This window comes from Neopelma chrysocephalum, unplaced genomic scaffold (genome assembly GCF_003984885.1).
Source record: "Neopelma chrysocephalum unplaced genomic scaffold, ASM398488v2 Primary Assembly neopelma1_361, whole genome shotgun sequence".
In the NCBI taxonomy this organism is placed as follows: Eukaryota; Metazoa; Chordata; class Aves; order Passeriformes; family Pipridae; genus Neopelma; species Neopelma chrysocephalum.
Genome location: NW_020898025.1, coordinates 106,979 through 238,668, shown reverse-complemented (window position 1 = coordinate 238,668; position 131,690 = coordinate 106,979). Strand labels below are relative to the sequence as shown.

General features: G+C 53.5%; 16 protein-coding genes across 28 annotated transcripts in view; 9 read left to right on the top strand and 7 right to left on the bottom strand.

The window, feature by feature from the left end:
* Window positions 1-368, top strand: part of MYOM3 (myomesin 3) — a 23,525-nt gene extending 23,157 nt beyond the window's left edge. Inside the window, exon 36 of the mRNA XM_027705996.1 lies at window positions 1-368. This exon is cut by the window's left edge and continues 219 nt beyond it. Within this exon, the coding sequence (XP_027561797.1) occupies window positions 1-78 (78 nt within the window). The 3' untranslated portion in view covers window positions 79-368.
* Window positions 369-1,418: 1,050 nt separating this feature from the next.
* On the top strand, window positions 1,419-4,238 carry LOC113978776 (fatty acid-binding protein, liver). The gene is made up of 4 exons (XM_027705995.1): window positions 1,419-1,553; window positions 2,627-2,799; window positions 3,065-3,154; window positions 4,128-4,238. Exons 1-4 carry the CDS (start codon window positions 1,487-1,489, stop codon window positions 4,176-4,178), a joined length of 381 nt encoding a protein of 126 aa, XP_027561796.1. The 5' UTR covers window positions 1,419-1,486; the 3' UTR covers window positions 4,179-4,238.
* Window positions 4,239-7,588: 3,350 nt separating this feature from the next.
* On the top strand, window positions 7,589-18,104 carry SRSF10 (serine and arginine rich splicing factor 10). Of its 5 annotated transcripts, XM_027705887.1 has the most exons (7): window positions 7,589-7,771; window positions 9,738-9,842; window positions 11,515-11,618; window positions 13,075-13,237; window positions 13,532-13,585; window positions 13,763-13,864; window positions 16,890-18,104. In XM_027705887.1, the coding sequence occupies exons 1-7, from the start codon at window positions 7,707-7,709 to the stop codon at window positions 16,906-16,908; spliced, it is 612 nt and encodes a 203-aa protein (XP_027561688.1). In that variant the 5' UTR covers window positions 7,589-7,706; the 3' UTR covers window positions 16,909-18,104. The 5 variants fall into 5 exon arrangements, with proteins under 5 accessions (XP_027561688.1, XP_027561686.1, XP_027561690.1 ...); XM_027705885.1 differs by lacking the exon at window positions 16,890-18,104 and having other exon boundaries at window positions 13,763-15,948; XM_027705889.1 differs by lacking the exon at window positions 13,763-13,864 and having other exon boundaries at window positions 7,595-7,771; window positions 13,535-13,585.
* A 370-nt stretch (window positions 18,105-18,474) lies between these two features.
* Window positions 18,475-22,273, bottom strand: PNRC2 (proline rich nuclear receptor coactivator 2). Its single transcript, XM_027705890.1, has 3 exons — window positions 22,116-22,273; window positions 20,997-21,201; window positions 18,475-20,571 (listed from the first exon to the last, which is right to left on the bottom strand). The coding sequence occupies exon 3, from the start codon at window positions 20,551-20,553 to the stop codon at window positions 20,149-20,151; it is 405 nt and encodes a 134-aa protein (XP_027561691.1). The 5' UTR covers window positions 20,554-20,571; window positions 20,997-21,201; window positions 22,116-22,273; the 3' UTR covers window positions 18,475-20,148.
* Window positions 22,274-28,721: 6,448 nt separating this feature from the next.
* Window positions 28,722-34,083, top strand: CNR2 (cannabinoid receptor 2). Of its 2 annotated transcripts, none has more exons than XM_027706013.1 (2): window positions 28,722-28,832; window positions 32,750-34,083. In XM_027706013.1, the coding sequence occupies exon 2, from the start codon at window positions 32,817-32,819 to the stop codon at window positions 33,864-33,866; it is 1,050 nt and encodes a 349-aa protein (XP_027561814.1). In that variant the 5' UTR covers window positions 28,722-28,832; window positions 32,750-32,816; the 3' UTR covers window positions 33,867-34,083. The 2 variants fall into 2 exon arrangements, with proteins under 2 accessions (XP_027561814.1, XP_027561816.1); XM_027706015.1 differs by lacking the exon at window positions 28,722-28,832 and adding an exon at window positions 31,950-32,433.
* A 1,505-nt stretch (window positions 34,084-35,588) lies between these two features.
* Window positions 35,589-40,467, top strand: FUCA1 (alpha-L-fucosidase 1). The gene is made up of 8 exons (XM_027706012.1): window positions 35,589-35,932; window positions 36,768-36,902; window positions 37,121-37,258; window positions 37,847-37,952; window positions 38,326-38,526; window positions 38,736-38,926; window positions 39,508-39,607; window positions 40,210-40,467. The coding sequence occupies exons 1-8, from the start codon at window positions 35,589-35,591 to the stop codon at window positions 40,351-40,353; spliced, it is 1,359 nt and encodes a 452-aa protein (XP_027561813.1). The 3' UTR covers window positions 40,354-40,467.
* A 531-nt stretch (window positions 40,468-40,998) lies between these two features.
* HMGCL (3-hydroxy-3-methylglutaryl-CoA lyase) lies at window positions 40,999-47,569 on the top strand. Of its 2 annotated transcripts, XM_027706018.1 has the most exons (9): window positions 41,117-41,229; window positions 42,313-42,405; window positions 43,059-43,166; window positions 43,494-43,589; window positions 44,192-44,340; window positions 44,996-45,059; window positions 45,393-45,581; window positions 45,856-45,981; window positions 46,694-47,569. In XM_027706018.1, exons 1-9 carry the CDS (start codon window positions 41,179-41,181, stop codon window positions 46,793-46,795), a joined length of 978 nt encoding a protein of 325 aa, XP_027561819.1. In that variant the 5' UTR covers window positions 41,117-41,178; the 3' UTR covers window positions 46,796-47,569. The 2 variants fall into 2 exon arrangements, with proteins under 2 accessions (XP_027561820.1, XP_027561819.1); XM_027706019.1 differs by lacking the exon at window positions 45,856-45,981 and having other exon boundaries at window positions 40,999-41,229; window positions 46,694-46,801.
* A 136-nt stretch (window positions 47,570-47,705) lies between these two features.
* Window positions 47,706-51,437, top strand: GALE (UDP-galactose-4-epimerase). Of its 2 annotated transcripts, XM_027706017.1 has the most exons (11): window positions 47,706-47,761; window positions 48,916-49,082; window positions 49,163-49,278; window positions 49,499-49,612; window positions 49,999-50,175; window positions 50,285-50,398; window positions 50,484-50,550; window positions 50,651-50,736; window positions 50,865-50,942; window positions 51,083-51,197; window positions 51,274-51,437. In XM_027706017.1, the coding sequence occupies exons 2-11, from the start codon at window positions 48,962-48,964 to the stop codon at window positions 51,327-51,329; spliced, it is 1,044 nt and encodes a 347-aa protein (XP_027561818.1). In that variant the 5' UTR covers window positions 47,706-47,761; window positions 48,916-48,961; the 3' UTR covers window positions 51,330-51,437. The 2 variants fall into 2 exon arrangements, with proteins under 2 accessions (XP_027561818.1, XP_027561817.1); XM_027706016.1 differs by lacking the exon at window positions 47,706-47,761 and having other exon boundaries at window positions 48,704-49,082.
* LYPLA2 (lysophospholipase 2) lies at window positions 51,057-61,156 on the bottom strand. Of its 2 annotated transcripts, XR_003537649.1 has the most exons (11): window positions 61,094-61,156; window positions 58,853-58,957; window positions 58,027-58,058; window positions 57,329-57,394; window positions 56,586-56,633; window positions 56,341-56,411; window positions 56,025-56,098; window positions 55,786-55,887; window positions 55,392-55,568; window positions 53,305-54,873; window positions 51,057-51,067 (listed from the first exon to the last, which is right to left on the bottom strand). XR_003537649.1 is itself a non-coding variant. In XM_027706020.1 (10 exons), exons 2-10 carry the CDS (start codon window positions 58,928-58,930, stop codon window positions 54,823-54,825), a joined length of 699 nt encoding a protein of 232 aa, XP_027561821.1. In that variant the 5' UTR covers window positions 58,931-58,957; window positions 61,094-61,156; the 3' UTR covers window positions 52,467-54,822. The 2 variants fall into 2 exon arrangements, 1 of the variants encoding a protein (XP_027561821.1); XM_027706020.1 differs by lacking the exon at window positions 51,057-51,067 and having other exon boundaries at window positions 52,467-54,873.
* Window positions 61,157-61,278: 122 nt separating this feature from the next.
* PITHD1 (PITH domain containing 1) lies at window positions 61,279-64,532 on the bottom strand. The gene is made up of 6 exons (XM_027706021.1): window positions 64,332-64,532; window positions 63,586-63,629; window positions 63,391-63,468; window positions 62,361-62,465; window positions 61,689-61,797; window positions 61,279-61,518 (listed from the first exon to the last, which is right to left on the bottom strand). The coding sequence occupies exons 1-6, from the start codon at window positions 64,515-64,517 to the stop codon at window positions 61,417-61,419; spliced, it is 624 nt and encodes a 207-aa protein (XP_027561822.1). The 5' UTR covers window positions 64,518-64,532; the 3' UTR covers window positions 61,279-61,416.
* A 1,363-nt stretch (window positions 64,533-65,895) lies between these two features.
* On the bottom strand, window positions 65,896-79,938 carry ELOA (elongin A). 2 transcript variants are annotated; one of them, XM_027706010.1, is made up of 11 exons: window positions 79,827-79,938; window positions 74,895-74,951; window positions 74,158-74,276; window positions 72,138-73,347; window positions 70,952-71,066; window positions 70,444-70,599; window positions 69,978-70,075; window positions 69,557-69,737; window positions 68,980-69,091; window positions 68,558-68,709; window positions 65,896-68,013 (listed from the first exon to the last, which is right to left on the bottom strand). In XM_027706010.1, exons 1-11 carry the CDS (start codon window positions 79,896-79,898, stop codon window positions 67,952-67,954), a joined length of 2,334 nt encoding a protein of 777 aa, XP_027561811.1. In that variant the 5' UTR covers window positions 79,899-79,938; the 3' UTR covers window positions 65,896-67,951. The 2 variants fall into 2 exon arrangements, with proteins under 2 accessions (XP_027561811.1, XP_027561812.1); XM_027706011.1 differs by having other exon boundaries at window positions 70,444-70,596.
* Window positions 79,939-80,096: 158 nt separating this feature from the next.
* Window positions 80,097-91,747, top strand: PPT1 (palmitoyl-protein thioesterase 1). 4 transcript variants are annotated; one of them, XM_027706069.1, is made up of 11 exons: window positions 80,097-80,259; window positions 81,529-81,621; window positions 86,187-86,276; window positions 87,435-87,544; window positions 88,342-88,469; window positions 88,774-88,844; window positions 89,605-89,707; window positions 89,788-89,878; window positions 90,352-90,450; window positions 90,640-90,711; window positions 91,045-91,747. In XM_027706069.1, exons 1-11 carry the CDS (start codon window positions 80,250-80,252, stop codon window positions 91,165-91,167), a joined length of 990 nt encoding a protein of 329 aa, XP_027561870.1. In that variant the 5' UTR covers window positions 80,097-80,249; the 3' UTR covers window positions 91,168-91,747. The 4 variants fall into 4 exon arrangements, with proteins under 4 accessions (XP_027561870.1, XP_027561872.1, XP_027561873.1 ...); XM_027706071.1 differs by lacking the exon at window positions 81,529-81,621 and having other exon boundaries at window positions 80,099-80,259; XM_027706072.1 differs by lacking the exons at window positions 80,097-80,259; window positions 81,529-81,621 and adding an exon at window positions 83,852-83,959.
* On the bottom strand, window positions 81,623-84,317 carry RPL11 (ribosomal protein L11). Its single transcript, XM_027706074.1, has 6 exons — window positions 84,214-84,317; window positions 83,787-83,937; window positions 83,304-83,410; window positions 82,794-82,925; window positions 82,319-82,429; window positions 81,623-81,698 (listed from the first exon to the last, which is right to left on the bottom strand). Exons 1-6 carry the CDS (start codon window positions 84,217-84,219, stop codon window positions 81,669-81,671), a joined length of 537 nt encoding a protein of 178 aa, XP_027561875.1. The 5' UTR covers window positions 84,220-84,317; the 3' UTR covers window positions 81,623-81,668.
* A 160-nt stretch (window positions 91,748-91,907) lies between the features above and the next one.
* CAP1 (cyclase associated actin cytoskeleton regulatory protein 1) lies at window positions 91,908-104,477 on the bottom strand. The gene is made up of 13 exons (XM_027706067.1): window positions 104,445-104,477; window positions 99,283-99,398; window positions 98,823-98,923; window positions 98,293-98,370; window positions 96,277-96,420; window positions 96,105-96,190; window positions 95,870-95,975; window positions 95,600-95,771; window positions 94,727-94,914; window positions 94,397-94,520; window positions 94,208-94,290; window positions 93,568-93,711; window positions 91,908-93,268 (listed from the first exon to the last, which is right to left on the bottom strand). Exons 2-13 carry the CDS (start codon window positions 99,380-99,382, stop codon window positions 93,185-93,187), a joined length of 1,410 nt encoding a protein of 469 aa, XP_027561868.1. The 5' UTR covers window positions 99,383-99,398; window positions 104,445-104,477; the 3' UTR covers window positions 91,908-93,184.
* Window positions 104,478-110,305: 5,828 nt separating this feature from the next.
* Window positions 110,306-120,056, bottom strand: MFSD2A (major facilitator superfamily domain containing 2A). The gene is made up of 14 exons (XM_027706066.1): window positions 119,977-120,056; window positions 119,742-119,864; window positions 119,000-119,124; window positions 115,525-115,648; window positions 115,297-115,375; window positions 114,569-114,741; window positions 114,373-114,463; window positions 113,659-113,780; window positions 113,308-113,391; window positions 112,478-112,561; window positions 112,044-112,156; window positions 111,692-111,835; window positions 111,307-111,483; window positions 110,306-110,952 (listed from the first exon to the last, which is right to left on the bottom strand). Exons 1-14 carry the CDS (start codon window positions 120,052-120,054, stop codon window positions 110,895-110,897), a joined length of 1,575 nt encoding a protein of 524 aa, XP_027561867.1. The 5' UTR covers window positions 120,055-120,056; the 3' UTR covers window positions 110,306-110,894.
* A 5,858-nt stretch (window positions 120,057-125,914) lies between these two features.
* MYCL (MYCL proto-oncogene, bHLH transcription factor) lies at window positions 125,915-130,695 on the top strand. Its single transcript, XM_027706068.1, has 2 exons — window positions 125,915-126,528; window positions 128,855-130,695. Exons 1-2 carry the CDS (start codon window positions 126,024-126,026, stop codon window positions 129,424-129,426), a joined length of 1,077 nt encoding a protein of 358 aa, XP_027561869.1. The 5' UTR covers window positions 125,915-126,023; the 3' UTR covers window positions 129,427-130,695.
* The last annotated feature ends 995 nt before the right edge of the window (window positions 130,696-131,690 follow it).

Sequence of the window (131,690 nt, the reverse complement as noted above, 5' to 3'; positions counted from 1 at the left end):
GTCTATAAACACGGAGAGATCCCAACAGGAACGGAGCAGGAAGTCCCAGCTGGGATCAGGATGAAAAAGCCTAAATGAATTAGTTAATTATCTCCCCTTGAATTTAGCAGGAATTTAACTCCTTTGGATTCCTTTCAGTGTCTCTGCCCTAAAATTCAGGCTCGTGTCTCTGTGTTTATTTTAGAAATATTTCAGTGTTTTTTTTTGGGTGGTTGAACTCTGTGTGGGAAATACCAGAGGATTCACACATGAGAACCAGGCTTTTAGTGGAGGTTTTTTGTATTAAATCACCATGTGTTATGGATTTTCTTGTAGCTGACAAATGCTAATGTGTGTGTTATTAAACTTCAACCCTTGGTGACATCTCAGCACTGCTGTTGAGTATCTCCATGATGAAATCAGTGAGTTTGTGGGAGGGAAGTCAGGACACACTCCACACATAAAAACAGCCTTATTCCCTAGCACTACTTCATCCTTGCTACTCAGGATTCTATCCTGTAAATGTAATTACAAAACTGGCTCTTTGTGTGTGAATTTTCTTTAAAACTTACTAAAAGGGAGATTGAGAATTTCTAAGAAAAAGTTCAGTGTTGGTTTTCTATTTAAATAGAAGAATTAGTGACAGGTACGAACTCAGAGAGGTCACCCACCCCCAGGATACAGGCTCTGTTTGAATTAAGCAATATAATTGCAAGATACATAATCTACTGAATGCCTTCCAAAATCAATAGTCACACCTGCACAGACAGCAAGGAATATCATTTGAGGGCTGTAATGAGTGAGAATTCCTGCTGCACCTGGTGAGAAGAAAAAATAACACATCGTGTTTACTTCCTGCATTCACTCTCCAAGCGATGTTCCATGTTTTATTTTACCTTTTGTCTTCTATGTACACAGTGCTTATTGAAAAACAGCAATAATAAACTGAATTTAATTCAGATTTAGATGCACATTACTGACATCTACAGGATAAAATCATAACTGATGTCCCAATCTAACATGATTTCCCCTGATCTCAAGCAACTGGAGACCCACAATTTTGGAAGAAATAGCTGTGGATTTTATTAATTCACTATTCACCATTTAAAGTTCAAGAGAATATTGGGATAATTAGGAAGTTCCAGCAGTATGACAGTCATTACCTCAGCCTATCGTAAATTATGGCATTTTATCTGAAGAATTCTATTCAAAATACAGTAAAATGTATAAAACAGAGAAGCTGTGAACTAAAAGAATACAAATGAACACTTTACAACAATCATGGATAATTAGAAGTGGGGTCAGTGACCCACAACACCCCAAACGTCAAGGTAAGGCTTTGCACAGAGCAGAACGAACTAGAGGTTATGATCATTAAGAACAAATAAATGATTAATAATTGCTATTTCCCAGTTAATAATTAGCCATCTGACAATTGGGGCTGGCCTTTCCCCTTCCATAAATGGCATCCCAATGAGCAGGGAGAGCCCTCGCCCCGTGTCACACGATGGCCTTCGCTGGGACCTGGCAGGTCTACGCCCAGGAGAACCTCGAGCCCTTTCTCAAAGCTCTTGGTAAGTGCCTGGTTCCTCCTCAGATCATTTGCACCACACACTTTGCATCACAGCTTTTGGGTTTTTTTGACTTTTTTTTTCTAAGATAAACTCCCCCACTGCCTGGTTTAGTCTGTTATATCTAATTTGGACATGAAATGAAGCTGAAAATCATAAAAATGGGTGTAGAAGGGCTACAGATAACCCCCAAATTCCTATTTTGATGTTGGATGAGTTCCTCAAGAAAGAAGAGCTATGCCAGAAATGAATTTGTGTTGATTAACATATAACTCTATAAATACATTTAACTAGAAATAAGCTATTGATGACATGTTCAGCTTCCCAAAGTGCTACTGGTACTCAGGCCCTTTCTGCAGTTAATCACCAGTGATTAACTTCTGTGATAGCTGGTCAGGAATTGTGTGTGATTCTCATGTGTGAAGCTGGTTAGTGATCTGTGAGTGATTAACATGTCAGTCATCTGTGAGGAATCCACTCATGGTTATGATTGAAAGGTGCTACTTTAACAAAAATGCACTTACCTTCTTGGCAATCCCCAAAAAACCTTCCCATTGGTGTTTTTAAGAAGATGTAAAGGATGTTCAGGAGAGTAATATTCAGTTCCAGTAGAAGAGCCCAGTCTGACAGTGTGGTGCCTGAACCAGCCCCTCTCCTGTTAACCATGACACCCTCAAATCATGCCAGGGACACCCCAATAAGGGAGTCTGAGGTACTCACACTGTTGCAGCTCTGTCTGGGCAGATCCACCTCCAATCTCCCTGGGAAAACAATAACACACAGTTTTTGTCATGGAGAAATGTCCTCATGTAGCCAGATGTTACTGACAGAAACAACACATATTCTGACACAACATCAACAAATACAATGTCAAAATCTATCCAGCCTAGAAGGAATGGAGCCAAATGCCCACAGGGGAGTGAGGAATCCACAACAGGATTTGTTTTTTAACTTGGACATCACTTCCTATGATTGGTTTATATCTTTTGTGCCTTTACTGGAGAAAAGAATTTGCTGTTTCCCACCAACACAACTGCTCCATAACGGAAAAAGTCTCATTTTGCCTGTTTTTACAGGGTTGCCAGATGACATCATCAAAGTGGCCAAAGACATTAAGCCTGTGGTTGAAATACAGCAAAAAGGAAATGACTTTGTTGTGACATCAAAAACACCCAAGCAATCTGTAACTAACTCCTTCACACTCGGCAAAGAGGCCGACATCACCACGATGGATGGCAGGAAGCTCAAGGTAAATGGATTTCAGGAATGGGGCACCTCTTTCTTCACCCCTGCACTTCAGTTTCCATGTGAATGAAACTTGTTTGTACCATTTCCATTAGCAAACATTTCTATCCCTTCAACCAGCAGAAATGTTTCTCCTAAAACTCCCATTCAAATGCTGTGGTCTCCCGTTTAAATCAGCAGATGTGAATAGGAAACATCAGTATTGTTTATTTTCTATTTGCTGGTCCTGTGCTAATTCTAATTGAGTTCCAAAATCTGTGTTCCAACAGTGCACTGTGAACTTGGTCAATGGGAAGCTTGTGTGCAAATCAGATAAATTCTCTCACGAGCAAGAAGTTAAAGGAAATGAAATGGTGGAGGTAAGTGTTAGAAAATAATACAAGTAAGAACATTGAGGAAAATGCTGATGGAAAAAAGGTTGATTAGCTCTTAGTGTAGGCTCAAAATCCTGGCCCCAAAATTACATTACTTGCAGAATTCCTTACAGTGCCTACATATGGGAGTACAGAATTTAAATATATCAAACCAACCAGATAGTGGGAAACACTATTAGTATTCTTTATTATACATTTTTCTTATTAAAACCAATGCAGGTGATTCTCCTTTAGATATTGCTCTTACATTTAACACATCCTGCTCAACAAATCCCTTTATTAATTACAACCCTGGGGCCAATTCCAGGCACTGAAGTGTGAAGGGTTTTAGCTGCTGAGCTGCAGGAAGACTCCTTATAAATTCCCTGGATTACCACAGCACTGTGTCCCCCCCCAGCTTTGGCTCCAGCAGCACCTCTGAAAGGACAGTAAGGGCTGAGTCAAACCTGAACATTTACAGTGCCCTCGTTCCACCCCAATTCTTCAAAGTTCTTTAGCTCTAAATTATTTAGTGCTGACAAAGAGCTTTGCTCTACAGAGAAGTTCAATGGGCTTCTATGAAGTGTCCCCTTGGGTAAAGATGGATCCAAGGAGCACAACTAATTCCATAAAAGTTATATGGTTTGGACACACAATTTCCTCAGGTCTTAGAGGGTATAAGGTCCAAAGGAATATAATAACATTTGAGTTAGAAAACTACTTTTTTAACATTAAGTAAGCAAGACAGCAATAGAATGGAGTTGATGATGGCATTTATATTTAGATTTTCTGTCTTCAGGTCTGGTACTGTAAACATTTTTCCCTGGTATGAATGTTATATTTATAGGCAGGTGTTGTGAATGTATTTTCCTGTGGACTAAGATGGATTTATACATTAACTACAGAAATGTCACTTAGCTATAAATAGATTTCCTAAAGTCTAAGTGGAAAACAAATTATGTATATTTGTCTTCTACAGACTATAACATCTGGTGGAGTAACACTGGTCAGAAGAAGCAAGAAAGTCTAAAGACAGACCATCTCTTTTGTGATATCTCTACATACCTAAAATAAAGTGCACTTTCCACAAGGTGTGATCTTTGTTATCTGAAAAAACAGGACAGGAAATAATTATGATTTCTGCTCTCCTTTCACACCTGCATCACTTCTTACTATTACAGGACTGTTTTCCCTGAGTGCTCTCACAGATCCCTTCTGTACTCAGTGACAGAAGTTTGCCTCCCAGACAACCAAACCTGGACAAAAATCATGATGTTCCAGTTAATCACAATAATCCTTGCCAGCAGACAAAAGCTATATAAATGCTTCTTGATTTCTTACATACTCACCAAACATATTCAGCTTTAGTTCCTGTGTCTAATAAAGTTTAGTCTTCTACTAAACCACTTTCTCTATAACCTGGCCAGCAAAGAACAAGCAGACATTTGTGGAGCTGATCTGCACCACATCACAGGAATCAAAAGAGTAGTATTTTAAAAGCTGTGATGTATTTAACAGTCATTAACAATTACAAAGTAATAATAGGGTGGCTGTTCCTACACTGAACTGCATATGAGTACAATTAACAAGAAAATGAGGCACTACAAGAGCAAAGAGAATTAAAAATTCTCCCAGTTTTCAACGAACTCTCAGGATCTTGTCACGGTCCCAGTTTGTGAAGCTCAAGTAAACCAGACTTGTTTTGTTCAGACTCTGTGTCTCTACTGAAGTATAAAATGCACAGGACCTGTGCCTGGAACCATTTCTCTGTTCCCTGCTATTATGTCAGCAGCCCCATTTCATACTTATACAAGTTTCTTAGAGTTGGTCTCGGGTGTAAGATCTCCATGAAAAAAAGCTCCTGGACTGATTCTGCCACTTAAAAGCCTCATGGAGACGTTCCATTCCAATTAAGAGTGCTGAGTGTACATGTTCCCGTGCTGGAAGAGCAGTTTGTGAGGGGGAGGCTGTGTTTAAGTTAGTAACACTTACAATGTGGTACAAGCAACTTTGGGAAGTGTATTCTTATTCTGGGATAAGGCTGCTCTCATGGGGAGTGTTACTGGCATAAAGGATCATTGTGTTCATTTTGCTTCCCAGGCAGTTCTAATGCTAAGCAGACTTCTGCAGCCAGAATTAAATTCCATGGGAGAGTTGCACAGAAATAAGATCAACAGCACAGAAATCAAGGCTGGTAAAATTCAGGGAGGAGGAGGAGGAGGAGGAGGCTGCTTTAAAGCACCAGTGCTGCAAAAAGCCATCCAAGAGCTCGCCACCATTGTTTGGGAGTTGCTGGGTAACTGCTGCAAACTACACCCTGAAACCAAACACACAACGTGGTTTTCCAACAGTAACTTCACAGAACACTGATCAAATGCTGTGTCTATAAATTATAGGATAGAAAATACAAGACACTTTGGGTTGATTTCTAAACCAATGCAGAGATCATTCATTACTCATTTAAAGCTTGTTACAGTACAACAGGGATTTGCTTTGATGACATTAAAGCAAAATGTGTATATATGTGTTTGCTTTGAAAAGAAACATGAAAGTGTTATTTTGGTTCAGTACCTACCTAAATATTCCCAGCACGCTTGGCACGTTCTGCCTGGCAAACTCAACATCTATTCAACCTCAATCAATGACAACTGGAACACAGAGGTGATTTATCAAGTTATAGATTGTAGATACCACACGCTAAAAACAAACTAATCCTGTATAGAACTTTAACTGATATTAACCCATTTTAATTTGAAACTACTAAAAATTCAGAGACCCCCATCTCTTTTCTGCAGAGTCCTGAACAGACCACTGAGTGTACAACCACCATAAACTCCTTTTTTGGTTTTTTTGGAAGAGTTGTGTATATAGCTGACACACATCTCCTGTGTGTGTGACTGAACTTCATCTGTCATTCAAAAACTGTAAAACCCGTGCAATTCTGAGCGTGAGATTGCCAGGATATGAACAGCAATGTCCACCCACCAGTTTTCATTCATGAATATTAAAGAAAAAAGTGAAAATCCACTAGTGGCAGACATCAGGGCTGAAACAACTCCAAGTCTTTCAGTCCCCAGCAGCAGTTTGATGAAAATCCCTCACATGAAATGCAAACACACTTCATTGAACCCTTCATCAAATCCTGTGAGAGTTTGGTCACAGATCTGCCATTTCTCCTCCTGTACGTGGTGAGTCACACGAGGGTGGTAAGAAATAAGATCTGATTTCAGCACAGTTGCTGTCTTTATTAGTTTCTTCCTTATCTTGGGAGTTCTGCCAGATGTCCTTGTGGCCCATAAATTCAGCATTCCTTGTGTCCACTATCACTGGTACATCCTCCTCCCCAAGCTCTGTTAACCTCCCCCTAGGTCTGAGATCACTGAAGTACATCCAGCCCTAAACCTTAACAAGGCAATTCTGCCAACAAGGAATTTGGTTTTTTGACACATGGAGCTTGTTGGCTGCTCTGTTTCAGATTAAATCTCCCTTTTTGCTGATTAGGCATGAAAAGTATATGAAGACCAAACATCAAAGAACATCCCTTTCTAAGAAAATTTTTACATATTACAGAATCACAGAATTAACTAGGTTGGAAAAGACCTCTGAGATCATGGAGTCCAACCTTTGACCTAACACCACCTTACCTACTAGACCACGACACTGAGTGCCACATCCAGCCTCTTCTTAAACAAGTCGAGGGATGGTGAATCCTCCACCTAGATGGGCAGCCCATTCCAATGTCTGATGACTCTCCCTGCAAAGAATTTCTTCTACATTTTGCAACAGTACGATAAAAACTCCCGGGGCTCACTGTGGGTAATGAGGGCCAGAGAACTGCAATCCTTTGCGCTGCGTGAAGTGGCTCAAGGGGAGCTCGAGTGGCTCAAGAGTGAGGGAAGAGGGCTGTAGGTTGAAGCCGTCTCAGTTTGTGGTGCAGGAGTACACAGGAGGACATATTACAGGAGCACACAGGAGTGCACAGGAGTCCACAGAGGAGTATACAGAGTACATATATTACAGGAGCACCACAGAGCACACAGGAGTACACATGAGTGCACAGCAGTACACAGAAGCACACAGGAGTACATATGAGCGCACAGGAGGGGGGCCGTGGCGCCCTGAGGCAGCTGCGGAGCCCCCTCTCCCCTCACGGGTGGGCTCCGCCGCCATCTTGCCCTCAGCTCCCACCTCTCCTCCTTTTCGGCGGGAAATGCGAGCGCTCGCGGCCCGGCGCGCGGGGAGCGGACCGCGCACGCGCAGCGCGCGCCGAGGCGCGGGACCGCGCGCTCCCGCCCGTGGCGAAGGGGGGGAGATCGAGTTCTGCGCATGCGCGGAGCGGCCCACACCGAGGGAGAGGGGGCAGGTTTTGGCGCCGCGCTCCGCTCTCGCCGGAAGCCCCCGCGCGCGCGGGAAGTCTCGCGAGAGGCGGCGCGCGGGCGGGCGGGCGGTGCAGCTCCCCTCAGTTCGCCTCAGCCGCTCCCGCCGCGCCCGGGCCGCGCCGCCCTCCCTCCTTCCCTCCTTCCTTCCTTCCTTCCTCCCCCTCACCGCCGACGCCGACATGTCCCGCTACCTGCGGCCCCCCAACACCTCGCTCTTCGTGCGGAACGTGGCCGACGACACCCGGTGAGTGGGGGCGGAGCGGGGGCTCGCGCAGGCTTTGGCGGGCTCGCTAGGCCGCGCGCGCAGGGGTCCCCCCGCGGCGAGCCCGGCCCGCTCGCTCTCTCCCCCCGCATTCCTGTCTCCCTCCCTCCTCTCTCCCTGCCGTCCATTTCGCTGCGCTCCTCGCGGTGCTGCCCGCTCCCCGCCTTCTCCACGAGGATCCCGTTTTCCCAAACAGCGCCTTCCAGAACAAAGCTGGGCCGCGAGAAAGTGGAGACTCCCGCACCCGCCGCTGAGCGGGAGATTCCAGGCGGGATGTTGCCCCGCTGAAGCTGAGAATGCTCTTCTTGAAAAGGCAGCGTTGTAGTTAGATTGTGGGGAAATAGCGCGTTTATGCCCCAAAATGCCTGGCGTGGCCGGTTCCGTTAGTGCGGGAACCGCGGGCGGTTCAGGTGGAATGTTCCTGCGTTAAATGCCCAGGACGGAGCGGGGGAAGCGGCGCTTGTTCTCCGTTATAACCGCGTTGTAGCGAGACCCCGTGAGGACTAAGAACGTGCGGTGAGAGAACTCCTCACGGGGAATTAAAATAATCTCGAAGTGCGTATCACACGGGATCTTATTTAGGTGTTTTCAGTAAGCTGCTAGTTATCTCCATTCCTCTTTTGCAGTTTATCGTGTTCCTTTAGCGTTGTCAGTTGTGGGACACTTATAGAGCATTTTGGTGCGGAGTGCCCGTGTCAGAGCACTCCCGTGTTGTTGATTTTTTGTAGAATTTTTATAGAAGTCCCTTGGGAGACGTAATTTTACAAAATGCAAGTTTTCCAACTCTCTGCCTGGACGACTTGTATCAAAGTTGCTCAGCAAATAACAGCAGCGTGGGCACGGTGGAATGGAATGAATAAGGAACCTTGTGATCAAAAGTGTAAATAGCTTCAAAATAAACTTTTTTTCTTTTTTTTTTTGCATGAATTTTCTCATTCCAGTCGTTTAATTTACTGTAAGAACAGTTGAAGAGGGCGATTACTTCCAAATTCTTTAAAATGATGTGGATCCTGTTGAGGCTTCACCATAAGCTTGTGATTATGTAGCTCAGTGTTCCTGGAGGTGGTTTCATTGTGAGATCTCAGTGCTGGTTGTTGTAGTTCCCTTCTGCCAGCACTGACTATGTGGAGATTTGTTTCGCAACTGATGAGAAAGAGAAATGTAAAAATACTAAAAAACCATTAGTAACTCCCTAAACCCTCTAAATATGGTATTATATTAGTCTTTCTCATACAGGTTTTTGTCCTCAAATGTCACAAAAATACATGTAAAGAAGCTGATGTGATTAAGAAACTTCTCTGTTGAGGACAGAGTGGTTGTTCCAGGGATAGTTGCACTTGGACGGTTTTGTCCCAGATCTCTAAAGCCAATTCCTTGGAAAAACTGTCCTGAGGGCATGAGTAGTTGCTCACTCGAGATCTGTTCTATTTGATGTGGTTGTAAGTATTGATTATTCTATGCAAATGAGTTTGGGTGACTGGTTTATTCTTGTAATGTTTATTTGGATCTTATAATTGATGTTTGGGTGTTGCAAAATGACTGTTGAGCTACGTGAGGTACTTGAATAATAATAATTCTTAACAGTCCTTTTTTTTCCGCTTTCTGCCAACCTTTGCTGGTACCTCCTGCTTTGAATTAACTGATGTGCATCACTCCTCAGTTGATACTTTTTCTTTGAGTTATGCTGGAGGCTGGTTTCCAACTGCCAGGGTATATCTTGAGCATCCTGAGTCTTGGGTGATTCAGAGAATCCCAGTGTTCTCCCAACACTGAATTGCTCAAACACTTTTTTTCCCCTCCCAAAATGTTTTGCTACTTTCCTCCTCTCCCAACTGCCAAAAATCAGAGTTGGTCATATTGATTTTATTTTTATTTTTTTAAATTTGGTGGATGTTTCATAACACTTTAAACAGTGGAAAAACCATATAAGCTGTTTGTGATGTTCCAGGTCTGAAGATTTGCGCCGTGAATTTGGTCGTTATGGGCCTATAGTTGATGTTTACGTTCCACTTGACTTCTACACTCGCCGTCCCAGAGGATTTGCTTATGTTCAATATCCTTTCTTCAGATGGCTCATTAGTGAGGGGTGTTGAAGTTTGAAATTCAAGTTTGTGTAAGAGGTAACCAATCTAAATGAAAAAGCAGTTTACTTTTGTGTTGTATCTAATAAGTGTCTTACTTATGTCGTGGTGTTTCGTTATTTTTGAAGATTAACTTCTCTCAATTGTTCTTTGCCTTTTTTGCAAAACTTAAATCAAGTCCAGTAATATAAAAGCTTGCTTATGTCACTGAAATTAATATTATATGATTTAAATGCAAATTTATCACTGACTCAAAATTGTCTGCCACGTTTTAATTATCGCTGGTGTGTAAGTAAAGTTGTGCTTAGCAAAATGTGGCTGGTATTCCAATATACTATATTGTTAATTTAACAAATGGAAACTGGAATCACTTGATCAAAATCAGATTGTATAAAAAATTAGGTGAACTTCTTTCTTTAATATTGTCCCCTAATTTGCTGTCCTCTGTTGTTGCCTCAGAATGTAAAGCTGTACAGTAATGGCGACCCCAAAGAGAAAGCATGAAAGAACCTTTAGAGTAGAGTTCAACAATTAAGGCAAGTAGACAAGCCAAAGACCTCTTAAGGATCAGGCTTGAAGAGAAGGGAGAGTTTGGGAAAAGAAAAAATAAAGAAAAGCTGGAAGAAGGACAAGCCATAATGGGAGACAAAGCTTCGCTTTATCTACAAAAGGGGGAAAAGGTTGTTTTTCAAAGTAAAAGATAAAGCCATCTGTCATTTTTGGCCAAGCATCTCATGACAAGTCCTTCTGACAAGCACTTAAAGAGTTAAAGGTCAAGATGAAGTTGAATGGTGGCCAAGATTAAAGGAGTCATACCTGATGTATCCTACAGAATAACAGTTTTTCTTCTGTCTGTCATGTAAGCAGTAATTTGATGAATTATTCTGGTTTAGTCCATTGACAAAACCTGTAATATTTCTCTTGTGAGTGCTCCTGTAACTGTGGTCTGAATGAAATCGGGTTTATCGAGGGAGATGCTCCAGCAGGGCAGTTTATCTTCTGCAGAGCTGATGCTGCTGAGAACTGAGTTGCCTCGAGGAGAAGGGAACCCGTTGTTTTGGGTCCCGTAGCTGGAGCAGGTGAAAATTCCAGCCTGAAAATGAATGTGTGACCCTGCACGTTGGCCCTGACTGACAGTGCAGGGCTGGCAGGGTCTGCTCTTACCTCAGCCTGGGCAAGGTCTGTACACACATAAATTTAAAACCACTTTGGTAAAGCTTTATCCCAGTTCTAACGTTGATATTTACTGTTGGTACGTCCAACATAATTTAGGAATAGGCTTTAATTTTAATAAACTCAGTGCAGTGGAGAGAACTAAATGACTATTAATAAGTGTATTTGGAAAAGGATACCTTTATTTTCATTACATAAGTACAAGTGGGAGAAGAGAAAAGTTAGAGTATCACATAGCAACTGCTTGCTGATGGATAAGTTCATGGTCATATTATGAGAGTTTAATTTTATTACAGGAGTTCTCAGCTGGTGGTTAATTAAAAAAAATAATTCACTAGTGCGTAGCGTAGCATGACAAAAGAACTTGAAAAAAAGCCGCCTGTGAAATTAGAAAATAACTGATTTTTATTTTTATTTTAAATACCAAATGTGTAAACTGCTCAAATTCCCAAGTACCTTAACACTCCCCACATTCGAAGATGTCCGTGATGCAGAGGATGCTCTCCATAATTTGGATCGAAAGTGGATTTGTGGAAGGCAAATAGAAATCCAGTTTGCACAGGGGGATCGGAAGAGTAAGTGCCTTGTGTTTCATCACACTGTGATTTTACCCTTAATTTTAGCACCAGGCAGCATTACATGTGTTACTGGTTGTTCTGATATGTTCTGACTTGTATATAAATAGCACGTGGATGTTTTTGCTTTTTATCCAGTAACTGTTAATGACTCGTTTTAGTTATAAACAGATAACTAAGTGCAACAGTCACTTACCACAGTCATTCTGTGCAGTTCTCTGTGATTTCCAGGATTCAGGTAATGTGTTCATTTCCATTTGGTTTCAGGATAAAAGTAAATTTCAAGGTTATCTCAGTTCAACATGGAACAGAATCCTACTTTTCTGAACAGATAACTGTAAAGAGAACTTAGGTCTTCTAAATCTGTTTTTTGTGTACATAGTCTTAATTTGCAGGGAGGTACAGATATTATGTAAAACTAAAACATGCTCTTGGTAAACCTGGCACAAACCTGCTGATCTAAATAAACCAGGACTGTAATACTTGTGTGGTGCTTGAGAATAAAAGTACCTTAAAGATCTTTAGTTACAGCTCTCAGAGAAACAACCTGACTGTCCAGTTTTCCCTCAGATACACACAATTAACTTTATTGAAGTCAATGGAAATTTTACACTCTAAAGGACAAGTTTCTGTCCTGTGTATAAACACTGGGATTTCTAATAAGCTTCTGAACAACATTAACTAAATCTCCCTTAGTGTTGTAAGCAGCAGCACTTAAGCATAAAAATTAAAGGCATTTAGTACAGTGGTTGTTACAGTGTGGGATGTTTAAAATACTTAGAGCATGGTCTTTGGGTTTGAATGAGAGTGGGATTTGATACGAAGAAAAGAGAGCTGTGCTGTTTAGAGGAAATACAATGGAACACTAATAAGTTCATTCATTCTTAATTACTTTAATAACTAAGCTACAGATTGAATGTGCATTGTTTTACTGGGGGGTCCTTTTGGAATCAAACTTCTCTTTGTGTGGCATCCACTGATGCCTCCATATAAGCTGGCTTTTAATCATTAAAGAAAGCTGTGGATCAGGTGTGATGCCTGGTGCTGTGTAATCAGGAAAATGAGTGTTTAATTAATTCCCTGTTAGCTTTCACTCATTGGGTAAATTCAGGAATGTTAGAATGTCTCAGTCATGGGTTTGACCTGAGATACCAGTTTCCAGCTGGCCTGAAATCACCTCTGCCAGTTCTGTGTTCTGGTTTTATGGAGCATTAGTCCTTTCTTACTGTTTTTGAGGGGGGGGTTGTTTGTTTTTTTTCTAGATTTATAATGCCCACGAGGCTACATTAATTTTTGTCCAGTGGTTAAAGCAGCATGAAGTGGCCTCTCGTGTCCTTTCGTAAACATCTCTGATAGAATCACAAATGAGCGTTTGCTAAACACCAGATATATGGATTAGTCACTAAGGGGGAAACTAGGGCATCTTTTTCAACTTCAATATTGCTATTTTTTACAGCACCAAATCAAATGAAAGCCAAGGAAGGGAGAAACCTGTACAGTTCCTCTCGTTACGATGACTATGACAGATACAGGCGATCCCGGAGTCGGAGTTACGAGAGGAGACGGTCTAGGAGTCGTTCCTTTGATTACAGCTATAGAAGATCCTATAGTCCCAGAAAGTAAGTGTGTAGTGTGTGTTTGGCCTCAGCTGCACAGCAGCCTGCTGGAGGAGAAACACCACATTGACTGTTTAATTGTTATAAAATTGTGAATAATCCTTTTCTGGCGTGGGAGTAACCTGTGGGAGTTGCATATCTTGCATGCTGCATCAGATCAGAGGCAGTGAATGAAATGGCTCTGTGCTTCATGGGAGAATAATTTCAAAATGCACAGCTTGAAAATTAATTTATGAAGCATTTGTGTATCTGCATAGGTATTTGTCACCGTTTACTTTTTCTGATGTACCTTTTTAGCAGTAGACCTACGGGGAGACCTCGTCGTAGCAGAAGCCATTCGGACAATGATAGGTAAAACACTTTTTACACCCTTTGAATTGAAAGCTAGATCACTGTATTCCTTTAACTATAGGTTTAAAAAAAAAAAAAAGTTTCTCCTGCAAAAACGGTAAACAATTTTTGATGTACTAGATGTGTAAGAATAGTGTTTTTACATTCAAATCTCCTCTCTCCCCTTTATTCTGATAGGTTCAAACACCGCAATCGATCTTTTTCAAGATCTAAGTCCAATTCAAGATCACGATCCAAGTCACAGCCCAAGAAAGAAATGAAGGCTAAATCACGGTCTAGGTCTGCATCTCACACCAAATCTAGAGGCACCTCTAAAACAGATTCTAAAACACACTATAAGTCCAGCTCAAGATATGAGAAGGAGTCGAGAAAAAAAGAACCAGCTAGATCCAAATCCCAGTCAAGATCACATTCTAGATCTAGGTCAAAATCCAGATCGAGGTCTTGGACTAGTCCCAAGTCCAGTGGCCACTAACAGTGTATCCATGTTGGTTTAGGCATGTAAGATTCATTTACACACAGTTCAGTTTACTTAAATTATCAGGAATATGATGTTGCAACAGTGCTAAAAAATATTTTCTTTGTCAGTTTTCCCTGTAGCCGACAATGGTTAAAATTAAAACAGTGTTGAGAAGCCACAGAGAGAGAAAGGGAGAGAGAGAGAGGGAGAGAGAATGTCCACTTGGTTACATGTCATGGGCAGCTACTGATTTGGTTGTGGTGTCTCTATGTATATTTTTGTAAAGATTTGCATTTTTAATGCTTAGATATTGGTGATGAGTCGATTGATCGTAACTTGCAACATTGTCCTTTTACAAATGTCACACCCATAGAGAAATTGGTACCAGTTTGTGCTGAGCAGTTAAACCAACTGTTTAACTGGTTCTTTTGACGCTAAACTTTGTGAGAGAACAGAAAACTGGACAGTTGTAGTGCAACACTGGCTGCTGGGAAATCAGCCTGGCAGTTTGTTCCCGTGGCTCCGGGGCAGGTTTCGGTGTTCTCCGTGCCCACCAGCACCAGTAGGGTGGTAACTGGAGCCCTTTGGAGAGATATTTTGGAGATTTCTCTTTAACCCTGGAGAGATGGTACTGACATTGCATGTACAACAAGGGGAGAGAGTTGGACTGTGCAGTGTCGTGACGTGTCGGGACAGAGGCTTCACTGCCTTTGGCCCGGCTGCTACTAAAGGTGTGAGGAGGGGGGAGAAAAACCCACCTTGAAATGGAAAATCAAATTCAGATTTCAGCAAACGGCAGAGCAACTGAATATTAGGTTGTATGTACATTTTATGCAGTTTTTGTATCTATTCTAAATTTTAGTGAGCAGTTAACCATAAAATTGCTTAGTTTTCCTGCTGTTAGATACAAGTAGATTGTTTCGAGTTGTGTGTGTACAGTATATAAGAACTAAACTTTTATGCCAATGACTCCTGTGGTTAGTTGGTGTATTCATAGGTATCAAACCGTAGCCATCTCTCTTCCTGGGTAACCAGGCTTGCTTTTACACAGCAAAAAGCAGTTGGTCAAGCAAGTCTGAATCACTCCTTCCTCAGAATTGATAGTGGTTTGGTTACAAGATTTTGGTTTACTTCAGAACAAACGTTTGGAGTTGGATATGAACAAGAGCTGCATCTCTAGCTATGTAGTTTATCACTAATACAGTATATTTAGAAAAATGAATGTGAAAAATAACAAACCCAGTGTGTAATCTCACCAGTATTTCTCTAGAAGGCAAGATCCTTTGTTATGGAAATGGCTTTTGGCGTTTTTTTTTTTTTCTATTTACTTTCAAAAGCCAGCATCAAACATTTAGTGTTCCTCACTGTCTGATGTCGTAGCATATAAAGACATTGATTTCCAAAAGTTCCTTTTTAGAGAAATGTTTTAGGGTTTGGGTTTAGTGTTTCAGCAGGGCCTTTAAAAAAGTGCAGATGGCTTTGGAGTATTTGGAACGTGCTTTAGGGGTTTGATCGTAGAATCTTTGTACGTTTGATAGTATTTCTAACTTTTTATTTACTGTTTGCAGTTAATGTTCATGTTCTGCTATGCAATCATTTATATGCACGTTCCTTTAATTTTGTAGACTTTCCTGGATGTATAGTTTAAAAACAGCAAAAAGTCTATTTAAAACTGTAGCAGTAGCGTGCAGCTCTAGCAGAGGAAAGTTGTGGGATTAAACTTTGTATTTCCTTTCTTATAGAGGCTTCTAAAAAGGTATTTTTATATGTTCTTTTTAACAAATATTGTGTACTACCTTTAAAACATCGATGTTTTGATCAAAATAACTACAGACCCAGCTTATTTTCTGCTTGCTGTAAATTTAGCAAACATGCTGTAATAAAAAAATGAAGGAAATACTGATCCACTGGAATTATTGTAGCTTTAGAATTTGACTCCAAAGCATGGTTAGGAATAGAGCTATGCACCCCTTATGGAGTAAAATCCTTCCTATGGTATTTCAGTAAAGGCAGGAATTTATCATTTAATATCTGAATAAATGTCATTTCACATTTTTAAAGGGGTACGAGACAAAATGAGAATGATAAGCATAAGTTTTAGTCTAATATATTGAACTGTATTTACCATTAACTGTCATTATTGTGGATGAACTTGTCCTATGGTTATAATTCAGATATTATTAGCCGGGTTATGAACTACATAAAAGCAACAACTGAAGGTGCTAATAGAATCAAATTTATAGTGTCACCTTATCAATTTATAGTTGCCATATCAAAACTGGCGCCAGCAGTGGTTCTGTGGGAGGTGACAAAGCTTTGCTGGTGACATTCAGAGATGGAGCTGCCTCCTGGCACTGCAGGAGGTTCTACCACTCAAAGAAAAAAAACGCTCTGTAAAGCACTTAATTAGTTTGATACACTCTTACACTGTGTAAGCTGAGCTGTGAATTATCCTGCAGCTTTCTGCTTGTAAGAGCAGAACTCCCCACCCTTTTCAGCTTTATCTGTGTGGTCTTCATGACTAAATCCTGTTTAAAAGGGGTCTTCATGACTGTGGTGGGGTTTGTTTCTGTCAGGGACCTGCAAGGTCGTTTATGCTCACGTTGGTCCAGCTGGGATTAGAGCTGGATCAGTGGGAGGAGAACATCTCTGAGCCCAGGCTGAGTGATTTGAGACTGCAGAATAACAGTAACTATTTACTATTGTGTCAGCATGTCCTTATATTGTGTGCCTCAACATTTATGTATAGCACAGTTTAATTTTTTTTTTTGTTTTGAAAATCCAGTTCATTGCAAGTATAATGTAGTGTCTGCCAGTTCTGATGGTTCTTTCTTTCTCTCCCAGAGGTAGGACTAAACTTTGACTTGACTTGTGTATATGAACAAGCCAGAAAAGCCGAACACAAACCCACGATGTTTCAAGAGTGCATGAATAAAGATGTTGTCCTAGTTCTTGCTCCCATGGAAAAATTGTGAAGAAGCTGTTCTGTGGGCCTTTCAGTTGGGGACGAGTTAGCAGGATGTGGCCAAAAGGGCAGGGAATGTTTATGCATTCATGCAAGTCAAGCCACAGCCCATCTAGATAACATCTCCCTTCCTTGATGCAGGTATCCTAGTCCTGCCCTAAAAAAAGCAGGAGCCTGTCTTGTGCAAGCTTCCTGCAGGTTATGCACAGCTGGAATGCAAGAACATTGCAGGCTACAAAAGATCATGTCTAGGCATCTTTCTTTTGGAGTCTCAAGAACGGTGGGAATTGCGTTTTTTTTTTCTGTGGTAAACTAGATTTTTGTCATTCCTGCGAAATTTGTAGAATTGAAGTAGTGTGTAAAAAACCAATAATATTCTGCTGAAATAATGGCTGTGCTCTAAAGTATCTGCAGCAAATCGATGGGTGGCAGCAGTCATAGAAGGCTCTATTGGAACTTCTTTTTCACCTTAAGTCCATGCACCCAACTGGTAATTAAAACTCTTCAATTTAGTGGTTAAGTAGCTGGGTGTTTAATTAGGGACTCTTGATAGACTGGTCTCTGAAAGCTCAATGTTATCCTTTCTATGTCTTTTCAAGATGTTTAATGTACAGTATCATGGTTTTATTGGAAGTGGAATTTTTCCGTTTAAATGTTACTTTGAGCTCTCTGCTCGGACAGAGCTTTTTTTCCTGACTGTTCAGTCTGGGGGCACAGCCCGGAGTGCTCAGAGAAGGGCAGTGGAGCCCTCAGTGCTGCCGGGTTTGCCAGGGCTGGTGCAGACCAACATTCTGAAATACAAAGGGATAAATTGACACATTTTTAGGACATAATCACCCATTGAGAATTGCTGGTTTTCTCCATTTATCTTGTAACTTGCTTAAAAAAGTCTGTAGTCCATTGCTATAATATTTGTCTAAAGATGCTCTTGCTGATGAGACTATTGTAGGAAGGGAAGACTCTGTACCCTGTAGTGTGTTTGATCAAAGATGCTGATGTTTTATTCATCCACATCCTTTCTTCTTGAGTTTTGTGTTCCATCTGTGCAAATAACCCTGTGAATTGGGAATAAAATGTACAAGTTTTGACTATAACTTGAGAGCACCTTCTGACTTAATTAATTAGCCTGTGGGAGATGGAGCCCCAGTGTCGCCAGGTTCTGGTTCTGTGAAGAATGTTAATTAGTGTTAATTTTCAAGCCCTGTGTTCCCAAACCTCTGGAAGGGCATGAAGGAAAAGGCTGCAGTTAAGAAACCTTCTTTGTGAAGGGAGCTGCCAAAATGATGTCATCCCACTTTCCCATTTCCATCTGAAAACAAATAGATGCTTTTAGGGGGTAAAAAAAAAAAAAAGTTTATTTAATTTTTTTTGTTTCCAATTTGTACAAACACCATTGGTAATTGACAATTTGAAATGAAGAACAGATAATTAAACTGGGATACAGCTCAGACTCTGGTGATGGTCCAGGTCACAACACAGGTTTAGAGACTGCCAATTCCATCTGATTTGGAACAATAATTTGTAAACATTCAACTGCCACTGTGTTTGGAATGTACAGAAAGACACCTCAGAACATTTCACAATCTGCAAAAGTCCCTTTCAAATTAAAGCACTTTTTTTGGTAATTCCTGTATTTTGAAAGAACCCTGGATGATCCTGTTCTCACAGTTCAGCTGTTCCTGCTGCAGGATCAGCTGGAATGTGACAGCACAGGAGCTGTTGCTGAAGGATTTGAGCAAATACTGGGAGAAACTGATGTCTTGCATTTCCAAAACACAAAATGGTTACAATCCTTCAGTTTTATCAAGCACCCAAACCCAGGCATTTGCATTTCTTACTGAACACTTGATTTGGAACATATCAGTGTTTTTTCATCACTGAACACACACCTCTCCTCCACATTCTCAACAGGAGGAGCTGAAACTTCATCAGCTCTATTTTTTTTTTTATTTTTTTTAATTTTATTTAAAAAATCTAAATAAGCCTCTTTTGCACTGATTTAACTTTAAAAAAATGAGCTCACAACCAAGTACAACGTGCATATTCACTGCATGTGAAGTGCAAGGGCACAGACACAAATGTCTTTTTTTTTTTTTTTTAAACAAAATAACATTTTTTTTAAACTAGGCCACGTACTCAACATGGTCATCTTACATTCAGCAGTTTTGTACTAAAAATACTTCTGTGCAGGAAAGCCCAGCATAAATTTACATATGCTACAATGTTTTACATGTATTTACATGGCTCTGTCTTCCCTATGAAAACACTGAATACCTGCCCCAAACTACTGTTAATTATTAGAAGGGAACCAATTTAAGACCAGTCTAAGGAACTACCTCACCTTTTAGCATTATAAAAACTGATAGAAAAACGTGTTTTAGAACTCCTCAGTGCAGTGGGCATCCAAGGGAATTTTGGGGAGTTTTTTGGCAGTCACCTGGCAATGCAAAGTCTTTAGTTGGCACTCTGACTCGTGGAGATTCCCGGGAAGCACTGCTGGAGCTGGAGAGAGGCATTCCGGATCTGCCTGGACTTCTTCCATCCCTTCAGGACGTTCTAGATTAGAGTCACGGGCTTGAAATGCTCATCCCCCACTCCAGGAGTGCCACCAAAGCTCACAGGTACAGGTAAGAGAATCATCTGTGCTTCACCTTGTGCCCAGGGGGAGGTTTCTGCTCAGCAAATCCGCAGAGTGTTTGTTTAGCACAATTTTACACCAGTCTGAAAAGCAGCAAATAACCTGACTAAAGCTTTCAGTGCAGTTTTTTTTTTTCCAGTTCATGCTGCATTAAGTTAGGTAAGAGCTGGTTTTCCAACGATTCCAATCACAATTCCAATTCTGGGAGACAGTCCCATTTACTCTTACAATAAATACAATAAACGGTGACTGTTCAGGATTCGATTTGATTGATTTTAGAGAAAAATACCTATTTCACAGTGACGTGAACACAGCACTGAACTTTTGAGGTAAAACATGAGGGGAATGTAAACTTCCACCCCTCTTCCAAGTGACTAACTACATGCAGCAAGAACACCTGGCTCTGCACACCTGTGCAGCTGGAGTTAGGAATAAGAATGCTCAGATTTGAAACCCTGTCAAATTTAAATCACTTCTGAAAAATAAGGAAAAATTACATCTCAAGCCTGGACTTTTAGTAATGTTTTCAGCTGAAATGTCATAATTTCTTTGTCAGAAGGTTTAAAAGAAACAGGTACCCAGTGGCTCGGAGGCTTAGGAAGAACACTTGGGGAGGGTGGCTCGCTGAACTTGGCTCCAGCATAGTTCTGGTTGCTCTGGGGGGTGAACAACAGGTTGTGATTGTTGGGATTGTTGGGGAAGGGAACGTTGCTCTTGCCCCCTTTCTGCATGGCCTGCCATGCACCAGGGGATGAGCTGCCTCCACGTCCTCTTTCCTTCTTCATGTAGGTCTTCATCTGCGAGTTCTGCTCTTTGTTCTTCTGCCTGTTTTTAAGTTGTTGATGGTTCTTGGTGGTATTTCTAGACTGGGGAACTGGAATGTTGTATCTTTCTCCACCACCCATCTTCAACTTAAATGTCACCTGTAAAAACAGGGAGAAAAGTCGGGTGAGTTTTCATCACTTTTTTTTAAGCAGAAGATATTTCAGAGAATGTTTAGATTCTAAGCAAGGGGACACAAATCAGTCTAACCAAAACTTGTATCAATTCTGAGTAGTGGTTTTTACTTCTTTACTGGATGCCACTTGAGTAATAAAAGGTGCTACTATTGAGTGCTGGAAACATTTAAACCAAGCTTGTTACATCTCAAGATTGGGCAAAGTTTGCACTGATAAAGCCACTCCCTCCAGGCTTCCTGATAAGTACAAGAATTACTCTGATAAACCCAAAGTGAACTGAAAACCACCTCCAAACAGATTTAACTGAACTGCCAGACACCATCATATGGTGCTTGGCACCTTTCTGCTGACACTCCTGCAGTAATTTCCCCTCTCCCACCCCCATTTACCTCTCAGTTGTCTTCTCAGATTCCACACCCTCCAACTCTTGCCCCCTTTCTTGCTTCCAAGCCTGAAAAAACAGGTGCTGCCTTGTGCTGGACTCCTTCCTTTGGCTGGGAATAGAAGTTTTCATGGGCTGATGTGCTGTCTTCAGCCAGGGAGCCGAGCCCAACATCGGATTCTCGGCACAGAAACTCCAAGGGAGAAGTCCCGCTGCAGAAAAGAGAAGGAAATTTGAAGTCAGAGTAAGGAAACAATTGTTTCGATTTGGGGGGAAAAGCAGCAAATTCAGTCAGCTGTCTGTTACTAAAAATGACAACATGCTACAAACAAACCCCCACCCAAAAAGACAAGGCAGTATTTGTCTTACTCTTTATACAAACTTCAGCATCATACTTCGCATTTCACCAGTAACAGCCTTTTTATTATGCTCTCTCACTCTCTTTGTCTTAAAAAGCATTTCAGTAGGCAATGATGAACCTTATCTTTTTTTAAATATGGAAAAAGTAAAATACTTTGGGATTAACTTTAGGGAAACTAGAGCTCAACGGATCACTTGAGCACAAAGAAACCCCTCCCTGTAAACTGCCCCTGGAGAACGCACCCACCTAACTGGGACCAGTACAGGAACTGCCCCCAGTGTCCCAACACTTCCCATGACACCCCCTGCACTCCCCAAGCATCACAGAGCTCCATTTCTCATCTGTCAGCTGTTTTTTTTTCACCTTTGTTAGCCAAGTAATTCCTTATTAACTCTTACACTAACTTCCTGTTTAGCCCATGGCTCGTACTTTCCTGTAAGCTCTAAGACTTTAATCTCGAGTCACTCCAATCTGTTCACCTCCTGTAAATCTCCAAACTCATCAGCCCCCAGCCCATCCCTCCCTCAGCTCCAGAGGAGCCGCCCATCTCCATTTCCTTCGCCTTGTTTGGATTCAAACCAAGGGAATATAACCAGCCTCAGCCCAGCTGCTGCTGCTCCCACGAACCGGCGCTTCTTCGCCTCGGAACTTTCTCCTCTCCCCGAGCCCCGCGGGGAGCCGGGACACCCCGTCCCCACCGCCCCACAACGGAGCACAACATGGCGGCGGCCGCGCCCGGCCCTTCCCGCACCGCTCCGCCCTTACCGACTTCAGTCCGCTCCGTTCGCCCGCAAGCAGAGACAACACACGCGGGCCACTCGGAACCGAACCTTTGCTGCTCCGCCGTCAATCTCCAACCCCCCCACCCTCAGAGCTCCCTCCACCCCGCGCTGCCCCTCTCGCTCTCTCACAAAATGGCGGCCGCGTCCTGCGCAGTTTAACACCCTCACCCTCCTCCCCCCTCGCTGCTCCCCGCGCCTTCAGCCAATAGGAGCGTGCCGCTCTCTCGCTCCGCCAATGGGCGCCAAGCTCCGCCTGTTGCCAGGCGGGGCCGGGGCAGAGCGGCCGCGGCGCGCGGGCGGGCGGGGCCGCCATTTGAATCCCCTCACGAAGGGCAGCGCGGGAGCGGCTTTGAGGCTTTGTCCCGTCCAGCCCGACCCCTCCGCCGGGTACCGCCCGAGGGTCCCCGGGCTCCCCTCCGCAGCCCCGGGACACGCTGCCAGCACCCCCCTCCGCCCAGCCCCGCTCGGGAATTAGCACAACAAAAGGTGGTGGGACGCCCACGCCAGCTGCCGCTTGGGGCTTCAATGATGTAAAATAATTCGCACACACACACACAAAAAAAACCAAAAACGCACAAAAACACACACACACAACCCGCGGCTGTGCGAGGGGATTCAGCGAACAAAGAGTAAAATCCGGCCCCTCAGAGATCCCGCAGCGCTCTGGTGTCAGAGGGTTCACTGAGCCAATTCCACACACCTGCGCTTAGTTAAACTATTTATTGTTTAAATTTAAAGTATTAAAAATAGCGTAGAGGGATTTTTATTTCACGTCAAAATACAGGGAAAAGCTTCCCCGGGTTTAAACTGCTGCTGTGGGAACGCAAAGCCCCTGGCAGCGACTGCAGTTCGTGTTTATATTCACATCCTCTCACTTTACCTCAAAGTATAATTTTACACCCAAACCCACAAGATTTGGCCTTTTCAAGTATAGGGTGAATGAAGATTAAATATATGTTAAAAATTTGCAGGTTTAAGAGTGCTCCCTGCCCACCGCTGAGGGGCCAGTTGAGCACTGTACACCACAGTAAGGGCCAAAAAAAAGGAATTTCCAAAGAAAATGGAAAAGAACTAATTCAGTTCCAACACCACCAGATCAAAACAGTACTTAAAACCAACACACGAACATTCAGATTTTTTTATTTTGAGATACAGACAGACCCCTTGGCTCACTTGACTTACCCTGCATTTTTAGCTACAGAATGGAAAAAAACTACTCTTTCCTCTTATCCCTAAAACATCTAAACCAAAAATGTTTCCTTACTGACCAGCACCTGGTGTTGCGGGGCTGTGACCCACCCCAGGGTCTTCAGGCACTACCAGGATAAGGTAAAGAAGTTTGTATTTGTTATGCAGTTATTAAAAAACCCCATCAGATGTTTTAATACACGAGATGTGTTGACATACCCAAGCCCTGACCTTTGTTCATATTCTTTATCGTATGTTTGCACAAACCAAGCTGAAATTACTTTGTTTTCCTCCCTTTGCTTTGGATTTCTTGGCACAATGTTATGGCTGAGATCCTTGTAGCAGCTTTCATTTTAGATAGAAGACAACAATATCTGTTGTAACCAAACCCTTGAGCCTTGAAATTCTGCTGATTGTCTCAAGCAACTCTCCTATAATGCACATCAGCAGATTTTTGCTTTGGTTCTATCTTTATTTCTGCTGAAACAATCTCATCTCAGTGTGTAAATGTTTTCAAGTCAGGACATGTCACTGGGATTAAGAAACAGCATTTTACAGGCTGCAAATGTGCTCCCTTGTCCGGGGAACAGAATATCCATGTACTTTTCAATTCAGATCAAGGATGACACAAGGTCTGGCAGTTTTTCCTCACTATCTTTGAGAATTCAAAAAACATCTCATCTTTCAGAACTGGTTTTGGGGTCAGGCTGACACATTTAGCCTGATGGGAGCAGGAAATGTCAGGGATAAACCAATGCTGTACTTGTGCAGGGACTGTTCTGCTGAAACACACTGGGAACCCGGTGACTGCAGTAAATTGTGTCGTTCAGAGTTCAAAAATACACAAAAGGGTATTTTTAAAATCAAAAGGACGGGCAGTCCAGAATACCCCAAACACCACAATGCCCAAATTGCAAAGTTACCCATGTTTTACACTTCAGCTGTTGAAGCCTTGGGCTGGTTTTCAATCTTGCAATGGAAGAAAAGGAGATATTCCCAGAGCCATGGTAACCCTGACAGGGACAGAAGCTCTCAAATTCCTGCTGTGTCCTGAAGACACAGCACACACTGAATCCAGGGTTCAGTGCCCCTTATCATCAAAATCCGAGATTCCTTCAAGAGAAACTACTTCGCTCCTTCAAACAATTATTTTTAACCCCTCTATTTTTTCCAAAGGCTTCAACATAAGACTTCTTGCTCCAAAGCTTGTGGCACTACATTCCCCTCAGGTACTCACAGGTAGCCTGAGGTATTTTAGTTGCCTCCAGGACCATTCTGTGCCCACCCTTCACACCCACACAGCCCTCCAGCTCCAGAGCCAGGGCAGTGCTTCCAACCCCGACTGTGCTGTGCCACGTGGGGACACGCACTCGGTGACCTCAGCTCCACTACATCCTCTCACAACATGTACATGGTTTTTCTATTGTGCAAGTGTCTGCTCTGTCAGGATTATTCCGCTTCCTCACGTCATCCAAGGCTTGCTGCAACAAATACAGACTTTCTTCATGTTCCCGGGGAGCCAAATCCTCCTCATCTCCCCACCATATTTTTGCTGCCACGGCGACAACAACTCAAGGTTTTCCCTGGCCACTGCTACTTTTTGCTCAGCATCTCCATTCCCTCTCACAGCAAATGTTAATCCAGCCCTGGGAAGCAGCTCCATCTGTGCTGGCACTGCCACAACCAGCACTTGGAAGTGAAGTTCCAGTGAAGACAAAAGTCCCTGGAGCTTCATTATCCCCAAACTGAGCCGCTTCCAGCTGTGGCTGGGATGGGTCTCACCACGCTGGAGCATCTACACGTTTATGTGTTTATGGAATGCCAAAACTCCCGCTGGAGGGTTTCAGTGGAATCACCACTGGTGGATCCTGCAGGAAGTCAGCAGCATGGATGAATCATTTGTTAAGTTAACAGTGAACCGTTGCCCCAGTTTTGTTTTACAGTGCCAAGTTTCCGGTACTACGTCACTTTTACTAAACCCAAGATGTTTACTTTTTACAGCTCTCAGAGCCCCATGACACACTTGAAACTAGTCAGACATTTCCATCTGAGACAAACATTAAGCAGGGTATCAATCTATCCAAGTTTCCTCGTGTGAGAAATGTGTTGAGTTTATATTTTCTTGAAAATCTGCATGAGAGTATTGAGTATACAGTAATGTTTAGAATATCCTTTATTCTGTCTGGCAGAGGACTCCTTTTCCTCCATCAAATAAAGCTCAGGAAATCCACAGCAACAATTTACAGGAACTGGGTGGATATTTGAATCTCTGCAGAGTAAACAGAGAAGAGGAAAAAGAACCCCAACAATGCAATAAAATTACATGCTTTAATTGTTTAAAGCTCCTCATAAATACATTAAATAAAACAGAAGCAGGAGATCTAATGATATTTTCTATGTAAGCTGTAGATATGAATTAAGTCAGTGTCCACCAGTACCTGAGCTACATCAGCTCCAGAACGTGACATCTGAACTCCATAAATAAAAGCACCTCCAGGCACAACTCCCAAGTCACACCCTGTGTGTTTTCTGCCTCAACAGCTCCCTATTCAAACTCCACCAGCCCTGAGTCACAGAACCCTGCAGGACCCTTCAGCCCGTTTAAATCAATACGCCTGGTTCACATCCTATCAGCAGGGAAAACATTGCCACCCTCAACCCTCCTCCCCACAGGGCAGCAGAGCAGTTTCTGCAGCAGGAACAGCTCACCTGGGGCACAGGAAGACCCCCTTGGACAGGCCCTGTTTGCTCACAGGAGCTGTGCTAGACAAGAGAATAAATCTGGGGTTATTTTTTCTGAGCATTTCCTCTACGAGTGCAATATAAAGTCACTCACGAGGCTCTGAGTCACAGCTTATCAAGGTGAGCAGTGCCCCCACCCCCTGCCCTGTCTGGGCCACCCAGTTTTCAAATTCAGCCTCAGCAAACACAACAGTCAGAGAAATACAAGCAAGTCCTCCCACAAGTCACAGACACCCTTCCTGCCAGGGCTGGTGTCTGAGTGTCCCATCACATGAGCTGTGTCCCAACACAGCCCCAGGGTGTTCCCTCTGCTCTGCAGACAGAGACACCACTACTGAGCAACACCAAGCTCTCAGTCCCTTTTCCTCGGTGCCTGCACAGCATTTCCTTGACCTTTTCCCCCCAACACGCTGCAGGACCAGAGCTGGCAGCTCACCAGACACAGCCCCAGCCCCTCCTGCACCCCAGCAAGACGGGCACCCAACAGCCAGGCACCTCTGCACCACTGTCTGTGTAACAGCTCAGTCACACTTGAATATGCTTCTGGCTTAAATGCCATAAAATCAGGCACATTGAATTCAGGTAACCTCACCCAGCTGAGCCAGAGGCCACTGAAAGCCATCCCCCTCCAAATTCTGGTGTTCCTTCAGTTCCCAGCAGTTATGATTTGGCTGTGCTTCTGCTTGGGGCCAGCAGACAAAACAGGCAAAAGCAGAATGTGACCTCAATGGGAGGGTAAAGCTGATTCCTGACCCCAGATGTTGACCCTGGGTATGGGGGTGTTCCCAAAGCAGGGCTATTCCCAGGTGGATTAGCTGCAGCTGATGCCAAGGGGAAAAACCCAAGCTAAACAAAAAGCCCTTACATTACAAGTCATCTTTTAACAATTTTCCTTTACCCTGGCAGGATGATTTTTGCCATAAATGAGAGTCAAAATACAAACTTTTCATTATGCTGCCATAATAATGTTTCTTTCCTGTAACACAGACTCCTGTGACACAACAGTTCTGCCTGCAGACAGAGGAAACTTGGGTCTATATTTCACAGAATCCTGCTGGATGTGAAGCTGTGTCAGAGCAGGGAATGGTTTGGGGCTGAGAGCTGCTTTTTGTACTCAGGAATAGTAGAAAGCATCTTCCTGTTTCTCACCTGTTCTTTACAGCTGTTCCTGCAAAGGAAAATTTGTCAGTTCATGGGAACTGAAATGGAAGCCCTTGTTTTTTGAGACAGAGCTGATAACCCACCTCTTCTCCTCCGCTTACACAACAGCACGAGATGCCTTTCACTGTTATTGTGGTTTCCACACATGGGATCCAGAGAGGGGCTTCCAAAACCGCCAAGCCCTGAGCAGCATCTAAAGGGTCAGGCAGGTCCCTGCAGTGTCCAAGTGCCCTGGTGAGCTGGGAATCCCCTTTTCCCGGCCAGGGGCCAAGGGGAAGCGCTGGGTTCCCAATTCTGCCTCTTTTCTCAAGCCTTCACAAGCCGATGCCCCGCGAGTGCTGCGGGTTTCCCTGGAGAGGGCAGCCGAGCATCGCTGACCGCCCGAGCTCCGGCTGCCGGGAACCCCCCTGGGCCACAAATAGCGGCAGAGGGGAAAGAGGCAAAGCAGGACTCGGAGAGCACGAGATGTAACTGCTGTTCAAAACCATCATCACAGAGTGGGGGAACTGGGATCCAAGCAGGAGGGAAGGCTGAGCTCCCCCTTGGAGAAGGAAGGTTGCTGGTGCTGGGATGGGGCTGTGGGATGGCCCTGTAGGGTGGCAGAGCAGGGTAAGGTGCATCCAGGGGCCAAGCATCATGTCTTTGCTTTGCACCCAGCACTGTGTGTGCTCCCCACTGCAGCTTGGATGGTCTGTGCACAACCGTATGTGGCCAATTCCTCTGGGATTTGGGACAAACTTGCCTCCACCCACCGACACAGCGACATTGTCCCTGCTGTCACCCAGCAGCTGTCCCTGCTTTCCAGCAGCACCAGCACAACCTGCCCACACCCAGCTCCAGGCAGCTGCTGCCCAGGCAAGGGGGGGAAGTGGTTACAGGGAGAAGGATGGCTGAGAGCAGGCGGAGCAGCGACCGCAGGCTCTGCAGCCCTGGGTCCGTCCTCACACAGGATTGTGTCACTGAAGACCTTAAGCCGTTTCCCTTCCTCTTGCAAGAGAGAAAATCACCTCATTTCTCTGGCATTAGCTAAGTGTGTGCACAAAGCAGGGCCTTCCCCACTTTGGGGGGCACAGAGAGGTGAGGTTTGTGCTGTTAATGGGGCTGAAAGACGGTAGATTTCTGAGCTTGCCCTTAAACCCGCCCTGAAACAGCCAGGGATATGCAGACTTTTCCATGTCTGCCTCCTAGGTCTTTTCCTCTCCTTCCTCTTCCACTTCCCCAGAGAAATCAGAAGAGACCCTTGACTGTCTGTTGCCTCAAACGCTGCAGGTACATGGAAGAATCAGATGGACTGAGAGAATTATTTCAGCAAGTGAGGAGAGCTCGAGCGGTTGTGAGATGTGGCAGTGGCAGGCAGAAAGAACACAACACCCAAGAGGGGAAGTGGGGAAGGAAAGAAAACCCGACACACATTCACAGAAAGAGCAAGAAAGCAGAGGGAGGACTCGCACTGATGGTTTTCCAGCCTGGGGGAATAAACCAGAGTGGTACAAGAAACCCGGCTGAAAGCAGAAGTGCGTGAGAGGAGAGGGAAGCGGCCGCCGCTCGCAGCTGCACGGGCTGCCCTGGGAGCCAGAGGGATGGGAAGCCCCCGAGCAGCCTCAGGGAGGTGAGTGGTTTGCCTGTGCTGCCCCACAGCATCCGGCAGGGTCCTTTTTCTCACACCACCCCCGAGAGCCCACGCACGGGGCAGGCTGGGGAGGCTCCTCTGGATTCCTGGTGCTGCTCGGGATGAACTGCGGTGTGCGGCAAAGGGGGGGAAATTGGTTTTTAGGATGAATTCTTTCCTAAGGAGAGGATGAAAGGTAAGTGCTTAATAGCAGGCTGTGGGGTAAGTCTTTACAGCTGATTTTTGGAAATATTAACGTTGGATCAGTTCATCAGGAACTGTGGGGATGGGACAATTGGGAATGGCTTCACGCTGACAGGATTAGACAGGATATTGGGAAGAAATCCTTCCCTGGGAGGGTGGGGAGGCCCTGGCACAGGTTGCCCAGAGAAGCTGTGGCTGCCCCATCCCTGGAAGTGTCCAAGGCCAGGATGGAGCAACCTGGGCTAGTGGAAGGTGTCCCTGCCCATGGCAGGGAGTGGGACTGGATGAGCTTTAAGGTCCCTTCCAACCCAACCATTCCATGATTCTGTGTGTCACAGGTATTTCCAGAAGTCTCACGGGGAGGTGTGTGGTGCTGAGCTCAGTGTTTACTCTGACTGTGTGTGGTGGTTTTGGTGGAGTGAGGGCAGCTCTGTTCTGCTCCGTTTTGTACCCAAACTGGCCCTCACAGCTGCTCTGCACCCACCCCATCCTGGGCAGTCACACGTGGGCAGAGCTGGACTCTGAAAAGAAATAACGCAAATCATCTTCACTGTGACATTTGTGCCAGACAGGTCCTACAGCAGGGAGGGAATTCCACTCCCCAGTATTTAATGTGGTCGGAGGGACAGGCTGGGATGAACAGCTATTTCCAAAATAACAGAAAAACTTCTGCAACTAGAACAAGAACTCACAGATAAACCAAAATATTTGTAAAGCAGAAGGTATTTTGCTTTTTCAGCAAGTGAAATAACCAAGCATTAATGACAATTTTTGCATAAGTCATATTAGGGGATCATTTAAGACATTTTATTTTATCATAACGATACATCTCTCAGAAATTCTGAACATGAAATATTCAAGACTCTCAGAGTGCTGCAGGCACAATGCACTGGCTGATTGCAGCAGGAAAACTTAATTTTACATTATCTGAGCAACTGGTATGTAACTTATTAATCACCAGGATGCTGTGATGGCTCTGTAAATGCAGGAGTGGAAGCAGGAATCGTGCTGCTGCGTGAGAAGCACTGCAAGTCTGACAGCTGGAATCCATCCCAGCAATGCACTGAGAAGGAAAAGGACTTTTTCATTTGTAAATTTAATTTCCCCCGAAGCCAGTGGAGTTATTAGGCTGGAGTGAGTGGGCTCACAGCAGATCTAATGGAGGGGGAGGTTTCTCTGCTGCTCTGGGAAGAGTTTCCAGTCACTGGGGCTGTATCAGGAATATGTTGCATTCCCAAATGTCATTCCTGGATTCTGTTCCTAATAACTGGGCTCCTCATTCATTTGAGGTGTTGTTTCCTGGGGCTCTGCTGTTGGTGCTGGCACTGTCTGGGGGGGTTCTCCATTGCAAGGGTGCTTTGTTTTGGCAAAATATTCCCCCCTGGGAGATCCTGTTGGCAGAAGACACTGTGCCAGACAGAATTATTCCTGTGCAGAAGTGCAGGGAATCCACACTTGGCTCCTTCCAGGGAACCAGCCCCTCTGTGCCACAGCTCCTGGAGTGAAAGGAGGGGGAGAAACCACTTTGCTCTTTGTTGCTGAGCTGAGCTGTCAGCTGGGACTCCCTGGGCTCCTTGGGCTGATTGCGGGGCTGGAATTCCCAGGGAGGTGGAGATGCTGCCCCTGGAAAGGTGTTTTCCACCCTGGACGTGGGATTTGCCCTGTGGAGGATGCTGCAGATCAGCTCTCCCCCAGACATGGGCTGGTGTGTTTTCCAGGAGCTGAGCTGTGCAGGAGGCAGGGGGCATGAACAAACAAATCCAGGAGCTCATCTGGTGAGAGGGAAATGTCCCCTGGGCAGGAAAAAGCAACTTTATGGCCAAAAAAAAGCCAACAAAAAAGGGGGACAGGCAGTGCAGGAGTTATTTACCATTATAACCAAATTCTCTCCCCAAGCAATGTGATGTCAGGGATGGCATTTTGCTGCCTTCAGTCCCTTGCCCAGCATTCAGCAGTTTCCAAGCTCCTAAAGAAGTTAGCTGGATATTGCACAACTTCAGATTAGAGTGTTTATGATGGCCCTGGGAATGCTGGCTGCAGGTAAGGGATGCCGAGGTGATGCTGGAGTTTGCTTAATTAAGGGATGTCTTGGTTTGGATGCTGGAGTTTGGCTGGGGAGGTTTGGATACTCGAGGCAGTTGTTACCCTGGTGGTCCCTGGTGAGCCCTGTGATATGAAAAGTCCATCTGCCTGTTAAATCCACCTCTCTCTGGAGGGAGGGATGTTGTCAGGTTTAATAACAGCAGTTGGTAATTCCCGCTGCCCGTGTCCTGTTCCTGTGAAGAGCTGCAGGAAACGAGAGCTCTGAGATCTGAGTACAACATCCCCAGTCCTGTTACCCCATGCCAGGGCCTGATGTAAGAGGAGAAGAGACTTGCAGCAACCCTGAGCCACATGTCAGCCAAAGTCCAGGACTCCTGCAGCCTGACATGCCAAGAAATCCAGTTCAGGATAGACCTGCTCTGCCTGTAACACGCACCAAATGTCCTGGAGCCACCAATATTCCAGCCCCACAGGCAGCAGGAGTGAAGTGTGGGGCTCAGGCTCTTCTCCAAGACCTCCTGGGCAGCATCTCAAGTATTGAGAAGCTCGAGGGTATTTTGCAACTGCTGCAAACGACAGAACCAGGGATGAGTGTCAGGGAAATCGGTGGGGAAGGAAGTCACGGGGTCAGGTATAAAATACATGTCAGATGTTGTGGATGGAGGTTTGTTGGTCAGTGCTGGCTGTTGTCACCTCTACAAACAGCTGCTGCCTTTGCTGCATTTCCCAAAACAGGCAGAGAAACCACAGGTGGTGGATTACAGGTGGCTGCCCCTGCCCTGCTCCCCAGGGAGCTGTGGCTGTCACAGTTCCAGCTGTGCCTCACGTGTTTGGCACATTCCCCCTTTCAAAAAAGAGCTGAGGGGAAGGACAGACAGTGATTTGTTTGTTCTGGGGAAAAGGTAATGCTGTCAGGTCAGTGCTCTCCTCCAGCAGTGGGAACTCATGGTCCCATTGCCTGGGTAAAGCATCCTGGATACTCAAAGCCAGGCAGATGCTTTCTGGAATGGGGTCCTGTCCTGTGGGATTTTCCAGCAGATGCTTGGCACTTGGAACACAGCATCTTGCTGCAAATCAGGCAGGTTTAGTGTATTCCAGAGTTGCCTCTTCACCTGCTCTCTGTAGCCTTTGTTCCCTGTAACCTGGGGCAGCACAACTGAGCCCTCAGTGGAAGTGCACATGGTTTAAACACCAGAGTAACCCACAGCAGGAATGGGAAAAAACAACCCCTGAAGGACAAGCCCCTCAGTGTGACCAAGATGAAAGGGGTTAAATGCATCGAGCTGCAGAAGTGGAGAGAAAAATCCAACTCTGCTGCCACAGAGTGCCCTGAGCAGTGAATCCTAGAGGACTGGTAGGAACTGGCCCAGGATCTGTGCAATTCCCAGTGTTGCTGCTTCCCTCTTGTGGTGAGGAAGCAGCCCGGGAATGGATGTGGTGCAGATGTGGTACCCGTGGGCTGTGACAGATGGGGCTCAGCTACATCACCAGACAAAGCCTGGATCTCTGCTGGGAAAGGGTGGAAGCTGGCACCAGTATTTGGGCTGTGGACCTGAAAATAGGTCCCCATGGGCTATTTTCCTTTTGCTTGCTTCTCTCTAAAGGGGGGATGTGTCTGGGTTGAATTTATTGCCTGTTGTGTAAGTCCTCTTCCCCTCCACCTTTTTCAGAGCATCTGAGGAAGAGCAGAAGGAAGCAGGAAGGCTCTCTGTGAGCTCCTAACTCCAGTTAACAACCATGGATATCTGTAAGATACCTGAAAACGCCTCCAAGTGCAGCGGGAGCACCATGGAGTGCTTCATGGTGCTCAGCACACAGGCACAGAAGATCAGCATTGCCACCCTGTGCTGCCTCTTTGGGACACTCTGCGTTTTCGAGAACTCCTTGGTGCTCTACTTGATCTTCTCTTCCCCCAGGACCAGGAAAAAGCCTTCCTACATCTTCATCAGCAGCCTGGCCCTGGCTGACATCCTGGCCAGCATCATCTTCGTCTGCAGCTTTGTGAACTTCCACGTGTTCAACGGCACCGGTTTCTCCAAGGAGGCGTTCCTGCTGCAGCTGGGAGGGGTGAACACCTCCTTCTCCGCCTCCCTCAGCAGCCTGCTGCTCACAGCCCTGGACCGCTACGTCTCCATCAGCCGGCCCTCCGAGTACAAGCTCCTGATGACCAGGAGAAGAGCCTGGATAGCCCTGGGAGTGGTCTGGGCCACCTGCGCCACCGTGGCTTCCCTGCCCCTCCTGGGCTGGAACTGCTGCACCCTGGACTCCTCCTGCTCCGAGCTGTTCCCCTTCGTGGACGACAACTACCTGTCGGGCTGGGTGTGCCTCACCCTGCTCCTGCTGGGCTGCATCGTCTACGCCTACGCCCACGTGCTGTGGAGGGCCCGCCAGCACGTGGCCTACATGGAGCAGCACCAGGCGCAGGCCGGGAAGCAGAACACCCGCATGAGGATGGATGTGAGGCTGGCCAAGACCCTGGTCATGGTGCTGGCTGTCCTCGTGCTCTGCTGGTCCCCCGTCCTCGTGCTCATGATCTACAGCGTCTTCTCCAGGCTGAGCGACCGCCTGCGCAAGGTGTTCGCCTTCTGCAGCACCCTCTGCCTGCTCAACTCCATGGTGAACCCCATCATTTACGCCCTGCGGAGCAAGGAGCTGAATTCCTCCCTGAGGAGGGTGTTTTCTCACTTCAGGAGGCAGCTGAAGGCCCCTGAGGAAAGCCCGGAGGCCGAGAGCACCCACAGGTCCTCCGTGGTAGAGACCGTCTGCGAGGACGCGCATGTGACGTAGGGGGGCATCCGTGGAGGACCCGTGAACTCAGGCTGGCAGAAACAGTCTGGATCACTTCCCTGTTTCTTTTCTCTTCTGATGGAGGACCTGGGAGATGAGGATCAGCTGCCTGCTGTGGAGACAACTCCTGCTGGTATCGTCCTTCAATGCTGGGACATGAAGCGCACGGACTTTGCCCTCAGGCACATGGTGGGATTGTTGGGGTGTCCTGTGCAGGAGCTGGACTTGATGATCCTTGTTGGTCCCTTCCAACCCAGAATATTCCATGATTCTGTGATTCTACCACCTCCTGCCAGGGGAGGTTCAGGTTGGATATCAGGAGGAATTTCTTCACTGGAAGGGTTAAACACTGGAAGGGGCTGCCCAGGGAGGTGGTGGAGTCCCCATCCCTGGACGTGTCCAAGGAACACTGGACGTGGCACTCAGTGCTCTGGGCTGGGTGACAAGGTGGGGATTGGTCAAAGACTGGACTCAGTGAGCTTGGAAGTCTTTTCCAATCTAAATGATTCTGTGATTCTATGACTTACACAGGCAGCCAGTCCCCAGGCTGCAGAGTTACCAGTGCCAGCCACGAGACAGTGGATAAAACCATGTCCCAGAACAGCAGATCCTAATATTTTATGACAATTCCCCCTGCCTGTCCACCAGTAACCCCCAATGTGTTTTTATCACATTCAGTGGGATCTTCCTTACGCTCCTCAACACAGAAGTAACATTCAGTAAAACCCTCCACAGACCTTCAAGTTCTCCAGAAATCCCCAGGGATCACATAATCTCTGTAAACCCCTTCACTGGGCACAGGCAGAGCTGTGCCAGCACCATCAGCAGAGTGCTGAGAGCGCATGAGGCAGAGGTGCATCTATTTATACCAGACTCTGGGGGTTGTGTATGTGCAGCACAGTGACAAAAAAAGTCCTCATGTCTGGGCAAAGGTGACAGAGAACAACACAAAGTCATGATGAGCTCCCACTGTCAGGGAATGTCTGGCTGGATCCCACAGGAGCAGGATGGCAGCTGCAGGAGGTTTCCTTGGCTCTTCCTAGGAAAGGTGCAGATGGTTCCTCTGGACTTGCAGACAGTCTTGGCTGACTGTGTCTCACAGCATTTGGGACCACGTTGATTTTAGCATCCAATCATGAAAAACTGGAATGTTCTCACGGTGGTTTATGGACTCAGCCATAGCTGGGGAAGACAGGACCCTGCAGGTACCGCGTTTCTTCCAGCAAATTCCAGGAGAGCTGACCTGACCGCGCAGTGTTTGGTGGATGTTACGTGATTAAACATTACAGCCACTTCTCATGTTTTATTTCTGTCTCTTCCCTGGTGCATAAACACCTCCAGTTGACAAGGCTGTTCACTCACATTTAACACAGTTAGAATAAACTAGAATAAGCTAGTTAGAATAAACGAGAGAAGTGCTCCGTGACACTGGCAAAACCGGGGGAACGTGGGAACTTACAGGCAGCCTGGCAACACAGGAGCAGGGGGCACGGAGCTAACCAAGGGGAACGTGGTTGCAGCGCCAAAGCTGCCAGAGCCCAAGGAGCATTTGGCGTGACCCTCGGGGATGTTCCTGCGCGGGGCTAAGGGTTGGATCGGCGATCCCCGCGGGAATGTCGCGGATCGCAGCCTCGAACCCGCGGCCCCGCGGTCCCGCCGTTGCCCCGGTCCCCGCGGCGTCGGCCGTGACGTCACGGGTCCGGCGGCGCGGCTGGCCCCGCCATGGCGGCGGGCGCGGTGCTGTGCGTGGCGGCCGCGCTCGGGCCGTGCCTGGCGGCCCCGCCGTACCGCCCGGACTGGCGCAGCCTGGACGCGCGCCCGCTGCCGGCCTGGTTCGACCGCGCCAAGGTCGGCGTGTTCGTGCACTGGGGGGTGTTCTCGGTGCCCGCCTGGGGCTCCGAGTGGTTCTGGTGGCACTGGCAGGGCGAGCGCAATGCCGCCTACGAGCGCTTCATGCGGACCCGGTTCCCGCCCGGCACCTCTTACGCCGAGTTCGCCCCCCATTTCACGGCCTACGACTTCCAGCCCCGGCAGTGGGCAGAGCTCTTCTGGCGGGCAGGGGCCAGGTCGGCGGCTGGGGCTGGCTGGGGTGGGGTCCCTGAGGGGATGGGGAGGGTCTGGGGGGTCCCTGAGGGGACAGGGGGTCCCTGAGGGAATGGGTGCCATGGCCAGGGGTTCCTGAGGGGATAGGGGCTGGATCTGGGGGTCCCTGAGGGGATGGAGGAGTCCCTGAGGGGATGGAGGAGTCCCTGAGGGAATGGGTGCCTGGCCATGGGTTCCTGAGGGGCTGGGGAGGGTCTGAGGGTCCCTGAGGGGAAAGGGGGTCCCTGAGGGGATGAGTGGTGGATCTCTAAGTCCCTGAGAGAACAGGGGGTCCCTGAGGGGATGGGGAGGGTCTGGGGGTCTCTGAGGTGATGAGGGGGTCCCTGAGGGAATAAGTACTATCACCATGAGTCCCTGATGGGATGGGAGGGTCTGGGCATCCCTGGGGGTATAGAGGAGCCATTTCCGGGAATCTCTGAGGGTTGGAGGTCCATGGTGACCGAGCAGAGAGGGGACCCATGTCTGGGGGTCCCTGAGTCCCTGCAGAGGCCCAGAGAGGATGGGGGCACTGTGCCTGGGGTCCCCAAGAGGCTGCAGGGGTCCCTGAGGGGATGGGTCAATGCCCAGGGTGCTGAGGAGATGACTGGTCTTTCTGCTTCCTAAGTCTCGATTGTTCATTCTTTTCCAGCATTAAAATCCACTTAAAACCTCTGTTATTCTTGTAGTTGCTTCTAAATTTGAAGGGTAGTGGCAGAGGGCTCCTCGCAGTGTGGTTATCCAGTCCCTGGCTGTTTTAGTGAGTGGGGAACATCTCAGCTGTCCCCTTGCCATCCTGATCAAAACCTTTTTTCCCCTCAGGTACGTGGTCCTGACCACAAAGCACCATGAAGGCTTCACCAACTGGGGGTCGCCCAGGTCATGGAACTGGAATTCTGTGGATGTAGGGCCCCACCGGGACCTCGTAGGAGAGCTGGGAGAAGCCCTCAGGGAGAGGTATGGCACTGCCAAACTGCTGTTCTGTCAGCTGAATCAGTTGTTTGGGTGGGTTTTTTGTATAATATTGCAGTGAATCCTCCTGGCTGTGCTGACAAACAGCAGAAAATGATGAGTTTAGTGTGAAAAACCTAGTGCTTGCAAATAATGAAATAATAATGCCAGTGGTTCTTAACCCCCACTGGAGCCTAACTCTTCCCTCTGTTTCTGTCCTTCAGGAAGCTACGCTATGGGCTGTATCACTCCCTCATGGAGTGGTTTAACCCACTCTATCTTGCTGACAAAAAAAATGGCTTTAAGACCCAGAACTTCGTTATAAAGAAGATGATGCCAGAACTTTATGATCTCGTGTTAAAGTAAGAGCTACAGCCAGTTCAGAACTGTGAGCACTTCCCAGTTCCAGAGAAGAGAATGTTAATTTTTGCCAAGGCAAATCTCATTACTAACCATTAGAAAATGGGTTCACATTTGTCTTGTGAACATTCTAATCTGTAGAATAAGGTAGGGACAATTCCCTTTAATCCTGCATTTGTGCAGGGTGGCTGGAAGTGGGACAACCTGCCTGGTATTTGTAGAGTAGAAGAGTGATTTCACTGTGGATTTACATCCTTGCCTTGCTTCCCCTTTCTGACAAAAATACCAGGCTTGGGCAATATTGCTCAGAAAGGCTGTTGTCCCAGCTCGAGAGTGTGCCTCAGAATTGCCTTTGAGATGCCAAATTCTGGTTTCTTGGAAGAACTGCATCCTCTCTTGAGCTGTGGATCAACACATCGTTCTTTGCTGCTGCAACAACCTCACTTAGAGCTTTGTGTGAAGCAGAAAGCGAAGCAAAACCTCCTGGTGACGCAGGCAGTGGGAAGGGGAAGTAAAATTATGTCAGATACAGGAAACACAGTGTGGCAGGAGAAAATGAGCCATTTTGAGATAACATTTATCTCTCTTAGATACAAACCAGATTTGATTTGGTCGGATGGAGACTGGGAAGCTCCAGATTCATACTGGAATTCCACCTCTTTCCTTGCCTGGCTCTATAACAACAGTCCCGTCAAGGTACCGGTGTCTGCTGTCCCTCCTTGTGTGGGTGTGGGAGGTCTGGCAGCAGAGAGGTGTGTGCTAACACCAAAAACCCACCTGGCAGATGCCTAATGTGTTTTATTCTTCCACAAAAACCAAGAAGGCTCCATAGTGCTCCTGTGAGGAGCTCCACTGTCCTTTGCAGCACTGCCTAAGAGAACAGAGAGGGGCTCTCTCAGAGAGGGACTCAGCCTTCTCAGGAGGATTCTCTCTTTCAACACACAGGGAATTTTAATTTTAGGTGTTTACCTCCTCACTTGGACGCCTTTGCTGGCTTAGGGGGGATGATTGCAGGTGGAACAATCCAAGACAAAACGTTCTCTGCCCTGAGCTGAGTGTGTTCCCTCAGGACACCGTCGTCGTTAACGACCGGTGGTGTCGCGGCTGCTCGTGCCGGCACGGAGGGTTCTACAACTGTGCTGACAAATACAAGCCAGGCACTCTGCCAGATCACAAGTGGGAGATGTGCTCCTCCATTGACAAGCTGTCCTGGGGCTACCGGAGCAACATGAGCATCGCTGAGGTCATGGATGAAGCAAGTATCATTGAGGTGAGGAAGCTGAAATCATAACAGGTATGGGGGAAAAACTGAGAACTAGAGGTTTCCTTCATGCCCCTACTTGGCAAAAGAGTTGTCGTGTGTTCCATACGCTCAGGCTGGAGTTAAGGAGCAGTTGATGAGGATAAAACCCTCCTCAGGTTTCTGTGTTCTCAGAGGTGCAGATGATGCAGCTTCTAACCTTGGTTTATCTGCCACAGGAGCTGGTGCAGACTGTGAGCTTGGGAGGCAACTACCTTCTCAACGTGGGACCTACCAAAGAAGGGGTGATTGTTCCCATCTTCCAAGAAAGACTCCTGGCCCTTGGGAGGTGGCTGGACATCAATGGGGAGGCAATTTATGAATCCCGGCCTTGGAGAGTGCAGATGGAGAACAGCACAGACACAGTCTGGTAAGGATTCTGCTGCTCAGCACCATCTGGCCTGGGACTTCCACAGCTGACATTTATTTCTTATTTGTTCTTAAATTTGGCACACTCTGAACTGTTGCCATCAGGTGCAGATGGTGTTTAGGTAATATCCTACAGTTGGAACATTCAGTTACTGCCCCAGGCTGTTACCTAAGGAATATCTTGCTTGAAAGAAGAGAATACAAATTAGGACTTCACCCATGTTGCTTGAATTCTTAAAAAACAACCCTTCCTTTAAAAAAAATGTCAGGACTGCTTTAGGTAGTGGTTCTGGCCAGAAATCTCTACAAACTGGAGTTGTTTTTGTTTCCTCGAGTGTGTTCAGTGTGGAAATGCAGAGCAGTGATGGGGATGAGGCTGAGCCCAGGACACGTTCACAGATGACATTTGCACACGTGGACTTTGTTTGGGTTTCATCAGCCAGTGCTGATGGTGGGTCCAAAGTGACAGGGTTTGGAATGAGGGGAAAGCAGGTGACCCCTGTGTGGTGACAGGTGAGCTGCTGTTCTCGTGCCTGGTGCTGCCCTGGGGCTCCTGACCCTGCTGGACTCCCTGTCCCACAGGTACACCTCCAAGGGGCCGGTTGTCTACGCCATCTTCCTGCTCTGGCCTCGGGACAGCGTTTTGAAGCTCTGCTCGCCCATTCCATGCCCAGCCACACAAGTAAGGAACCTGAAAAACAGATAACACACACTGAGAGCATATTTTGGGTGTTTATAGGCTGGGGAGGGCCAATGTGGCTTCATTTGGGAACTGGGGAGAGCAGGAAAGTTGTCTGCTCTGGCCTCCCTCCAGATCCTTGCAGCATCCCGGGCTATTCCTTGGTTCGCTGAACATGGAATATTGGACAGGAGTTGCCAGGACAGGCTCATGGCTGCCATGGAATAGGGAGATTCTTCTCCCCTGGAATCTTCCGGTCCTGCTGATGCAGGGAGGGAAAGTAAATAAATATCCAGCCTCACCCAGGGCAGGGATGGCTGTTCCTGCACCTCAGAGCGTGCTCAGGGGCACTGACCTGCTCATGGCAAGTGTCACCCTGACGCAAATGCTCCAGTGCCCTTTGCTCTGAACAAACAGAGGCGAAGCCTCGGTAACAAACAAACCCACAAACAACCAACAAACATCAAACGTTTGGCCTCAAAACATCCCAAGTGTCACCTCCTGTGCCCTGTGAATGGCGGGTGGGGATGGGTGGGAGACGCTCTGGGGTGTGCAAAGGGGGCCTGTGTGAGCTCCAGCTGATTGTCCCCTGCCCTCCTCTGCAGGTGACCATGCTGGGATATGCAGGGACTCTGAAGTGGCAGGAAGAAACCCCAGGGAAAGGGCTGCTCATCACCCTGCCCTACATGCTCCCATCTCCTCTCCCCCCTCAGTCTGGCTGGGCCGTGAAGCTCGAGGGTGTGTTGTGACAGCTGTGGGATGGGCACAGCATCTCCCAGTGCCTGTCTTTTTGACTGAATCCAAGAGGATTTTTCATTTATTGTTGAATAAATAATGTTTCACTTAAAAGAAGGTCTCCTCTATTCCCTTCTGCCTCGTATTCCTTTGGTGTTGATTGGAACAGTTGTGATCACCTGCTTTCGTCACAAATAAATGCAACAGAAGCTTGTTGGAAGAGATCTACACAAAACCCATAATCTAATACAAATCCATCCACAAACTTTTATTTATATCCTGTGGGGACAGCTACAAGGAGAAGAGGTTTTGTTCTTAGTGAATTGAAGAGAAGCCACTGTTCTGAGCTGAACTTCTGCTGTTAGAGTGAGAGCAGATTTCCAGCGTGGATGTTGAACTTCTCCAAAGAGGGCTGAACTTTCTGAGTGATGAAACTCCTCACCAGAGCCTGTGTTTCTGCAGCCCGTGTGGATGTGCAGGACCCACAACGCTGCAAACAGGCTTTGTTTTGATACTGTCCCAGCCAGCACAAGCAAAAGCTGCCAGAACGGAGCCCCTGGGCTGTTTCTCAATGGACAAACATCCTGAGCGCCTGCCAGGAGTCACTCACAGGAGCATCATCCGGCCCCGTGATGACGCCGTTAGACACAGAAAAGGGACAAGGGAGCCACGGCCCCTTTGCCTCTCAACCCCATCACGCCGGTAACGTCTGTCGCAGCGCGGGGGCCCGTCCAAAACAAACAGCGCCGTGTTTACTCAGCGCCCGGGCCAGCGGATAAACCCATCCTATAAGTGCGCGGCGGGCGCGGGGCCGGGCAGTACCAGGGCCAGAGCGAAACATGCCACAGTACGACACGGCGGCAGCGCCCAGGGACGGCGCCTGGGCACAGGTAGGGGCTGGGGACGGAGGGGATGAGGGGACGGAGGGGATGAGGGGACGGAGGGGATGAGGGGACGGGGGGGATGAGGGATGAACGACACGGAGGGGCCGAGCCCCGGCTCCGATTCGGGCTCCACGTGGGCGGCGCGGCCACGTGACCGCCCGTGTCACGTGCGGGGGCGGGCGCGGTCACGTGATCGCGGGCGGACATGGCGGCGGCGCGGCGGCTTCTCCCCCGTTGGACGGGATCGCTGCGGCCCGTGAGGGGGAACGGGGGGACCGAGGGGCCGGGGGGAGCGGGCCGAGGGAGCATCGGGGCCGGGGAACGCTCGGGGCCGGTGAGGGGGGACCGGGACACCCGGGGGGGGATTGAGGGGTCCGAGGGACCGGGAGGGGGGATTGAGGGGTCCAAGGGACCGAGGGGCACCGGGATGGGGGAGATCGAGGCCGGCGATTCAAAGCAATCAAATTTAGCATGATGCTTTTGAGCCATGCCGTCGGGGTAGTGTCGGGATAGCTCCTGCATAAACACCCCACTGAAACAGGGATTTTGTGAGCTTTTATACACTTTAACACCTCAAGCCCCTCCTTGACAGTCAGTCATTTAATCCTTACAAGGCATCAACATTAATCTTTAGTTAAAGATAACTAGATTTCTTTTACTTAAACAACCTTTGAAATAGTTTTGTATTTTATTGCTACGAGACACCAACATCAATCTTTAGTTAAAGACAACTTAAACTTTTACTTAAACAACCTTTGATTGATTTAGCTTCCTAGAGTGTATTTTCAGATCTTATTGTTACAGGATTCATTATCCATCTTTGGTTGAAGATTAGAGTGCTTTCACTTAAACAGTTTTCTATTGATCTAGCTCTCTGGAGTGTAATGGTCCCCAAAATAATTCAAACTGCAGCTGCACAGGTTGCTGACTTTCCTAATTTTTTCTCTTTATAAGATTCTTAGGTTATACCTGGGGCCATCATGATACAGCCTCTTTCACTGTGGGGGGAAGAGGGACCAGGGGGGACACGGGGTGGGGGTGAGCGGGCGGGGGGCTCCGGGGTCCTGCTGACTCTGCCCTCTGTGCCAGGTGAGTGTGGCAGCAGCAGCAGGGACGGGGACGTACCCGAAGCGGGTGAAGGTGGTGGAGGTGGGACCCCGCGACGGGCTCCAGAATGAGAAGGTACAGGGGGGGCTCCTGGCAGCTCAACCTCAGCCCTGCCCGGCCCCTCAACCCCTCCCTGGGGGGTTCTGGAATCAGATACCCCAAATGTGCCACTCTGCCCACCAGCAGGGCTTTTCCCTCTTCTTTTCCTTCTTCTTTTCCTTCTTCTTTTCCTTCTTCTTTTCCTTCTTCTTTTTTTCCTTCTTCTTTTTTTTCTTCTTCTTTGTTTTCTTCTTTTTTTTTTTCTTCTTCTTTTTTTCTTCTTCTTTTCCTTCTCCTTCTCCTTCTCCTTCTCCTTCTCCTTCTCCTTCTTCTTCTCCTTCTCCTTTTCCTTCTCCTTCTCCTTCTCCTTCTCCTTCTCCTTCTCCTTCTCCTTCTCCTTCTCCTTCTCCTTCTCCTTCTCCTTCTCCTTCTCCTTCTCCTTCTCTTCTTCTTCTCCTTCTTCTTTTCCTTCTTTTCCTTCTTCTTTTCCTTCTTTTCCTTCTTCTTCTCCTTCTTCTCCTTCTTTTCCTTCTTCTTCTTCTTTTGTTTTCTTTAAGTGCCGCCTTTTTATGTTGAAAAACGATCTTTTGGGTTTTTTTTAATTTTTTTTTTTTACAATGAAAAGTTTACTGTGGAAATAATGACTTGAACTCGTTTTTCTTTTCTTTTCTTCTTCTTTTTCCTCTCAGAACGTTGTGCCCACCCCGGTGAAGATCAATTTGATCAACATGCTGTCAGAGACGGGGCTGCAGGTCATAGAGGCCACCAGCTTTGTGTCCCCCAAGTGGGTCCCTCAGGTCGGTGTTCCAGCTGGATTTACAGTGTTACAACAGTGATCCAGTGACTCTGCTTGCTCCAAACCCTTCATTACTGGGCGAGAACCAGTTGCAATATTCCAGACTTCCCCTTTGGACCCTGGGGAAGGGCAGAGGGCCAGCTGGTTGTGCACGTCAGCCTGGCTGAGTGACTGACCTCTGATCCCTCACAGTGTGCAGTGTTTGCTCTCAGAGGCCCATTTCTCTCAGCCCTAAATATTTCTGTTCCCATTACAAAAAGACATTTGAAGGGTTGTTTTACAGGTTGGATGTTGTCCCTGTTACAGAGCTCTGCTGGTTTCTTTGCAGATGGCTGATCACACTGAGGTCATGCAGGGCATCAATAAAGTGCCTGGGATCAGTTACCCTGTGCTGACCCCCAACCTGAAGGGATTCCAGGCAGCGGTAAGGGCTGGCAGCAACTCAAAAACCACGTGTTTGTCTTGCTTTCAGTCCCCTCTGGTGTCCCACAGCTCTCCTGACAGCTCCCAGCACCTGTAACTTTGCACTTTTGGAGGCAAACTTGGATATGTCGTGGTGGTTCTGCTGTGGAACAAACTTAGGGAAGAACAGGGTTATTTGGGGAAATAACTTCTATAGGGTGAGAGAACTGTAGTTATAGATCATGGAACATCATAGAGTCATTGAGGTTGGAGAAGACCTCCAAGATCATCAGGTCCAGCCTTAAAGTCTAAATAATCAGGGCAGTTTTATTTAGGAACAGAAAAGTTTCTGTAAAGGGAAGTGTTTTATGGGGCTGGTTTGAGACTTCTCTACCAAGAGAGGCCATTGAAACACTTGAGTTAACACTTGACCATGAAATTACTTGAATTGAACCCCTGAAATCACTTGAATTGAGTCATGGCTGAGCTTGTCATTTCCCATGCAAGAAAAAGCACCCAGCTTGGATTTAAAAACTGGCAGTGCTGGGCTGAGGGTTGGACTTGCTGCTCTCAGAGGTCTTTTCCAGCTCTAATGGTTCTGTGATTTATGGTGTTTATTTGCAGGTGGCTGCAGGGGCCAAGGAAGTGTCGATCTTTGGAGCAGCATCCGAGCTGTTCACGAAGAAGAACATCAACTGTTCCATAGAGGAGAGCCTGGAGAGGTTCAGTGAGGTGATGGCAGCAGCAAGGGCAGCCAACATTCCTGTCAGGGGGTAAGGAATTCCTGCAGCCAGCATTCCCATCCAGGGGTAAGGAATTCCTGCAGCCACCTTGGCATTGAGCAGGAGACGTGGCTGCTGGAGTTTATCCCTTTGGAGCCCAGCCCACGCAGCACTGAGGAGTGGGATTTCTTTTCAACTTCTATTTTTTGGGACGTCTCTGCCTGGATTTTTGTGAGCTCAGGGCATGGAGGAGCTTTAGTTTGGACCACACTCAAGGTTTCAGCTGCTGCCTTGGTGCAAAGCCTGTTCTGCTCAGGACGGTCCACACTCCTCCAGTTGGATTCACTCACCGTGTGGTTATTCTGTCCTCAGAAAGATCCAGAATAACAACAGTTTCTTGGCAGACATTCCACATGGAAGTGCATAGATCACAATCCCAGGAATGCTGCGTGCTCTTGTCTTGGCAGATTTTTCATGTCCGTGGAAGAAGGAATTGTTGAGCAGTTAATTCTGTAATTGTTGAGCAGTTAATTCTGTAATTGTTGAGCAGTTAATTCTGTAAGATTTGGCCACTGAACTTTTGGAACATGAAACTAATTCTTCCATCATAAAGACACCCAAGATGCACTAAGTCCTGACTGATTTGGCCAGCTGAATGTCCTTGCCATTTTTCTAGCTAAAAAGTGTGTGCTTTTCTTAACCACAGGTACGTTTCCTGTGTCCTTGGATGCCCCTACGAAGGGAAGATTTCTGCAGCTAAAGTTGCAGAGGTGAGTTTAGCACAAATACAACCAGAATTTCTGAGGAAGTTTTTGGCTCATTTTTAGGGATATGAGTTGGGCACTGGGGGTTGGGGGGGTGTCAAACCATTTAGCCAAAGCCTGGGAAAGGGAAGGCTGGGAAAGGCTCCAGCCACCACAGGGAGGGAAGACTGAGTCCAGCTGAAGTGCACAGGGGAATTCAGGGAGGTTTGGGCACCTGGAGGGTTTCGGTCCCACAGAAGAGTCTCGTGGCTGCTCCAGGGCATCCCACATCGATCCCTGTGTGCAGCTCTGGGGAAGGGGGTGATGTACTTCCCAGGGCACATCCTGGCTTTTGGACAGGTCTCCAAGAAGATGTACTCCATGGGATGCTACGAGATCTCCCTGGGGGACACCATCGGCGTGGGGACCCCCGGGAGCATGAAGGAGATGCTGACCATGGTGATGAAGGAGGTGCCCGTGGGGGCTCTGGCTGTTCACTGCCACGACACCTATGGACAGGCCCTGGCCAACATCCTGGTGGCCCTCCAGGTAGGATCCTTCCTTTGGATCACAGACTCATGGGGTGGTTTGGGTTGGCAGGGACCTTAAATCCCATCTTGTCCCCCCTGGGCGAGGACACCTCCCACTAGCCCAGGTTGCTCCAACCTGGCCTCGGACCCTTCCAGGGGTGGGGTGTCCACACAAATAAAGCATCTTCCTTTGGGTTTGTTTATTTTTTTTGCTTGTGAATGGAAGCTCTGAGGGGCAGGAGGTTGTGCTGGCAGAGCAGTCATACCTGGCTGTGCTGTGGGTTCCTCTGCAGATGGGGGTGAGCGTGGTGGACGCGTCCGTCGCCGGCCTCGGGGGCTGCCCCTACGCCCAGGGAGCGTCGGGGAACGTGGCCACGGAGGACCTGGTGTACATGCTGAACGGGCTGGGCATCCACACGGTGAGTGGGGCAGCCCCTGCATCCCCCTCCTGCTCCAGGGCTCTGCTCAGGCCTCAGCAGGGCTCTGGGTTCGGCCCAGGGAGCCTGAGCCTGGTGGGGATGGGGAGAGTCACACTGGGTCTGGCGGGGGGGTGTTTGTCCTTCCACACCAATCCCACCCCCTCTGCTGGGAGCATTCCCTCCTCTTGGGATTGTTCAGTCTTGTGGTGACCTAATTGTGGTCTTCCTGAAGGGAGCCCACAGGAAAGGTGGAGAGAGACTGTCTTGTAAATAGTCTGTCCCTGGAGGGACAGGACACAGGGAATGGCTTCACACTGACAGAAGGATATTGGATATTAGATGGGATATTGGGGAGAAGTCCTTCCCTGGGAGGGTGGGGAGGCCCTGGCACAGTTTCCCAGAGAAGCTGTGGCTGCCCCATCCCTGGAAGTGTCCAAGGCCAGGTTGGAGCAGCCTGGGATAGTGGAAGGTGTCCCTGCCCATGGCAGGGATGGAGTGAGATGAGCTTTAAGGTCCCTCCCAACCCAGACCACTCTGGGATTCTCTCCCACATCACACCCTGGGATCTGACCCTTGCTGTCAGTGAGGCATTAAAGTTCCCTCCAAAGGCTCCCTCACTCCCTGGTAGTCTCTCCCAGTGATCCCAGTTGTTACTGGGCAGCTGTACCCAACAGAAGCAGTGCCAAGGCCGTGCTGTGCTTCCCCCCTGCAGGGTGTGGATCTGCAGAAGCTCATGGACACGGGCACCTTCATCTGCAACGCTCTCAACCGAAGAACCAACTCCAAGGTGTCCCAGGCGTCCTGCAGACTGTGACACTGAGGGGAGTTTCTCCCTGGATCGAGAAGAAAGCGAGGATCTGGCACTGCCTGGAATTCCTCTCTGATCTCCAGTGCTCCTTCCTGGCTCAGCACTTGAGAGGAAACTCATAATCCACCAGAATTTATGAAGAAATGAGGGAAACGAGAATATTAGATTTGATCTTGAGGATGTCACCATTTGCCTTAGGGAAGGGAGGATGTGGATGGGCTCTGGTCAGACCAGCATCCACTGACTCCTGCCTTGAGCCTTAGGCCACCAGCCAAGGATAACCCACAGTTTTTCCAGTTGGAGCACTTCTCCAGGTCAGGCTTTGCCCTTCCCTTCTCACTACGAGTGTTAAGCCTGAGTCAAAAGCCTCTGAATGTCCTGGGGCAGCCTTGGACAGTCTTACAGGGATTGTGGCAAAGGACAGTGTATCTGTTGTAAGATACCTTTAAACACTAGGATAACAAACATTATTTAACATTTTGAACAAATCACGTTTCTAATAAACTGAACCAGTTAAAGCTGCTGCTTCGGTTCCAAGTGAAAACACCACATCAGCTGGGGCCGTGGCAGAGAGTGTGAAACACCCCCTGCTCCTCATAGGTCATGAGGAAACCCTCCCCCAAAAAATTTCTATTTAAAATAATTTATTTTAGTTTATTTGTGAGGTGGGAGCCTCGTCCTTCTTTTGGGTGGGGTTCGTGGCTGTGCCTTTCTCTGCGTACGGCACCGTCTCTCCACATCCCTTCAGTGAACTGTAGCAATTAAATAAACGTTCCACAATAACCGGCGCTGAAATGGGGTGGAATCGGGCAATAAACGGGGATTTTTGGGAGGGCGCAGTTCCCTCCTCCCGCCGCCGGGCGCCGCCGTCCCTCGGGGGTGTTTTGTCCGCGCCGGGTTCCCGTAGCGGGGACACGTTTCCATGGAGGGGCCTTAAAGGGGCCGCGCCCGCGGGCGGAGCGGGAGCGGAGGGTGAGTGACTGGGGGGAACGGGAATGGGAAGGGAACGGGAACGGAATAGGATGGGAACGAGAACGAGAATGGGAATTGGAATGGGGACGGGAATGGGAACGGGAGGACAGATGCGCTGCCCCGTTCGGCCGTGCCTTCCTGTGGCAGGGAGAGCCCAAAACGCCGGCGCCCGGGATAATTCCAGCCCCCGGGATACCCCTGGATCCCTGGGGTAAATCCAGCCCCCTGGGATAGCACAGGAACCCTTGGATTGATCCAGCCCCCAGGGTAATTCCAGCCCCTGGGATGTCCTCGGACGCCTGGGGTAATTCCCGCCCCTGGATGTACCCCCAGGACCGCAGGGTATCTCCAGCCAGGGGTAATTCCAGCCCCTGGGATACCTCAGGACCCCTGGGATAGATCCAGCCCCCGGGGTAATTCCAGCCCCAGGGGCACGTTCGGCCCCAGGGACCCCCAGGAAGCCCCTGTCCCACCCCCAGGGGAGCCCCCCGGGATCCCCTGAGCCCCCCGGGCACCCCCGACCGGCCCTGCCCGTGCCCCGGTCCCATCCCTGTCCCCCCCCCCGGACTGAAATCCCCCTTATTCCCCCCCCCCAGGGGCTGTTCCCCCCCGGCACTGCCCTCCCAGCATTTTGGGGGGCTCAGGGTGGAACCTCTCCCTGTGCTGGTCCCACATCCCGGTGACACGGCGGGTCCTTCCCTCCGAGCGTGGAACAGGAGCTACTGCTCCTTCCCGGGAGCTCCCGGGTCCCACAGATACCCCTGCGGTGTCCTGGGAAGCGGGGATGGAACGGAGCGAGCACTGGGAAGGGCGGCTGGGACCGCGATGAAGGGGGAACTCCAGAGCTGCGGGAAAACCAGGGAATGGGTGGGGAAAGGGCAGAGCCGAGCCCCCTGTGGAGACCACCCAAATTCATCCCAACTCCCTGCCCCTGTGCTCTGGGGTCTGTGCAGTGGGATACGGGAGAGACCGGGATCTCACAGGAAGGACGAGGGTTTTTCCCGGGCCGTGGCAGTGCCAGACCCACCCTCCGTGTCCGGGAGGTGTGCCCGCGCTGCCAGGTCGCGCTCCAGCCCATCCCTGTCCCCGGGAGAGCTGCAGGAAGTGCCGGAGGCGCTGCTGACGTGACGGTGCCCGAGCTGTGCCCGTTCCAGGCCGCCCCACACGGAGCTGAGGGATTTTCCTGCCCCAGGGAGAGCCATGGCCGAGAAGATCCTGGTGACGGGCGGCGCGGGGTACATCGGCAGCCACTGCGTGCTGGAGCTGCTGGAGGCTGGATACGTCCCCGTGGTCATTGACAACTTCCACAACGCCATCCGAGGTACGGAGGAGCCTCATCCCTCCCCGGGCTGTGCCGGGACCCCCAGAAATCCCAGCTCCTCACTCCCCTCCATCCCCCAGGGTCGGACGCGCTCCCCGAGAGCCTCCGGCGGGTGGAGCAGATCGTGCGCCGGCCCGTCCTCTTCCAGGAGCTGGATATCACCGATGGGGCCGCGCTCCAGGAGCTCTTCAGGAAGGTGAGAGCAGGAGCTGCAGTGCCCGGGGTGGCTCCTGGGCTCCCGGGGAAGGGCGAGGTGGGAACCGGGGGAAGAAGGGCAGCGCTGAGGAAACCCCTGTTCCTGCGGGGTTGTGGAGCCCCCCCGGGGGGCTGAATGGCGCTCCTGGGGGGGGGGGAATCCCGGCTGGTTCCTGCCCGGAGATCCCATGTCCTGTTGCTGTTCCCTCCCTCCCGTGCAGCACCAGTTCTCGGCCGTGCTGCACTTAGCGGGGCTGAAGGCGGTGGGGGAGTCGGTGCAGAAGCCTCTGGAATATTACAGAGTGAACCTCACCGGGACCATCCGGCTGCTGGAGGTGAGAGGGGGGTGCCCGGGGTGGTGCTGAGGGGCTGCAGGGGGGGCTGGGACCACCATAAAGGGGGGATTTCAGAGCTGCAGGAAAAACGGGAAATGGGTGGAAAAGGGCAGAGATCATCCAAACGAACACTGTGAGAACTCCCTGCCTTGGGGTAAAGCCTGAGGGACCTGTGCTGTGGGATATGGGAGAGACCAGGATCTTGGCTGGGTTTCACAGGAAGAACAAGGGCGTGATCCTGTGCTGAGGTGGCTGTGCTGCTCCAGGTGCTGCTCCATGTGCTGCTCCCGGTGCTCCCCATGCCCGGGCTGTGGCAGTGCCTGGGCAGGGCTGACCCTCAGCACAGGGATCTCCCTGGCTCAGTGCTGGCTGTTCCTGCCCCCCAGACCATGCAGGCCCACGGCGTGAGGAACATCGTGTTCAGCAGCTCTGCCACCGTCTATGGGGACCCCAAGTACCTCCCCCTGGACGAGAACCACCCGGTGGGAGGCTGCACCAACCCCTACGGCAAATCCAAGTTCTTCATCGAGGAGATGATCCGGGATCTCTGCAAAGCAGATCGGGTGAGGGGCTGCCCCACGGGGCCGGGAGCCGAGGGCTGTTCCCACTGGAGTGAGGGGTGAGCAGGCAGCCCCCCAAGCTCCCACCCAGGCAGTGTCTGTGTCCCCCCAGGACTGGAACGCTGTTCTCCTGCGCTACTTCAACCCCATCGGTGCCCACGAGTCGGGGATGATCGGGGAAGATCCTCAGGGGATCCCAAACAACCTCATGCCCTACGTGGCGCAGGTACCACCCCGCTGCAGCCTTTGGGCACCCCTGGGGTCATGGAGAGGGGGGCACAGGCTGACAGGGCTCCTTGTTCCTCTGTCAGGTGGCAGTGGGACGCCGGGAATTCCTGAGTGTGTTTGGGAACGACTACAAGACGGATGATGGAACAGGTACGGCATGGAAAGGGTGGAGCAGAACTGCCCTGCAGCCCCCCCAACCTGGGGTCACCCCGGGCACAGGGCTCTGCCCTCACCCTCTGCCTGCCTGCAGGAGTCAGGGATTACATCCATGTCGTGGATTTGGCCAAGGGCCACATCGCTGCTCTGAAGAAGCTCAAGGAGAACTGTGGCTGCAAGGTACCCCGGGGGACACTGGGGGCTGCCAGCCCTGGGGGGGCATGGGGGTCCCCAGGGAGATAAAGGTGGGGTTTGGCCCTTGTCTCCTTCCAAAAGCAGCTGATCCATGTCCCTTGTCCTCCTCCCAGATCTACAATCTGGGCACAGGCACCGGCTACTCCGTCCTGCAGATGGTCCAGGCCATGGAGAAAGCCTCGGGGAGGGAGGTAAGGTCCGACCTGCAGGGCACAGAACCAGCTGTTCCCAGAGACCTCCCTCACCCCCCCCAAGCCATCTCTGCCACAGCAGCCCCCGGCAGCACCCCCTCAGTGCCCTCTCTGAGCCCCCAGAGCTGCTTTCCCTGCAGATCAAGTACAAGGTCACGGCCCGGCGGGAGGGGGACGTGGCCTCCTGCTACGCGGACCCGGCGCTGGCTGAGCGGGAGCTGGGCTGGAAAGCTGCCTTTGGCCTGGACAAGATGTGTAAGGACACCCCCTCCCTGGCACAGGGGGCACTGCCAGGCCTGGCCCACCCTCACCTCCCCTCTCCCCATTCCAGGTGAGGACCTGTGGCGGTGGCAGCTGCAGAATCCCACGGGCTTTAGCAAGAACTGAGCCATGGCCGAGGGCTGGCCCGGCTCGGGGGCTGCTCCAGGCCAGCCCTTCCCTCCTCCTGCGGCCCCAGTGAGGCCATCACCGTCCTGGGAGCAGCTCCAGCTCCCCCTCCTGGTCCTGGGAGCAGCTCCAGCTCCCCCTCCTGCCTCTGGCACGGGGCAGGGAGGCTGGAGCATCCTCAGCCTCTCTGCTCCTCATCCTCATCCCCCTCAGGTCCTTTGCATCTCACAGAGCAGAACCACAATGGAGAAAAGAGCCAGGGCTTGGTTTGGCTCCCATGGAACCCCCCATGGGAATGTCCAGGGGCTGTGCTTGGCTGGGCCCTGCAGCCACCACTGGAGCTGCTCCTGGGCCCTCCCTGTGCCCTGGGAAGTGGCTGCATCCAGCACTTGGACACTGTGAGTCCTGCTGAGCCCAGACTGCAGAGGAGCCCCCCATTCCCTGCTGCCCCACCTGGCTCTTGGTCTCAGGGGGAGGCACCCACAGCCCCTGCCCTGGGCATGGAGAAGGTGCTGAGTCCCAGGAACACCCCCATTCCCCACTCCCACAGGGACCAGTCACATTCCAAGGCCACCACGGCTCATTTCCCCAGCCCAGCTCTCCAGGGCCAAGGGCTTTGCACATACACACACACACTTTTCCCTGCCCCCAGCATGGTTTCGGGGACCAAATCTCATCCCACGTGCTCCTGCTGAGCCAGAGAAGCCCCTGCCAGGGCTGTGCCAGCCTGGCCTGGTTTATCACCCCACTGGTGCCTGGTTTTGCTTCCACGTTTCCTGTGGCAGCCGCTTCCCAAATCCCATTGGCAAAGGCTGCCCAGGAGCCTCTCATACTGCTCCTATTTATTCCTGGCAGCTCCAAGGGCTCTGTCAGGCAGGGATGACGCAGTCGGCCCCCTTTGCTGTCGGCTGGATGAATAACTTATGCTTCTAAATTATGAATTGAGCTTTTGATTTGTTTTTAAATAAACTTTCCTACTTTCTAAGTGGCAGCTTTGTTCTGCTTCCCCTCAGCCAGAGCTGCTGCCCCCAAAAATGGCACCTTGGGGCCTCGTTCTAACCCGCTCCCCTCCCCATCCCTCCCTCCCAGAGGTGCTGTTGGGGGGTCCTGCCCAGCCAGGAATGAGGCCAGCTCAGCTCTGGGGTAGGTTCAGGATTTATTTAACCTTGTTTCTCTGTGGAACGCACGCACACACACACAAAAAACCCCAAACATGTACAAGGAAGACGAGAGAAGGAAAAAAAAAAAAAAGGAAAAAAAAAAGAAGAAGAAACCCAAAGCTGTATTGAGGAATGGAGAGAAGCCATTCTCCCTCCTGGGTTCCCAGGTGGGGAGTGAGCAGGAATGCTCTGCAGGAGGGGGCCAAACGAGGCCCCCCAGGGATGGTCCCGGGCCCCCCCATCGCACACAGTTCCAGTTCACAGTCAAACAGGTCGGTCTGAGCATCGCCAGCCCTCGGTACCCCCAGGGAGCTGCACTCCCATCCCAGCCAGCCCTCAGTGATCCACAGGGAGCTGCACTCCCACCCCAGCCAGCCCTCAGTGATCCATAAGGAGCTGCACTCCCACCCCAGCCAGCCCTCAGTGATCCATAAGGAGCTGCACTCCCACCCCAACCAGCCCTCAGTGATCCACAGGGAGCTGCACTCCCACCCCAGCCAGCTCCCCGTGCCCCCACCCTGGCCCAGCACAGGGAGAGGGGACAGAGCAGCGTTAAAACACAGCACAGAAGACCCAGCAGGACTGACCCCCAGGGCAGGGGCAGTGCCGGGCTCCCCCCAACACCAGCATCAGCTTTGCTGGTTTAAGACTTCCCAAAGGGGAGAAAAAAATTAAAAACCCAACCAAACTCCAAGCCAAGAACCCAACCAAAGGTGGGTCCCACAGATCCAACTCTCTGGAGAGCGGGTTATTGCTTTGGGCATCCCGGGCTGGGGGGGCACGGCTGGAGCAGAGCCCCCTCCAGAGCCCCTCACCAGCCCCTGGCCCTGGGGAGCTGCCAGCCCTGGCCCCAGCCCACTGCTGGTCCTGGGGCACCGGGCAGAAGCTCCACAGGGTGAGGGGCTGGGCCCAGACCAGGGGGAGTGGGGACAGCCCTGGGGCCAGGGGTGGTGGTGGGGGGTTCTAAAATACATGATCAGCCCCAGGCCATGGGGGTGTGGGCTCAGCCCGGGGGGAGGCGAGGGCAGCGCTGCTCCACAGCCACTGCCCTCAGCCCTGCGGGAGGGGAGGGGAGGGCCAGGAGCCCACCCAGAGGAGACATTCAGGGCCCTGTCCCGGGGAGCTGCTGGGGACGGTCCCGGCCCCGCACCCAGCACGATGCCAGCACTCAGGAGAGGACAAACCCATGGGCAAGGGACCCCGGGGACCCTGGTGATTGTACACAGTGGGACAAGAGCCCACAGCCCCAGGGAGCAGAGAGACCCCAGAGAGCACAGAGACCCCCGCGCTGCCCACAGGACGGGGCGCAGCAGCACCCAGGCCTCAGATGCTGGTGAGATGATGGCTTGGGGGCAAAGCTGCTTCTTCCAGCTGCGCCAGGAGCCAAACCTGGGGTCCAGGGACATCACCTCTCCCTCCCCGAGCCAGCCCAAGTCCAAAGGAAAGGACAAGTAGCAGCAAGAGAGACATTAAGGACGGGGCCGGCGCCGGGCGGCTCCGCCTGTGACTGTAAACGAAGCTTCAGGGCTCTGAGGGCGCAGAGTTGGGCTGGGGATGGGGGGAGACACCTCTGGGACCCCCGCAGGGCCGAGGAGGAGATTGTAAAAGCAACAGGAGGAGGAGGAGGAGGAAGGAGGCGATTATCTGAGTAGGGCAGAGCTGCCCAGGCCGGGGGGAGTGTGCGTGTGCGACAGGCGGGGCCGTGCGGGAGGTGCGGGGGCTGCGCTGACCCTGCCCCGGCCCCGGGCAGCCTTTGGCGGTACCGGCCCAGGGCAGAGCCTGCCCCGGGGCCTGGGGGTGTCTGCAGGGGAGTCCCGGGTTCCTGAGCTCTGATTGAAAACCCGTGAGTCGCCTGAGGGGAGGCCAAGAGCAGACCTTAGCCCGGGCTGGGCCACAGGGGTGCCCCAGCCCTGCCCTGTGCCCGCCCCGCTCCCCCCGCTGCACCCGGGCACATCCCACCCCTAATACTGGTACAAAAAACCGAAACCCAACAGAAACACCTCCCCCACCCTGTGCCAGCCCCGCACACCGCAGGGGCCCAGGGGACGGTGACCCCCAGGGAACCCGCTCGGAGCAAGAGGAGGAGAGAAAAGGCCACTCCAAGACTCGCCTTCGACAGCTCCAACCTCGGCTCCGAGAGCAGCAGGGGGAGCCGGGGCACCCCCAGCCCGGGAGGGCACGGTGAGAGGCGGCGGGGGGAGGTGGGGGCCGGGGGTGCGGCGGGAGGTGCAGTGGGGGGCCATGGCTTCCGTTTGCAGCAGGCGGGTCACGGGGGGGAGATGGGCGGCTGTGACCTCGGCACCCTCCCCTGCGACAGTCCCGAGCGGCTCCGCTCAGATCCGCGGCAGCAGCTTCTCGATGAACTCCTTCACCGCCATCATCTCCTGCGGGGAGCGCAGGGCACGTCACCCCGGGGGGCCACAAGGACACCCCAAAGGTGGGTCCTGCCCTGGCACGGGGGCTGTGCAGCCTCCCCAGTGCGAGGCGGGAACAAACACATCCCGTGTGTTTTCCCTGACCCACCGTGCTGGGGATGGTCCCAAAGATCCCAAAGGTGATTCCAGCCCCCGAGGGTCACGGAATCACAGAATATGCTGAGCTGGAAGGGACTCACAAGGATCATCCAGTCCAACTGCTGGCCCTGCACTGACACCCCAACAATCCCACCCTGGTCCTGAGAGGATCATCCAAATGCTTCTTGAGCTCTGTCAGCCCTGGGGCTGTGCCCACTGCCCTGGGGAGCCTGTTCAGTGCCCAACCACCCTCTGGGGGAAGAACCTTTTCCTGAGATCCAACCTAACCCTGCCCTGGGACAGCTCCAGCCGTTCCCTGGGCCCTGTCCCTGCTCACAGAGAGTAGAGACATTCCCAGGGGGGATCCCATCCCCTCCCACGGCACTGACCTGAGGACAGGAACTGTGCATCACGCCGGGGTAGGTTTTGAACTGGACCTTGGTGGGGGTGACGACAGATTTCAGCTTCTCGGCAGTGAGGGCCCCGAAGCGGACGGGGATCATGGGATCCATCTCCCCGTGGCACTGCAGGATGGCAATGTCCTTGTTCACGCTGTTGTTCGCTGCCTGCCGTGAGAAGGGAATGCAAAGGTGTGCCCAGGTGAAGGCATTCCAGCAGGGATGGGGGGGCAGTGCTGCATCCCTGCGCCCAACACATCACCTGGCAGCTCCCTGTTCAACAGGGCTGTGGGGAAAGCTGCTGGGAAATTCCACTCTGGAGAACTCCAGGTGGGAAAATCCCCCCCGTCCCGCCCCTCCCTGCGGATATGGCAGCACGGGATACCTGTGGGAAGGCCTTGTGGAGTGGGAGCCAGCAGCTGAGTGCCACAATTCCAGCCAGCTGGTGCTGGCAGGTGAGAGCCGTGTACAGCGACAAGGCACCGCCCTGGAGCAGAGGAGGATGGAGTTAGTGCTGGGGGGGGATCCTGGGGCACTCACCCACCTCCTCACCACAGAACCTCCCTCTGAGAGGTGTTTTTGGAGGGGAAACTGGGGTCCCAACCCTCATGTGCTCCAGCTCACCTGTGAGAAGCCCCCCAGGATGATGCGGTTGGCGGGGATCCCGTTCTTCATCTCGTGCTCAATAATTGCTTTAACTGGAAGAAGATGGAGAAACGGGTCAGTGGAAGGTGGGGAGGGGGTGAAAAGCATCACCTGACACTTCCAGATGCACACAGGACATTTGGCACATCAGAGAGAGGCAGAGATCCCAAGGAGAAGGTGGACTGGGATCACCGGAGGGCAGAAAGGAAGGAGAGATGGAAGGAAAACACACGCTTCAGCCCTCAGGGAGAGGCACTCAGGAGCTCACCACTTCCCCTTCCCCCAAGCTTCTTACTGTTTTCTGCAGCTTTCTTGATCCCAGCTTCGTCCTCAGGTGCATCCGGAGTCAATCCCATGAGGTCAAACCTGGGAGAAGCAGCAGGGTCAGCCCCAACCTCTCCCAGCACCCAGGGTGTGGGGAGGCAGGAGCTGGGTGTGCTCTGCCCTCCCTGACTCCCACAGGGCAGTGGATTTTGGCTCTTCATCCCTCCCACTCCCCAAAAGGGTCCCACCCACCCCTGCCCCCCCCAAAGCACTGACCAGGAGGGCATGACCATCTTCATGTTGAGGGTCACTGGGATCCGGGGCCTGCAGAGAAAGTGTGGGTGGTTTAGCTCAAGGCAGAGTCAAGGGGCACAGGGGGGACTGTCCTTCCTGTCCACAGCTGCAGGACATGACTCCCAAGGGAAAGTGGCAGATCAGGGCCACCAGACCTGGCCCAGGGGCTGCAAGGTGACCCTGGGGATCACCTGCCATCCCTGAGCAGATCCTAGATGAGCTGGAGGCTCCAGGGCACTGCCAAGCAGCCCAGCTGGGGAGCAGAGCACCTGCATCCCTCTCCTGTTTGCCGCTCCCAAGGCCAAGATGGGACATTGGAAAGGGACAGCAGAGCTCTCCCAGCCCAGTGAGTGCCCCCTGCACAGGCTGTTGGCACTGGGGACACATCAGGACCGTGTCCTTCCCTTTCTGCTGAGCCCCCTCCTGCCTGACCAGCGAATGGAAAAGGAGCTCCAGTGCCTTTGGCTTTCACTGCAGCCACCAGGGATAAGCAGAGGACAGGAGGGGGAGGAAAAGAGCCTCAGAGCAGCAGCTCCTGTGCTGGTAGCTCTGCGGGGAACCACTCTGCCTGTAGCAGGAACTGGCTACGGCAGCTGAGCCAGCCTGGCTGTGCAGCCCCATGGGCAGGTCAGGGCTCAGGCCACCATCTGCTTCCCCCAACAAACAGCCTCATAGCCCCCCAAGACTCTCCCCCCAGGGCACCCCCAGGCAAGGGCAGCACTTACGCGTGAGGGCAAATGTATTTCACGTAGGGGAGGCGGATGGAGGAGAGAGCGTCGGCCCAGCTGTGCCTGCGAGAGAGGGGAGGGCACAGGGTGTTCAAGGCTTGTCTGAGCCATTTGCCCCAAGGCTTGTGCCCACCCTGCCCCTCCCCTGATGTTATTTTACCAGGTCCTGCCCTCCCCAACAGCCTGATCCCCCTGTGAAGCCCCAGCACTGAGTCCCCACTGATGTTGATCCCCCTCTGCATCAGGGCGAGGGCAGCACACAAAGCCCTGGGGAGGACAAGGAGGAGGGGAGAAGGGCCTTTGTCACCTCCATACCCCACACTGTCCTCCCTAGGTGGCCTTGCACACCAGAGATGCCCTGGGCCAGGCACAGCCCAGCTCCCAGCGCTCCCAAGGACTGGAAAAGCCGCAGTGCTTATCAGCAATCCTGAAAGGCAGCACCACCCGCGGGGGGTGGGGGCTGCCAGGCTGCCGGCATCATAAATATTCAAGTGCAGACAGCTGCCGGCCTCAATTCCCTGTGATTCCCTGCCATTCCCTGTCAGGGTGGCGCAGGAGCAGCTATGGACCCCAGCCCAAAGCCCCACACAGATCTCAGAGCTGCCCCTGCCCCAGGGAGAGCAGCAGCAAAGGGCAAAATGCAAACGTCAGCAAAGCCACGAGTCCCCGGCAGAGCTGGCTCCAGGGATACTCACCCCGTGTCTCCAAGGCCATGTAGGAAAATGACCTGTCAAACAGCAAAAGGAGAGGATTAGCTGGTGTGAGAGCTGGAGCCCTGGGAGAAGGGCAGGGCTGGGCTGGGCCAGCAGTGAGGTGGCAAATGGACACTGAGTCACTGCCTAGAAGAGACTCAACTCAGCGACACTCAGGACACGTCTGTGCTGTTTGGAGCACGAGGGATGGGTGGATCAGGGACATGGCAGAGGCCCAATCTGAACCACAGAATGGTTTGTGTTGGAAGGGATCTTAAATCTCATCCAGTGCCACCCCCTGCAATGGGCAGGGACACCTTCCACTAGCCCAGGTTGCTCCAACCTGGCCTTGGACACTTCCAGGGATGGGGCAGCCACAGCTTCTCTGGGCAACCTGTGCCAGGGCCTCCCAACCTCACGGGGAGGAATTTCTTTCATGTATCACCAAACACTCACAAACTCATCCCCATGGGCTTTTCATCTGAGGCTACAGAAAGCCCTAAGCCATGGGGGGCAAAGGGAAAGCAGCCTGGGCACCCCGGGGAAGGACTGGGAGGGAGTTCTCTTTTAAAAGCTTAAATAGCCAAGTCAGCTCCAGCTTCCAAGGCCGAGCTGCGAGGCTGTGTCTGTGCTTCCACACTGGAACATCCCAGCCCAAGGACAGCCACTTTTCCCAAGCAAGGCGAGCCCTTGCTGGCCCTGCCTCCCACCCTGATGAGCTGAGGGACCACAGGCCCGGCTCAAGGCTCCTCTGAACCTCATGGAAGCAGCTCCCTGTTTTCCAGCCTCCTGCCAGGAGGGAGGCAGCAGGAGGGGGTCCCTCCCTTACCGCGGCGGTCTCCCGCTCTGCCCCTGAGACGGTCACGGCGTCGGCGAGGAGGGGGACAGACATGTTGTTACCACACATACACCGAGAGGGACTCGACACTGGCACCTGCAGGACACAGGGACAAGGGTGAGGCAGGAAAATAAACTCCTCTTCCCCCCTCTTGTTCCACCCCCCCCAGCAACTATTTGCTGCAGAGGCAGCAGCTGTTTGGGGGAAAATTAAAGAGCAGGTAAAGGCTTTGATGTTTCAAGCCCTCGGGACACCCCACTCCATCCCCGGCCTGGTGGTGCCGGAGAGTCAGGAAGCAGCAAACACTTCCCGTGTCACACGCTGTGGGGTGCTGGAAGTGTTAAAATTAGCTCAAAAATTACACCTCAGAGCCAAAGTTATTCCTGTGACTGCACCGGCGTGGGCAGAGGGCGCAGCCCCAGCATCCCTTCATCCCCTCATCCCTGCCAGTGGAGCCATGGAGAAGCCTGACCCACATCTGCTCTGACAGGGAAGCAGGAAACGCCAGCAGCAGCACAGGGTTTACTGCACTAAGAAAGGTCCAGCCCTGTTTTATGGAGCTTTTTTAGGGATAAGCCGGAGCACTGGCAGCTGGCCTGAGCCCCAGCCCCTCCTGGAGCTGTGCCCCCTCAGTGATGGATGACATCCTTGTCGTGCCCTGTGACCACAGCCAGGGCCATCACCGCTGTCCCCACTGTCACAGTGTCCTGCCAGCACCAAGGGCTGTCACCTCCCAGATCCCGGGTCAAGCAGGGCTGACAGCCCCCACAACAATCCATGGTGTTTATTCCCAGCTCCTGACGTGACCCTGCTGACCCACCAGGACTAATTAGATCAGAGCTCGTTTACAGCACTGCCATCATCCCCGAGGAGCAGGATCAGCCTCCCAGAGGAAGATCACAGAATATCCTCAGTTGGAAGGGACCCACCAGGATCATCCAGCCCAACTCCTGGCCCTGCACTGACACCCCAACAATCCCACCCTGTCACTCAGAGCGTTGTCCAAACCCTCCTGGAGCTCTGGGGCCGTGCCCACTGCCCTGGGGAGCCTGTTCAGTGCCCGACCACCCTCTGAGGGAAGAACTTTTTCCTGAAATCCAACCTGACCCTGCCCTGACACAGCTCCACCCGTTCCCTGGGTCCTGTTCCTGCTCACACAGAGCAGAGATCGGAGCTGCCCCTCTGAGGAAGCTGCAGAGCCCACAGCCTGCTCCAGCCTCGCATCCCACAGCAGCACCACCCCCAGCACGGCCCGGATCACCCAAACCTTCCCCAAAATCCCGGTGTCCCAGCAGACATCCTTACCCAAGAGAAACAGCCTTCTCCTCTCCCAGCCCTGGCCAAAGACCTGCCCGACTCGTTCGCCCGACTGCTCATCAGCCGCTTCCCGGCTCCAATAAAAACACCGGGAAACAACCGGCTCCCCGGATCTGACACAGACACGCGGCCCACGTGCTCGTGTGTGTGTGTGTGTACTCCAGGGGCAAAACAACCAGCCAGGAGGAGCGGCAGCAGCACCTGCCAAAAATCCTGGCGACAAGGAGCCATAAATAAAAGCATCTCTAAAAAATCCTGGCAGACGGAGCCGCTCCCCCTCCCCGGGCAGGGCTCAGCCCCTCACGGCTCTGCCTCGCTGGGGGGGCTCCGGGGGAAAGGAGGGGCTGGTCAGGGCTGCCCCGAACACCCCGTGGGGACAGCCGGGAATGCCCTGGGAGGGAACACGACACCGGGAGCGGCGGGAACACAACACCGGGAGCAGCGGGAAGGACAAAGCCCCACAGCCCGCGTGGGTGTGGAAGCATCACCACAGAGATCCGGGGAGGGGGGAGCTGGGTCCGAGTGGGGCTGTTTAAAGTGTGGCACCCGCACTGACACACACACACCCCCCGCGACGCTCATCAGGACGGGGGGCAATTAGCGTTAATTAGCGTTAATAATTACGGCGGCCCAGCCGCTCGCACGGGCCCGAGAGGAACAAATCCCGCCTGGAAACGGATGCGGTGGAGGCGGGAGCCGGCCTGACCTGCCCCGGCCGGGGCGGGAGCGCCGGTTTTCCCTGGAAAACAGGGATTTTGGGAGAGGCTTTTCCCGCTGTGACTCCTGAAGGCTCGCAGGGGGGGTTGGGGGAGCGGGAAGCGGGTGGCCCCGCTACGGGAGCCAGAATCGCGGCCCCTCGGATCCCCGTCCCCCGTTAACCCCCGTGAGGGGCCCCCGCCGACCCCCCCCCCTCCCCTCTCCCGCGGCCCGGCGCGCGCGCTCCTCGCGGCTCTCCCCCCCCGCCTCGCGCCGGAACTTCCGCCGGCGCGGCGCGAAGTGACGTCACGCGGCGGCGACGGCGGCGGGGGAGACGCCGCGGCGGCCATGATGGAACCGGGCACCGGGAGACACCCCCCCGACAGCCGCACTCAGGGACAGCGCACAGCTCTGCACCTCAGCGTGTTTATTGCCCGCCACAGCCCGGCCCGCGGGCAGCGCCTCACACACGCGGCCCGGCCGCGCCTGTCCCGACACGCGGGGCTGGATGTCGTGTCCCGGGAGCCGCCCCGTCCCAGCCCTCAGGAGATGAAGTGTGTCTGAGGCGTGATCTGCTCCAGCCTGTGGTCGGCGGGGTTCGCGGAGGCCTCGTAGTTGCAGATGGTGACCTCGTGGCGATGAGCCTGGGTGGAGATCGGGGCTGTTACGTCCAGGGGGAGCGGGATTCCAGCCCGCCCTCGGGCCCCCCGCACCGCTCGCGGCTCTGTCCCTCCACCAGAATTTGACTTAATCAATGATTTCGAGCCCTCCGCACCCCCCTGGCTCGGGCTCGTCCCTCTCTGCCCTCACTCACTTCTGTCCACTCCCCCTTCAGGCCGATGTAAAAGATCTTCGTTGTCTCCGCCCCGAAGTTCTTTGGGAAGTGCATGGAGAGGTGGTAAACGTTGGAGAAACGGGCAATTCTGGAAGGAAACACACCCTGAGGCCGGAGCTGCCACTCCAGCACAGCCCCACAGCCCCACTCCAGCTCCCCCTGATCCCACTCGGACCGGGGATCAAACATCTGAGGTGCAGGAGGAGCTGCTCCCTGACACCCGTGGGTCAGCAACGAGCTGTCACAGCCCAGGGACAGGGGACAGGACACCAGGGTGATTCTGCACCCTGAGTGATGCCTTAAAATCTATATTATATGAATTTTAGTACAGCTTGCTAGTACGTTTAGCCTGCTAGTACCTCTGTACAAAATTCTTAAAAATACCTCTTTAACATTCCTTGTTAAGAATTTAAGATAAAATATAGATTTTAAGGCATCACAAGAAGCCCTGGGGCACTGGAACTGCCACCCCCAGGCTCCAGGGAGGAGGTTTTGGGCCAGAGCTCCCACCTGGCAAGGGCAGGACAGAGCTGGGGAGGCGAATTCTGCCCTGGGCTGACACTGCCCTAAATTTGGCAGCACGTGGGCAGGCTGGACTGAGCTCCTGTGGCAGGGAGGAGCAGCCCCCAACCCCCAGGGTGTGTCTCTCACTTGGTGGGATACTCCAGCTCGCCCAGGGGGTCCCGGTTCAGGCTGAAGGTCTGCTCTGCTTCCCTGGCTGTGTCATCAAAGGACATGTGAGGAATGTTCCTGAACCTGAGGAGACAGGAAGGAAACCCAGGGAGTTGTTAACAGCAGGGCAAGATAATTGTTTTCCTCCCCATCCATTAGCACTGCCCACATTCTTCTTGAGGAGAAGCTGAATTGGCTTTGTCTTCTCACATCCCCACAAAGCATCACCAGAAAACACAACAGCCTGAAGAAATAACTTGGAAAAGCAGGGGACAAAGGTGGGGAGATGCAGATCTCTCTTGGGTACATGAGGGAGCCCAGATATTGGAGGAAAACAGGGGAAGCTGGGTGCCACATAGCAGGTAATTCCACCTAAAATTCAACACCAGCACTTGGGCTGTGCATCTCCTTTGTCCCTCGGAGCACAACAACAGGACCAGGTGCAAGGTGAGCCCTGAGAGGGCTTCACATCCTCTCTGTGGGACACACAGGACAGTGTTGGCTCGATTAAGGTGTGTTTTTCCCCTCACAAGCAGGAACTGCAGAGCACTCAACACTCTTTTGTTAAAATAAGAAAGCAGCAGTGTAAAGAAGGATCTGTCTCCCTTCAGGAGCCACGTGGCTCAGCACAGCAGGAGCCTTACAAACCTCACCTGGCTGCAGGATACTTCTCTTCACAGTCCCTCCTTCCCACTGCTCAGAGCTCCCCTCTGGACCCTCTGACCCACCCCACTGAGGCCATGGCAGGTTGGTTCCTCACAGTGCACAGCTAGTGTCTGAACCAAATATTCCAACTCAAAGCAGCCCCTCATTTCTCTGGAGAAAAGGCAGGAGCAGCCACACTCATCCCACACAAGCTGCAGTTTATTTTCCCTCTTGGGTCCTTGGGATGACCAGGCAGCACAGCACCAGAGCACAGCCCTCAGTGGTGCCTGGGCACAGCGTGAGGGTGCTCAGCTCAGCTCAGCTCAGCTCAGCTCCAGAAAGGTGAAAAGCTGGATTTACTCACAGCCTCATCTCCGCCGGGTGTGTCCCATCGTCCTCGCCCATCACAAGGACTCCTTTTAACTTCACGCTGCCTGTGAACCTGCCCAGACACACAGAGCACGGTCTGCACCTCCAGTCTCTCCAAAATCAGCCCCTGTTGGAGGGGCACACGCTGTGCCTCGTCCCCAGGGGAGGAACAAGGGGTGGTGGAACTTACGGGATGTTAAACAGCAGCTCCTCATCGTCATCGCTTTCCACGAACTGTGGAGAGAAGGAGGAGCAGGTCAGGACTGGGGCTGGTGGGGGGAGCAGGGGAACAGGCAGGGGGGTCACCCCAGAGGGGCTCAGGGGAACAGCAGCACCTGCCTCACAGAGTCACAGACTATTTGGGGTTGGATGGGACCTCTGGAGATCACCCAGTCCAACCCCCCTGCCCAGGCAGGGTCACTTGGAGCAGGTGACACAGGGACATGTCCAGGTGGGTCTGGGATGTCTCCAGAGACTCCACACCCTCCCCGGGCAGCTGTTCCAGGCTCTGCCACCTCCATGGAAAGGAGTTCTGCCTCAGGTTGAGGTGGAACTTGTTGTGTTTTAGTTTATGGCCATTGCTCCTTGCCCTGTCGCTTAACAGAGTCTGGGACCATCCTCTGACACCCCTTGGAGATATTTGTATGGATTGATGAGATATTTGTGTGGATTTATGGGTCCCCTCTGAGCCTTCCCTCCTCCAGACTGACCAGGCCCAGCTCCCGCGGTGTCTCCTCATCCCAGAGATGTTCCAGACCCCAAATCATCCCTGCGGCCTCCGCTGGACCTTCCCCAGCACCTCCTCCTCTTTCCTGCACCGAACAGCCCTGAACTGCCCGCATCGCTCCCGATGCGCCCGCCCAGCCCCGAGCCGAGGGGCAGCACCCAGGACCCCCCCTCCCTGCCCTGGACCCCCCTCGCACCGCCGGCCCTCACCTTCGCGCGGTCGCCGCGCTCCTCCCAGGCGCGGAACACGAGAGCCCCGGACCCCTCCCGGCGCTCGTTGAGGCACTGCAGGCGCTGGCGGTCGATGCGCAGGTAGAGCGCCCAGGCCGCCCCCCGCTCCGCCGCCTCCTCCCCGCAGCAGCAGCGGCACCGCCCGGGCCCGTGTCCGTGCGCCATGGCTGCGCACTGCGCATGCGCCCCGCCGGGGCACGCCCACTGCCTCGCCGAGGCCACGCCCACAGAGCGCTCAGGGCACGCCCATTGTGGTGCCGCCCCGCCCACAGAGCCGTAAGGACGCGCCCATTACACTGAAAGCCACGCCCACAGAGCACTCAGGGCACGCCCGTTGTTGGGTTGCTCCGCCCACAGAGCCCTCCGGACACGCCCACCGCCCCATGACCACGCCCACGGAGCCGTGTGGTCACGCCCACAGAGTCCAGGACACGCCCACCGCCCCATAGAGCACAGGAGTCAGTGCCTCAGAAGCCGCGCCCACTGTCCACGAGGCCGCGCCCACTTTTATCACCACGCCCACATACAGCAGGCACGCCCATTGCCCCGCCCACATAGCCCGAAGCCCCGCCCGTGTGGGCGTGGCCTGACGCTGCACGTGCTGAGTCCCCCCGGTGGTCCCGGCGAAAGGCTCCGAGGGTCAAACTTGGGGGCCTTTTCCAGCCAGGAAGGGAGCAGGAGCAGCATTCCCTTCGGGAATCCCAATCCCGGAGCATCACCCTCCAAGGGGCCACAGAGACCCGCTGGTTTAACATTCACTGTCAGAGCCAGGAAAGAACAAGCAGCTCAGGGTCCAGCGTTTGGCTTTTATTGAGACATGATTCTCCTCTTTTCATATAACTTATCTAATTAAAATATTCATCTCAGTTACCACAAAAAAAAAAAAAAGAACATAGAAAATCGTATATACACAGTTCCAGGACCAAAATACAAACACGAGGCCAAATCGCTCCCCCCCCTCCCTCACTCCCATCAACTCATCCCGCCGGGATGGGGTGGGAAAGGGGGAAGAGGCAGCTCTGCTCGGTCCTCTGTGTGTGGTGGAGCACAGAACAACTGCACAAGGCTGTGAACGGGCACTTTAATCCCAGACTTATCCCATGGAAATAACCCTCCTCTGCTCCCAGCCGAGGGATGACCCTCCTCTGCCCTGTAGTGTCCGAGCAAAAGGAAGGGAAGGGCAAAGAATTGGCATCATCCCCGTGGGGTGCACAGAGCAGAGTCACTCCAGACACAGTGTCACCTCCCTGCAATCCCACAGAGCTAAAACAAGGACACGGCTGGCAAAGCCTGGAGCAAAGGGGCTGCTCTGAGAGGGAAGGAGCATCACCCCAAAACAGCAACGAGTGGGCAACACCCCCATCCAAATACTGAGCTGGGCTATTAATTAACTGGCAGTTTTAGCAGAGCCCAAAATTGTTCTTGGGCATCACCCAGCTCCTTTGTTCAAAGCTCCATCGTGTCTGAACACGATGCCAAGCTCTGCTTCCCTCCCCTCTGTCCCTGCCCCAAGTACAGAGGAGAAATAAACGGTAGCACAACGGTCAGCAGAAAGAGAATATATTGTTATCTAATTAAAAATACAGCAAAATTAAATACAGCAAAAACGCAGGAGTAAGGAGCCATTATTTTACAGCACAACACACACTGAAGATGCTGCACGGTAACATTTAAGCATCTGGGACTGTAACAAACTTACAGCACATGAGAGTCTGAGAACATTTTTCCAAGAACTTCAAACTAAGAAAAGAACAGACCAAATAAACAGGAGACAGAATGGTTTTAAAGCAAGAAATCTTTTAAAAGGGAGGGAGAAAAAGAAGAAAAAAAAAAAAGGGAAAGAAACAGACAACCCAAGAGAAAGCAGAAGCAAACAGGGATTTTTCCAGAGCCCTCCAGGGAGGACCCTTCACAGCGAGGTTTCCCCCGGTCAGTGCACACAGACAACTCCACCGGTTTGGGATTTGGCAGCCACGGAAAGCCAGCAGCAGAGCTTCTCAGGAGCTGCCAACAACAACAGCATCCACTACCAGCATCTTTTCCACCCAGACAGTGAAGTCCTAGGGCAGCAAATATGGCTTGGAACAGGAGAATCCCTCCCCTCTCCGATCCAGTCGGGCCTCTGAGCCCTCACAGAGGCCACCACGAGACCTGGGTCTCACCAGCCCCATCCTCTGCTTGCACCAGCCCTGGGGAATTCACCTGGGGACAGACACAACCCACGAGCAGAAACCTTCCCCACGAGGCTCCACGTGCCACGTCCTGGGTGTGCCCAGCGAGCCCAGCTGCCACCACACCCCTCAGCAGCACCTGGGCTCTCCCAGGAGCCCCAGGGCACTTCCTCACACTCCCACCAGCCACTGGCTCCACTGTGTCACCTCACACACCTTTTCCTTCCCGAGCTCCAGCTCCTCAGACACCAAGTACAACGGAGCCTTTTGAACTCCTGCTGCGAAGGACACACGTTAGAACAACCACGTTCCCTCACTCACTTCCCTCCAACCTCATTCAAGTGGTTCCAGGCTCAGAGACCACAATCCTTGGACTCTTCCAAAGAGGGGGCAGAGCAAAACATACAGAGGAAAAGACAGGATTTAGGCACCAGCTTCCAAACTGGAAATAAATCCTTTCCAATTCCACACAGAAAACAAGATAAAAGTATTCCTTCTTTCCACTAAAAGAGGCAGACGATGCCTTCATTGATATTTAAAAACTCCTTTCAATTGCAAAGTCCCCTATTCCTCTCCCAATAAAAAGTTAAAATCCCACTTGGTGCACAGTAAAATTCCTCCCCAATCCCTTGCAGTTTTATTCCCAGTAGCCAGCAGAAGACAACAACAGCAGCAGAGGAAACGTCCCCAAAGGCTCTTGGCATCCCTGCACGGCCACAAAAGCATCTGTACAGGATCTACAGCAACAGCAGGGGGGAAGGTCAAGAGCTCAGGTTTTATTAACACACACGAGCAGGGAGCGAAGCCTCGGGACTTGATGCACTTGCTAAAGGAGTGACAAGTGGATGGGCCACCAGTCCTACCTGTCCCAGAGTCTCCAGGTGAGACTTTGGGCCCAGCAGGTACCAGATCACAAGGAAAGGCTCCCGTGACACCCAGTTTCCACTCAGACAGATGGATTCCAGCTCAAGTCACAGAGGCTGACACCCCTTGGACTGGACTGGGAGGGGGAGACTACTGGGAGCAACATAAATAACATAGCAGGGTAGAGGGGCAAAATATTAATTAAAACCATTTCATAATTTATTAAGAGGTTAAATAGTAAATAAGTCTCTGGATCTTCCACTCTCAGCAGGTGCCAAGACTTCACATTTTCCTGTGTCAGGAGATTCTGTACACCCTTCTTTCGACGGATGCCAAAGCCAGAAACAGGATGTTGAGGGCAGGGGGGAAAGAGGGGGGGCTTGACACTGAGAAAGGGACCAGAATAAAAGATAAAATACTGTGCCGTCATCTTGTGCAGATTGAAGCTTCTCCCAGCAGCTGCAGCCTCCAAAGAGTCCAAGGGTAAGGGCTGTTTGGGAACCTTCTCCCCCCTCCAGTGCCACTCCTCCCCGTGAGAGAAAGTCCCAGGTCAGCACTGCAAACTTATCTCCGAGAGAACCTGTTTTTGAAAGCTTTGATAGTCTTTGCCATCATTGGTGCAATTTCTGCAACGGAGAAAGAAGGGGAAGAAAAAAAGAAAAAGACAAATCAAACAAATCAAACAACAAACTCCCACACATGAAAGGAGCAGTGGCAGAGTAAGAGCAGAGAGCAGTTCAAAGCTGCAGCCCTGGCAAGTGTGTGCTCTCTGATCGTGGCCCATCCTATTTATCAGGTCACAGACTGAGGAGAACCCACTGCTTTCTGAACTGCAAGAACACAGACCTCTGGTTAAACCCTCCCTGCTTCCCTCCCAAGAGAACTCCACCACATTTTCATAGTTCCCAACAACTGGACAGACACAGGACAGCAGGAGGGCACTGGTGCCATTAGGACAGGTTGATACAGTCAACTCTGAGCAGAAAAAGCGAATTGGATGTTTCCCTGTGCTTTCCCTTGTGAAAGAAGTTTGAACAGGCTCTCCTCAGGAAGAGGAGATGCCAACATCAAACCCTCCTGCATAGCCTGGAATTCTCCTGCAGCACAAGCAGCTGTTGGTGAAGGAGGAGCAAAAAGAGGCCACAGGGATGTTCTGCAGGTTGTACTTACTCTTCACTGGGGGTTTCCTGGGGTCGAAGGAGGAGAAGGTGCTACCTGAAGATGGGACAGAGTGGGCACTGCTGGTGCTGGGCCCATCGTAGGACTGCTCGTCACTGGCTCGAGCGTGGCTTTTGCTGGATGTGTACAGGACAGGTTTGATTCTGAAACACACAGGGACAGGCATTTCAGTAAAGATTCACCACAGTTTGATGCAGTTCTACAGACAGGAGCCATGTTTGCCAACAGCACCACGGCTGATACCACGTGGAACCACCTCTGTACTTCCCAGCAAGAAACAGCCCAGCAGAGTTACAAGTTTCACTGCAAAAGGAGCTCCCAGACACTCAGTATCCTTTCCTGTTGGGATGCAGAGCTTCAGGGGGAAGCTGGCAGGAGGCCCTGAGCAGAAAGAGCTACTGAGAAACACTCACTTGGTCTTCTCTGGCAGAAGAGGCCCTCCAGTTCCAAACTTCTCTTGTCTCCTTCGTACATCCCGAGGGGGCTTCGCTGCAGAGTTCACAAATGCCATTTTGGCCACTCTCCCTGCAAGAGGCCAGAAGGAAACAACACTTAGATACAGCTTACTATAAAGGAGGCTCCTCAATGCTTGTCTTCAAGTTCATCCACCTCTCCCCAGTCCATCCACCCCCAAGCTCTGGTAACAAGTCTCCTCCCCAAGGTCTGAACCTCTTGCAGTCACAGCATGGGCTGTGAGAAATCAGACTGATCAGCTCAGGAGTTCTCATTACGTTCACCAAAAGAGCAGGAATGATTCTCCCCACTCTACTTTTCTTCAATCCCAGCACGGAGAAGCCACTCTGGAACAGGAGATGCTTATTCAGCCCTAAACATTCCTGCTGTAAAATATCAAAAGATCGCTACGGACGAGAGCGAGAGGCTGCCAAACCCAGAAGCAAAGGCCATCACATAAAGAACACAGAGCTATGCACCACCTAAACTGGACTGGTTTTAAGCCAGTCACCCCAAAACACCCTCCCTCAGCCCCACCTTTGGGTTTGTTGGCGTGGGCCGAGCCGATGTTCCGTGCCAGCATGAGCAGCCGCTGCTCGCGCGCGTCGTGCAGCCGCAGGTACATCTCCCGCCACGACTCGAACTCCTCTGGCTTCTCGTTCTTGAAATCTCTGAGGCAGTGATTGTGCCACAGCTGATCCGTGTCCTCAATGAGCACCTGAAACAAACCCACACGTGGCTGGCATCCCTCCGGGCACACCTCCACTCCCCTCTCCCCCCCCGGCACCGGTGTCGCTGGAATTCCGCAGAGGGGCAAGATGGGAAAACCAGGAACTCAGGACTATCAAAAGCCAACTCTTGGCATAAAAAAAGCTTTGTTCTCTGCTATTCTGCTACTGCAGATGAGGACAGAACATGACTGTTCCACGTCACATCCCTTCCCAGCTGAGGCACTCACATGATTACATTCCTCGATGCGATACAGCTGCTCCGGGGTGCATCTCTCCAACACCGGCTCCAGCACGGAGAAAGGGACACCACCCACTTCATAGATTGCTAGAGAGAAGCAAGATGCACAGAGTATTATTTATCCTGCTCCTTCCTTGCCAAGGAAAGGGTTTGACACCTTCAGATGCAGTGGGAAAAACTGCAGGACTGTACGAGGGGAAGGGGAAAGGAACCTGAGGCACCGGTACCTCCAGGTTAAGAAGTGCCCGTGCAGGCTCTGTTTGCCACAATTTCCAGTGCTTTAGCACTGCCTGAAAGCATTCTGGGTGCTGATCCCTGCAGCACATGAGCTTTCAGGGAGATCTGTCCCATATTTGTGACAAGGGGCAGGTGTTCCCACGCTCCAGGCCAGGAGCTGCCGGGATTTATACAAACAAGCTGCCAAAATTTCGGTGTAACTGAGGCAAGGTACTTACAGTCGATGTTGTTGCTGAGGACCCTGATGCACTGCTGGTACAAGGACATCATCTTTGGGAGGTAGGCAGTTTTGGAGCCCGAGTACACCTGCATTTTGGAGTTTAACCGTCGGCCTGTGAAACCTGCTTCGCTCTCTTCGACCGGCGAGGACACTGCTGTGAGGGGAAGGTCTTGGAGTGAGAAGGGAGCAGAGAAATAAAGAGCCCACCCCGATGAACACCACAGAGACACAAATTGGATTAATCCAGAAGCAACCCCACGGGCAAAGCCTTCTCCAGGAGACCTGCAACCTCGCTCAGGAAGGGAAAGCCCAAAGCCCAAACCCCAAAGAAGGGTCAGCAAAGGATTTTCCTCGTTTCTGCCGGAGCACGTGGGAAAGCAGCTGCTTTTCTCTGAAACCTGGACTCTGGGCAGAGCCCAACAGAAAGACTTGGACCCAGCCAGCATCCACTCCTGCTCTCTCCCACAAACTGGCTCGTTCCAAACCTGTTTTCCTGCCCAACATACCTTTCCTTTTTGTCTGGGAGCAGGTGATGGACTCGAGGGAGGGAAGAGGACGATAGTTGGCCTGGATCGGGGGCAGTGGGATGTCTGGTAACGTTGGTACCACGTCTAAGATTATCTGGAAAGAGAGGATGGACATGCAAGTGAGACAGGAGTACAGGAGAATGTGACATCCCACCAGTGTACAAACAGCACTGAACTGCATTCTTCTGCATATTTTGAATAAACCACTCAATGCTGATCACTTCCCACTGGGAAACAGCCTCAGGGGTGGCTCTGACCAGGCTGTCAATATGAAGAAGCTAAAATCTGGGATCTGAATCACTCAGCTTCCTCCAGTAAGAGCCATCCACATCTTTAACCTACTCAGGACAAGCAGAAACATATCCTTGATCTCAAACAGTCATTTACCTGTTCTGCCTCTTCTCCTCCTGCTGCAAAAAAACTCTGCAGTGGTAGAGACGGGAATGTCACAAACTGAGGGAAACTTAAAACTTTGATACGAGGCACTTCTTAGAATGAATGGCAAAGCAGAATTTTAAATGCTGTTAACATTATAAAAAATACTTTTTGAAGAGCCTAGTGCTTCAAAGTTCAGTAAAAGGATGAAACAGTAAAGGTTTTACACGTTAGTCCCTATTTATACACCAAGCCCTGGCACCCATGTGACAATGAATATGAACAGAAATAGTGCTCATTTTCCAGGCTTTCACAAAAGAAGGTTTGTCTTCTGGAATAAGCTGCACTGTAACACCAGTTCTCCCATTTCTGGACACCAACAGATTTAATTAACAAAACTGTAGTACCAATACAGATAAAAAAAGACTCATTTTAGAGTGTAAATACTTGAGAGGGGAGACATGGGAACCTTGTTAGCAGGAGATGCACTAAACACTGGGCTGGATTCTGAGCTGACTCACCTCTACAGATACTCTGCCTGTTCAACAAGTGCATCATTGTCCAGTACTCTTCCATATGAGTATTTAGCTGAAGGTTTTCTCTTTTACTCTCCCCATTTTTTTGACCAAACATAAAATAATAAGCATAAAAACCACCCACTGCATTTCTTTCTTCCCCTCCCTCTTCACCCACTTTTCCAAGGGGAAAACTAACAAGCCCCAGGCAGCAGAGGACCGAGAGCAGCTGATCCCACCTTCTTTGCTCACTGTCACATCCCTCCAAACCTTACCCTCTTTGGTTTAGGAGGCTCTGGAGGTTTCTTCTCTGCCTTTTTCTCACTTGTTTTCTTGTGGCTTGGACTTTTCTGACTCGAGCTCGAGCTGTTGGTGCTGGCTTTGGATCCGTTCTGTTTGCTGTGCCCTCGGTCCTTCTCCCCAGCTGACCCAGCCGAGGGTTTGACCACTTTCTTTTTCTTTTTCTGGGGCTGGTCGTAGCTGAGATACGACTCAAAGGACATCGTAGGCTGTTCAAACTCATCCTCCGCTTCCCCCTCCCCAGAATTTGAGGAAAAACCCACCGATTTTTTGTCCACGTCGGAGATTTTGCGCTTCCCCTCCGAGGATTTTAAGCTCCCAGAAACCCCCTTTTCCTTGACCCTGTTTGAAGAGTCAGCCTCAGCTTTCCTCTTCTCCCGCTCCGTGTTGGAGCTCTCCAGGCTCGGCTTGGACTTCTCCAATTTGCTCTTTTCAGAGTCCCGATGCTTTTGCTTCTTAACGTGGTTGTCCAAAGACTCTTCCAAGGGCGGCAGCGTGTGCAGCTTCTCCTTTTTGGAGGTGCTGCTTTCTCGGTTCTTCTCCTTCTTGGTGCCATCTGACGTCCTCTGCTTCTCCTTGCCGGCCGCTGCCACGGGGGATTCTCGGAGCTGCTCCTTAAAAGAGGTCTTGTGCAATCTTTCTGGGCTGAAGGCAGAGGTCCTCTCGTCCCCTCTGCCATCAAGTCGCTGCTTCTTGTGAGATTTGTGCTCTTTGCTTCGACTCGTGTTCCCTTTGTCACAGAAGTCACCGGAGTTCCGGCCTCCCACGAGCTTCTCCTGAAAGCTGTGGCCTTTGCTGGCTTTCCGGTGGAATACTGTGGGTTCTTCCTGCTCCTCAGAGGCATAAGGGTCTGTGTCCATATCCTGAGGGCTCTCACTGGGCTCAGGTGACACAGCTTGTCCACAGTCCGAGTACTCCTGATCTGAAGAGAGCACCGGGGAAGATCTGCCCCAACCCTTCCCCTGGTGGCTGCTATAGCCGTGAGTCTCATGGGCTCTCTCAGGCCTGGGATACCTTTTGGACTTCTTTTCCCTATGATCTGGGCTGTAGGATTGGCTGCAAGATGGTTGGAAGGGTTCTGAATAATCCTGGTCAGGCTCCTCATCCTCTCTGAGGGAGGACTCCTGATGTCTTTTGCTCGAGCTGCTCCTCTCGTACTCGCGGTCTTCGGAGTCCAGGTTATTTCTGAAGGGAGAAAAAACCAAAACAGTTGGATTAAAACTTCCCACTGTGACTGAAAAGAGCCAATCCCTATGGACCATGTGGACTGGAACATCTCTTACAGAAGACTAAGGCTGTATTTGGTAGTTTTGTCATAAGAATGCCACTGATTTTCTCAGGTACGGCAACGTTCAGGGATTTAAAAACTGCATTTCTAGTGCAAGAATTGATTAAGCACTTTTATTAGAACTAGAGACAGATGTGTACAGAACCTTCTCCCTGGCTGTGTGGTGCCTATGGGGAATGTCACCCAGTTCCCAGTGAAGCACACAGGAATGAATAACTGGGTCTTTATCACTCAAATCTATTTGATCTCATTGCTGGGTTCAACACAGCTTTGTTACTGCAACATGCCTGCTGTCAGTAACTCCCAGTTTCCACAGGGTTTTGGTTCATAAAAGCCTTCTTTCAAAGCAGGCCACTTCCTTTCCTTGGGCCTAGAACTTCCTGTCTTTGGCACCATAAAATGGGAAGCAAGCAGATTGCAGCTCTTGCTTTATTTAAGGCACTCTTCTGGCATCTCCTGTTAATCTCTTCAGCAAATTCTTGAAAATTGGCCCCCTACTTCCACACAAAACTGCAGCCATCAGCACCCAATGCTCCACAGCCAGCAAAGGCAGGAAGTTTGTGCCAAAACCAGGCAAAAACCCCCAGGCAGAGTTAGACATTTGTGTTATGAGCTTTTCCAGAGCCTTCACTTGGCTTCCTTGGCCAGAGAGGTTTATGATGTCCCCTGCAAAGACATCCCAAAGCTCATCCATGAGGTTCACTCACCGCTCTGCCTCTTGGGCCACGGGCACCAGCTTCTTCCACCTGGCCACGAGGTCCTTGGCAAAGTCTCCCACGAGCTCGTGCTTCCGAAGGCTGTTCACAGTCTTCCCAACACCCGTTTCCTGCATGGGAGAGCCAAGAACATGAATCCATCTTAGCAAAACAGGCATTCTCCCCCCTGCTAAGCTTCCTAAGGAGTCAATGAAGTCAACACACCACCTACTGCTGTGAGGTAGGGATAAAGTTCCCTGATCTAACAGCAAAGATACCACATTCACCACGTTTCCTGCTGACATTGTCATTTACTACGTGTAAATCAGAGACTTAATCCTACCTGAGTCTAATTATGTGTATTAATAAACCAAGTTAGTATTTGCTGTGGCAGCTGATAAATTTGAAGACAGAAGCCATCAATAATTTTAAGGATTAGCTCTCTTCCTAATTTCATGCTGATTTATCACTGGGATCCGCTCCGACTCTCATATCCCAGTCAAGTGCTAAGCTTTTGGAAGAACTGAGGATGACAGACTGCCCTCCATGGCCTCCCACCTGCTCTGACATGCTCCTTGCCCGTGCCTGGCACTTCCAGAACCTTATCACAGTCAAGCCCGTGACACCAGACTGGAGCAGGTGGCCAAGGAAACACACCCCCTTCCAGGGAAAGCAGCATTTCCGTGGAAAACACTTATCCCGTGACTCGACAGACGCGATGAAAGAGTGAGAGATTTCACAGCTCTTACCACGAGAATGTCAACTGTGATGGGCAACTCTGAGAGCCTCTTCAGACTTTTCAGCAGCTGTGGAGACAAGAGGAAGAGCGTTCAGAGCTGTCACACGGAACCACAGACCGGGATTAGGGAGGAGGAAAATTCTGCGCTGCCTGAGAGCCTGTTAGGAAGATCCAAGTGGCTGCCAGCTGCTGTCTCGCTCCAAAAGAGCTCCTGAGAAGCTGAACACAAGGGCAAACTGTAAAGAAATTATCATCTCTTTGCCTAAGAGAGCACATCTGAGTCTTATAATGCAATCAAATATTAATGTTTTCCTCACACGGGCCTGCAACTTAAATCTGGCTTAAAGCACCGGGAACAGACAGACAGCAAGAGGAAGAAAGGACTCGGAAAGCGGTGCTGGAATCGAATCCCTTGGCAAGAGGGGTGGGAACAAACACAAAAAAAAAAGGGGAAGGAAGATTTCTGGATGCTCTTAAAGACCTAAAAGGGGAATCTGTGTCTCCTCTGCTGACCATCCCCTGGGCCAGTGCTGCTGACAGTCTCTCTGCTCTCAGGTGCTAAAAAGGCACCTGAGCCCTTCCACAGCCTCTGCCTCATCCCACTCATTTCTCTTCCCTTCACCAAACACCAGGGAAGTGTTTCCTCCACACACCCCAAGCGAGGCCCTGTCAGCACCTACAGCCACTCCATGGGACAGGGACTCCAATGTCAGCCCAGCAATGAGCTGCAGGAGCTTGACAAGGGGCAACGGCCTCAAGCTGCACCACGGGAGGTTAAGGTGGGACATGAGGAAGAATTTCTTCACTGGAAGGGTTGCCAGACATTGGAATGGGCTGGAAGTGTTGAATGAACAACTGGACTCGGCACTCAGTGCTCTGGTCTGGTTGGCAAGGTGGGGACTGGTCACAGGTTGGACTCGATGGTCTTGAAGGTCTTTTCCAACCCTAATGATTGTGGGATTCAGGGTGAATGGGATGTACTTGTACCTCTGCCACCCAGGTGGTTTGGGACATCACCTCACCCACGTCTATTGGCTCTGTAGCTACAGCACATGGTAGAACACATCTGACAGCACTGTTGCCCCTCACATTATTTCCCACAGCTCAGCTATAGCCACAGTCCAGCCTCATCAGCATTCCCATTATTATAGCCCCTATACAGCCCAGGCTTTGCTCAGCACTCCTATGTTATATGCCATACAAAGGGCTGCCCCTGATCCAGATCTTCTCTTTAAAACACTGTGCTCGTGCTCAAATCAGCACTGTCAGCCTCAGCTATTCCAGTCACCCCCACGTCCACCATGCAAGGGTCAGAGAGCTTTGCAAGTCTCCCTTTTGACGGAAATGAGTTCTTTTAACCTCGAGAGAGAGAAAACCCTCCTCGACACCAAGGGAAGGGTTCACCCGGCTTAAGCAAAACCAGGACACTTCCTGTTCACTAGAAACCAACTCCTTTATATTTAGGACTTAATAACCGTGACACAAGGTTTCGGTTTTCTTGTTTTTTAGAAGACTGAAACAGTGATACCAAGAGTAACTGCTCTGTTGCCTTGCCAGCGCAGCTGCTCAACAAGTGCACTGGCAACTGAAGCCATCAAACCAGAGACAGCAGAGACACAGCCCAGCTTTGCTGCCTTCCCCCAGACAGGCAAGGCCTGCCACAGTTCCTGAGTCAGGATCCCTCTAGGAAGGCCAAGATCCCTCTGGCAACGACAGTAAAGGAGTTTGAGTAGTGTGCACAAAGGTCCTCTGGAAGGGGAAGAAGAGTGGATTTTGTACGAGCTGGAAAAAGTCAAACAGGACACTATTAAGACAACAGCATCCCTTTAAGCTGATTAACTTCCTAGAGAGGTTGTTTCAGAGCTTACAAAATCCCACCATGAGAATAAGAGCCCGGGGAGGACTTGTTCTGGTATCCATAAAGCCTCTCAATTATTTTCTAGCTACACCCCACTGCAGCATTTCCCATAGTTATTTGTTGCCTTCAGGGCTGAATTCCAGGAAGAAAAGCGCTGTTCTCAATGGGAATGCTGTTCTCAATGTGGTTTGAGACCAGGGGACCCACACATTTGATCCAGAACACGTCTCCCAGGGAGCTGGGTTATTCCACGCCCACTTCAGTCAACGCCTGCAACCTCTGTGGAGCACAAGTCCTCATGCATGAAATGCACAAAGTGAGATAAATCCAAAGCAGTGAGGCCTAAAAACTTGTACTAATCTGTATTTCCCATGAAAATGAGCTGATGGAGTGCATCCCACTGAAATCAGCCAAACCCGCTCCAAGGGACAACAGGAAGAATTCTGGACATCAGGAAGAATTTCTTCCTGGAAAGGGTGGTCAGGCATTGGAAGGGGCTGCCCAGGGAGGTGGTGGAGTTACCGTCCCTGGAGGTGTTCAAGGAATGACTGGACGTGGCACTGAGTTGATATGGAAGGGCTGGGTCAAAGGTTGGGCTCGATGATCCTGGAGGTCTCTTCCAACCCTAATGATTCTGTGATTCTAAACCTGGCAGCTCATCTCAGAAACAACCAAGATCCTACGAGTCCTGTGAGGAAAAGGCAACCAGGCAGAAGACAGAGAACACCAGGCCCATATCTTGGGAGGCACCAGATCAAACACACACGACAGAGCTCTTCCAAAACACCCCAGTGCAGAGCAGAGTTCCAGTCAATCAGCCACAAGACACAACCCATGAAAACTTCCCTTGGTTCCAGCTCCAATCAGGTTTTGTTGAACATGGGTGGATTGTTTTCTTATTCTAAAACTCATCCAGACCGTTACGACACTAAAAACACAGATTAATATCAAATTACTCCAGCACAGCCTGGCTGCTTCCTCTCTGTGAAGATGCTCTTATTCATGTTTTCCTTCTCCTATTTCTTCCCTCAGTCCTGCAGCAGAGTTTGTACCTTCTCTGCTGGGAAAAAAAAGACTCCTTCCAAACCATTACAGCACTGTCCAAGATTTCCCTCACGCTGTTCTGTGCCAATTTTCACCTAAAACCAATAATAATACTTAACACCTTTCAGCAAGGCAACGAGCTGAACACTTTACTGGGCAAATATTGTTCTTTCACATTCCTGATATGACATTTTCAAAGGACAAGGCAAGAAAAGTGAAGACTGGAAATGGTGTAAGGTGTGGGCAGCACCCAGGGATGCCGTGGATTTGTCCTGCTGACAGGGTAAAGTTTTATGGTATACAAAGATCCGCAGAAAATCCATCAAAAAATGCAATGGCCACTAAATTCAAGCTTTAAAACACTAATGCTTTCAAGGATATAGTTGGAAAGGTACCAGAAATCAAGAGTACAGATGAAAGGACCTTTCTGCTGGGGAAAGGAAAAGGTTTTGGTGTCACCACCCTGCTTCACCTCCTCTGCCCGCCCTCGCAAGACTGCACAGGATCAACGGAGCAAGAAACCACTTTACTCCACGAGGTCACTGGAGAAAGAGTCAGGCTGTGCAAACACTGCCCCAAGTCCTGCAGCACCCCAGAAACACACACGAGCACTTCTTGCCCCAAGCTGACACAAGGGTCAGGGAACAGGAGCGCTAATTCTCTGTGCAATATTTGAAGTCTCGCCCATGTTCTCGGCACCACGGAGCCCACACCCCCTGGAATTGGCTCCCTGGTAGTCCCTCAGCTCCACTTGGGGCTCCACCAGTTAAACCCTGCCCTGGCCCTGGCTGACAGGATGAGGAGAGTAACCAGATCCTATCACATCACCCCCAGCGAGGCTGGAGCTGGTGCAGGGGCTCCCATTTCAAAGGGTCAGCACTTGATCATCCACTCTTCTTCCTGGGCAGAGGGAGATCTTAGAAAGAGAGTTCTGCAGGTGTTTGCCTCGGTTAAACAAAGCCAGCCAAGCACAGAGCACCTGCACAGCCCTCCCTGCCTCCTCTTTCACCCGAACTACACAAAACACGAACCAAACACCTGTGAGCAGCCACAACAGATGTTCCCCCTTTAAAACAGGACATCTCGCAGAACGGGATCACAGCATGCCCGGGATCAACCGTAACTCCAAAATTTCCCTTGAAAAAGCAGCTCGGGAGGCCGGTTTGTCCCAGCAGGGGGGTCGCTGTCGGCAGCCGAATGTCACCGAACACGCCGGGGCAGGTCGGGGCAGTGCGAGCACAGCGGCCGCCCCACGGCAGCACATTTTGGCAGCGGGCACGTTCCCCGAGCGGAGAAGGGGCAAAGAAGAGCCAAGAAACTCCCCCAGACGGAGCCAGCCCCTCGCCCCGACCCACCCCCGCGGCGGTGCCAGGGGGTCCCGTCCGTGTCCCCCCTCCAGCCCCGCGGTTGTGCTCCCCCCGCCCGGTCCCCTCCTGCCCCCGCTCGGGCACCGCGGCTCCTCCACGGGGAACACGTCACCAGGGAAAGACTCTTCCGGCGAGTTCTCCCGATGCCCAACCGCGCCCCAGCCCTGCCGGCGGGGACCCCGAAAGGGACGCCCGCCTGTCACTGCCACGGGGGGTCCCCAAAAGGGACCCCAGCCCGATACTGTGGCGGGGGGGCTCCACGAGGGACCCTTGCCCGCCACTGCTACAGGGGGACCCCAAAACGGATCCCTGCCCAGCCGCACCCCGCCTGTGCCACAGGGGGACCCCAAAAAGGGACCCCTGCCCGCACCCCACCCGTGCCACGGGGGGACCCCACACGGGACCCCTGCCCGCCGCTGCCACGGGGGCGCCCCGAAAGGGACCGCAGCTCGATGCAACGACTCCGGCCCGGGCTGGTGACAGAGCAGGGGATCCCATCGCGGACAGCCCCCGGACCGCCCGCCCGCCTCGCCCCACGGACCGCAGCCGGGCACGGCACTCCGCGGAGGGGGACCCGTGGCGGTGGGCAGGCCCCGCGCTGCTCCCCGCGCCCTCCCGTGCCCCGTCCCCGCCGCCGGGCCCCCCCTCGGCGAGCCGGAGGAACCGCCGTCACCTTCTTGGGCTCGGCGCTGCCCGCCAGCCGCGCCTGCAGCCGGCCCACGACTTCCAGCACCGACTCCGCCATGTTTAGTGCTGGCCGGGCCGGGCGGCGGAAGCGGCTTCAGCGCCCGCCGGGCACACGGCGCGGCTCCGCCGCCGCCGCCATCTTGGCTGCGGGCAGGAAGCGGAAGCGGCGCAGCGCGGCCTCGGCCATGCAGGGTGAGGGCAGAGTTCGGCGCCGCCATGTTGGGGCCTGGCGGCGGCGCCGGGCGGCGCCATCTTGAGTGAGGGCAGGGCGGAGCTGAGGGGGGCGCGGCCGCCATGGCCGCCCCTGAGGGAGGTGAGGGGGCGCTGCCGGGATCGGGACGGGCTTCCACGGAATTACAGAGTGACTGGGGTTGGAAGGCACCCCTGGAGATCATCCAGTGACACAGGAATGCGTCCAGGTGGGTTTGGAATGTCTCCAGAGAGGGAGATTCCGCGCTCTCCCTGGGCAGCTGTTCCAGGGCTCTGCCACCCTCCGCAGAAAGTTCTGCCTCATGTTGAGGTGGAACTTCTGTTTTACTTTGTGTCCATTGCTCCGTGTCCTGTCACTTGAAAAGAATCTGGCACCATCCTCTGACACTCCTTGGAGATACTTGTATGGATTGATGAGATATTTGTAGGGGTTGATGGGTATTTGTATGGATTGATGGATCCATACAAATGGATGGATCCTCTCAGCCTTCTCTTCTCCAGACTGACCAGGCCCAGCTCCCACTCTCTCATCACACAGATGCTCCAGTCCTTTAATCATCTTTGTGGCCTCCACTGGACCCTCTCCAGCAGCTCCTTGTCTTTCCTGAGTGCCCTCAACTGCTTTTCATGTGGTTCACTGCCTTCCCCTGTTGCTGTGGCAATGCCCTTGGCTGGGGACATCCAGGATAACTCCTGCTTCCCTCTGGGATTGTTGGCAGTGAGGATATTCTTGCAGTGCTGTATCTCAGGTCTGACTCTGGCCCTGAGTCTGGACCCGAGTCCAGCCCTTTCCATGTTGCCCACTGAGCTCACACCACCCCAAAAGCCTGCTGTAAATGTGGAAGTGATATGAGCAGTCAGGTGCCTGGGGGCAGGCGGGGGTGAGGAGAATGTTGCAAGGGAAAAATTGAGGGTCTCTGTGCCTCAACCTGCAAATCCCGGTGCTTCCACCCTGGACTAACCAGTCTGAGAGCCAGGAAAGAGCAGCCCCAGCCTTTGGTGAGTCACGGGGAGCCAGGGCTCACCTGGCAGGATCTGCAGAGATTTGTGTGGGGCACAGGAACTGCTGAATAATGGAAATAACATCATGGGGAAAGAGTTTGGTGCTTTCTAAAATGGGGCTGCAGCAAAGTAGTGTCTAGAGCTGCAGTGTCCAAGTAGTTCTGCAGGTTGGCTTGGAGTTTGCTGTGACTCACGCCCTGATTGAACCCAGGGCTGGAGGCACCAGCAGGTGAAGGAGAAGGACTCTGTCTGGTTAGATATTAAGAAAATAATCCTGACATAACTTTCTGAAGACGAAGTGTCACCCAGTGTAGGTCCTGCTTCTCCTTGGGATTGGTGGCAGTAAGGATGCTCTTGCATTGCTGTATCTCAGGGAGATGCAGGTCTGAGGGATCTGGAGAGAAAAACTGGAAAAAATATTTTTTACTTCCTGTGAAATTTCAATATTTAACCCGTGTTTACACTTCCAAATCCAGCTGAAAAGCTCCCCTCTTTTGAGTGCAGGTGTCCCTTGCTCCCAGCAGCTTCCCAGGTCTGGAAGAGCCCCCCTCACAAAATTCACAACACAGGTAAGGGGTTACAAAATTTTATTTATTTTTTTGGTAACAGGAACTGCTTATTTACCAGGAAGGATGATGCCATCATACTGTGAGGAAAGAAAAAGAAAGAACCAAGTGAGAAATCACAGGAAGCAGGCAGGAGGAGGGAAAAGGGATTCAGCAGGAGCAGGCTGGTGCCCTCCCTGTGCAGGGTACGACCCGTGTAGGTCCAGGCAGAGTAAAAAGCCTCCAGACAGACCATCCATCCTTTCCACCTCTGAAAAACTATCAGCAGCCTCCACCTCTGAGACTTCCAACCCAGGTTTCAGCAGCTTCCCTTCATGATCATTATATGGCCCCAAGGATTTATTTGGATTGCTCCATCCTCCAAGCCTGGCAGCTGACCTGGGAGCAGGGTCAGAGCAACAAATCCTAACCCTGCCCCATCACTCGTGATCCACGTACATGTAACACCTCCCAAAACCTTTTCCACTCCTTCCAGCTCTCCTGCAAGAGCTGCTCTTTCAGTTCACCACACACACAAATAAAAAAGCACGAACAGCACCTTGTGCTGCAGCTTCTACTGCTCTGGGGCAGTAAAAATCTCTGATTTAAGCACTGATCAAGATCTTCCCCTGCCCAGCAACTTGCTGCAGCCCTTCCACAAAGCATTTTGCTGATTCTTGCTTGGAAATCCATGGGATAGAAAAATAAAGAGGGCCTTTACCTTTTGCTGAAACCAGCGCATGGCTTCCTCCTTCCCAATTCTGTGCTTGGCCCCGATGTTGCCAGTCCTGCGTTTCTTGTCAGCAATGCTGAAGCCTGGCCTGCCCAGCACCTGCAGGAGGAGGCCAACAGCACTGCTTCACCCTCTGTATTTATTGATTTTCTTAAATTAAACCTTTCTCTACTAGGAGGGGAGCCTGGAATTTCCACATCAGTGGTGCCTCGTTGCGCTGCTGCTCTTCCCCTCCCCAAACCCAGCCCAGCTGTCTCAGTGTTATCCCAAACCCACAGTATTTGCTTCTGAAATGGCTTTTGTGAGACTTTCCATAAATCAGGGATTTTATGGCAGCCCTGGGAATCTCAGATTAGAACCAAGGTTACCTTCCAGCACTTGGCAGCAAGTCTCATGGGAGACAGTTATCCTTCCAGAGCTTTCCCACAAACCTAGCAGCTGCAGGGAAGCAGGGAATACTCACCACGTAGAAGTCCAGGCCGTAGATACCGATACTGGGATCGTATTTAATGCCCAGATCGATGTGTTCCTGGATTCCAAAGCCAAAGTTCCCGGTGTCTGAGAAGTTGTTTTTCCTCAACTCGTATTCTCGCACCTGAAACGTTGGTTGTTGGTCACTATTTTGTTACTAACTGGGAGTAACAAGTCCTGGGAGTAACAAGTAACATGTTCTACCAGCTGCTACCAGCCCCCCAACCCGCTCACATGCTACTAAATCTTCATCCCTGAGATTTTCCTCTCCCAGGGTGCTCATAAATCCCAGCAGCAAAGACAACTTCCCCCTAAAATGAGCTCATAAATTAGGATGAAACAGCACCCAAAGAAACTGTGAACATTCCAGTCCCTGTATCACACTGTATCCATGACTGACTTGCATCCAGATCAGGTGCAGCATTTTGGAACACACATCTCTTCACTAGGAATGGGGAGGTTTTGTTCTTCCACAAACCAAAGATCCAGCCCAAATTCTCACCTTCAACCCCTTCTCCAGGATCTCCTCTGCCTTGGCCCCGCGCACCGTGCAGTGAACAGCGATCTTCTCGTTCCTCCTGATCCCAAAGGACCTCACCGTGTACCGGGCTGTGGGCAGCGACAACCGCACTCAGGGAACAGCCAGAGAATTCCCACCCGGGGGATTCAGAGCTCCGTACCACCAAAAAAATTAAAGGGAATTAAAAAGAGCCAAGGCGGCCTCTCTTTGGGGATGTTGGCAGAGCAGCAGCAGAGCCTGGAGGCAGAACTGACCTGACACAACCACCCGCCAGCCCCTGATTATTTGAAGCCCTCAGTTCTCCAGCAGGACCCACATCAGAGCGGCCCGTCCCACACCGGAGCCCCTTCCTGGGAGCCGCGCTGCCCCTGCACCCTCCGCACGCCCAGGAGAGGGAGGAAACCAAGAGAAACAACCAGGAAGAGCCAGGAAAACCACCAGGAACAAACTGTTGTTGCCCCTCACCTTTGGAGAACACGGGGGTCTGGCCCGTGAGCTGCTCCAGCACTTTGGCGGCGCGGGTCAGCCGGTCCCCGCTCTCCCCGACGCAGATGTTGAGGCAGAGTTTGCGGATCCGCAGCTCCCGCATGGGGTTCTCCTTCTCACCCTGGTCTTGCTGCGGAGAAACCACACCGGCGGTAACCGGGGGTGCCCGGGGGAAGGGCTCCCGCAGGCCAACACCGCGCCCCCGCCGCCCCTTCCCCAGCAGCGGGCGGGCCGCGGCCTGTCACCGCAGCCGCTCCCCCCGGGCGCCGCACCGAGCGCTGCCCGCCCATCCCGCCCCCGTAGTTGTCCCGCCGGCCCGCCGCGCTCCTGCCGTGGCCGGGCGAGCCCCGGCGCGGGCGGATGGCGGCGGATGGAGCCGGGCCGGGCCCGCGGCGCCGCCACTCACCGCCATGATGGAGGCGGGGAAAAGGCGGGCCCGCTTCCGCCGCGGGGGGTTATGGGAGGGCGCGGCCGCGGCGGCGCCCCCTGGCGGACGGAGGGCGGCGCGGGCGGTTGCCGTGGCAACCGCGGGACTGCCGTGGCTCCGCCCCCAATATTGATTATTGCTAATGATTGGAACGAGTTAAAGTACAATAATAATGGATGATGATAACAACAATAACAATAATAATAATTATTATTTTTATATGACAATAATAATTATTATTATATGACAATAACAATTATTATAATAATTATTATAATAATGATAATAGTAGTGATAATAATAATAATAATAATAATAACAACAACAACAACGAAAGGAAAGGGAACACAATTCCTGGGGTGTCCTGTGCAGGGCCAGGTATTGGACTTGATCCTGACAACAACAACAGCAATAATAATAATACAAGGGAAAGAAAGAAAAAAAAACAAAAACCAAAACAAATTGATGCACAATTCTTGGGGTGTCCTGTGCAGGGCCAGGAGTCGGACTCAATGCTGGAGCTTCTCCACTCTCAAGCAGCAGCAAGTGTAACTTATCAGAGCTTCTCACACCCTCACAGCCTCAAATTCCTTGAACCAGATTTGGGAACACAGTTCAGTTTCACTTCACTCTTTCAGTGAAGTGTTGGTGGGTTTCAGGGCTCTGCCTGGGATCTGGATCCTCTTTTTGCACCATTTTGGCTCATTCTGGAGCAAGGGAGGATCACAGCCCACTCCCTGCTGCAGTCTGGGCTTTGCAATGCCATCAATTATTTTTTGCCCCAGTTGCTTCTAAGAGAGGATGAAGGATAAATGAATAATCAGCTTGTCTCATTAAGGAGAGAAAAAAAAGTGTGGGCAGAGGGTGTGAAAAGCCTCTGGTTAAAAATTAACGTTAGTGCTTCATTATCAATTTACTTCATCTCAGAACAGCTTTGCTGGAAATAGCTGCAGGCTTGGCTGGCATCCAGCTTCCCAGCAATCCATGGATCCTGTTTGGGATCTGTCCGTGCTGCAGTGCTCAGGGTGAAGGGCTGGTGCCTCCCGGGGGGAGCAGATTGGGGTCAGGAGGTGGACAGAGGTGGGTGGAAGTGCTGCTTCTGCTCCCCTGGGCCCCATTCCCAAGCTCGTGGCTCTTATCCCACAGCATTGTCCTGCCTGGCCCAGTCCTGGATGGTCCCACTGCCAAAGGGGTGTAGAAGATCAGGCCAAAGAGGTTGAGGGCTGCAAGGAGGAAGGAGGAATTTCTCCAGCCACTGTGGAAATCCTGGGGGGCAAAAACAGAGCACGATGGTGTCAGCCTTCCCTTTGTCTCCTTGCAGTGACCACCCAACTGCTGCCACCCACTAGTGAAGGCATTGACTCATCTCCATCCTTTGCCAACAGCAGAAGAGCTTTGCTCAACTCCAGAAATGTGGAATCAGGGAATCATGGAATGGTTTGGGTTGGAAGGGACCATAAAGCTCTTCTTGTTCCACTCCCTCCCACAGGCAGGGACACCTTCCACGAGCCCAGGCTGCTCCAAGCCCCGTCCAACCTGGCCTTGGACACTTCCAGCCACAGTCCAACCTGTGTCAGCACCCACCACCCTCACAGGGAGGAATTGCCAGACCCCTCTTGTTGCAGAAGCATTTCCTGCCTTGGCCTTTTTGGAAACATTACATGTTGTGCTGAATTCAGGAAGCTTTCCTGCCTGGCACAGAGCTTCCCCCTCACTCCACTCCCTCGACCCTCTCCTCATCTCCAAGTACACCCAGATGGGTCCCATGCGGAGCTCTTCCTGCTTTCTGAGTCATCCCTGTGTCCCCAAAATAGTGCTGAGCTCTGTTTTGCTGGGTGCTACATCCCGTGTGCTCTTTGGGAGAGTGGGTTGGCTTGGTGTAATTTTTGGTTCAGTGCAAAGAGAGAAATCCATTGCTGAGAGCAGATTTGTGGTGTTGTTTTTTTTTCCAGGGATGTGCTGTCGGTTTGTGGCCCCAAATTACCTGGCTGACGAAAAGTCCAACTGCAGTGGGAGCAATAATTCCTGCGACTATGCCAAAGGTATTTGTGATAACCAGCAGGAACCCTGCATATCTGGGGACAGAAAGCAAAGGTTTCCTGAGTGGGGCAGAGAGGAGACTGTCACAGGGAGGGAGAGGAGTGGGTGCTTCCAGTCCTTTCCCTCACTACAGGAGGGGCTTCATCCTGCTCTGCCTCCCCCCCATCCCCTGCCTGCGTGTTGTCCTCGTGGCACTGCATCCTGTCAGGATAATATCCAGCCCTGTTGGGAAGCAAACCAAAAATGTACACGAACATGGGAGCAGCCAGGCAGTGACCACTGGCATTTTCTCCCGGCACGGTGAGAGCGGAGCAGGCTGCACTGCTGGCATGGACACTTCGTGAGCACGGGGATCTACAGCAGCCTCAAACCTCCCCAGGATGGCCTTACACCTCTGGTTTATAACCCTCGACCACAACAGCCTGGCAGGACAGTGGGGTCTGTCCCCTGTGGGTACCCACTGCCCTGGGAGGCTCCTTCCCTGCCCCACCCTGTCCCCCAGGGGTAGCTCACGCAGGGGGAGAGGTGTCTCCCCAGCCCAGAGAGAGGACCAGCGGGGTCGTGGATCTCCCAGCTCCGTGTCCCGGGACGAGGGAGGAGACGCAGCCACGTGCTGTGGCAGGATTTGGGATTTCGGGGGGATGGAGCAACACTGGGACTCGAACCTGCGACAAGGGTGGGAGTTTCCCCCCCCCTCCCGCCACGCCCCTGCGGGTAGGCCACGCCCCCAGCGCTGGTCCCGCCCCTGATTGGTCCCACCCTAGGAGGCCACGCCCCCTGCGCCGGGAGCGAATCATGTGGTCGGTCAAGATGGCGGCGCTCAGGGTGGTGGTGCCGGTGCTGCTGCTCGGGTTGTGCCTGGAACCCGCGGCCGCCGCCGTGCCCCTGGTCATCTGGCACGGCATGGGTGAGCCGGGACCCTCCGCGGGGCGGCGGGGGAGGCTGGGAGCGGAGCAGGCCCAAGGGGCGCTCGCCGGCCCCTCTCCGCTGTCCCCCTCCGCCGGTGCCCGCGGGGGCCGGGAGGTGCTGACCCTCCTCCGCCGGCCCCGCGAGTGGCTGGCAGCTCCCGGCCCCATCGCAGCGCGGGCTCGCGGTGTGTTTGTGGAGGTCAGGGCCCCGGGCCGTGGCGTGACGGTGCCTCCCGGTGTTTCCTCTCCCAGGAGACAGCTGCTGCAACCCGATGAGCATGGGCTACGTTCAAAAGATGGTGGAGAAAAAAATACCGGGGATTTACGTTCTGTCTCTCAAGATTGGAAGCAACCTGATACAGGTAACTGGGGTGTCACTGGGGTTTCTGTGAGCAGGGGTGGCCAGTGGGTGGGTCTGAAGTTGCTGCAGTCTCTGGTATTAACAGGATTCCACAACGATTCGTGTTGTGCTTTCCCTGCTAATTGTTTTCTTCTCAGTGAAGTAAACAGCTTTGACACGTTAATAAAGTCCAATAAAGTCCAGCTAATACCTGCAGAAAAGAACTGGGGAAAACCAAATCCCTAATCTAAATTGGATTAATATGCAAATCCACTGATTAGCACACCCTAACCACTCCAGGTAATACATGTGATAGATGCTGTGCTAAAGCAGAGCTTTATCCCTGGCCACCCCTCTCGATTTACAGCTGTTTATTCACTTCAGTGTAATAAATTAGACTTCTGCACCTTTGTGGGTTTTGACAGTTTTATGTAGCCCTATGGAATTACTTTGAATAATTTCTCAGGATAATGTACAATGTATGTAGTTTTCTGGGTTCTGGAGGAGATGGGTGAAGTTTGATTTAGTTTTATATACCTATAAATCTAATTTTATTTTTATATATATATAACATTTGAAGGGACTCAAATTGTGAAGAAGTTTGGGGAAATGTCACTGTCCCACATGAGGCAGCTTTGCCAGAGGAGGGAACAAAGATGTGGTGAAGTCTCAAAACTGGGGTTTCACTTCCCTCACTGTGAAAGCTCAGGTCCTCTTTTCAAAACCAGAACTGTTAGTGATCTGCTTGCAGAGTTTCAAATAACACCAGGCATTGTAAAGGTGTACAAATGATATGTTTTAACCTGGCTAATCCCTCAGGACATGGAGAACAGCTTCTTCATGAACGTGAACGATCAGGTGAGGGAGGTTTGCAGCCAACTCGCCGCGGACCCTCACCTGAAGGGAGGCTACAACGCCATGGGCTTCTCCCAGGGAGGCCAATTCCTGTGAGTTCACATCCTGCTCCATCTCTAGTGATTTCTGTTGGGGTTCAGGCTCTGATTTAAAACCCTTTAGAAATACTAAGCAGATAAAAACTGCCAAACTCCTTCACAGAGGCAGGAGCGCTCAGAGCGTGTTTGCCTGTGGCCCTTCTCTCCCAGGAAGGGTTAAAATTCTCCCTGCAAACGTTACACAAGTGCCCAAGCCCACACAGAACCAGCACCTGTGGCCTTGGCATGTGAGCTGTGCATGTGAGCCAGGTCTCATGGCCTGGGCACGCCGAGCTCAGCTCTTCATCCTCCCCCACAGGAGGGCCGTGGCCCAGAGGTGCCCTTCTCCTCCCATGCTCAACTTGATCTCCGTCGGGGGACAGCACCAAGGTAGTGTCCTCTCCAGCTGTCACACCTCCTGCTCACCCTGAAGGGGTGGGGGGCTCCTGTTGGCAAGAGGAATGGGATTTTTTTTGGCCTTTCCCTCAACTCTGATCCTTTTCTTTATGAATTAAACTATCCCTTTGCTCTTGGATCTGGTGATCTGCTTTGGCCCAGTTATTACCCTTAGCCAACTGCATTATCTTCTGGACTTGCTTAACTAGCAGTGAAAAGGGACCTTTGTAAGTAGATGACTCATTGTCTGAGTAGATTTCTTACATGCCTTGGGGCACACTAGGGATTAGTTATTTCGGGAGAAATTTCTACAGATCAAAGCCTTTGTGCAACTAAACCACCTGGGTATTTTACAATCAGCATCTGGAAGGCCAAAGCCGCAAGGAGAGGGAGGTATGAAATGGAATTTAAGAGGTGTACAGTTAAGAGTGGCTGGAAATGAGTTTCAAGTACTCTCCCCTGAGAAGTTCCATGGCTTGAGTGGTTCTTTTTGTAGTGTAGTGGGGAGACTTGTAGGGAGCAATCCTGGGAACACCCCAGGTGAGCTGGACAGTGTTCAGCACTCCCCATCCATTATCTTTGCCACAGTTCCTGGGGCAGGACGGCTGCCTAATGGGATTGCAGGATTAAAGGCTGCCTGATTCCCTGGATAATTCCTGGCTCCTGCTCTGTAAGAGGTGGTTCTTTACCCCCCAGAAAGGATTAAGGGATTTAATTTTGGCTCCCTGAGCTGTCATACCTCTCCATCCCCCAGGCGTGTATGGCTTTCCACGCTGTCCTGGGGAGAGCTCCCACGTCTGTGACTGGATCCGGAAGACCCTGGATCTGGGAGCCTACACAAAAGCTGTTCAGGAGCAGTGAGTACATCCATCAGCAGCCAGAGCCACGGGAGCAGCTCTGGGTTTCCAGTCTGATCCTTGGTTTCTCTCCTCTCCAGCTTGGTACAAGCAGAGTATTGGCACGACCCACTGAAGGAGGAGGACTACAGGAAAAACAGCATCTTTTTGGCTGATATCAACCAGGAGAGGGTAAGGAGGAGGAGGAGGATGTGACCAGGAGAGCAAAAGCTTTAGCAGTGACTTCATTTATGTTGGTTTTCCTTGGCAGCAGCTTTGCTGGAGTCCCAAGGGAAGCACTTTTTGCCCTGAATCCCAAAGTATTTTTGCTGGTAGATTGATGAGTGAGATTGGTCTGTGGCAGAGCAGCTCCTGTGTCACTGAGCTCCTTTGGAGTGGTTGGTGTGGACATGCCACATGCTCAGACCACCTTCAAGTGGGTGAAGCCTCTCCCTCTCCTGGGAAGGCAGGAAAGGCCCATCCCCTCCCTACAGCCTGGAGATGAACCCAAATGTCATGGGATTGTTGACACGTGGCACATTCCCACCCTCGAGGCTGGTGGAGTCCAGGGCTCCCTGTGCAGCTGAAGAGCAGGTTGGAGCAGTTTCCCTGACCTGTCTCTGGGCTTTCCAGTGGCTTGGATCTGTTCTGTTGCTTCCATGCAGGGCATCAACGAGACCTACAAGAAGAACCTGATGGCTCTGAAAAAGTTTGTGATGGTGAAATTCCTCAACGATACCATGGTGGACCCTCCAATCTCTGAGGTGAGGAAGGCAGGGCAGGAGCTGCTTCTGGGTGGTGTTTTGGGGCTTCTGTTTTGTCTGGAGGTTGCTGAGGAGCAGGCTGGGCACAAACACAGGCCTGACACCAGACAGTCTCCAGCAGAAGCTGCTGAAGGCCTGCTTGGCTCCTGGGAGCCCTTCAGCAGCTGTTCCCTTGTTTTTATCCTGCAGTGGTTTGGGTTTTACAGAAGTGGCCAAGCCAAGGAGACCGTCCCGCTGCAGGAGACCTCGCTGTACAAGGAGGTACGTGCTGGGGGGGGTCTTCTGCTCTTTCCACTCTTTAGTGTCCCTGGGGCCTTCAGGAGCTCTAAACCCCACAGCTCTGCTCTTCTCACCATCTCTGCCATTCCTGGGGCATTGCCTCCCCTTGCCAGTAGCTGTTTGTTTGGGAAGGTGTTTCTCTCCAGCCAGTTCTGGCAGTGGGAGTCCCACTGGTGGTTCATGCCTGGCTCGGGATCCCCTTCAGTGTGTGTTTAATGAACTCTGCTCCTGTAAGATTCACACAAAATTCCTTGTTCCCCTCCCTGAGGAGAAGGTTTGAAGAGCAGAGGTGGAACCTTGTACTTCTCTCCACAGGATCGCCTGGGGCTGCAGGAGATGGACAAGGCAGGGAAGCTGGTGTTCCTGGGGGTGAAAGGGGATCACCTGCACTTCTCAGAAGAGTGGTTTGACACCACTATCCTCCCCTTCCTCCAGTGAAGCTCCTGTGAGAGCACTGGGAAGGGTTTACTGCTGTAGTTAATGCTACTGTGCAACAGCACTTTGTGTGTCCAAGCCTGCAGGGATGTGGGGAAGGGGAAGAAGAGGGGGTTTAGCTCAGCACTTCCACAGCAGTGGAATTCCTGGTGTAATTCCAGTCCCACGTGGGTGGGCTGAGCCTTGCACTGAGTCTGACACACTCCATCCTGCACAGGGCCTGGCAAATCTGCTTCAGCTCTCAGAGCTGTGGTCAGTCTGGTCCCTGGGTGATGCAGAAGGATCAGCTGTGCCAGAGGTTTGTTCTCCATCACCTGTTCCTCGCAGGACACAATGGCAGTATTAACCCAAATCACTAGTGCAGGGATCAGCAAGACTTACATGGCTGTATGCAGGGGAATTATATTACAGCCTGTCCTTCAGGATGGGGAAAAGGGCCAAATTTAGGCGTTTCTGGGGAAAAAGGAGGGTTTGGAATTCAGCAGGTATTAACATCTTAAACAGTTTTCAACTAATGGCTTGTTTTATGCACTTTTGTACAACTGAAATCAATAAAGAACTTTACATCTAACCAACTAAAAAAGGTGAGATTTGACAACTACTGAGACTGTTTCAAGGGGAGTTGAGGAAGGTCTGTGCTTCCCAGTGGAAAACTATTCAGAGGAATTGAGGAAAGCAAGGCAGAGGTGCATCCTGTCCTACCTGAGCTCCTGTGTGCCCCCAAAAAGAGACCAGAGCCACAGTAATGAGCAAGTTGGCATTAACTTTATTCTATCTTCTGTATAATCTTAAGTACATAAGAAAGGTTTTTTTCACAAGCCTCAGGAGAAGACGAGTACAAGTCACAGGACAGTTTCAAAATAAAAAAATTTGCCTTTTTTTTTTTTTTGTTAAGTTTTGTACTAGAGAAAAAGAACATTGACACTTTTACAGAGGGAATGCATTTAAGATATGCTTATGCCACCCGAGGCGTTGGAAAAAATGAAGGTCAAAGCACGTGCAGCTCCCTTTTGTGGGCCAGTACAGTACTGTGTGATCCATCACTCTGCTCCAGGGCCCTGGAACAGAGGCTACGACCTTCCACCAAAATAAAAGAGCCAAGCAACAGGGGGAAAGGGGGAGGATTCACTTCATGGGGGCTGATTGCAGATGAGGAAGGGAGCGATGAACCGACTCGATCCAACTCGGGTATTTACAACTGACCTGGAATGGAGGAGGCCCCTCCCTCGGTGGGAGGGGACAGGTTCAGAAGAACCAACCTGGAAGACTGAACCTGAGTTCAGCTGCTCCAAGAAGGAAGCCCTGGGGCAAAGGTTCCCTTGTGAAGGTGGAGGGCTCATGGAGTAAGAGGTGCTCAGCTCCAAGCTACCAGCCAGGCTGCCAGGTAACCAGGGTTACATCACTGCAGCCTTCCTGTGGCACTGGGTAATTAAAGCCTCCTGTCATGGCACAATCAGAAATACACTGAGCTAGTAGGAATGATGAAAGAGAGGTCAGGGTGGAATGCTACGGCCCTTTGGTCCAACAAAACCATTCCCATGTCCTGTAACGCCACCAGCTAGTACACAGAGCTGGAACTGGCAGCTTCCAGAACCTTCTCAAGACATCTGCCATAGCAGCTGGGTACTGTGGACTCCGACAGACACCGTTACTCGTTAAAAAGGGGACAACATTCCTCTCACATGAACAGTTTGCTTAAAGGCAAAATACAAAAAAAACCCGAACAACACTCTGAAAGCCAACTGCCAGGACTGGCTGTGAAGTTCACTCTGATCAATTGGTGCAGTTAGAGGGGAGAGAAAATACACCTTCCTGCTGATAGACGTGGACAATAACTCACCCGCCACCTACCCCAAACCCCAGGCAGAGGAATCTCAGTGACGGCAGGCAGCTGTGTCTCTCGGGTAGAAGAGAAGCAGTTTGAGAGCAGAAAGGTACAAGAAATCTAAGAGAATCATCTGAAAGCAGATTTGTCCCACAGCAGGGCCAGGGGAGGGCATGAGCCTTGGTGCTTTTCTGCTTAGCCAGCAATTTCCGTCACAGTGGTGACCAACTTCTGACCGTTCCACACTGTCTTGAACTGTTCTGGGACAGGGAATTCAGTCTGGAGGGTGAAAGCAGATCAAAAATCAGTTTATGGCTAAGACTAGTAACTACTCCCACTGCTTTAGGCATCTCTTTTCATAGATATGTGCTGTGCCCCCTCCTGTGCCACCATCACTGCCTGTTCTGCCCCCAGGAGATGCCAAGGAAGAAGCAGCTCTCACAAAACACCAAGAATCATTCAGAACCACCAGACTCTAGAGACTGCCCCTCCACACCTCGCTGTAACTGGCATTCCCTGCAGGGCTCAAAACACATCCCCAAGCAGAGCTCCACAAGGATTTCACAACAGACACTTACAAAGTCCCCCCCCTCTGTGGGAATGAGGACATTCATCTCCGACGACTTGGCACTGACGATCTCGCAGTCCAGGGAGCTCTGGCTCAGGTACACGTGGCAACCGTCTGTCTTGTTGATGGAAATCGTTGGCACTTTACCCATGACCTGGCAGGGCCAGAGCAGCATTAGTTGGACTGGGCAACCACAGCATTTTTCTTTTGTGTTTGTCTTCAACACACCCCCCCCGCCACAGATGTGCAGGATTCAAATATTCCCACCTTTAGCAAAAATCTGAAGTTAACTTCTTGTTTTGATCTCCACAACGAAATTTCAGTGGATGCTGGGCAAACTGACCATCCCAAACCAGGTACCAAAACTGGAATTAGGGTATATTCTACTGCTGGCCTCCTGCTGCCCACCTCACAGAGCCTCAGCTTTTCCCTACAGCCCCGAAGCAGTAGGCAAATTGTACCCTTTCAGTGAGGCAAATTTCAGCCCTTTCTTAAGGGCTGGGTGAGCTGCAGAGCAGTAGGACAGATGGTGTTTCATAAATGCTCTCCAGAGATGCACATTCCTGTTCTGGAAATAAAATTACTCCAAAAACCAGATGCTGCAGATGCAGCAGTCACACTCCTGGCAGAGAGAGGTGACAGACGCTCACCTGAACTTTAACATCCCTGCTGTTGATGATCTCTACAATTCCCACCACGTCATCAAACACCAGACCCAGCTTCTTGCAGTTATCTGCAAAAAAAAAAAAAAGCAGAGTAGATCACAGAAAGGTTTTGGAGACTCAGGTTCTGCAAACACACCAGCACACAGAAGCAGTTTTCAGGGTTTTCCCACTCACCGAGGGTGATGGAGTTGATCTTGCCCTTGATTTGGAGTGTACTGTTTGTGCACTTGAAAACATATGCTACCTGCTTCAACTCTGTGTCACTAATTACCAGGTTAGTGGCATTCTCCTGGTTTTCCTGAAAAGGCAGGGAAAACACCCTTCATTTTCTGAATGCAGAGCAACTAACCCACGCGAGCAGCAGGGCACGGCAGCTCCTTTAAAAGCAAACTGCAGGTGCTTTCAGGCTGGTGCCTCTTATAAGAAAGGTCTCCAGGAGACCCTCCTTCCCTGCTCCAAAGCCCCCATCCCTCCAACCCACTCATGCCAACACCAGGCACTCACCACTCTCCACTTTTTGCCCTCTAACTCCAGCAGTGGAGGTGCCTTCGGAGAGGTGGTTTGGGAGGGATTAGCATTACAGGCTGGTTTGGGAGCAGTGAAAGGTTTGGGGCCACTTCTCACAGGGCCCCCTTGGTTCTTCAGGGCTGGATTCTTGTGGGTTTTCATGTCATCTGAAACGTGCCTCAACCCTGCAAGAGAAGTCAAACCTGAGACCCGGCTCTGCTCCAAGAATGCAGTTCCACAAACAGCAGACATCAGTGGTTACACCAATCATGACAGCATTTGTCAAAATGCAAATAAGTTATTGGGACTGGACCTAAGTTGAGCCCAAGCTTGTGACAAGTGGAGGGAGCAGGAAACCCTGATGCAATATTGATGAGAACACAACATGTGCCACAGAACCAGAGTGTGCCAGCTCTTCCACTCTGCAGCTGGAAAAAGCCTTCAGCCAAACACCTCACCCTTGTTTCACATCTGTCCTGATGTGCTGAGTGGGTAACACAAAAAAGGGAGAAGGGGCAGGTTTGGGACCTGAAGCCTGCACCACAATCAAGAGTCACAGCAAATAATAGGTGCAAAACTGCACCTTTTACACTGGAGACATGCAGGGCTCAGTCTCCATTCCAGCTAGAGGCTAATGTCTTGTTGTACTTGCCAGGTGAGGGTGGGAATTCTCCCCCAGATGAGCTCCCTTTGTCCCACTGATCTGGCTCAGCGCTGCCTCTGCCCTGTACTGGGACCAGAGGGGTTTTTGTCATGTGCTTTCTAAGGAGGTGCACTGAGAGACAGCAGCAAAACCAGGACCTGCAGCACAGCAGTTCCCTCACTGGTGGCTGCTCTCCCTCCTCCCCTCCCTCTGCCACTCCCACTCACCCGAGGTGATCCCTTCTCCCCGGTTGATCTGCGCGAAGAGCGCGGAGCGCGAGGCAGAGTCGTCTGTGCTGGAGCTCACGGGGGCAGGAGGAGGGGGAGGGCCTGGAGGGGGGGGTGCAACCCCAGCGGGGGCAGCGGGTGCTGCTTTAGCCCCTTCTGTGGCTACAGGACCCTGTAAGAGCAGAGGAGAGGAAAGGCACTTGCACAAGCTCCGTTTCTGCTGCAATAATCGCGCAATGATCAGCTCCTGCTGACAGGGCCAGCACTCACTGTTTTGCTCCAGGTCAGCCCTGTGGTGTGATACTCTTTGATGTAGGCCTGCAGCTCTGTCCAGATACTCAGATAAGCTTTCACCCAGTCCACTTGCTTTTTATCTCTGAGGACACAAGGAGATCAAAGAAGGAGGAGTTAAAGACCAAGGAGGCTGTGGTCAGATACTGGAGCAGCCCCTTCACACCCAGCAAACTGAGTTCAATGACATCTTTAAGGGATAAGATGAACTTACACATCCTTGTACTCCTTGAGGATCCGATTGGTGTAAAACATGGCAGCATCAGTCATTTCCTTCACATAAGGACCAGGCTTTGGAGCCTAGGGCAGGAAGAACACATTGGAACAGCTGAGCAGTGAGCCAGACTTTTCCCACCAGTCCAACCCCTCCCCACTGGAGTCCTTACCATGGCCACCCAGCCCAGGGCTGGGATGCTCTCGCTGACTGCAGATAAGTGATTGAACATTTTGCTACCACGGTTCTTCTCCCTGAAATTCTGCACTGCCTGGATTTGCTCCGAGATGGGTTTCAGGAGCGCTGAGAAGGCATTCTGCAGAGGGACAATAACCAGTAAGAAGATTAATTAGCATTGCTCTGGAACGGCTGCACGTCTTCACGGGCGGCTCTGCTGAGATGATGGTGACTCAGGAGAAGATTCCAACTGGCACAAGTTTCTGCTCCAGCTCCTGCCCAGGCCTGGCCCTCCCCTCGAGCCCAGCTCAGCCCCACAGCCCAGCTCCTCCAGGGCTGAAGTCATTGCTCCCAGTCGGATTGGTACGATGGGAGTACGCCAAGAACTGTGACTCATGTTCAATCCAGGAGACACTGACAAAGCTTGTTAGTAACCAGGACAGAAATAGCATTTGCCTCTCCTGGATTCTTTTGTTCCAAGACAGTTTGTTACATTTTTCCTCTCCTTCTCAAACCCTCAGAGAAAGGGGTGCTGGGCAGGTTTGGGACCTGTAGCCTGCACCACAATCAAGAGTCACAGCAAGTTCAAAGGTCATCCTACCAAGCCAGACTTCAGGATTCCAGTTATTTCTCAAATCAATCCAAACCTTTAGTATTTGGATGGTAAAAATTGTTTCTGTGTGTTGCTCACTTGGAACGCTGACTGGAAGTGCTAAAAAGGGCTCTGGAGTCAGAGCAGAGCAACCAGAAGGTTACATGTTTCCAGAGGTGCCTCTTAGGCAACTTTTCGTTCCTTTACACTTAGAAAGTCTCCTGCTGGTGGCAGCAGAGAGAGACAAATTTGGGCAAAAGTTGCTTTTCAAAGCCTCAGCTTCTCTTGCTGTCCCTTCCCCTGTTTAGATGAAAACTGAGAGGTCCCAAAGCACCACTGGCCAGGCCACACTTCCAGAAGCTCTGGCCTAGTGCCACTGTTCAGTCACAGGATGGGGAAATTCTTCACCACAAGCACTGAGAGTTCACACATTTTGCATTTTAAACTGGCTGCTCCAGAACTAGACTCCTGCCAGACAACCTGCACAAAGACCTAACCTAGATTAAGGTGTTCTTTGTTCATAATCCTTTATTTAAATAACGTGTCAGTGGGATTTGTAAGCAGATTCTCAGGTTGGAGGCTATGTAGAGCATCCCAGCCAGCCTGGTGAGAGACAAACAACCCTCCAATGCTGAGTTTGGGGAAAAAGATGCAGATTTATTTTGCAGTGACTGGGAAAGGAGCACAGAAATCCAGCTCCCACAAGGTAACAGTAGAAGCCATGGCTGAGCCAGATAATAACTGCAAAAAGCAAGGTGGGATCCTGTTGCTCAGGAAAAACAGTTCTCAGCAGGGAAAAGCCAATACATTCAGGATCAGATTCTCAGCCACACATCCTGCTGAGAAGCAGCAGCCCAGGGTAAAGTGTTGAATTACTTGTTAAGGACAAATCAATCCTAAAAGCCCAGCTATTATTCAGAGGCCATTCAATAGACAGAAGTGTCTGTTTTGCTCCAGGAGGAGTTTGATGCCTGAAAGTCTGTGAGCATCACATAACGAAAAGCACACGCTACACAAATCCCAGGGTGGCTCCTGGCTCAGACAAGTTCCTGTCTGCAGGTTCTCAGGGAGCAGTGACTGTGCAGTGCTGGTGCCAGGTGAAACTGGAGACAGAGGCTGTGAGGTGACACTCACAAGCTGCTCCGACAGCTACAGAACAATTGTTGCTGTAACAACTGGAAAATGCCAGTTCTGCAGCTCTAAGAATCAACCTCCAGAACTCTGCTCGGTCTTGGGGGAGCACCCGGAGCAGTTCATGCCTTCAGCAAGTGCCACCTCAGGTGTGCAAGTGTCCCCAGTGCTCCTCCAGTTCCTCTTTTGGAGCAGCTGTAACAGCCCAGGCTCCCCTACACTCACAGACACCCCTGATTCCGAGGGAAGAGCGCACGAGGTTTCTGATCAGAGACATCCCAGACTCACCTCTGCTGGCTGCTGATGCTGAGATGCCACCACCAGAAGAGCCCTCTCACTCATCAAACCCGCATGAACCATCTCAGCCTAAGGACAGAGACAAACATGAGAGAGATTCCCTTGCACCCAGACTCATGTTAACAAGTCATCCCACTGCCCGCAACCCCTGCTCTGGGAGGAAGCAGCTACATTGATCTCAAACCACGTATTTTGGAGACAGCCATCCTAAAGAGAAACCTCAGAGTGTAACAGCTCCTGAGCTGGGTAGTTTTCAGGCCTCCTAAAGGCCTGCACCAAAGTCTACAGAGAGTCAGGCACTTGACTACCTAAGATTTCCAGGAGCAGGTTTGATTCGTCATGTGTGTGTAGGTGGCAACCTGCTGGAGGTTATCTGGGGATCTGTTTTGAATCCTCAGGGATTGCAAAGATCCTAGAATGCAGCACTAAAGGAATGCAGACACTGACAGCAAACGTGGCCCTTGCAGCCCTGAAGGACACGCAGCATCTCTCCAGAGCAGAGGGAGAACACGAGTCCTTACGTGTTTCTGCACATCCCCGCCGACTTCTTTGCTGATCTTCACATATTCAGCTACTGGGCCAGACAGAAGGGCATCGAAAGCCTGCACGTACTGAGCCACTCCTGCAGAGAAGGAACCAGGGCACAGGGATCACTGGGAGGCACTGGGAGCACTCACACAGGCCCTGAGCTCCCAGGCTGCACCTCCCACCTGGGGCACAGCATCCGAGCGCAGGAGGCTCAGCCTGGAGGAGGGAAGTGCTGCAGCCACAGGAAGTTCTTATCTTCACAGGACAGTAACCACAGCCCTCTGCGCCTGCACAGGCTCTGCTCCCAACCCCACTTCCCCCTGAGCAGGGCCAGCTCCCCCAGAGCCCCACAAGTGCCCTGTGCCAGCTCGGCACAGCTGCTGCCGGTGCCCGGCACTGCCCGGCCGGGCCTTCAGCACAGAGGCTGCCCTGGGGAGGTGCTTTGGGCCTTACCTTTGGAGGAGCCCTCTCCACACATGCCAGGCCCTTGGCACGCCGTCTCCAGGCGCTCCACAGCCTTCTCCAACCGTTCAACCAGCCTTTCCATATCCATATCTGCTGTCCACAACCTGCAGAGGCAGAAGGCAATTATTTGCATCCTCTGACAGTGTGGAACTCGGGTGCCAAACACTGGAGAGGGTTTATCAGCTGTCTGGTACAAGCTCTACCAGTTCCAGGAGAATAATTCCTACCCAGCTCTGCACCCTGATGATGGACAGCAAATACCCTCACATTAGCAAAGACAGTCAGATTGCACAACAGCCACTTGCTATTGCCACAGTTGCTCCTTTAATACTTTCTATTCCATTTTAAGAACTTCTTACACAAAACTTCCGCCTTCTAACCTTGTAGTGCCACAAGTAACACACCAGTCTGCCCAGAATCTCACTGCAGTCAGTTCCTGGTCAAAGTCCCAGCTGTGACCACACAGCAAATGAAGCACAACTGCTCTGCTGGGAGCTCACAAGCTCCAGGTGAAAACCAGAGGGTTTGACCCTGCGAATGCATCCACAGGGACCCCCTGGGGCCCTGAATTCCTGCAGGGAACATCTGTAAGCCCAGCATCACCACAGTGCAGAGCCTCAGCCTGCAGAACGAGCCGCCCTGGCACACGCCAAGAGGAGCAGCTGCACGAGCTGGGGCGGCAGAGCCGCTGCTGCAACAACACACCCCTGTTCTTCCCCTACAGCCTCCTCTGCAGGCACTGCACAGGAAAGAGACGGAGGCACACAAGCCATTTGCAGCATCTCATCTGGAAAAGTCTTAAAAGTCATCTAAACTTTCCATTAATTACTGCCTTGCAGAGCCTCTGCACCAAGCAACAAGACGGGTCACGCTCGGAGCACACTAATGCACAGGGAATGCAGGGAGGGAGCTGCAAGTCACCAATTGCATTTTTATCTTATCACCACTCATCAAAAGATTTTACAGTATGAATCACTCTTACGGCCTGGACACAGCTTCCTTCTCACTGCTAGAGCCTGCAAAAGCTCCAGCTCCTGGAGGAGAGAGTCTTTCCCAAAATATTCCCTAGAATACTCAAAGAGGGAGGCAGAGTTTACTCAGCTGAATGCTGGACTGATACCGGATCCCCTCAGAAATGAAACCTCATGTTCTCACTAGGGTTTTGCTTTCACTCACAAGCCTTCTCAGCCCTGCTCCAAAGTGCATGTTTTCACCTAATTTCCAGAGGATGTGGGGCAGATCCAGCATTAGTCACGAGCAGCAGCGCTGATGTCACAAGACAAACAAGGCCATTTTCCACCCCTCTTTCTCCTGGTTGCATGAGGAGGAGCAGCACTGCTGTCTGTGGGGGGCAGGGGAGAGGCCACCCCCCTTCCAAGAGGAAAAGAGCGGTTTCCTCCTCTGTCCAAGAGCGAGCCAGAGGACAGGCTGTGCATAAAACTAGACAGCAGTGACTGGATGGCTTCCAGATACACAAGAAAGAGTTCAAAGAAGCTGAAACTCGATGGCAGCCACCCCTATAATCACAGTAATGACACCTCTGCCTCTTGAATTCTGTGCCATGTAGAAATCCCGACCGCAGGATCCTCAGTTCTCTGCTGCATCCAGAACAGGGCTCACATCTCCCCGTGGGAGCACAGCCAAGAGCAGAGCTCTGCCTCCCCCGCTCTCAGCACGCTCAAAGTGTGGGTTTTTTTCCCCCAAAAGAGCCACCTGTTAAGGAAGCTCTGCCTGGCTTTGAGAGCAGCAAGGCAGAGGGATGTAATGCAGGGGGTTCGGGAAGGACACCGGGTGCGCTGGGCAGACAAAGCTGCTGTTCTGCACCACTGATCCCCACCACATTCCAGGCAAGGCTCTAATCTGATCAGCCCCATTACCCAGTGGCAAACTGCAGTTCAAATCAGGATTACAAACCAGAAAGTCCAGATGGAAGGGCTGCTTCCTACCCCCAGCAGTAAAACACGCTGCTGCGAGGAGCATATCACATCAGCTGTTGGGATTAATGTCCTTTAACATCCCACTGTTCCTTGAGACACACATTCCTTCCACTCTCCCTGCCAATATGACATGCCCTTCCTTGTTTTCCCTGACAGCAGCCATAAACTCACAGTGCTCAATACCAGCTCAGTAAACACGGTGCTATGGGGCAGATGGTGAACTCATTTTAATTTGTTTTTAATGGGTGGCATTAGGGCAACTTACAAGATAAGTCACCTGGTAAATTGGCAGCAAAATGAGAACTAAGTGGAGGCAGCCCAAAGTCCTGGATCTCAGTCAGTCCTCTTGACTCACCCTCCCCTGTGCTCTTTGCACTGTGGAAGCAGCTAATTCTGCTGCCTGCACACCCATATGGAGTGAAATAAAAAGATTTAGTTGTAACTAAATCAGAGCTTGTAATCCAGAGATTAACATTTAGCAAGGAAAATAAAAATAATCAAAAAGAGGACCTGCTTGGGCTACAGCTAAGGAGTGTTTTGTCCATTGATCACTTTGAATGTAAAAATAATTTGACAGCAAGTGACAAATTGACTTCACGGATCTCAGTGCAAATAATCAGGTCTCATTTCCTTTCTCTAAAGGGGAGGCTGAGACACACAGATCATCAAAGAGTCATTGTTGTTCTGCACATCATCCTGTGCTCTGGAGGGATGAGGAAGACTTTCCAGGGGCTGGAGTTCTCCAGAGTGGAGAGGAAGCTCTCCCTGCAGGATTTAAACCCAGGTCTTGTTTAAATTCACTTGAACTCCGATTGCCAATGGAGCGGAAGTGATGGGCTCGCAGCAAACACACATTTCACTGTGGGCCAGGGAGGCCATTCCTTTTCACAGCACATTTGTTAATGTATCAACTGCCCTTTATTTCCATCACAGCTTGGGAACACGGCTTTGAACACGCTGTACCAAAAACAGGCTCCATCTACAGCGAGACTGTTTGGATACACTGAGTAGAGCAATAAAGAGAAGGGATTTTATCTGTAAAAACACCAGTTACCCCAAAGCCAACCCTGGACATCACAGCAAGAGGAGTCTCCTGCTCAAGGAACATCAAGGAGTGGCACATGCCAGCCAAAGGCTCCTCAGAGCAGGGAGCAAGCTCTCATAAAACCAGCACAAATTAAATTACTCGGTTGCCTGAGACAGCACATTAACCTGAGCCCTTCCTTAGACATTCTGGAAGACACAAATGTTGGTTTTATAGCCAAAGCAAGTCAAACCTACGCTCCTGCTCACACTGAGCTGTGAGAAGCCCGACAAACTGCTGTCAGCACCATGAGATTTGCATCAGCGACTTCCTGTTTCTACGGGCAAGAGAAATAAAGATGGGACAACTAAATTAGGAACATACCACAGTTTATTTCTGAGCTGACACTGGAATATCTCAGGGGATCAGCTACCAGATGATTTCTAACATTTATATCTGCCAAAAGCCCAAAGAATTTTTTTTTTAAACAGTTCAGCTCATCAAGGAAGGAATTATTTGAAGCAAGACAGGAGTCAAATGCCTGAATTTAGTCAGTGGTCAGGACCAGCCATGAACACAAGACAGCTATTGCTGGTCCCAGCAGCTGCCAGGACAGAGATCTCGGCTGTTTATAGTACAACAATACTTTCTGACTCGGTGCCAGAACCCGTGCTGGCTGCTCCTGCTATGTCACATCCACTTTATTTAGAAAACCAAAAGTGCTTTAAAAAAAAAAAAATCCATCTGGCCCCTATTCCAGCTCTGCCATATAACAAATCCTACTGAAGCCATTAAAAATGTTATTTGGTGTTTGATTCACACATTAAGAGACGGTTAAATTGTCACCTCGCTCCACACTAGAGCAAAGGCTCCTTTTTCACCACAATTAACTGGATTAGGGGGTTTGCACTTGCCAGGCTCTGTTGCCACACTCCTCTCATTTCCATTCCCTGCCAGGGCGATGAATTCACCAGGGAAGTAACCGAGGATCTCGGATCTAAGCTAAATTGGACACAGCACCAAGCTCCATATCAGGAATTCAGAGCATGGAAGCTCGTCAGCATCCCTCCCGAGCTGTGCCTGCTCCAGCACAGCCTGCTTGGCTGAACTTTCTACATGAATAATAGGGGGTATTTTTGGCTTCCAGAAAGCTCAGCAATATTCCAGGGACACAAGGATCGCCTCTGGAAGAGGATGGGAACACAGCAGTCCCTTGATGCCATGGATTCCTGGGTTTCCAGTGCACCTACAGCACAGGTCCTGGAGAATCCCAGATGGGCAAAAATCCTGTGACTTGATGTGTAAAACATCCACGCTGTTATTTTTTCATTTCAGCATCACAAAACCCAGAGCAATGCCACGCTTATCCCACCCTAAGCACCGACAGGACTCAGCAGGAGGAATCAGCAACAGGCTGAGGGCAGGAACCACCCCGGGAAGACGGAGACGGTACCTGGGGCGTGGAGCACAAACCACACCAACATCCTCGCTCCGGGCTGCGGCAAGTCAGTGTGGGAAGGTGGATAAAACCCCTGGCACACACCTGCCTGTCCGGGATAAACCCTCTGGCACACACCTGCCTGTCCAGGACAAATCCCCTGGCACACACCTGCTTGTCTAGGATAAACCCTCTGGCATATATCTGCCCAGGATAAACCCCCTTGCACACACCTGCCTGTCCAGGACAAATCCCCTGGCACACACCTGCCTGCCCGGTGAGTCGCTCCAGCCCCGGGAACGTGTGACCCCGCACCCCCGAGACACTCCCGCTCCAGCAGGGACCCCCGAGCCTGCCCCGGTCACAGCCCCGCCGAGGCGTTTGCACCGTTCCGTGACTAAATCCCCCCAAAAGCACCGCGTTTAGCGGATCGACCGCAGCAGCTCCGGCACCGGCGGGCGGGACCCCCCGGGAGTGACCCCGGTACTGGGCTCATCTTCCCGGCGGGCAGCGACCGTGTCTCCGCCCCCCCCCGGTTCCCAGTCCCCGGTACCGCCCCCAGGACCGGGCTCACGGCCGTGTCCCCCCCGCTCGGTTCCCGGTCCCTTCCCGCCCCCGGGGCTGGGCCGTGTCCCCCCGCGCGGTGCCCGATGCCCGTCCCCGCTCGCTCCCGCAGCCGTGGCCGTGCCCAGGGCCGTGACTCCCTTCCCGCTCCCGCTGTTCCCGGTGCCGGTTCCCGGTGCCCGCTCACCTCCCGCCGCTCCCGCTCCGCCGCCGCCCTGCCCCCCCCCGCGCCCGCCGCTTCCGGCCCCGCCCCGCGCGCCGGATGTGCGCACGGCCCTGCGCGAGGGGGCGGGGCCTGGGGCGGCTGCCGCCTCGCGATTGGCGGCTGAGCGGTGTGGGCGTGGCCGGAGAGGGCGAGGGGCGGGGCTTGTGGGCGTGGCCTCTGCTATGGGAGGGGCCGGGGGGGAGCGGGACCCCCGGGAGGGTCTGGGGGGGTTTCGGGGTCCGGGAGGTGCTCGAGGCTCACACAGAGGGGTTGGGAGGGCTGGGAGCCCCGGCAGAGGCACCTGGGACCAACCCACAGGGGAGGACTGCAGACCACTCCCCAGGAGGGGTTATTGGGGCAATGGGGTCCTCAGAGGTCTGGGACCCCCGGGAGGGGTCGGGGGGGCTCCAGGGACCAAGAGGTGCCTGAGACCCACAAAGAGGGGTTGGGAGCCCCGGCAGGGGCATCTGGGACCCCCCCGGGGGAGGGCTGCAGACACCTCCCCCTCCGAAAGGGTTATTGGGGCTCTGGGGTCCTTAAGAGGTCTGGGACCCTCTAGAGGGTCTGGGGGGGGCTCCAGGGGCTTCGACATGCCTGACACCCCCGAAGAGAGGCTGGGGGGAACCTGAGAGCCCCTGCAGGGACGGCTGGACCCCGTCGGGGTTATTGGTGCAGTGGGGTCCTCAGGAGACCTGGGACCACTCAAAAGGGGCTGATGGTGGTTTGGGGTGCTGGGAGAGGTTGGCACCCCTGGGAGGGGGTTTAGGCTGGAGGTTGGGGCCCTGGAGACGTGGCTGGGGCTGCGCCCTGGGCCCCCAGGGTGGGGCTGGGTGGGATGAGCCCCCTTTTGGGTCAGTATCGTTCTGCTCTTGCAGGGACAGCACTTGGCTGGGGAGGGGGGTGGTTTGGGCTGGGGCTGGGAGGAGGTGGAAGGGATCATCGGGTCCTCCCAAATGGCTGCAACAGCGGGGGCTGAGGGCAAGGCCCCTCCGAGCTACATCTGGTGGGTTCAGGGTGGGAGAAAGGTCCTCATGGGACCACCAAAGCAGCTCTGCCCTCTCTCAGGGTAAATCCGGGGGGCTCTGGGCCCTGGATGCGTCGTGCCAGGGGTGACTCTCATTGCTGGCTCTGTGGGGAGTGCTGGCACATCCCAAGCATTAAAAAACTCCTGCAAGGCTCCTGTGCTTCCAGGGGTATGGAGCACTCCAGAGCCTTGGGCTCACAGACCCCCGGGGGTCTCAAATCACTTGTCAGAGGGAGGATAAATATCGTCCCCACTTTATTGCTGGAGAGACCGAGATCGGAGTGGTCAAGAGGAAAATAACTTGGATGGAGTAAGAGATCCATGGATTCCGCTTGGGATTGTTCCCACAGGAGGCTCCACTGTCTGCTTTTACCATCAGGGCAGGACTTGCTCCAAAAAGGTGTGTTTGCTGCCGTGGTTAGGGAAAGGGCAGCACTGGGGACCGGAGCTTTGCTTTTCTCTCTGTTTTCGGGTTCCAGCCGCCCTGGGGAGGGGGTTAAACCCACCCTCGGAGCCGGGGGTCTGGTGCGGACAAACAGACGGAGCTGGGGGGTCTGTGCAGACAAACAGACGGCGCGTCTGTCCCGGCGAGGGCTGGGACACGTTGACAGGATGGGAAGGAGGAGAAACCCGCCGAGCTCGGCTGCCCCCAGCGCCGCTTCCTGCGCTCGCTGCGCTACCATAGATGGTCACGGCTGGGACTGGGATCCCAAGCGAGCCTGGGACCGGCCGGGGATGGCAGCGGGATCGCCGGGAGCGGGGCTCTGCTGACATCTAGTGAGGTTGCATCCTCCGGCTTTGAGCTCCCGCTGGGGCGGCATCCAAACCCCTCCGAGGGTTGGATTTCTGTGCGCAGCCGGAGGATGGGAGTTGTGTGTCTGCTGGGTGAGCACAAAGCTCCCCGCCGTCCCCCTCCCTTGGGGACACACAACTCCCCACTGTCCCTCTCCCTCAGTATCCCCCTCCCGTCCGTGCAGCCGCTGCCCTGGCAGAGCACATCCAGCCCAGCAGGACCCACCACTGCCCTCTCCTCCTCCTTCCCAATTCGGTTGAGGCTCCCTGCAGCTCCCTGCGCCCACTCAGGCTGTTTGCTGCTATTCTCGCCTGGTTTTCCCCCCTGCCAACACCTGATGTGCCTCTTGCCGCGTCTCTGTCCTGATCAGACACCTCAGGATCAATTGGCACGATGCAAAATAGAAAACAAGGTAAAACCACCTCTTTGCCACGCAGCCAATGAGTTCTGTTTTATAGCATCCTAAAAGAGTCACTGCAGTGAAACACCAGCTCCATCCTGCCTCAGCAGTGCAGGGCAGTGTCTGTGGGGAGGAAGCAAGACTGGGGAGAGGAAGGAGAAATAACCAGAGAACGGGAAGAGGAACTAGAAGTAACCAGGGGTCGCAGAGAGGGAGAGCTCTGCCCACTGGGGATGTCACAGCCCAGCCCCAGTCGGGGTGTTTGCCTTTGGGTGGGTCTGTTCAGCTGAGCACGGTTCCCGGAGGAACAAAAATCAAGTTCCTGGTAAGGCTGGGTCAGGATAAACCCTTTGGCACCTAAACAAGAGCTGCCTGTTTGCAGAAGGGCTGTGAGGTCAGTGAGCTGTGGGGGTTCCCAATGCCCATAAAGCTGTGCCATCCCCAGGGCAAAGCTTACACCTTCCCCGTGCTGCTGCCGGGTGGTTCGTGCCTTGTCCCCCTTTTCTCCAAGCACCAAGGGAATATTTTGTTCATTTTTTTAGCCATTCTATAGCTAAAAATGCCTTTGTGTCCCCTAGACAGCACCCTTTGGCTTTTTGCAGGAGAGCACTTGTCCCTGCTCTGTTGTGGTGCACTTGTCTGAGCTGCAGCGCAGCTTCATTCCTGTGAAAACAGATTTTTGGTAGCAAGAAACCATCTCACTGCCCCACCATTTCTGTGCACACCCTGCAGTGCTGTGGCTGCCTCCAACCTTGGGAACGGTGGCCTTGCAAAACATTAACCAAAGCCCACCAGAACAGGTCGGTAGCCTTCAGCCTGTGTTTGCAGATGAAGTGAGTGACCTCAGCGTGGTGGCACGGACAGGATGACCCCTGGGGACAGCTGTTCCCAGGAATGCCTCCCTACTGCCCACCTGGCCCTGGTTCCAGCTGGTGACGGAGCCCAGCGAGCCAGGGACGTGTGCCTGCTCACCATGACCCACCGGCCAGCACCTCTCCTGAGCTCCCAGCTCCTGCTTTCCCCCAGAGCTTCCCAGGCTGAGCTAATTTCCAGCTGGATCTCTTCCCTGATCCAGCCTCCCAGAGGCTGTACCAGCACGGTGGGGTGACACCCCTTTCCAAGGATGCTTGATTCATGTTGAGGTGTCTGAAACCAGCCCTGGGTGATTCCTGCTGCAGTCTGGGGCATGTGGGTCCTTCCAGCCCAGGGGCCAAGGGAAAACCATCCCCAGCAGCAGCCATTGGAATGTTTCACAAATCTGGCTGGGAGATAAACCTGAGGCTTTTTGCCCTTTCCCTGCAGATAAGGGAGGGTGGTTATTCCTCACCCTCTGCAAGGAGAGACTTTCCACACTTCCACTTGTCCCCTGCAGGGTGAACAGACCCAGCATGGCTGCTCTCACCTCGGGGACTGTCCCTGCAGTCCCTCTTGCTGCCTCTGCCTTGGCCGGGATGGTTCTGCCTCTTGGCAAAGCCACCTTGGCATCAGAGGGTGCACATCCAATTCTGCAGGATCACATGCTGCCCTTCAGAGCCATAACTGATATTTGCTTGGTGTTGTCCCCTCTGCAGTCATCTGGTTCCCCGAGCAGACCAGAAACCCTCTGCTCTGTTCCTGCACAGGCAGCAGTGCCCCCCGAGTTCAGGGAAGGCTCCCCTGGAACCAGGTAGGCTCCCCTGGCAGCCTGTTAGAGCCCATTAGCTGGGACTCAGGGCCCATTCCCAGCTCTTGCAGCCGATTCCCGGGAAGTAAAGCCCCAGCCCATGTGCAGTGAGAGGCACCAGCTCAGCAGGTGGGAGCACACAGCTGACACCCTGTGTTTTCCCTGTCCTGGCTTTGACTCCACAGGGACAGCACTGCCCCTGCCTCAGCCCAGACACGCGGCTCACCCCCAGGACACACCCAGCTGTCACTCCAGCTTTGCAAGGAGGTGCTTCCCAGCACTTGGATGCATTTCCTCCATCCCCAAGTCTGTGTGGATTAAGCCATAGCGCAGCTGTACATGCGGGCAACCTCTCCCCTTGTGTTTCTTGCCAGGCAGATTTCTATGCCAGAGGCTTTCTCGTGCTTGGACTGAAACCCTCTGTAATCACAGCTGGAGGAAGATCTCAGCTTCAAGGCTGGAGTTTTGCCCAGGGCTCAAGTGTTATCGACTGCCATGGTCATTTTTTCCTCTAGAATCTATTTTCTTAAAAGCCTCAAATAGGAGAGGTGTGCTCTGCTTGGAATGTCCGGGCCCCGCTTCAGTCTCTGGATGGTTTTAGTCTCTTGAGCTGGCTGCAAAAAACCTGAACACAGACTCCTCACGAGCCCCACAGAGCCAAGAAAACAAGGAGGCAGAGAATAAAATGTCCCTTATTTCTGTTGAAATTTTTTGAAAACAAAAGCTAGCAGCAATCTTTCAAATCCTTGGAGGCAGCAGCGCTGCCCACACCCCTCGGAGGCAGCCAGGTCGTGGCAATGGCCGGGATAACTCCCGGCAATCCCGACCAGGAGCAGGGCAGGGGTCAGCACATTCACAACAATCCCGAGCTCTGTGTTGGCTGGAGCCTTGCCCTCCTCCTTCTCCTCTCGCAGAGGGTGCACATGACACCCACCTGCCATGCCATGGGGGTTTGCAGGGAGTGCTGGCTTTGTCCCCACCTTGTCCTGCTCGCTTTCCTTCCCCGCAAGCTCCATCCCTGGGAAAGCAGGGAGCACCCCAGCCAGGGCCAGCGCTGCCTCCTGCCCCTGCTCAGCACAGAGCCAGCTCCCAGCCTCCTCCCATCATCCCTTTTCCTTCTTTCCATGACCATGGTGGCAGAGTGGGGCCCAGTTAAGCGTTCTCAGCTAAGGTCTAATCCCTCTGGGCTATTTTTAAAACCTGATCCTCATTCCAGTCCTTTGTACCCAAATGTGGAACAAAGGATGAGCCCTCCTTCCCCCTGAGCCCCCCGCTCTCAGCTCAGCCCTGACCCCCCCAACTTCTCAGTGTGACAAATGTGCTTAACAAAAGGCAGCAGCCCTTTCCCCCGGCACAGTGGCCTTGGGGACAGAGCAGAGCCAGCACAGTCCCCCACACTGGGAATTCACCCCATCCTGCTTCATCCCTGGTGCATCCTCTCTGCACTGATTCCAGCCCACTTTTCCCCGGAGTTACACTTGCTGCTGGAGGCGTGGGGAAGGCAGGGCTCTCCCCCATTGCTGCTGTGGAACGGGGAATGCAAGAGGATGGTATAAATATCCACGGAGATTAGTGCTCCCACGGCACTCTGCCCTGGGAGGGAGTGTTGAGTGTCACCCACAGCCTGCATTCCCTTTCTCTCCGCTCCCCAGCTGCCTCTCCTGTTTCCAGCCCTGGGTTCATGGTCTCCGCTGGCAGCACTTTGATTTCATTCCTCCCTCCACCCCCGTTCCCTCTTGAAAAGGAGAAAATAATAGAGCCTTTGTTGGATCGCTGCGGCACCGAGCAAGGAGCTGCACGGGGGAAAAGGGGCTGCCTGGATTATGGCATTCCTGTGCCACAGCTCAGGAAAAGTCAATCCTGCACCCCATGGCATGTAAAGGGACCCTGGGGCTTGCTGACAGCCGTGAAAAAACCCAGCCAAGCAAAAAAAAAAAAAAAAAATAAAATCCTTCACGCCCACTGCTGGCTTCCCCCACTTTTATGTAAATTAATATTAACAGGTCCTCGAGTTCGGTTTCTGTACAGATATATACAAACAGGAAACAGCTTCATATTTACATCATTAAGTTAATTGGGCCATATAAAAAAGAACAGCTTCCCAAATTAGTGTCCTATGTACAGACAGCAGAGGTGAGCTCACGTGCTCGGCGCGGGCACACCGACAGTGTAATGTACACCAACCATCACCCCCGTCCCCCAGGTCAGAGCCCACGGGGGCCAGGCACAGAGGGGCAGTGGGCACGAATGTTCCAGGCAAAACGATCCCAATCCAGCCTTTTCTGCTCTCCAGGCCCCCGGCAGGATCAGTGCTTGTGTCTGGTGAGGCACACGAGTACCTCGGTGTGTGTAATGTACACTACCAGCGCTCTGTGCATCCCGTGGAAGGCACGAGACCGGCACAGATCCCGTGTTTTCCAGGCGGTGGATGCTCCACACGGCTTCTCCAGGTGCTCCAAAGGCAGACACCTGCATTGGCACGAGGCTGGGCCAGCCCAGAGGGGCAGAGTCCTTCGGAGAGCCCCGGTGGGAGCGGACGGACCCGGCCTGGGTCACACGATGCTGGCCAGTTCTGTGTTGTCCGACTCCGAGCTGCTGTCGCTCTCCCCCCTGGGGAAAAGAGTTGGGAAGGAGGCATGGAATGAGCCACAGAGCAAGGTCTGCATCCCAGCAATACCTGCCTTGGAGCATAGGAGCTTCTGAATGGCTCAAGAGGGATGTCCCCGGACAAGTTTTGTGTAGCAACTGGGGCGGGTTCCTGCCGATTTCCCAACACTTCACGCCATCTCTTTGGAAGTTGGGATTGGGAAAACAAGTCAGCCCTTCCCTCGCCCCACCACCCACGGGTCCTGAGGGATTCCTGGACAAGTCACAGTGTGTCCCAACCCGCCTGGTCCTGCCCCCACACACCCCTACACACTGGCACGCCACATTTTCCACCTGGGAAGCACGGCTGGCACTCACCTTAAATCCTGCAGGGCTTTCTTGTTTTTCCTCCGTTTCTCCTCGTCGATGGGATACAGCTTGAACAGGAGCAGGCCCAGCAGGATCAGCACCACGGGCGCAGCTGACACCAGCATCTTCAGGGTGAAGTTCACCTCGCTGGGCTGGGAGCAGCCCCGGGTCTGGTACCCCGCAAAGCTGTGGACAGAAAGGTAGCTTCAGGCAGAGGAAATGGGGTTTCTAGGAGGTGAATTCATCCCTGCAGGGAGAGGTTTGGAGCAACAATAGGATTTAGAGCCCTTCAACTCTCTCCCAGCCCTTGGGAAGCAGAGATGTCTGGATGCAGAGGTGCAAGACTGATTTCCCTTCCTGCCCACCACCCCTCAGCTCCCATGCAAGAACTCACTCCAGGCTGAGTGTGGAGATGCCCAGGGAGACCCCAGAGGTAAACTTGGTGAAGAAGACATAGAAGGAGAAGAAGATGGCTTCATGGCCATGGGAGCCGGGGTGCTGCAGCTTGAAGTCATCTACGACATCTGGGAGCATGGACCTGTGCAGAGAGCGGGATGGTGAACACCAGGACTGGGCCAACAAAGCACCTCCTCTCTGCTGAGAGGATTTCACTAACAGCCCCATCTCGGACTGAAAACACTGCAAAGTGGCCTGTCAAGGACTTCTAACCCCCCCTCAGGCCCTGGAAGCACCTTGCCCAGCCCTGGAGGGCAGTGCTGGGAGCACCAGGCCCTCCTCACACTCACCAGGGCAGCAGGAAGGCGGCTGCGACGCTGATCCCGGCTGCGACAGCCACGATGTAGGTGACGATGAGGTTACTGTCCAGGACAACCACCAGGATGAGGAAGGGGATGGCAGACTGGAGAGGGGACAGAAACCAGGTTGGCATCAGCAAAGCCTGATCCAGACCCCCTGCCTTTTCCCCTTCCCTCCCACACATCCCAGCCCTCCAACCGCAGGGACAGCCAGGGAATCAGTGGTGCCGCCTTTACCCCTGAGCCCCACAGCACATTCCCTGCTGGCCTTGGCCACATCCACAGCAGCACAAAGAGCAGGATGAGGGACAGGCACCAAATCATCCTTAGCAGCAGCCCCTGCCCAGCTCTGGGCCCTCTCAGAGGGACACAGCTCTGTTTTATCCCATGTGGGATCCACCCCCAGGCCCGAGGGACTCACTCACCGAGATGCCCACGTAGACAGCTGTCTTCTTCCCAAAGCGGGTAAGGAACCACTGCCAGAAGGGAATGGTCAGAGTGGCCGACAGCTATGGGAAGAGAAGGTCACACAGTGTCACAGGGTTCTTTGGGGGAAAAGCTCTTCCCAGCAAGAAGCAGCTCCTGAGCACAGCCTCCTCCCATCACATTCCCAGCACCCGTGATTTCCACATGCTGCCGGGGCTGGCACGAAGCCACACGTGTGTGTGGGGCCACCTCCTCCCCCAGTGTGGAGAACCCTGGCACCACACCTGCACAAACAGAGGGAGGACCCAACTCGATCCTGGGTGCTGGGAAGGGACCTGATCTTGTCACCACGGTCACAGCACGGCCAGGAGCCAGGCTCTGGGGGGAACATGGCACCTTGGGCCTTTCCACCCCATTGAGGAGAGGGTGGGAAGTGCTCCCAGGGATGAAGCAAGCTGGAAAGGGCTCTCAAGGAGCTGTTTTGCTCCATCTTCCTGGCAGTAAACACTGAGATCCTTTTCTCGGAGCAGGGGGAAGGGAGATAAGTAGCAGGATTTGGACAAAAGGCCCCGATGGCTCCTGGTCTGCCCCATCTCTGGCCGCCTTCATTCGGGAACAAAGGCCTTGCTGTTCCTGCCAACCCACCAGGCCTTCGCAGGACATTTGGCAGCTTCTTCTCCCTCCCCTTCTCCCAGGGGATCTTTGATCATTATCCCTGTGGCAGAGCACCACAGCCCCACGGCCTCCCTGCCCTGAGCTCCCATCCCATGCCAGCTCCCAGGGGGGACCCACTGGATCCCACCACGTTCCAGGACAGGGCCACACTCACCATGATGGCCAGGAGGATGTTCTGGAACTCGTTGCGGAAGCCCAGGGTGTAGGTGCAGAAGAGGGCAAAGTTTCCCTCCAGCAGCTGTGGAGGAGGCAGACAGGGATTAGACACCTCCTCAGGGGGCCACGCTCCTCCTCCCACAGCTGCACCCCGGGCACAAGAAGGGGAAGAAAGCGGCCATTCACTGACCCACCCGAGGGCACGAGGCCACATCCTTCCTCTCTGCCCTGGGGCAGCTCCGGCCCAGGGAGCTGCCACCTCACATGCTCCCAGCCCGCCAGGATCATCCCTGCAGCCACCCCCAAGCTGTGCTGCTGCCGTTCCCTCTCCCCAGTCCTTCCAGCTCACCATGAAGCCCAGTGAGGTGAAGAGGAAGCCAGCAATGAGCTTGATGTAGGCACCGTGGTTCATCACCAGCCTCAGCCCCTGGAAGAAGGAGACAGGCTCATCCGACTGGAGCTCAGAGGACTCTGGGGAGCAGAGCAAATCAGCCCATTGTTAGTCCCACCACAACAGCACCCTGGGGTGCAAGGGGTGCAGGGCCCCATCCTGCTGCTCAGCACCCTGCACAAACCCCTGCCCCTCCACAATACCCCACCCCAGGGGAGTCAGGGCAATCCCTGCCCTCATGCAGGGGTCCCTTAGCCCCAGGGAGGGGAGAGGGCAGCCTGGCTGATCCCTCGTGGGATAAGCAGGGGGAGGGAAGGACAGAAGCTACTGGACTTTGGATATCACATCCCCCCGGGATATCCTAGTTGGCACTGGCAACCTTGGCCAGCCAAAAATGTGCAAGATAAAGGTTATCTCTGACAGTGCAGAGCAGAGCTAAGCCCTCATGGCTGTGCCTGACGCACCCCAGGGATGCTCTGGCCTCCTGCCTGCAGTGCTGCCCTTATGCAGCACCTCCCCGGGCCCCCAGACCCAGAGCTCAGCTCTACCCACCCCTCTCCTCTGGGGCTTGACCCGTGAACGAGGGGCCAAGGGCTCAGCCAGGCTCCTGGAGAGGAAGGAACCACAGCATTTCCACAGGTGTGGGGTGTTGCAGCACCTCCCAAGCCTCACCTCTCTTCTCCCGCACGCCCGCCCACAGGATCAAGGCACAGAGGATGTAGAGCCCCCCGATGACCCCCGCAGCAATCATGTAGGCGTTTCTCTGTGCAAGAGAGGGGAGACAGGTGAGGAAGGGGCTCATCCCAGGAATCAGCCTGGTCCAAAGGGCAAGGAAATATGGCAGGGTCTTCCCCCACCCCCAGCTTACGGTGTCTGTGAGTGATCCGGTGTCGTGGGTCATGTTTAGCTCCTCCAGGGCCACCGAGGAGTTGGTCATGCCCAGGAAAAGGGGGCTCTCGATGCAGGGAGTGTCCACTTTGCCCACGATCTGGCCCTGGATTGCAGTGCCCAGCACAGTGCCCAGCACTTCCACAGTCATACCTGGAGGGAGAAGCCAGAGGGACTGAGCACAGCCCTTGGGCACCCAGGGCGTGGGTGCAAACCCTCGTCCACAGCAGAGCCTCCCCAGTTGCCCTTCACTGCCCTTCACTGGGAGAAATGAGCCAGCCCAGCTCTGCTACAGCTCCTTCCAAATCCCCACGTGATAAAGCCACAGGGAAGGAAAGTGCCTGCTGGGGAAACTGAGTCAGAGAGAGAGGCCAAGCCGTGGTCATGCGGCTCCCACTGCTGCACAACGGAGCAGGAGGAAAAGCTCAGGAGCTCAGACTCCCCATCATCTGCTCCAGGCAGAGCCACAACAGGGATCATCTCCCCTTCAGCCCAGCTCACACCAGACCAGACAAGGAGGAGCCAGGGAAGAGGAACGGGAAGAGCTGGACCAGCTGCAATTCAAGCCCTGAATGATCATCACACACCACCCCTGGGATGAAGGGGCAATCAAAGGAGCCCTTGCAGGAAGGTTTAGGAGGAGGATCCCCCCAGTGAGAGTTGGGAGAAGGGGAGGAGGAAGGGAGGAACAAGGGGGGGAACTCTTACGGTAGGCAGTGGCCGAGTCCCGCTCGCTCTGCTCCGTGCTGATGAACATGGTCAGTGCTGAGTAAGGCACATGGAAGCACTGCAATGGCACAAGGAAAATTGGCTCAGGGAGGATGTAACAGTCCAGGGGACCTGGGGCAGGGGAGGACCTGCCTCTCTGTGCAGCTCAGCACGGGGGAGGCAGGGATTGGCCCCCTCCATCCCTGGTGTGTGCAGAGCCCAACTCACCGTCACGAGGGTCTGGAAGACGCAGTAGAAGACAAGATACCACATCACTTGGCCTCTGGAGATGTCTGGCACAAACCAGATGAGGATGTAGGAGATGACAGCGAATGGGGTGGAGAAGATGATCCTTTGGGAGAGCAGAGTGTTAGTCTCATGGGCACACAGGGCCTGGGTAACCCCACCAGCCCAGGTCCCCCTGCTTCCACACATCCAGTGGGGTTCAGACACCTGATCTGGGGGGCTCCTGAGCTGCCCCAGAGTGGCCCACCCTGCTCCAACCCTTGGCCAGGAGGTGGTTGCCCCAGGGGTGATCCAAACCAGGCTGAAGGCAGCAGCTCGGGTCTCACAGGGTGGAAAGGGCTGACTCAGACTTCCAGGGAAGAGCTTTACTTGCAAGAACAGACATAGCTCCTTCCATGGAAGTGATTGATCTGCTCTTGCCTTTGGCTTCCACCCTCAGACCCAACCTCTTCCCCAGGCAGCACTGCTGTGTTCAGCAGGATGTAATCACCTCCCTCATCCTGGCAAGAGCTGAGGAGCAGCTGGGGGACAGCCAGGCAGCTCAGCCCTGCTCCCCAGCAGCCAAAAACCTCTCACCAGCTTGGCTTTGCTGCCAGGCCCCCCAAGCCCTGGGGTCACTCTAGTTCTGCTGGCAGCGATGGGGCAAACCACCAGCCAGCAGCAGCCTGGCTCCTTCTTCCACCTCTGCCCAACTTCCCAGAGCTGTGGGAGCAGGGGCATGGGATGCAAAACGCAACAGAGGATCAGAGGGGATTGCTCAAGTGCTGGTCCCTGCAGGACCAGCCAGCAAAGGTGATGGGAGCAAGAAGCCACCCAGGGCACCTGCCCACTTCATCCAGGGGATCTCATAACCCCTGTCCTGGTGCAGGACAGCCAGGGCACAGCTCTGCCCTGCACCAGCACCCCGAGGACACCACAGGCTCCCAGGACCCCACAGCACTCCAGGAAGCACAGGAGGAATTCCTCCTCCTGGAGGGAAGTGAGCCAGGTGTTGAGGTCACATCCACATCTGTTTAGGAGATGGATTTTTGCTCGACGATTTGTGAGCATCCTGTGCTCCACAAACTCCAGGAGGCCACGTCCTGGAGCGAATCCAGCAGAACTGGGCACGGGACCGACCCACGCACGGCCAGAGCTGGCCCTGCACTGCCAGGGTACAGTCAGATCTTTCCGTCCGGGCTGACGTACAGGACGCAAAGTTTAAATTTAAAGTCGGGCCGGGAGGCGGCGGGGGGTGGGGGTAGAACGAGAAACTGGATCTCCATGGATGGAGAGCGACAGAGGCATTGCACAGGACCCAACACATGCACATTCTTCCGCACCCACGTCACCCTCTCGGGGAAGAGGTGGGGGGAGGAAAGGGGCGAGCCCGCTCCAGCCCCTCCTCTGCTGCCGCTTATCGCCGAGCACATACGTGGAGCCCCGGGAAATGCTGAATGAATCACCAGAGCAGCGGCGGGAAGAGCGTCACGCTCCCCGTGGGCGCGTGAGTGTCAGATGCGCCAATTCCCCGTGGGTCACCCCGGCACCGGGATGCTGAGGAGCCCCGGCCAGGGCTGACCGGCAGCTCCGGGCAGACACTGAGGAGTGACTGGGAGTAACCCCTGACCCAGGCCGAGGTGATTAAGGCTCTCGGAGGCGGCTGCCGTGACGCGCTCGCCCGCTCATTGGCCCCGGCGCGATGGTGTGTTCCTTTGTGCCGCGCTCACACCCCTTCCCGGCCCCGCCGTTTTTAACTGTTTGCAAACGGCTGCCGCCCCGGAGAAGGTCAAAGCCAGGGGTTCCTCCGTCACCGACGCAACGAGGAAAAGTTTAGTCACCGGAAAGTCTGGGGTGGTCAAGGAAAAGGGGATCCCAGCTCTCAGCTGGAAGTCCCAGCTCAGAGCAGAGCCCACGAGGCTGGGGGAAAAGAGGAAGCGGCCGCTGGATGAGCTGCTGGGACAAAACGTCAGAAAAAGTGTTTCGAAAGGAAAGAATTGAAAGGGAAGGAAGCGATGGCCCTCAGAGAAGGTCTCCTCGCCCATCTAAGGAGCTGGAGCAGCCGTGAGCTTTGAGCTGGAGGCAGCAGGAACCACAGATCAGCCCCCTCAGAACCTGGCAATAAACCCTCACACACGGGGAGGTTACACAGAGTCATCTCACACGTGCTGAGGGTTGGGGTCTGGCAGCAGCCCCAGTGCCTGCAGCTCCTGGCTTTGCACGCAGAGAAACTGAGGCAGCACCAGCAGCTCTGCGGCCACAGCAGCAACATCAGCCTGGGGCTGTGCAGCCCCAGACTGCCAGCAAACCCTGGGTTTAAGAGGTTTAAAATCAGCTCAACTCCATCCAAACTGGACTCAGCGGGCAGCCCTTGAGCCATGTACAATAGCAGCAAGCTCCGGCTGCCCCGGCACTGCTGAGGGGCCCAGAGCGAGCCGAAAGCTCTGGCTAATTTTAACGAAGCAGGAGCCGCTTGGAGGAATGCAGCCGCTCCATCCCCACCCCCTGCCTCGAGATTAGGGCGAGCAGAGCCACGGCAGCCATCCCTGGCTGGCCCACACAGCCCAGCCAGCCCCGTGCTAATCTCCAGCCCCCAGACCCGGCCACGCGCGCGGCTGCGGGGCGGCTATTTCAGGCCGCGCGTGGAGCCTGGCTCCAACAACTGCCTGCTGCTGCCCAGAGCTATTCCAGGAAAGCCAGGAAGCAGAGGGTATAATCTGCGGGGGAAAGGACTGCGTCCCTCCAATTCCACTCCCCCCCCGTGCCCACCCTCTTCGCTGCATTGTATTTCAGCAATCCCACAGGCGCCCGGGGTTATTTTAGCACAGGACATGCCACCACGGCCACACCGAGGCATTAGCGCCCTGCAACGCTCCTGCACAGGGACAGGTGCTCATGGATGTCCTAAATCTGCCCCGGGTGCAGGCACGAGCCATTTGGGGGCTCACAAACCCCGTGCCACCTGCTCCAAACTCCCCTCTGCCGAGGGCAGGCGGGAGCATCCACGTGTGGTCACCCAGCTCCATGACAGCTGTTTTCCTGCCCCAGGAGCACCCTCGTGACTGTCCAGCCGGCACCCAGGCACCCACCTCCACGCACCGTCCGCACACACCCCCGTCCCTCCTCCCTGTGGGTGTGATGCCATCTGCTCTGCTGGCACCGTGGCCCTGCCACCAGCCAGGGCTCTGCAACCACCGCTGAACAAAGTCCAGCAGGGAGGTCGGAGCTCGCAGGTGCAGTGACACGGAGGTCAGCAAGGTCAGGCTTACCAGCCAGAGCAACAGGCACAAACTTGAGGCCTCCCAGCTGTTGGTGGCACCTTGGGCTTTTTTTGGGGCACTTGGTACCTCACCTGGGTGAGCCAGGGCGTCAGCACGTCCTGCCCTGCACGCCTCATGCCAGGGGATACTCAAAGCTGACACTCAAAGTGCTGTGACACATCAGGTAGGGAATGCAGGGCGCTACCAGCAGCTCTTACCAGGGCATCAGGCGGCCGAAGCAGGTCCATGAGGATTTGCTGATGAAGAAACCCACCATGGGGTCCGTGATGGCATCCCAGGCTCGTCCCACAAACAGGATGATGGAGGCATAGAAAGCATCCAGCTGCAGGAGGGAGATCTTGTGTCAGCACATGCAAACCCCCAGTGCCCCCAGCTGCCCTTCCTGAGCCCCCCAGGACCTTCCCAACCCTACCTACAGCAACCCCACTGCCATTTGGGAGCAGGGCATGAGTCTCTTGGTCTCTCCCCCTCGTTCAGGGGGATTCGAGGTGCCCAGTCCCTCCGAGCGCTGCCCCACCACACTCTTCCCACACCAAACTCCCTTATCTCGGAGCTGAGTTCCCCAAACCCACCCCGCAGCCAGCACGAGGGAGCCCACGGGCTCTTCTCCCGCGGCTTCCTTCCCTTCGTTGTTTCACACCGACCCGGCTCGCTGCGGGCCCGTGGGACGCGTCCTGCCCCCCCAAAAAACAGCCACCATCAGCCCGTGTTATCGCGCGGGGAACCCAAGCACGGAGCGGCCGCACAGCAACACGCGTGGGAGCGGCCCGCGGGAAACCCGCAGCCCCCGGAGGGACTCCCGCGCCCGCGGGGCGATTCCAGCGGGGGCCGGGGCATTTCCAAGCCCCGGGTACGTCCATCCGACAGGCAAAGCAGCACAGGGAGCTCCGAGACCCCCGGCCCCGGCCTCCTCCCCCCCAGCCCCGGTCCCAGCCATACCTGCGCCACGTCCAGGAGGTAGATCTGGAGGAAGAAGCCGAGGGCGCAGCCCGTGATCTGGTAAGGAGCCCCCCCGACGGCGTAGCACAACTTGCTGCACACCGACAGCCGCTCGCGGCTCTCCTGCAACCGGGACCTGGCGTGAGCCACACCGAGAAGCGCCCCCCGGCCCGACCCGTCCCGTCCCGTCCCATCCCATCCGTCCCACCCCCGCCGAGGCGGTCCCGGCGCTCACCTTGCGGCGGTGCTGGCGGCAAAGGGGGGGCAGGAGCCCCCCTGCCCCGGCCCGCTCCGCGCCGCCGCCCCCGGCCATGCCGTGCGCGATGAATGGGGCCGCGCCGCCGCCGCCCGCCCTTGTACCGGCAGCGCCCGCCCCGGGAGGGGCCGCGCCGGCCCGCCCCCGTCCGCCTCCCGGCGAGCGGCTGCCTCCTCCTCCTCTCCCTCCTCCTCCTCCTCCTGCCTCGGCCCTTCCCCACCCCCCCACCCCGTCCGCCCACCCGTCTGTCCCCGTCTTTCCTCTGCGTCTCTGCTGTCTCACATCCCCTCATCCCTCCATTCCTGCATTCTTCCATCCCTCATCGCTTAGAATCAAAGGATGGTTTGGGTTGGAAGGGACCTTAAAGACCATCTCGTCCCATTGTGCCACGGGCAGGGACACCTTCCACCAGCCCAGGTTGCTCCAAGCCCTGTCCAACCTGGCCTTGAGCACTTCCAGGGATGGAGGATCCACCACCTCTCTGGGCAACCTGTGCCGGTGTCTCACCACCCTCATCATAAAAAGCTTTATAATCTCTATATCTAACATAAATAATTTAGTTTATAAACATCACCCCTATCACAACAGGTCCTACTAGAAAGGGTGCAGTGCTGCAGCGACCCCAGCACTGGATGGTGACGTGGACATAGATCCCAGCACCTCTCAGCTGTGCCAGGTGCTGTTTGCCAACCAATGAGCACACACAGACCAGTGCCAGTGTCATGTCACTGCAGTGACAGCCACCAACTCTGCTTGGCTCAGGCCACTGATCAAAGATCACCCTGAGATGGGACTGCAGAGCAGGGCCGAGCCAAGACGGGACTGCAGAGCCAAGGGGGCCAGCGTGGCACCAGTGCCATCACCTGACTGCCACGTGGGACTGGGCATGGGGACCGGGATGGGCAGGGAGGACGAGCAGCTGGCACCCAGCAGGGACCTGGGATGCAGCAGAACCTGAGTGGGTGCTGGGGATGAGCGGGGTGGGCAGCCCCTGGCATGGAGCAGTGAGTGGCACAGCAGCTCCGTACACTCCCTGGTTTCAGCACTGAGCTGGTGTCACTGCTGACTCACAGTTTCCGGCCCCTCACACACGTGCAGTGGGTTCCCCCAGCGCTGCTGTGCGTCACAGCCCCACGTCTGGCCACGCTGGGAGCTCAGAGCTGCTACCCACTGGGGACAGGGAGCTGGGTGAGGCTTCAGAGTGTCCAAATTTGTTCAGTGACGCAAAATACCTGAAACAAGAGGCGAGTGAGGTGTGGACAATGCCACTCATCCAGTCATGTGAGAGAGATCTGCCCCCGGCTCCTCGCCCTGCTGTGCTGTGCTGGCTCTGGGTGCTGGTGTGGAGCAGAGGGCCCTGGTCACCTTCTTGCTGGCAATGACCATGTCCCTGGGCAGCACTGGTGCAGCCACTGGGGACACAGAAACACAGACTGGGTTGGGTTGCAAGGGACCTTAAAGACCATCTCGTTCCAACCCCCTGCCTGGGCAGGGACACCTTCATTGTGATGCTTTCAGGGACATCCATGTGGGTTTGTGTCCCTGCCTGAGAAAGTCCTGCACCACCCCCAAAACACATTTGGGTTCCCCAAAGCTCTCTGCTTCTCAAAGACAGGTAACCAGGGGAGGTGTGTTTGAGTCTGCTCTGCGCCTCAGTTTCCCTTTCCACAGAGAAAACCTCCTTTGAAGGAGCAGAGGGGACACTTGATTAACACTTGATCTGGAGGGACCAGACTCCCCTCTGTGTGTGACCCCAGCACTATTACTCTGCTCCCTTTGTCCCAGGGGCTCCTCAGCTCCTGGGAATGCTTTTGGCATTCCTGTCCTTGAGTAAAGCACTCAAAAACCACCTCCTGGGCAAACTCTGCTTTAGGGGAACAAAGAGATGGCCTTTGAGAAGGAGATTGTGCAGAAAGATCACAGATAGGTGAGCTCAGCCTTACATATGAAGAGGAGAAGTAGACAGACCAGGATTTCCCAGGATTAGGAGGATTTTCTCCCCCAAATCTGGTATTGCACAATTTCCTCTGGGGGATTTGAGACCCTCCTCCCAAGCAGATGCTCTGGGGGATCCTCACAGCAGTAAAGGGACTGCCAAGGGCTGATCCCTGTGGGGGTGTCAGTGCAGCAGCTCCCACCCAGTTTGGGGTCCCCAAGGTAGAGGTGGTTGGGGCTGGGCCACTCACAAGGTCACCTTTGTCAGTGTGATGGTCTGGCAGGCACAACCTGAGCTCAAATACCCTTTGATGGTGACAATGTGCCACATCCCTCAGCTGGGGACACCACTGGGGACCCTTCATGGGCTGAGCCCCAAATACTGGCCTTGGGGACAGGAATAGGGATGGGGACTGCTGCTCCAGTGCATGATGCCATCCCCTGCCACCCACACCTCCTGCTGTCATGCATCCGGCACAGCCTGGAGCAGGATCTGAGCAAGTGTGAGAGCACCCGAAACCAGACAGCCCTGCCAGGCTGGGCCAGCCAGGATGGGGAGGATGGGCTTGGGGGCAAATGGCAGTGAGATGGTCACGGAGCTCCCGGGGTGACACAGTGTGTGCCTCAGTGTGGCTCCCCAGCACTGAGAGAGCACTGCCCCAACGTCACAGAGCTTCTCTGGGGCTCAGGGCACCTCCTGGCACCAGGCAGGGTGTGACGGGGGCAAAATGGTTCTGGAAGGGGGAAGGAGGCAGCAAGACTGGAGCCAGTGGTGCAATTTCCTCTCCCTTCTCTGCACTTCAACGCCTGCTAAACTCAGAGTGGGTGGCTGCATGCTCAGGGAGCTGGGGCTGGCACGACCCTGGGGCTGTGGGCACTGTCCCCCACCCGGGCTGGGAAGAATTTCATGGTGCTCCCATACCCCAGAGGGGCTCGGGTTGGCATTTCACAAGCGCCCAGCCAGTCCCCGTGGCTGCTGCCCAGCAGCTTCACGGGGACAAAGGGGACACGTTGCATGGCAGCACATGGCAGCTGCCCTGTGCTGCCCACCCCTCTCCTGCGTGGGACCCTGGGGAGCAAGTCACAAGGCTGAGCGGGATGAGGCAGGGCCAGGATGTGCTGGCACGTGGCTCACAGCCTCTGCTGTCTCTGGGGATCTGGGACCCCCACGGGGACAGCAGGGTAGCCCGAAGGCTGCTGCTGCAGCAGGACGGGGACAGCCAGAGGCAGAGCCCAGCTCAGGATGCCCCTGGGCCAGGCTCAGGGTGGCTGCCCACCGTGGGGAAGCACTTTGGGGTCTCAAAGTCCAGCCCTGCTGTCAGTGGGGATCCAAAGGGCACGGGGCCCCCGGGGAACTGCCTTTCATCATGTGCTGGAGCCGCGCCAGCCACGGCAGCTCCCGTGGGGCTGTGCCAGTGCCGGGGACACGTGCTCAGTGCCGGCTGTGGAGCTGTGCCAGTGCCCTGCCACTGCGGGGCACTGCGAGAGTTATCCTGTCCCGTGGGCGGCCCCTCCATCCCTGTCACCTGCGGTGCCGCAGCCCCCGGGGCTCTCACCCATCCACCCACCCACCCACCCTGTTTGCGCAGCCGGCGCCGCAGCGAGAGGCTCTCAGCTCCTGTTTGCCCGGTGCCTGGAGAGGCCGGGATGAAAGGGCTGCGTGGCCCCTCCAGCCCTCTCCAGCGGTGCTTCCGCACCTTCAAAGCATCCGAAGCCCCTTGAAGCCGGGACAAGCACCTGCCTCACCCTGGGAAAAGCCGGAGACATCCCGGAGGCCAGCAGGGAGGGGGAAGGAGACGTGGCTGAGAGCTATAGGCTGTAGGAGGCTTTGCTTCTGTGCCCGAGGATGTGTTGGTGTTGGATGGAAAAGGCGGTTTGGGGCAGTGCCAGCCGTGTCCCCAGCCATGACCACTTGTCCCTGCAGGTGCTGGGACAGGACAAGCCTCTGTGGCAGCTCAGTCTCTGCCCTCGGTGCAGGGTGACTTGTTTCCTACTGAGGAAGAGGGGGCATCACCAACGACGCCTTCCCGGGGAGGGAAAAGGACTGGGAGCAGCCCTAGGGTGGGAGGATTCTGGCCCGGGACAGGGCTGGGAACTGGGGCCAATGCTGAGACGGGAGCACAGAGGGAGCATCAGCCCGGGCTCCAAGGGGATCCCTGGATCCCGCAGCTCCTGCCCTAGCCCCAAAGCATGCGGGCAGGATTGGGATGCTCAGGGCTGTTCTGGAAGGGCCAGGAGGGCACGCAGGGTGCTGCGGCCATCGTAGGGACCTCACGGCACTGTCACAGCTGGGAAACCACAGCCCCGGGCGAGCACCAGCACCCTCCCAGATGCGGGAGCTGGCAAAGCTTCGCAAGCTCCGCTGCGCCCCGAGCCAGCAAGGGAAGGGCTGGAGCTGCCCTTGGGCACACCGGGGCACGCCGGGCTCCCCCGGGGCACCCCACCCGCGTGGGGATCCGGACCCGCCGCCAGCCCAGCGCCCGCTCCCGGCGCTGCTCCTCTGCCTCCCCCCGTGCCCGCCTCGGTAACGGGGAAATCGAGGCACGGAGCAGCTCCGCTCCCCCGCGCTCCCCTCCGCGCGGGTCGGGGTGCCCGGTGGGGTGTCCCCGCCACGTCCCCGTCCCCGCCGCCCCACGGACGGTGGTTCGCGGGCCCAGCAGGTGGCGCCCCGCGCCCGCCGGTGGCGGCGAACGGAGCCCGGGACCGAGAGGGACGGGGGGGAAACGGGGGGAAACGGGGGGAGCTGTGATGGACCGCGCTGGGCAGCGCTGGTTCGTGCGGGGCTGGGCTGGGCTTGTCTGTGCTGATCCATGCTGGGCTACGCTGCTCTGGACTGTACTGGCCTGTACTGGACAGTGCTGGTCTATGCTGGGCTACACTGGGCTGACTGCACTGGGCTGTACTGGGCTGTGCTGGTCCAGGAAGGGCCGTGCAGGGCTGGGCTGCACTGGGTTGTACTGGTGCATGGAGGACCATAAAGGGCTGTGCAGTGCTGGGCAGCACTCGGCTGTGCTGGGCTATACTGGTGGCTGGACTGGGACAATTTCCTCCCAGCACGGCCAGTGCTGCATCCCAGGGACCAGTGCCCAGCACCCCCCTCCATCCCAGGGACCAGTGCCCACCCTGCCTCCTCCCAGGATCTCCCGGGGCAGATCCTGTGGCCCCATCCACACTGGGTGGCAAAAGGAGGGTGCTGGGTCTGAAGTGGGTTCACACAGGCTGTGGGGGCAATCTGCTCGTTCCAGGTGGACTTTGTACCAGTGCGTGTGTGTGTGTGTGATGATGCCACAGCTGTTAGCGCACGAGGTGAAAGTCTCTCCGTGTCCTCAAAACATTCATTGCCCTTCCTAGAAGGACCTTGGCAGTGGAGAGATGCAGCATCCTAGCGGGCTTGCTCGGATCCCACCATCTTATATTGGATGTTGGGGAGAAATTCCTCCCTGGGAGGGTGGGGAGGCCCTGGCACAGGCTGCCCAGAGAAGCTGTGGCTGCCCCTGGATCCCTGGAAGTGTCCAAGGCCAGGTTGGACAGCGCTTGGAGCCACCTGGGCTAGTGGAAGGCGTCCCTGCCTATGGCAGGGGGTGGAACGAGAAGAGCTTTAAGGTCCCTCCCAACCCAAACCACTCTGTGATTCCATAATTCCGTGGTGCTCCAGTTTGCTTTGCCATCACGCTCAGCCGAATGTCCCCAGGCTGGTGGCATCGCTGCGCGCCTCTCCTTGCAGAGAGGGGGACCCCCAAGCCCTGGTAGGACAGCGAGGGGCCCCCAGCGCAGCGCAAGGGGTGACCGCTGGTTCAGAGCCCCGTTACCGGGGGCTCCGGGGGGGCCGCGGGATCGCTCCCACCGTGCCCTCCCGGGAGGGCGGAGAACAGGGCAGGGCCCCTCCCTCTATGAAAGGCAGGCCCGGCGATTGGCGGGGGCGGGGCTGGGCTCCGCGGCCGGGCTATAAGAGCGGGGGGAACAATGCGCCCGCGGTCCCGGCTCGGGGGCTGGCGCCGGGGTGGGGGCTCCCCCTCATCCCTGGGGCTGCCCCTTTCCTGAGCGGGGCTGCCCCCCGTTTTTCTCTCTGTCTTCCCCTTCCCCATGCCGAGATGGAGTTTGACTCGTACCAGCATTACTTCTACGACCACGATGCCCAGGAGGATTTTCATCGCTCCACGGCACCCAGCGAGGACATCTGGAAGAAGTTCGAGCTGGTCCCCACGCCCCCTCTGTCCCCGCTAGGTACCCCCGGGGAGAAGGGGTGCTGCTCGGGGGCGGAGGAGCGCTCGGGATGGCTCTCCCGGTATTGCCTCGCCGGTGAAGAGCCGGAGTATCTCATAGGGACCGGACAGATCTTCGGGAACCTGAGCGCTTTCATCCTCAAGGATTGCATGTGGAGCGGATTTTCAGCCCGGGAGAGACTGGAGAAGGCGATGACAGAGAAACTTTCTACGGGCACGCAGAGAGCCACCCCGCTCAAACCCTCCTTCGCGCAGGATTTTGGGTTCAGCAGCTCCGTGAGCGAGTGCGTGGATCCCGCTGCCGTCTTCCTTTGCCCGCTGGCCGAGAGCAAGATCCCCGCATCCTCGGGATCCGAGGGCCAAAGCGACTCCGGTAAGGGATGGAGCTGCTCCGCCGCCGGGGTGCGGGCTGCCCCGGCCCAGCCACGCTCCAGCCTTGCTGGAGCCCGGCGTGGAAGACACGCGTGTCCACACATGTGTGTGCCGGCAGCCTCCCAGCCGGGCTGCGCCTTTGTTGAGGCTCCAAGCGAGCCCCGGTCCCGGCCCCACGAACAAAGCGGGCTCGGCTTCTCCCCTTCCCGCGGGGCTTCTGCTCGGGAAACCCCTGCCCCTCTCGGGAGGGTGCGTGGGGCTCTGGTGGCCCGTCTCCCTCGTCTCGGGAGCCTCGTGGGCAGGTTGAAGGGCAAGTTTGCAGCTCGCCGTGGGAAGTTTTGGTTTTTCGAGCGTCGCAGCGTGCCCTGCTGCCGGCTCGTAACTTCGGCTGATTCCTCCTACGCTCCCACGGCCCACCCGGGACGGGCTTCCCTCGGGACAAAAGGCAAATTATGCCCTGGGGGCAGCAGGTTTGGGAGCAGCGGCGTGTCCCCCGAGGCGGTGGCTCCGTGGGACGGGCAGGAGCAGCCGCATCAGCCGTGGCGCGTCCCAGCCCAGCCCCGGGGCACGTCTGCCTGTCCCGCGTGGGGGTGTTCACACGGGGGCTCGGCCTGGGAAGCGGATGCCTCCGAAACCCACCAGCCAAGGGCGACGTGGCTCCACCCTCCCCCCGCATCTCCCCCGTCTCGCACCAATTTTCAATCCTTATTTACAAACATCCCCCGGGGCTCTCCAACACCCCCCCCCCCCTCCCCCGTCCCGCACCCCCCGCGGGGGCCGTGCGCTGTTTCCCTCGCTCCCACGGAAGCCGGGCTGACTCGGCCGACGCGGTGCCGTGACCCCGTTAATAAATCTGCCCGTGGCCGCCACCTGCGCCGGTGAGTCACGGCGCGGGAAGGGCGCTTAATGCCATTAAGGAGCCCGGGCACTGTAAGCAGGTCGAGGGCGTTAAGAGGCTTAACCCAAATATGTGGGGCCGAGCGGGGGCCCCGCGGGGGTCCCGGCGGGGTCCCGGTGCCGCGGGGGTCCCGGTGGGGTCCGGCCGCGCCACGTGGGCGCCGAACAAAAAGCAACAGATTGCAAACAATGAGAGCGGGCGCGGTGATGGACAGGAGCAGCGGCCAATGGGGTGGCGGGACGGCCGGTCTGTCCCGCCGTGCAGCCAATGGGCGGCTTCGAGGGGCGGGGCCCCGCGGCCCGACTTTTATTAATGAGCGGGGGGGGCTCCGTGTGTGCCCACGTGGCTGAGAACGGGCGGGTTGTGACACCGATGAGTGCGGCCCTCGGCCTGTGTGGGGGCAGCGAGTGGCCCCCCACCCCGGTGTCTCCAGTAGCAGAGTCCCCGAAGCCTGGGGGGGCTGCGGTGTGGGTTGGGGGCCACAAGCAGGAATGTGCCCTGGAGGACCAGGCCTCTGCCCACAATGCTGGTGGGGATTTGGGTGGTTCCGGGGACCTTTAGTGAGTGGCTGTATTTTCCCCCCAAAGCCTAGGAAAAAAGTTGGAGGCGCATCTCTAAAGTGAGAGTGGTCACAAGTGTGTCTGCAGCCCGGTCACCTCGCTGTCCCCAGGGCCAGCTTCCTGCCACTGGGCTTTGCTGGCATAGGACAAGCTGCAGTGACAACAGGCAGGGTGCTTTGGGGTCAGTTATGCTTTATTTAGGTCTTTCTGTTCCCGGGCTTGGGATGCCTTCGCGGTTCAGGGTCTGTTGGAGGGACCCCTTCACCTCTCCCTCCCCCCCTGCACAGTGGGGGATTGTCCCCTCTGTCCCCGGGAAGCCGGGGTTGAATGGGCTTTATCACTTGTGAAAAGTAACAAGTCACCGAGGTGGGAAGCTGCTGCCGAGGGGAACAAAGGGCAGCTCTGCCCCCACATCCCTCATTTACAATTCCAATGGGCCATGAAAGCACCCGACCGGGATGAACTTTGGAGCTAGGCTGTCCCAGCATCTTGCTCCTCCAGTCCCTCCCAAGCAGGGGGGCTTGGAGTGTTTCTTGCCTGATGATCCTTTACATGAACACATGTTGCTCCTGGTGCTGAAGTGAGGCAGAAATAAAGCCCCGTCCCATTTTGGGGGACCAGGCACAGGAATGTGGAGGGAATTCTACTCCTCTCCATGTGATGGTATTGGAAGAGCACTTGGAAGAGCATTTAAATCACATAGTCCCTTCAGGAGGTTGCAGAGTGACTTTGCAGCGCGTGAGCAAACTTCAGTGGGACAGCAGCAGGGAGATTGTCCGGGGGGGCTCTGGGGGCTCCCACAAAGGGGTGACTGGTGCTTCCCAGCTGACGAGGATTTGTTCTTTCTTTGCCATGTCTGTTTTGAGCAGAAGGAGAAGAGATCGATGTGGTGACGGTGGACAAGAGGCAATCACTCAGCCTGAGGAAGCCGGTGACCATCACCCTGCGTGCAGACCCCCTGGACCCCTGCATGAAACGCTTCCACATCTCCGTCCACCAGCAGCAGCACAACTACGCCGCCCGCTCGCCCCCAGACTCCTGTCCCCCACCGGAGTCACCCCAGCAGGACCAGGACGGGGACGAGGACGAGCCACCGAGCGCCGCAGAGCCGGTCCCTGCCATCACACCTCCTGAGCCCGGCTTGCCAAAGCTCAGCAGCAGCCCTGGCTCTGACAGCGAGGACGTGGCCAAGAGGAAAAACCACAACTACCTGGAGCGCAAGCGGCGCAACGACCTGCGCTCGCGGTTCCTGGCCCTGCGGGACCAGGTGCCCGGGCTCGCCAGCTGCCCCAAGACGCCCAAGGTGGTGATCCTGAGCAAATCCTCCGAGTACCTGCAGTCGCTCATCAGCGCCGAGAGGCGGATGGCAGCCGAGAAGCGGCAGCTGCAGCAGCGCCAGACCCAGCTGCTCAAACGGATTGCTCACCTCAAGGGGCACTAGCACCCAGGGTACCCCCCCGCCCCAGTCCCCACAACCCCCCTGGCTCCCTCTCAATTTGCACATTTTTTTTTTTTTATTTTTTGGTTGTTTGTTGAACTGTTGGCCCCGGGGGGCTGGAGCACGTGGCGGTTGCTGCATGTGGGGTGGCCGTGGTGCTGCTCCCGGGTGAGGGAATGGGGCCGAGGTGGAGACCCTCCCATGGCATCACCTGCCTGGGGCTGTTTTCTCGGCACCAAGTGTTGCAAGATTTCCCCTGTCCCTGCTGTGAAGCTTTGTCAAGTGACTACTTCGATTCAAGAGCTCAACTCTATTCCCCCTCCTCAGCAGCCCCTGCACCCCTCTCTGCCATTTTCCACCGACAGCATTGCCGGGAGCTGCCCCTGGGCATCCATCTCGCCCTAAAAATCCAAGCAACCACGGTCTGCCTTGGCTCGTGGAAGCCCAGCACGGGCCTCGTCTCTGGACGGATCCCATGGAGATGGTGAGGGCAGGATGTGTCTCTCACCAGGGTGAGCAGCACCCCGTGGGCGATCCCCTTGCTCGGCTGGACCGTACCTCACTTCCTTATCACTTCACGCAGTAGCTTGTCTTGGATTTTATGTTCTAGAAACTGCTGCTGTAACTGCGAGTCTTATACTGGAGGCTGTGTTTTTATACTGTATTTTTGTACCACTTTTTGAGAAGTATTGGTAAAGAGTTTGCTTTTTTTATATATATATAAAAACTTTTTTTTTAAGGGGGGGGTTTCCTGCTGCGGGGGAGGGCTCAGTCCTGCTGCACTTTAGGGAGATCAGGAAGGGGCTGGCTCCTGCTGGACCCTCGAGCTGAGTCCTCGCGGAGGCCATTTACCCCCTTGCAGCTCTCCAAACCACCCATTTGCAATAACAGGGGATTTTTATCCCTTTCCTCTCCTTGTGAGTATCCTTGTGACCCCTTTTCCCACCCTTGTGAGTACCCTCTCACCAGCAGCCACTTAAAATCCCCAGCGAAGCTTTGGGCTTTGCAGGGGGCAGGTTGTGCATGTGTGTGGGGCTGCTCTGCCTTCGAGGCTTCCCCCTGCCTGTGCCCTCCTGCTGCCCAACCTGCGGTGGGGTATGTGGGTGGCAGAGTCCCCTGTCCCCTCCCAGGGGTGCTGGCTGGGGTGGTCCTGCAGGACAGCACCCTCGGGCCCCCACTGACCTGCTGAGAACTGTTAGAGTTAACACTGTGGTCGGATTTAGCACTTTCTTCATTACCTCACACTTCATAAATAAATAAGTTTGCAACAGCCTGGGTTGGCTTTTTCCATGCAGTCGGCTGTGGGTTTCCATGCATCACATCACGAGGCTCCTTGGGGGGGCTGACCTGGCCCCTGTGTTTTGGGGTATCCTGGACATGAATGGGAGTTAATATATTTTGCACCAGGGCTTGGCTGCGCCAAGACTGAGCTCTTTGTCCTGGTTTTCTCCCAGCAATTGAAGAAGTGTTCGTGGTGGTGGGGCCAGGGAAATGAATCACCTGGATTATTTTTCCTTTTTTTAAGTGGTTTTATTGGCAAGGAGGGGCAGAGAGAGCCCACACTGGGCTCAGAGGAGGCTCTGGTGTAACTATAAACCCCCCTAATGGGGCTTGGGGCAGGCAGTGTGGGGTGATCACTGCCCCACAGGTCAGGGGCTGTGGCTGGCAGTAACCCTATAGGGAGGGGGGAATGCAATCCCCTCGCTTCCAGGGGCATTGGAGAACTCCCTATCCCAGATCTGCCAAGTGGATGAAATTATATATATGTGTGTTCTCCATGCTGCCCCCAAACTCAATCCATTTGGGTTTCCTTTGTCCTGGCAGCAAAAGTCTTACTCTAAATGCAGGAGGGACATGGGATCCTGTTACTGCTGAGGAGTCAGGAGAGAGGAGCTGCTGCTGGAGATTCGATCACCTGGGGAAACCAGCCTTAAACAGCAATGATTCCACCCAGAAGCACTTAAAACACCCATCCCCTTTGGTTCCAGCAGCATTTCGCACTCTGTGTGTTGCATCACACCGTGTCACAGCCGTTCAGAGCTGCATTAAAAGGTGCTCTCGTGACCCACAGCTTAACCAGGGAGCAGGGTGACCTAAATCTGACACCTCGCCCATGCGCAGGAAACAAAGCCCAGATGTACCAGCCCCTCAAACGGTTATTTTTGTTGTGTGTACACTCACACTTGCAGCCTGGTGTCTTTTTTCAGCTCAAGGTGACCCTCCCGAGGAGCTTTTTAGTAAGTTGGGCTTTTTGATTTCGTGCTGAA

What these genes read in the sequence shown, in the direction of transcription:
- LOC113978776 (XM_027705995.1), top strand. Translation starts at nt 1,487, where the DNA reads ATGGCCTTCGCTGGGACCTGGCAGGTCTACGCCCAGGAGAACCTCGAG. An exon ending in TGGATGGCAGGAAGCTCAAG is followed by an intron (nt 2,800 to 3,064) that starts GTAAATGGATTT and finishes GTGTTCCAACAG; the next exon opens with TGCACTGTGAACTTGGTCAA. An exon ending in AAGGAAATGAAATGGTGGAG is followed by an intron (nt 3,155 to 4,127) that starts GTAAGTGTTAGA and finishes TGTCTTCTACAG; the next exon opens with ACTATAACATCTGGTGGAGT.
- SRSF10 (XM_027705885.1), top strand. Translation starts at nt 7,707, where the DNA reads ATGTCCCGCTACCTGCGGCCCCCCAACACCTCGCTCTTCGTGCGGAAC. An exon ending in AGAGGATTTGCTTATGTTCA is followed by an intron (nt 9,843 to 11,514) that starts ATATCCTTTCTT and finishes AACACTCCCCAC; the next exon opens with ATTCGAAGATGTCCGTGATG. An exon ending in AGATCCTATAGTCCCAGAAA is followed by an intron (nt 13,238 to 13,531) that starts GTAAGTGTGTAG and finishes GTACCTTTTTAG; the next exon opens with CAGTAGACCTACGGGGAGAC.
- PNRC2 (XM_027705890.1), bottom strand. Translation starts at nt 20,553, where the DNA reads ATGGGTGGTGGAGAAAGATACAACATTCCAGTTCCCCAGTCTAGAAAT.
- CNR2 (XM_027706013.1), top strand. Translation starts at nt 32,817, where the DNA reads ATGGATATCTGTAAGATACCTGAAAACGCCTCCAAGTGCAGCGGGAGC.
- FUCA1 (XM_027706012.1), top strand. Translation starts at nt 35,589, where the DNA reads ATGGCGGCGGGCGCGGTGCTGTGCGTGGCGGCCGCGCTCGGGCCGTGC. An exon ending in ATGAAGCAAGTATCATTGAG is followed by an intron (nt 38,527 to 38,735) that starts GTGAGGAAGCTG and finishes TATCTGCCACAG; the next exon opens with GAGCTGGTGCAGACTGTGAG. An exon ending in TTCCATGCCCAGCCACACAA is followed by an intron (nt 39,608 to 40,209) that starts GTAAGGAACCTG and finishes CCTCCTCTGCAG; the next exon opens with GTGACCATGCTGGGATATGC.
- HMGCL (XM_027706018.1), top strand. Translation starts at nt 41,179, where the DNA reads ATGCCACAGTACGACACGGCGGCAGCGCCCAGGGACGGCGCCTGGGCA. An exon ending in CCCCCAAGTGGGTCCCTCAG is followed by an intron (nt 43,167 to 43,493) that starts GTCGGTGTTCCA and finishes GTTTCTTTGCAG; the next exon opens with ATGGCTGATCACACTGAGGT. An exon ending in ACGGGCTGGGCATCCACACG is followed by an intron (nt 45,982 to 46,693) that starts GTGAGTGGGGCA and finishes TCCCCCCTGCAG; the next exon opens with GGTGTGGATCTGCAGAAGCT.
- GALE (XM_027706017.1), top strand. Translation starts at nt 48,962, where the DNA reads ATGGCCGAGAAGATCCTGGTGACGGGCGGCGCGGGGTACATCGGCAGC. An exon ending in CAAGACGGATGATGGAACAG is followed by an intron (nt 50,551 to 50,650) that starts GTACGGCATGGA and finishes GCCTGCCTGCAG; the next exon opens with GAGTCAGGGATTACATCCAT. An exon ending in CTTTGGCCTGGACAAGATGT is followed by an intron (nt 51,198 to 51,273) that starts GTAAGGACACCC and finishes TCCCCATTCCAG; the next exon opens with GTGAGGACCTGTGGCGGTGG.
- LYPLA2 (XM_027706020.1), bottom strand. Translation starts at nt 58,930, where the DNA reads ATGTGTGGTAACAACATGTCTGTCCCCCTCCTCGCCGACGCCGTGACC. An exon ending in TCCACAAGGCCTTCCCACAG is followed by an intron (nt 55,569 to 55,785) that starts GTATCCCGTGCT and finishes TTCTCACGGCAG; the next exon opens with GCAGCGAACAACAGCGTGAA. An exon ending in TGCACAGTTCCTGTCCTCAG is followed by an intron (nt 54,874 to 55,391) that starts GTCAGTGCCGTG and finishes CGCTCCCCGCAG; the next exon opens with GAGATGATGGCGGTGAAGGA.
- PITHD1 (XM_027706021.1), bottom strand. Translation starts at nt 64,517, where the DNA reads ATGGCGCACGGACACGGGCCCGGGCGGTGCCGCTGCTGCTGCGGGGAG. An exon ending in AGCGCGGCGACCGCGCGAAG is followed by an intron (nt 63,630 to 64,331) that starts GTGAGGGCCGGC and finishes TTCTCTCCACAG; the next exon opens with TTCGTGGAAAGCGATGACGA. An exon ending in GAGCTGGAGTATCCCACCAA is followed by an intron (nt 61,798 to 62,360) that starts GTGAGAGACACA and finishes GTTTCCTTCCAG; the next exon opens with AATTGCCCGTTTCTCCAACG.
- ELOA (XM_027706010.1), bottom strand. Translation starts at nt 79,898, where the DNA reads ATGGCGGAGTCGGTGCTGGAAGTCGTGGGCCGGCTGCAGGCGCGGCTG. An exon ending in GTGGCCCAAGAGGCAGAGCG is followed by an intron (nt 73,348 to 74,157) that starts GTGAGTGAACCT and finishes TTCTCCCTTCAG; the next exon opens with AAATAACCTGGACTCCGAAG. An exon ending in CTTCTGCCAGAGAAGACCAA is followed by an intron (nt 68,710 to 68,979) that starts GTGAGTGTTTCT and finishes TGTGTGTTTCAG; the next exon opens with AATCAAACCTGTCCTGTACA.
- PPT1 (XM_027706069.1), top strand. An exon ending in TTCCTGCGACTATGCCAAAG is followed by an intron (nt 86,277 to 87,434) that starts GTATTTGTGATA and finishes TTCCTCTCCCAG; the next exon opens with GAGACAGCTGCTGCAACCCG. An exon ending in TCCCAGGGAGGCCAATTCCT is followed by an intron (nt 88,470 to 88,773) that starts GTGAGTTCACAT and finishes CCTCCCCCACAG; the next exon opens with GAGGGCCGTGGCCCAGAGGT.
- RPL11 (XM_027706074.1), bottom strand. An exon ending in ACGGCCTGGACTTCTACGTG is followed by an intron (nt 82,430 to 82,793) that starts GTGAGTATTCCC and finishes CTCCTCCTGCAG; the next exon opens with GTGCTGGGCAGGCCAGGCTT. An exon ending in TGCGCTGGTTTCAGCAAAAG is followed by an intron (nt 81,699 to 82,318) that starts GTAAAGGCCCTC and finishes CTTTCCTCACAG; the next exon opens with TATGATGGCATCATCCTTCC.
- CAP1 (XM_027706067.1), bottom strand. Translation starts at nt 99,382, where the DNA reads ATGGATATGGAAAGGCTGGTTGAACGGTTGGAGAAGGCTGTGGAGCGC. An exon ending in GGGAGAAGGGATCACCTCGG is followed by an intron (nt 94,915 to 95,599) that starts GTGAGTGGGAGT and finishes CTTCTCTTGCAG; the next exon opens with GGTTGAGGCACGTTTCAGAT. An exon ending in AGGGCAAAAAGTGGAGAGTG is followed by an intron (nt 94,521 to 94,726) that starts GTGAGTGCCTGG and finishes CTGCCTTTTCAG; the next exon opens with GAAAACCAGGAGAATGCCAC.
- MFSD2A (XM_027706066.1), bottom strand. Translation starts at nt 120,054, where the DNA reads ATGGCCGGGGGCGGCGGCGCGGAGCGGGCCGGGGCAGGGGGGCTCCTG. An exon ending in TCTTCCAGACCCTCGTGACG is followed by an intron (nt 115,376 to 115,524) that starts GTGAGTTGGGCT and finishes GTGCCATTGCAG; the next exon opens with TGCTTCCATGTGCCTTACTC. An exon ending in TCACCTCACTGGGCTTCATG is followed by an intron (nt 113,392 to 113,658) that starts GTGAGCTGGAAG and finishes CCTCCTCCACAG; the next exon opens with CTGCTGGAGGGAAACTTTGC.
- MYCL (XM_027706068.1), top strand. Translation starts at nt 126,024, where the DNA reads ATGGAGTTTGACTCGTACCAGCATTACTTCTACGACCACGATGCCCAG. An exon ending in CGAGGGCCAAAGCGACTCCG is followed by an intron (nt 126,529 to 128,854) that starts GTAAGGGATGGA and finishes TGTTTTGAGCAG; the next exon opens with AAGGAGAAGAGATCGATGTG.